This window comes from Choloepus didactylus, chromosome 27, assembly GCF_015220235.1.
Source record: "Choloepus didactylus isolate mChoDid1 chromosome 27, mChoDid1.pri, whole genome shotgun sequence".
Lineage (NCBI taxonomy): Eukaryota > Metazoa > Chordata > Mammalia > Pilosa > Megalonychidae > Choloepus > Choloepus didactylus.
Genome location: NC_051333.1, coordinates 35,943 through 173,330, shown reverse-complemented (window position 1 = coordinate 173,330; position 137,388 = coordinate 35,943). Strand labels below are relative to the sequence as shown.

The following is a 137,388-nucleotide window of genomic DNA, read 5'->3' as shown; positions in this document are numbered from 1 at the left end:
CTTTTTCTCACCAGGGCTCAGTTAGTGGTTTTGAGCCCCAGGCACTTTTGCCTTATTTGGTTCCTTCATTAAAAAAAATTCACATTATATTTTATGACTGCATTGGGTGTGAATAAGATCAAGGCCAGATTGTTACATTTTTTCCCTTCTCATTTAAAAATTATTAAATTTAAATATTTAAAATTACCGAGAGCACTGTACCTGATGGAGAAGTTGGCCCTGCTTTTCTCTCTTACATCTTTGCTTCCCTTCGGGGGTTTGTTCCAGGGGCCGGCAGACTTGTCTAAGCTATTTGCTGACTGCTGGTCTGCTCAGGAGGCATTTGTGAGCTCTGGCTAGGGGCTGAGGCTGCAGACGTCGACCTGGTGCTAGAGTTTGTTCTGTCTTAAACAGTTGTTCAAGGCTTCCCCATGAGACTGGACAGTTTAACCAAACCCCAGCAGGGAACATTTGGTGTTTGCTGCACAAATACCTTTCCACTGCTGCACAAATACCTTTCCACTTGTCTGTTGTAGCCAGGGTAGGTGCCTGACTGTTGTGCTGGGTGTCACAGTCTCCTGTGTTCTTTTCCTGCTTTTCTTGAATTTGTAGATGTCTGTTGTTCGTGTAGGTCCTCATATATGTGGGTGACAGAATGATTAAGGGTACATTTTATAAAAGAACTGTCGATAACGATCCTCTTCACATGCACACAGCTCCTCTGATTCCACCACCCCACAGCATATGCAGGCTTAACATTTTAGGCATTTTCATAGGATGTATGTGTGTGAGCTTGTCAGTGATTCCTGTAAAACAGTGTTTCTCACCTGGAGGTGACTGTGCCTCTCAAAGAACACTTTTCAATGTCTGGAGATGTTTTTGGTCATCAAAATGTGGGATACTTCTGGCATTTAGTGGGTAGAGGCCAGAGATGCTGCTAAGCTACACAGGATAGTTCCCCAGATCAAAGGATTACCCAGCCCTAAATGTCCATAATGCTCAGAGGAATGCTGTTTTAAAACAAAACGAGGACTGTGGGCTGTAATTGGCTTGGTTTCTACCTCTCTGCTCCCATTATACAGGAAGTGTTCTTTTTAGCAGTGTGGACTAGTCATTTGCTTAGGTTTTATTTTTTTGTGGTGGGTGGGGCTCAAAACCAAGACCCCAGAGAATCTGGCTGGGACCACAGGTGGGTTGGGGTCGGCTCCCCTGGGTGCTGGTTGGAGACCCCCTGGTTTTTATATATTTATATCTCTGGTCCCAGCCAAGGTCCATCTCGCCCCTGACTGTTGTCCCTCCGTCCCCCTCTGCCCCAGGACTACATTGCAGTGAAGGAAAAGTATGCCAAATACCTGCCCCACAGCGCAGGACGCTACGCGGCCAAGCGCTTCCGCAAGGCGCAGTGCCCCATCGTGGAGCGCCTCACCAACTCAATGATGATGCACGGCCGCAACAATGGCAAGAAGCTCATGACCGTGCGCATCGTCAAGCATGCCTTTGAGATCATCCACCTGCTCACAGGCGAGGTAGTGCCCTGTGGCCAGGGTGGGGAGTCCTTAGCATGCTCCAAAGCCTTGAAAGATGCTTTTCCTGGACTCCATGGTTTTTGTGGTGCTAAGAGGTGGGATCTTGGCCCTGCCCTCAGGGAATAGTTTTAGAAAATGAAGCCACAGGCCTCTTGCTCGCTCACCATTGTAGGAAGGTGAATAAGGGGCCGGGTACTCACCGTTTCCCTTCCTCCCAGAACCCCTTGCAGGTCCTTGTGAATGCCATCATCAACAGTGGCCCCCGGGAGGACTCGACGCGCATTGGGCGAGCTGGGACAGTCAGGCGGCAGGCCGTGGATGTGTCCCCACTGCGTCGCGTGAACCAGGTGGGTGTGGAGGCCGCAGAACAGGTGGCAAGGAGGAAACAGGGAAGAGCCACCAGGACAGTCCTGCCATCCTGCCTGGTGTGGGGGAAGGTGCATCCCTGCCTGCATGTTTTCACTGGGGTGTCACTTCCTCCAGGAAGCCTTTCTGATTCCCACTCCAAACCAGGCAGATCCTGGCTCTGGGCCACCTTTGGCTGAGGTGTAGTTTTATTTAGGTGTAACTTTATATACATCATATTGGATGTGTGTGGGTGTGCTATTTTTTTCTTGAACCATTTGACATTCAGTTACAGATATTAACACTTTCCTCTCAAACACTTCAGTGAGTGTCTCCTAAGAACAAGGATATTTTCTTACCATCATGTTTAACGTAAAACACAATACGGTAACATTTATAGTACAATATATAAAATAGTAGCAGTAGTACTAGATGTTCAGTCATCGTTCAGGTTTATGCAGCTGTCCCCGATCCTTTATAGCTGTCGTCTGTTGTTGGTAGTTTTTGATCTGGGGCCCAGGCCAAGCACCACTCCTTGTCTCGAGTCTCCGGGGGCTCTGTGTGTCTCGCATTTTTACACAAGCCTGTTGGGCGAGCTGAGATCTGGCTTCCTGCTGCCTCCGTCTCATGGGGATCAGGGGTTCCAGGGTGCCAGAAGGCTGCGCTCCTGCCTGGTGGCTCCTTGGCCCCGTGCTCAGCCTGACCCCTGTGATCCCTAGGCCATCTGGCTGCTGTGCACAGGTGCCCGTGAGGCCGCCTTCCGGAACATCAAGACCATTGCTGAGTGCCTGGCTGATGAGCTCATCAACGCGGCCAAGGTGAGCAGGACATGCTGCAGCGGAAAGAAGAGACTTCTCGAGGCAGGGTGTCTGTTGGTGTCGGGGCGGGGAGGTCCTCCAACATCCAGAACTGACCATCTGCCTCTTCCCAGGGCTCCTCCAACTCCTATGCCATCAAGAAGAAGGACGAGCTGGAGCGTGTGGCCAAGTCCAACCGCTGATTGCCTTTCTGTGGCCTAATAAATCTGTCAGCCCTTTGAGGCATCCACCCGTGCTGTCTCTCCTTTGGCGTTGGGGTGGGTAGGTACGGCTGAGGCTTCCTTCAAGGCTGCTGGTGTTCCTGGTGCTTCCACCAGGCTGTGAGCACCTGGATTCATGAGGGAAGCACTTGGGGCTTGGGAGGCACAAGCTCCCTCAGACCCAGGCACCCCGCAGCCTCAGGCTGGCAGGCATGGAGTGCAGGCTCAGCTGCTGGGCTGTCCCTGGTGGGTGTCAGGAATGAGAGGGGTGGGTGTTGGCAGTGACCACAGACAGGTTCTGGTGGGGCTCGGTTGGGTACCCAGGAGGTCTGCTTGGATCCTGCCGCTCTTAAGGCGCATTTCCTGGAAGTCGCTCTAGGGTAAGGTCCAGCAGCCAGGCTGGGCCACACTGTCACCAGCCCCTTCTCCACTGATGGGTCCTGGCTGTTGGGGCCTGTCCTGGTGGTATCTGGCTGGGTCCTCCTGGGGTCTCCAAGCTGCTTGACCCTCCTAGCCATGTTGGGTGACTGGAGCTCAGCCCTGGGCTCGCTGGACTTGGGGTTCCCTTCGTCCCACCAGCCACCTAAAAATTGCCGGGGACAGGCTGGCCCCTACCCAAAGCTCATACGCTCTGGTGGCTCCCTGATGGAGGACTCGGCAAAACAAGTTCTGAAACAAGTGAAGGGCTGAGCGGACCCCCTTCCCCCTCAACCAAGGGTCCTGTACTGTGACTGCCCTGTCACCTATGCTGTCACCCAGCCTGCCACCCCCGGCATCCGGCTGAGGTGTGCCAGCCCAGTGGGACTGGCCCAGGAGGCGGGGTGGGCAGTTAGACGGGTCGGGCAGGTCCCTGGGACCTGGGAGGGGGTGGCCCTGCAGCAGGCACCCACCCCAGGGGAGGGGCTCCCACGCACCCTGCCACTGGTTTCTCTGGAAATGGGGTCAGACCCGGCAGGGACACACCACTGGTCAGGAGGAGGAGGTGTGCCAACAGGTAAGATCCACAGGCCAGCTGGGGTCTGCCGCTTCCCACACTGGAGCCCCTCAGACCTGGCCTCTCCTGCATGTGGGGTGACAACTTGGGGCTCCCAGCCCTGGCGACTTGTCCCTGCTGTTTGGAGCCTATCCTGTGGCTCCAGGGTCCTCCCTGGGCTAATTGCCCCTCACTCGAGCTCACCATAGGCCTCGCAGGGTCTGTCCCTGCCCAGGTCCCCAGGGGGATCCCTGCCTCTTGTCATCTGCCTCTTAGATCTTCCTGCGCTTGCCCCTGGCTAGAGCCTCCCTGCTGTCCTGGTCCCTGGTCTCTTCCAGGACGCCCCACTGGTTCTGGTCTCATCTCTGCTCCTCCCATCCCTGGCAGGGTCTGCGCCTCACTGTCCTTGTTCTCTTGGGTTTGGCTCCAAGGCCTCGCCTAAGTCTCTAGCTCTGGATCTGGGGTTCCTTGCCTGAGTCCATCTCATGTCCAGCCCAGGGTCTGTCCTTGTTCCCAGTTCTAGTCGTGGTTCTCTCTCCAGTCCCCATCTCCCGCCTCGGGTCTCTGGTCCTCCTCAGCCCCTCACCGTGCGCAGCCAGCCCTGCCCTGGGGCTCCGGGCCCTGTCCACCCGCCAGCCCTGCTCATCCTGGGTCCCTGTCCGACCTCTGGAGTCTGCCTGCGGCTCTGTCCGGCACCCCCTCCCCTGCCGCATCTCCATCCCTGCCTGACCCCCTGTCCCCGCAGGCCCCGATGCCCTGCCCTCGGCCCCCCTGGCTCCACCGGCCCCGGCCCCGCCCGGGCTCGGGACACGGCTCTCCGGGCTCCCTCTCTGCGCCCGGCTCCCCGGGCAGGCGGGAGGACGACGACGAGAAGGACGAGGAGGACGCCAGCCCGGGGTCAGGCCCCATCCTGTGCCCCGCGTCCCCCGTGGAGTGCCTCATCTGCGTGTCGCCCTTCGACGGCCTCTTCAAGTTGCCCAAGCGCCTGGACTGCGGCCACGTCTTCTGCCTCGAGTGCCTGGCGCGCCTGTCGCTGGCCACGGCGGGCGGCGGCGACGCGGTGGCCTGCCCGGTGTGCCGCGCGCCCACGCGCCTGGCCCCGCGCCGCTCGCTGCCCGCGCTGCCCACGCAGGCCGGCCTGCTGCCCCGCGGCCGCGCGCCCCCGCCGCGCCAGGGCTCCGTGCGCTTCGACCGCCGCCGCGGCCTCCTCTACCTGCGGCCGCCGCCGCCGCCCGCACCGCGCAAGGCCCGCGCCCCGCGCCCGCCGCCGCCGCCGCCGCTGCGCCTCGGCCGCCCGCTGTCGCGCCGCCTGACGCTGGCCAGCCCGGCCTGGGTCTTCCACGCGGCCGTGGCGCTGGCCGTGCTGGTGGCCGCGGGCCTGGTGGTCTCAGGCGTCTACATCTTCTTCCTCATCCCGCGCGCCGCCGTCTCCGCCCCGGCGCGGCCCCAGCTCGTGGCCCTCGCCCCGGCGCCCAGCTTCTGGTTCCCGCCGCGGCCCACGCCGGGGGCGCCCGGGGCCTCCCCGTGGACGCCGGGCCCCGGGAGCCCCGACCTGGACACCGCCCGGCCGGGGGCGACAGAGGACGCCCTGGAGCTGGAGGGGGACCTTGAGAACCCGGCAGAAACTGAGGGGAGACGGGACTGGAGTTTGGACCAAATGTGGGGGTCGGCGACTGGCCCCAGGGGGATCCCCAGGGTGCCTGGCGGGAGAAGGGGGTGGGGGGCCTAATAAACACTGCGCTGCAGGTCCCGTCTCCAGGCCTGGGGACCTCGGCATCTGCCCCCACCCCCGTGCCTTGCCCCTGCCAGGAGCCCCCTTTTCCATCCTCCGGTGCCTGGCTGGCAGCCTTCCAGGCCTGGCAGGACCATCTCCAGAAGGGAGCACCCCTTCCCATCTGTCCTTCCCACAGGTACCTTCCAGAGGCCCTGACTCGGATCGCTGTGGGGTCCCACTGGGAGATCGTGGGACAGCAGGTCTGACTGACACTCATGCAGGGGTCCTGCTGGGGACACCTCCAGTTACGGCCACCACGGAGCCCTGGGGCAACACTCTCTGATGGCACTGGGGGAGGGAGGTTTGGCCTTGGTCTCAGCACAGGTGGCTGTGGGGACGCTCATCTTTGGAGGGGGGCACAGGCTCCTCCGCCTGGCCCCTTCAGCTGCTCCATCTTCCTGGTTCCAGCCATTTCCACGCTGCCCCTAGGTGGACAGTCACCATTGTGCACTGCTGGCTGGGGCTGGGGCTGGGGCTGGGGCTGGGAAAGGCAGGGTGGCCAGATGGGCAGGAATCTCAGACTGGCCCCCTCCCGTGGCCTGAGGCCCAGCCCCCTCTGGGAGCCTTGATTTCCCCTATGGGCAGTGGCTGCTGGGATCCCCTCAGCCTGCTGGGGAGCAGCTGTGGTCCCCACAGCTGAGAGTGACCAAAGGCACTCCCTGGGCCAGACAGTGGGAGGCGATGTGGGGATGGGGGGTGCTTCTGGACCACTGCAGCCTCCCCCTAGGATCCTGACCCCACTCCCCAGCCACCAGAGCCCCTGCCATCCCTCTCTCCCCACTCATTAATTTCTCAGGGCCAGCTCCAGCACCTCCTTCTCCAGGGCTCCCCTTAACCCCTACCCCCAGCGCCTCCAGCTGTCCCCCGAGCTGAAGCTTGGCTGTCCTCCCAGTGGACAGCAGCCTCCAGGGAGGGTGGCTCATGGGTTCTTGTCTTCCTCCTAGAAAACTTCCTGGTTTAGTCAGAAGTGGGGTAGATGGCAGCCGCCCTCTGCTCAGGCAGGGCCCGAGCCTGTCTCCCCCCCAGCTCCTGGAGCCCCCAGCCCAGGGTGGGGATGCTGTGTGCTGGAGGGGGGCACCCAGCATTTTCAAGAGAGAAATGTGACTTCTCTTGTTTATGTGCATGTCCTCAGTGTCCGGCGTGCAGCGGTTGCCCTACATACCAGGTGTCGGGGGAGTGACCGAGAGGCAGCCTGGGCCTGCGGGGTGCCTGTGCTTCCAGCCACTCCGGTCCCAGGTGTGCCTGCAGGGCCAGGTCCAGTGTGAGTTGCTGCTGAACAGGTGGGAAGCCAGAGGAGGAGCAGCAGGGTGCTGGAGGGAGTGGCTTCCCAGACCAGTTCTTGGCCCATGTCACACACAGGGGTTGGGACTGTCATGCTGGCTCATGGGGCAGCCAGTCACCAGAAGGACAGGAGCAGGGTGGATGGTAAAAATTGTCCCAACTTGGTAGCTTAAAACACAAATTTATTCCCTCACAATCCTGGAGACCAGAAGTCCAAAATCATTGACTGGGCTACAGTCAAGGTGTTGACAGGAGGCTGGAAAATCCTGGAGGCAGAATTGGTTCCTAGCTTCTCCAGCATTGAGCGCTGCATTCCTTGACTCACAGCCCATTCCTCTATCTCTAAAGCCAGCACCATAGCATCTCCAGATCTCTCTTGGACTCTCCCGCCTCCGTCTTTCATTTATAATGGGACTCCTCTGATTATGTTGTATCCACTAGGATAATCCAGCATAACCTCTCCACATCTTCAAACTCCATTTGCCACAAAAGGTAATGTTTACAGGTTCCAAGGATTAGGACCTGGATATCTTTGGGGCCATTATTGAGTCTACAGGGTCCCAGAGATAGGACCCTCATCCCTTCCCTCTTCTGGGCAGGGGGCTAGGTGGTATGGAAGTGGACTTGGCTTGGATTGGCTCTGACAGGAGAGTCAGGAAGGGGCCCCTGAATGATGGTGAGCAGGAGGAGAAAATGCTGCTTGCCTGGTGGTGGCCAGAGAAGGCTGCCTGGATGAGGAACCTCGGAACTGTGTTCTCAAGGATGATCAGGAGGTGCCATGGCAAAAACGACAACTGACGAGGCAGGGGCACGGCCTGCGCAAAGTCAGGGGGACTTCGGGCAGCAAGGTGGTGGTTGGGTTAGAGACTGGGGCTCTCCCCCCAACCTAACCAGCTTCACCCCTCCCCCCACCTCCCTCTCCCGGTCCCCAGGTACCCAGTTTCTCCACCCTCCCAGCCAGGAGCCTGTGGCCTGTCTCCTCTCCTGTAAAACGAGGCTGATGACAGAGCCCACGGGTCCCTGAGCATTCCTGAATGCCAATTACTACCTCAGTGCTTGCCTGCCTACTGCCCATGACCAAAAGGACAGCCCCGAAACCACCCCAGGCCAAGACCACGGCAGACTCCTCCCCGCCCACGTTGGCCCAACTCCTCCTCCCTGGGTCCCTGGGGCTGTGCCATCCCTCCGCCCACCCCCAGTGCACCGACACCCCCCTACCCATGGCCTCTGGGCCTGTGAACGACTCCCTGGGAGCAGGTCAGCTCCAGTGGCTGGAGGTGCCAGAAGTGCCAGTGTTCAGGGGTCCCAGCCAGACCCCGGTTCCCTCTTCTGTAAAATGGGCGACAAGAAACTCTGCTTGGCCAGAAAGTTTATTTCATCCACGAATGTTTGTTGTTTGCCTGCATGGACAAGATGGGAGGGAGCTCCCGTGGGAGATGATGTCCACGGAGAGGGGGCTGAAAAGCGGGCTCAGCTTTCAGACTGCACTGACACACACACACACACACACCCGCCACGCCCATGCGGCCCCATCTCCACAAGCCCTTCCTGGGCCAGTCTCCAGGTCTCCTCGCCAGCGGGGCTCCAATCTAGGGGACCTTGTTTGCCTCTTCTCACGGGAGTGTGGGAGGCCTCTGCCCACGCCAGACCGCCCCCGGCTCTAGGGCAATCCTCTTTCGGCCTGGCCTCAAGCACCAGGGACCAGGGGAGCCCTCGCGAGGCGGGGAGGGTGGTAGGGCATCTTCTCCAGCCCGAAGATCCAGCACTTCAGGAGGGTGTGGGAAGATGCACCGGACACCTCAGCAGCGGTCCGAGATCGACGACCGAAGTCCCGCCCCTACCTGTGCGGCCAGCCCCCATACGCTCCACTACTGGACAGTCATTGGCTACGTCGGTGTGGGCGCACAGCGTGGGGCCCTCTGGGTAATGTAGTCAGTGCGCGAGTCCAGCCTTTGTGAAGAGCATGCTACTCGATCACATAGGCAACGGCTCAGGGATGATGTCATAGAGTGAGACAGAGATGAGCCAATGAAAGTCCACGCCAGGGCGCTTCCGCTCCGGCAGCAACGGATGGGGCGGGGCTTCTGGCGTTGCCATTGGTGTCCTCTTTTTGCTGCTGGTGCCAGGGTCCCAGCGGCTGGGGAAACCCGAGTGCGGGCCGGAGCGGCTTTCCTGGAGATCACATGGACCGAGGAGAAAGGCAGGCCCTCCCCGCGCCTTTCCTTTCTTGACACTCGGTGTCGCCGACTGTGGAACGGGCTCCACGAGTCTCGAGTTTCCACACCCGCGCTCCGTCCTTGCGGCCCCGGAGAAGACCGCTAGCCTTTGGGCACATTTTACACGGCGGAGACGAGTCACCGCGCTCGGCACAGGAGGTGCTGGTGGTGTCGCCGAGTCCGCGCCCTGCTTCGCCCCCGGGTTCCGATGGCCGTGGCGACGCAGGTGAGTGGCGCGTGCCCCCTCACCCGGATCCCCAGCTCCTGGATCTGGGTTCTGAATGTGCCTCGGGAGGTGTGAGTAGGGTCTTGGAAGGTGAAGGAGCAGCGTGCGCAAAGAGGGCCGGAGATCTGAGTTTCGTTTGTGTTTCTGGGCCGCTGGAGTGTGGCTGCTCGGGATAGGTCCAGGTGCGGAGGTCAGGTGGGGGCAGGACTGTGGCAGGATGGGATCCTGGTATGAGAGCAAGCGCTATATTTGAAAAGGAATAAACGCTCACGCGACTGTGGAGAAGAAAATATTTTATTCACGATCTTGCAAGAGCAGGCGCCCAGCAAAAACATGGTGGTTGGCTCCGGAACAATAGAACACAGCACTGTTTATTCCCTCCCTAACCCTAACAGCAGGTGCCTCCCCTGTTTCTCCATTGGCTGGGCACTCCAGAGGCTACAGCCTATTCGCCAGGTCTAACTAACACACGCAAATTTGAAACATTTGAAATAAGTCTCCCGTGCAAACTTGAAAGGAGTCTCCACCCCTGACTGTAACTGTTACGCCCATATAAGGCACTGAAAAGTTAGGAGGCTATTTCAGGAGCTTCTACACCTGAGTCTCCATTTCCCCTATTCCGTGTCACTTTGTGTGAAAGCTAACCTTAATTTTATTCTCACACTGGTTGCTTGCGCCGGACAATCTCGGGACAGCATGTGCAGAGTGGCATGTGGAGAAGCCAGAGAGACGCCTATGAGTTGAACTGCGGGATTGTGTTGGCGTTGGGGGATGTTGTTGCAGGTTGTGGAGAGTGTGTCCTCTGGTCACTTGTCTGTCATTTGCTGTGGGCCAGACGTGGCGTCCGTTGGGACCACCAGTAGAGCGAGGCACCAGTGGCCATAGCATTTCCTCTGAGATAGGGGTCTGGGTGGAGGGAGGTACGAGAATGGGTTATTTGGAATGGTTGGGGGCTCATAGCGAAAGAGTATGTCTGTGGATGATGTGGCTAGACCATGAGCTGTGAATTGGGGGCCTAGATGCTTTTATCTGTCCATATTTCAGTACATTTCTCTGCCCACGCCTTGACCCCAAAGCTCGGCTGAACCCCTCATTGCAGGGCCCAGTGACCTTTGAGGATGTGGCCGTGTACTTCTCCCAGGAGGAGTGGGGGCTCCTTGACGCAGCCCAGAGGCACCTGTACCACGACGTGATGCTGGAGAACTTCGAGCTCATGGCCTCGCTGGGTAAGGCCTTCCTGCCCTGCCCTAATGATCTGTCTGACCTGTGCTTTTTTCCGTGGGAAGTTCTGTCCATCCCAATGCCAGACCATGGATACTCCTTCCTTCACAGGTTCCCTGTTGGCGATGCTGTGGGTGCTGGAGCTGAGCTATGTGTTATTTCCCCTGCCTCTCTCTGACTGTTATACCAGGGCCTTGGGGTGGGAGTCAGGATTTGGGGGTCAGGTTTTCACAGTCTGCAGGATAGGTCCTACCCAGCTCTGTATCTCTCTGGTCCCTCTGTGCAGGGCCCTCCTTGTGCCAGACCGAAGCCATAAATCCCAGCACCAACACCGTTACTCTTTGCAGGGACCTCTCGGCTGTTCTTACTAGGTGGCTCACTTTTTATTGAGATATAATTCACATACCATAAGTTATATTGTTCAAAATGTACAAGTCAGTGTTTTTTAGTGTATTTACAGAGTTGTACAGTTATTATCATAATCAAATTTAGAATATTTTTATTGCCCTAAAGAGACCTCGCTTGTACCCATTAGAAGTCAGTCACTCTCCATTCCTCCCTGAGTTGTCCCCCACCTCACAGCTATGGGCAACCACTCATCTACTTTCTGTCTTTATAGATGTACTTATTTTGGACATTTCATATAAATGGAATTATACAACATATGGTATTTTGTAACTGACTTCTCTTACTAAACATAATATTTTCAAGGTTCACCCATGTTGTAGCATGTACCAGTACTTCATTCTTGTGATTGACAAATAATCCATTCTGGATGTGTCACATTTTATTTATTTATCTCTTCATCAGTTGATGGACATTTGGGTTACTTCTACTTTTCAACTATCATGAATAATGCTGCTATGAATATTTGCGTAGAGATCTTTGTGTGTGTGTGTATATATATATACACACACATATACACTATACATACTATATATATATAGTTTCATTTCTTGGGATTAGAGTCCTAGGAGTGAGATTGCTGGGTCATATGTTGACTCTCCATGTGACATTTTGATTAACTGCCAGACTGTTGTCCAAAGTGGCCGCACCATTTTACATTCCCACTAGCAATAATTTGAGGCATAGACATCCTCATTTGTTGTTATATGTCTTTTTGATTATAGCTATCCTATTGGGTGTGAAGTGGTTTCTCACTGTGATTTGCATTTCCCTAATAATTAATGATATTGAGCATCTTTTCATGTATTTATTAACCAGTCACATCTTTGGAGAAATGTCTTTGCTGACCCTTTGCCCTTTCTTTAATTGACTTATTTGTTGTTTTATTATTGAGTTGTAAGAGTTCTTTATGTATTGTGGATATAAATCCACTCTCAGGCACATGATTTGCAAATATTTTCTCCCAGTCTGTGGATTGTCTTTGCACTTTCTTGATGGTGTCCTTTAATCATAAAACTCAGTAATTTTCATCAAGCCTAGCCTATCAATCTTCTGCCACTTGTGGTTTTGGTCTCATATCTAAGAAATCATGAAGATTTACACCTATGCTTTCTTCTAAGAGTTTTATATTTTAGCTCTTACATTTAGGTGTGTGATCCATTTTGAGTTAATTTTTGTGTGCTTATGAGGTAGGGGTCCAAATTCATACTTTTGCATATGGCTAGTTAGTTGTCCTGTGCCGTTTTTGTAAGACACTATTTCCCCCCATGAATTATCTTAGCACCTTTATCAAAAATCAACTGACCTCCAATATAAGGGTTTTGTTTTCCTAGCTGCTAAAACGAATACCATACAATGGGTTGGCTTAACCACAGGAATGTATTGGCTCATGATAAATTCAGAGTGAGTGGATTGATGTTTTGGCCTCTGGGCTGATGGAGCAGCAGCCGCACCCTTTCCGAGCACTTGCTCAGCACCTGTCCTCTCCCCGACACCGCAGTGAAGGCTCTTCCTCTCCAGGCACTGGGGTGGCCACCGGCCACACCATCTCTCAGCGTTGGGTTGGCAGCACTTTTTTTGTGCAAGGGTACAAAATGTTGGAAAAAGTAAAGAAGATCTAAATGCAAAGACTTCCCCATTACACAGATTGAAAGATTTGTTAAATGACATTGTTTTGTAATTTTCAGTGTATAATTTTTGCACATTTTTTGTTAAATTTATTCCTAAGGATTTTATTCATTTTGATGCTACTGTAAATGGAACTGATTCTTAATTTCATCTTAAATTTTTCATTGCTATGGTATAGAAATACACATTATTTTTGTATATTAATGTATTCTGCAGCCTCACTATACTTGTTTTTAGTTCTTTTTTTTAGTGGATTCCTTGGTATTGTCCATATATTGTATCAGGTCATCTGTGAATAGAGATAGATTTACTTTTTCCTTTCTAATTTGGATGCTTTTAATTGCTTTTTCTTCCTAACTGACTTGGAGAGAACCTCCAGTAGATAGAAGTGGCAAGAGTGGACCTCCTTGTCTGGTTCCTGGTCTTTGGGGAAAAGCCTTCAGTCTTTCACTGTTAAGGATGATATTAGTCATAAGTTTTCCGTAGATGCCATTTTCAGGTGAGAAAGTTCCCTTTATTCCTAATTTGTTGAGTACTTTTATCATAAAAGCTTGTTGGATTTTCTTAAACATTTTTTTCTCTATTTGAATGTTTTTTTGTCCTTTATTCCATTAGCATAGTATATTACATTAACTGATTTTCAAACATTGATCCTTGCATTCTTAGGATAAATCCCACTTGGTCATGGTATTTAATTCTTAAATTGCTGAATGTGGTTTGCTAATATTTTATTGATAATTTTTACATCTATATGCATAGGCTATCTTGTGGTATAGTTTTCTTTTCTTGTGATGTCTTTGCCTGGTTTGGGGATCAGGGTATTAGTGGTATCATAGGATGAGTTTGGAAGTGTTTCCACTTTTTCCTTTTTCTGGAGGAGTCTGTGAAGGACTGCTGTTATTTCCTATTTAAGCTTTCAGAGAATTTAGCCATCTGGGCCTGAGCTTTTCTTTTTGAGAAGACTCTCTCTTTTTTTCCTACAGAAAAAAGAAATTTATTTGTAAATTTGGTATAAGTGTATTCAGATTTTCTATTTCTTTTTGAGTCAGTTAGGTAGTTTATGTCTTTCTAGGTATTTGTCATCTAAGTTATGTAATTTGTTGGCATACAGTTTGTAGTATTTCATTACAGTTCCTTTTGTTTCTGTGAAGTCAGTAGTGATGTACCCTTTTTTATTTCTACTTGTAGTAAGTTGAGTTTTCTATCTTTTTTCTCCCCTTGGTAAGTCTATGTAAAGTTCTGCAAATTTTGTTGATCTTTTAGAGAAACAACTTTTGGTTTATTAGTTTACTCTTTTTTAAAAACTGTATTTTGAAATAATTTCAAATTTATAGGACAGTGGCAAAAATAATACAAACCCCATAAAAAGAACTTCAGCATACCCCCACCATCTAGATATCCTGATCCAATTTTAATGTTTTGCTACTTTTGTTATATCATTCTTTCTGTTTTGTGAAAATTTGATAGCAGGTTGCACACATCATAATCCTAGATCATTCAATACTTCCATGTACATTTCCTGTAAACAAGGATATACCCTTATGTAATCATCTTAACTGCAGTTATCAAGTTCAAGATATTTTATGTTGACATAAAGCTTACATTCTATATTTCCATTTTTTTTGATGTCCCAATAATGTCCTTTTGAGCCTTTTCTCCTCCACACTTAGATCCCATTCAGTATCTTGTGTTGTGTTTAATTATCATTATTTCGTTAGTTTATCTTTCCTTTTTTTTTTTTAATAAATTGTGAAAACATATACACAACATTAATCTTCCCAGCCCAACCCCTATCAAACATACCATTCAGTGGAATTAATCACATTTACAATGTTGCAGTGCTTTCAGAACTATCCATTACCAGAACCTTCCCTTCACCCCAAACAGAAACCCTATACTCATTTTGTATTAACTCCCCATTGCCCCTGCCCTCCCACCCCTGGTAACCAGTACTCTACTTTGTGTCTCTAGGAGTTTGCTTATTCTCTATTTTCTTGTAGTTACCATAGGACTTAAATTTAACATCCCAAATCTGTAACAATCTTGTTTGATTTATTAACTTAACTTCAGTAGCATAAATAAACTATGTTCCTATACACCTCCTGTATGTCCTCCCACCTTTATGTACTTCTTGCCACAAATTACGTATTTATACATTATGATTTATCATTGCATTTTATGCATTTACCTTTTAGATCCTGAAGGAAGTAAAACAATGTAGTTACAAATAAAAAATGCAGTAGTACTAGTGTTTATATTTACCCATGTCATTATCTTTATTGGAGATCTTTATTTCTTTATGTGTCTTCAGTCAATAGTCTAGGGCCCTTTCCTTTCAACCTGTAGAACTACCTTTAGTATTTCTTGTGGGGTGGGTGTAGTAGTAATGAAGTCCCACAGTTTTGTTTATCTGGGAATGTCTTAATCACTGCCTAATTTTTTTTTCCAATTCAGTTTTACTGAGATACATTCACATACCCTACAGTCATTCTCAGTGTAGAATCAGTTGTTCACAGAACCAACATATAGTTGTACATTCATCACCAAAATCAATTTTTGAACATTTTCATTGCTCCAAAAATAAATAAATAAATAAAAACAAGAATAAAAATATAAGTAAAGAAAAACACCCAGAACATCCCATCCCCTGTATTGTACATTTAATTTTTGTTCCCATTTTTCTACTCATCTGTCCATACACTGGATAAAAGGGAGTGGGAGACACAAAATTTTCACAATCACACAGTCACACCGTGTAAGCTATATAGTTATATATTCGTCTTCAAGAATCAAGGCTACTGGGTTGCAGTTCAACAGTTTCTGGTATTTCCTTCTATCCCAATACAATAAAAACTGAAAAGGGATATCTATATAATGCATAAGAATAACCCCCAGAATGACCTCTGGACTCCATTTGAAATCTCTCAGCCATTGAAACTTTATTTTGTTTCATTTCTTTTCCCTCTTTTGGTCCAAAGACTTTCTCAGTCCCATGATGCCAGGGCCAGGTTCATTCCTGGGAGTCATGTCCCACTTAGAGGGGAGGGCAGTAAGTTTACCTGCCGAGTTGGCTTAGAGAGAAAACTGCCTAATTTTTGAAAGACAGTTTTGCCAGATAGAATTTTGGGTCAGCAATTTTTTGCTTTCAGCATTTAAAATATGTCATCTCCCTGCCTTGTTGCCTTGTTGTTGCCTTGGTTTGCAATGAGAAATAGGCATTTAATCATTTTGAGGCTCCCCTGAACATGACATATTCTAGTCCTTCCTTCTAGTAATGGAAGGTTGCTTCCCTCTTGCTGCTTTCAGAATTCTCTCTTTATCTTTGCCATTTGACAATTTTATTATAACATGGCATGGTGTGAGTCTTTTGGGGGTTATCCTGCTTGGAGTTCTTTGAGCATCTTGGATGTCTTTTGTTAAATTTGAGATGTTTTCAGCCTTTATTTCTTTGAATACTCTCTCTGCCCCTATTTCTTCTTCTGTGACTCCTACAACACGTATATTGGTACACTAGATTGTGTCCCACAGCTTCCTAGACAGTTCACATTTCTTCATTCTTTCCTCTTTATGTTCCTTAGACTGGATGATTTCAATTTTATCTTCAATATCTCTAATTCTTTCTTCTTCCAACTCCTACCTGCTATTGAATCCCTGTAAGGAATTTTTAATTTCTGATACCGTAGTCTTCAGCTCTGTCTGGTTCCTTTTCATAATTTCTGCCTTTCTATTGATACTCTCTTTGTGTTCATCGATTGTTTTCCTGATTTCCTTTAGTCCTTTGTCCATATTTTCCTTTAGCTCTCTGAGGATATTTAGGACCATCTTGGACTTGTATGTCCCAGGTCTGGTCCTCCTCATTGATGGTTTCTAATACTTTAATGCTCTCCTTTGCCTAGGCAGTTACTTCCTCTTTCTTTGTATGTTTTGTAATCTTTTTTGCAACTTGGACATTTTTGTATTTCAGTTTTTTACCACTGGAATTGAGACTCTTAGCCTTCTGTTCCTTAAGTTTGTATCAGGTAGTGTTATGATAAAGCTTTCCTTGGATTCCAGGACCTAACAAAAATAAATAAATAAAAGAAGGCGTAAAAGAAAACATCTCTCCCAGTCTTTACAGATTGATCTGTGTGCATGCTTTCCTTCAAAGCTTATCCATAAAATGAATTTAGAGATTAGCTTCAGGCCAAAGCATGGGGGTCTCCCTGGTGCTTTCTGCACATATATCTTGTCTTGGGCATGAACCCATGGTGGTAAGAATTCCCCCATTTACACCGATAAGAATGTCCTTTCTTCCCTAAACAAGTTTTTTCACAATCTCAGGCACTGCCTCTGTGTCCTACAGCCAGCAGTGTCTCTTGCCCCAGGCAGCCATTTGGCTGTTTTCCCACAGCCTCCTGTAGGAGGAGAGCTCTGTGAGTCAGCTTCTATCTGCAGGGCGAGTTCTGGGCAGCAGGTCCCTCTGGCCATCAGTAGGCAGGCTGGGCTGACATCCGTGCTCCCAGTGTATACATGAGAGTCAGCCTGCTCCCTTTGGAACTGGGCCCGGGGATCTGCTCTGGGAGTGCGGGCTGGCTCTGCTGAGCCAGTGAGCGGGGAGGCCAGCTGGGGTGTCGTGGCGTCTTACTGCCTTTAAGTAGCTTTTTCTTGATTCGGCACCTCCCGTTATTGCTGTTTTCTAGAGATTTGAGAAAGGTGTTTCTGCCAATTCTTGACATTCAGAGCTTCCGTGGGGGGACAGAGCCCTGAAGTGTCTTACTCTGCCATCTTTATTGGGGCCTGCCTCTAATGTTATTGCCTATTTCATATAGTTCAACTCTAATTTTTATTTTCTCCCTTCTGCTTGCTATAAGTTTTAATTTACCCTTATTTTTTAGATTCTTAAGATGGAAAGTTTTTATTTGAAATCTTTTGATATGTGTGTTTGTAGCTGCAAATTTTCCTCTAAGCACTGCCCTACGCATCCCATAAGTTTGGGTATATAATGTTTTCCTTTTTATTCGTCTCAAATTTGATTCTAAATTTTCTCATGCATTTTTCTTTGACCCATCGGTTATTTAGGAATGTGCAGTTTAATTCCACGTTTTTGAGTTTTTCAAATTTATTTAATGTTTCCAAATTTATTTCCATTGTAGCTGGAGAACATACTTCGTATAATTTCAATCCTTTGAAATTGGTGAGGCTTGTTTTATGACCTAGCAAATGGTCTATTGTAAGAGACTGTTCTGTGTGCACTTGAGAAGAATGTGTATTCTGTTGTTGGATGGAGTGTTCTATAGGTGTCTTTTCAGTTGCGATAGTTTTTAGTGCTGTTTAAGTCCGCTGTGTCCTTGATTTTCTGCCTATTGGTTCTGTCCATTTTGGAAAATGGGAAGTTGAAGACTCCAGCTTTTATTGTTGAATTGTCTGTCTTTCCCTTTCATTCTGTTTTTCATCACAGGCAGTTTATTTTTTAGTATTCAGTTTTCTTGTTTGTCACGATGACATGAGCTCCCTGTGGTGTGCAACGGGGTGTTACAGCCTTGGCTTGGGTTGGCCTGTTAGTCCCTCCGCCCCCAGGACTTGTACCTACCAGGACCTATGTGGTTGCCCATTTGAAGGGTGATGGGGAGCCTGGGGTGGTGGATATGACTCCTGTTGGTAGGGCAGAGGCCAGGGTAATCCTAGTTTTGATAAGCGAGAGCTGGGGGATACCTTGGTTTAGGGTAGGCTCAAGGCATGTTGGGTACCTGTGTGTGCTGGTGTTCTGTTGCTGAGGTCAGAGACTTATTCCCACTTCTTCTCCTTTTTGGACCCCATTATGACTCTCAGGCCCTCAGTGGCCCTACCTTGACCTGTGTATCTTGCCACTTCCCAATCTGTGTGCCTCTGCAGAGCTCTCCAGAATCGATCTACTCTGTGTGTGACATGAGATGTGCACATACCCTAAATAATACTTGAACACCAGCTACTCTGTTGCAGCTCTGTTTTTCATAGGACTGATCACACCTCCCTGCACAGCACTCATCTGTCACCAACAGTCAAGGCCCTGCTGAAACCCTTTGCTGAGGAGTGACTTGGAGACTCTAACTGTAAGGCCCCACGCTCGTCCCATCTTTGTGTCCTCATTCCTTATCTTCTCCATTCTGTGGTCTGGCAAAGCCCTGTTCTCCTGGGCCAGTATTTCCTCTCCCAGCCTCATCAATTTCTTCCTGGGTATAGCTGGCATGCATTGGTGATCAAGCCCCACCTCCACCCCAATCCAGTGCTTATTAATCGACACTTCTCTGCTTTCAGGCTGTCTGTGTGGAGTGGAGGATGAGGAGATCCCTACCGAGCGAGTGAAGAGCTGTAGAGTACATCTGTCAAAGAATCCCTTTATGTGTGGGAAGTCTAGGAAGGATGTCCTGGCCACCTTGGGCCTCCTCCATCTTCAGGCCAGTCACAATAGGGGGAAGCAGCACCAGAGCACTGAGTATGGGGAGGCCTTCCCATCCAGCTCCAGACTTGGACTGCAACAGGGAGTCTATGCTGGACATAAGCCCTTCAGGTGCAGTAACTGTGGGAAAGCCTTCCTGAAGGCCTTCACTCTCCTTGACCACCTGCTAACTCATTTTGAAGAGAGAAGCTTTAAATGTCCAGCAGATGAAAATGTCTTCAAGGAAAAATCCACCCTTGTTAATCACAGAAAAAGTTACACTGGAGAAACAACCCATGTGTGTAACGAGTGTGGGAAGGCCTTCAGTTACCCATCTAAACTGAGGAAGCACCAGAAAGTCCACACTGGAATAAAACCTTACAAGTGTGGTGAATGTGGGAAAACCTTCAACCGCAAAGATGCACTTATTCTGCACCAAAGAATTCACACAGGAGAAAGGCCTTATGAGTGTAGCAAATGTGGGAAAGCTTTCAGCGTTCTGTCTACCCTCACTCGGCACCGGAAAGTTCACAGTGGAGAAAGGCCCTATGAGTGCAGGGAATGTGGGAAGTTCTTTAAATACAACAATAGCTTCATTCTTCACCAGAGAGTTCACACTGGAGAAAGGCCTTTTCAATGCAATCAATGTGGGAAAACCTACGTAACCCGCTCTGGCCTGTATCAGCACTGGAAGGTTCACACTGGAGAACGGCCCTATGAATGTAGCTTATGTGGGAAAGCCTTTACTACCAGGTCATACCGCAATCGACACCAGCAATTTCATACTGAAGAGAGATCCTATGAGTGTACAGAATGTGGGAAAGCCTTCAAACATAGTTCTACCCTCCTTCAGCACAGGAAAGTCCACACTGGAAAAAGGCCTTAGAAGGACAGGAATGCAAGAATATCCTTAGTCATGGACATCACCTTGTTCACCATGAAAGGTCTCACTCCAGAAAAGTGATCAAGGAGACTAATCCTCGTGAGGGTGCTGTGTGACAGAAGATAAACCTTGTATATCCCAACCCTGCCCTGGGGAGAGTCCCCCCGAGTTCAGGTCTGAGGGTAACTTTCAGGAGTTACATTGTACTTTCTGACCTGCCCAGGGCCTTTGGCAGTGTTACGTCACTGCCAGTGCCAGTTGGAGAAGCCATCCCACCATTACTACCTGGCAGGTGCCCACAGTGTGATCTAGTTACCCCCAGCATCCCTGGAAAAGGTAGACTTTGGTGCTCTCCTATACCCAGGAGAGAGTCAAAAGTGGTTGAGCCCAGAGGGAGGCCTCATTCCTGCCCTACTGACTGGTTTAGGCATGAACGTGAACCAGCTCTGGCCAGGAGGACCTGAGCTAGTGTCTGCTGGGGCCTTCCAGAGAAGATCTGTCTTTTTTTTATACACATTGACACTACACGTAGTACCTGCCATGGATTTGTTCAGCTCTGGAACAGACTGTCTCACACTGCTCTAAAATGTGTGATGATAAAGGCTTTCATTTAAGCCACCTCTAATACTGGGGGTTCTGTTTCCTGTGTGGAGGGGTTGAGAATAGAATTGGATCCTGCCAGCCTGAATGAAGGATATGACTTCTATGGGGTTCCTGCCTTTGTCTGCCTCGGAGGGCACAGCAGGGTGACATCGCACTCAAGTTCTGGCCTAATTTTCATCAGTGCCTAAGGCCTCCAGAGAAAACCTGAAAGGTTTTATGGGTGAATCTTGTAACCTGGGCATCAGGATTATCTTTAGGCTCAGAGGTCACCCTGAAGAATGGAATAGTTGGTGTGAGATCCTCCAGTATGCCTGGGCACAGAAAGAGTTTGGTCCCTTATTCCCCAGGATGTTTCACAGTCTGCAGCATTGGTCATTGGAAGTCGGCTCCAAGAATCTGCTCAGAAGCCTTGTCCTTTGAAATCTAGAGTATGGAAGGTAGGTGTGAGTGGTTGTAAGACCTACAGGGGTCAGTGGGAAGAGTGAGTGGGCATAGAAACTCTGTGTGTGAAGTGATATAGAGTGGGGGGAATCTGGTAAACTAGGAGGTGGAGTTGTTCTACAGGGGTATCCTTGGATGTTCCAGGAACTATGGTTTCACAGTGTGAGGTTGTGCAGAACTTCTCAGGAATTGCAGACCTGTTGTCTAGCACTGTCAGAGCAAATAATCTAAAGGTTTTTTGGATTCCTATACATTCCTGGGCTATTCACCTCATGGCCATCACCCCAAGGCTGAAGAAGGGAGGTCCTGCAAGCTTTTGTGACCCAGCCAAGTTCTCCTGGTGTCTTTGGTTATCATCACATGATACTTCTGGTTTGTGGAACCTTCTGATTTTATAAATTTTGGAAATGAGTTCCGCAAGACAAATAAAATGTCAGTTGAGTAAAACCTGTATTTTGGCTGTAGCTGTGTCCCTGGTGGCTCCTTGACAAATAGAGACAAGAAGAGCCTGTTTCCTAGGAGGCAAGTGTGGAGAGAGCAGGTCACCCTAGACTTGAGTGTGTGGTGGAGTTCGGTCCCTGGTGCCTCTACCTGAGGTGATCCTTCTCCCCACCCTATGCCTGGGAGTAGAACCCCAGGCCAATTTGCCAAGGGAATTAGTGGCTGGTCTACTCAGTTTCTCCCCAGCATCGTAAAGCGTGTGCCCACCCCTAGCATGTTCAGCTGATTGTCCTTGGATGTAAAATTCTGTCTCCAACATGGGGGTCTGTGTAGGAGCAGAATTAAAGTCCAGCTGTGCTGTGTGGGACTCAGGCCACTGGGCAAGTGGGAATCAAGTAGAGGTTGGCCATTAGCGCTCAAACCCTTGTACCCTGTGTGGGTGGCCATGGTTGGATCTCACAAAATGGCCTCCAGCACATGGGTGAAAGTTCCTCTTGCTCTTACTCTGAATCTGCCTTCTGGACCCCCCACTGGGGTTCAGTTCCCCAGCAGACCACCTGTGGGGAGGGGCATTGGGTAGCATTGCCCTGGTGATAGCAGAACATTCTGAACAAAGGCCTCGTGGCTCTGACCCTTTGACTTGCCCAGGGTACCAGTTGGTGTGAAGCTTACCCATTACTTTTGGCCCAAACTTTGCTTGGCAGGTGGGTGGCATCAGCCCATTATTGCAGCCTCCATTGTGACTGCCCCGAGATTATGTCCTTTGCCCTAGCCAGTGGTCACTCCTCTGGAATCCACTCTGTGGTTCCCTGACCCTAGAATGTTCCTGTTCCCTCAGCCCATCAGATGCGTCACCCCATTCCTCTCTTCCCCACTGACACCCCTTCAACAACTAAGATGGCCCCTCTTCATGGAGACTCCTTGATTGCTTTTGGAGTTGACATTTCTCCTCTTGCTCTGTCCTGGATGCCTTGATATCAGGCCTGACACCAGCGCTCTGCCCCCTAAGTTGTCCTGGTGATGTATCTGCACATCTGAATGTTTCAAAACTGAGGGATATATTTGTCTCTGTTAAAGACCCAGACAGACTTGTCTACACACTCAAGGGCAGAATCAGAGCCATGCTCAGGCTGTTGATACTCAGATTCCACCAACATAGACACTGATCGTATCATGCACTCTGCTTCTTACTCTGAATTGTCCTTCCCTGACTCGTGAAGCCCCGGACAGCAGAGCACCTGCCACAGAAGTCAGCCTCAGCCTCCACTTCACCATGCGCAGCCCAGGCCCTCTCGGAGCAGTGATCCCGTCTCATGGAGTGCCCTCTGGCTTCGAATAATCCACGCTCCTCACCCCAGTTTATAGGAGCCAGTGGGACCCGTTTCCTGGTCCCATTGCCTGCTTCTCTCCCCCTCTGTGGGGCACAGGCTCACTTTGTCCCAGGGCCTTTGCAGTGCAGGTCCCTCTGCCTGGAACAGTTTCTCTGGAGAAATCTCATCAGCGTCTTCCTGACCACTAGTCTGAAGAGTGTTCATCACTTTTTGTCACTTCTCATTTCTTTTAGAGATTTAGCCATTATCTGCAATTACCCTGTTCTTTGATCTGTTTATGTGTTAAGTGTCTATACTGCACATCAAACTGCGCTGAAGGGTGGGTAGGGATCAGGCCTGTCCCTGCTGCGTCTTCCCCAGAACTCAGCCAAAGGCCTGGCACACAGTGGGGCTTTGGGGAATATTTGTTGAATGAATGTTTGGCTACTCTGCAGAATCTCTCCTGGGCCCAGACCTCAGCCTCATCATTGTAACTGATTCTTGGGGAAGAGAGCAGGAACCTGAGAGTGGTGGACCCCTTTTTCTGCACTTAGGCAAGCTACCTAAGTTACTCACATATTTGTCCCAAGGCACTTCTGCATTTGTTGTGTGCTCTGACTGCTGTGCCCCAGCAGGGGACAGAAGGCCCAGGGACCCCCTCTTGGAGCCAGTGTTCTGGTAGTGGGTCAGGTATTCCTCAAGAAATGACACAAACAGATGTAAACTGGCAACTGTGACAGGGGCTCAGGCAGGGTGTTCTTGGTGGGTATAGACTGAGGCCCCTCTCAATTCTCTGCATTTCAGGAACTTTGGGTCTGCCCTCGTCTGTCCCCCGAGGATTCAGGTAGCCACCGTGACTGGCTTTTACCTTGTATTGACTGAAACTTTAGCATGGTGGTTTTTTTGGTATAGTTTTTGACATTTTTTAAAAAATTTATTATTTTAGGGTTATTATTAAAATGGTTCTACTTTTTTTAGTAACCCACAGAAATGATTCATGTTCCACCAGTTACACATGCACACTGTGTGTGTATGCGCAGTTCTGTACAATTTCTTCTGTGTAGCTTCATGTAACTGCCATCATAATCAAGAAACAGAACTGTTCAAACACCACAAAGATCTCCCTCATGCTACCCTTTATAGCAACCCCTCAATCCCTAACCCCTGACAACCACCACTTTGCTCACCTCCAGGATTTTCTCTTTTTGAGAATGTTATATAACTGGAATCAGGCAGTCTGTGACCTTTTGAGGTGAGCTCTTTTCACTCAACATCATTCCCTAGAAGTCCCAGTTGTTGCATGTGTCAATTGTCCATTTCTCCGTGGTGCTGAGTGGTAATTCACTGGTATGGCTGGACCACAGTTTAACCATCCACATATTGAAGGACATTTGGGTCATTTCCAGTTTTTGTATATCGCTACATTTGTGTACAGATTTTAAAAGATATATTTTATTAGAGAATTTGTAGATTTACAAAGACATCGTGCAGAAAATAGTTTCCATATACCTTCTCAACACATACAGTTTCCCCATTATTAACACTGCATTAGTGTGTTCACTCACCAATGCACGGTGTTAATAGGCTGGTATGTGGAGTTTTGCAAGCTGGTAGAAGTGAGGTGGTGTGGTAGACAGCTTCTGACATGACTCCTAATGATTGCCGCCCTTTGGTATTTGTGCATTTCTGTAATTCCCTCCTCCTGAGTATGGGCTGGACCAGTTAACTTGCTTCTAACAAACAGAATACAGCAAAGGGGATGGGATGTCACTTCTAATATTAGGTTACAAATGACAGTGACTTCTGTCTTATTGGTATTCTCTATTTTCTTCTCAGCTTGCAAGTTTGGATAAAGCAACTGCCATGTTAGGCCCATGTGTCAAGGAACTGAGAGTGGCCTCTGAACAGGCAGACAGTCCCTGCGTCCAGTAGCCCACAAGGAACTGAATCCTGCCACCAGCCAAGTGAATGAGCTTGGAATTGGCTTCTTCCCCATCTGAGCCTTCAGATGACCACAGCCCCAGCTGACTGGTGTCAGCAACACAAGAGACCTTGAAGCAGAGGATTCAGCTAAGCTGCGCCCAGATTCCAGACCTAAAGAGACCGAGATAGTAAATATCTCAAGCCGCTATGTTTTGGGTCATTTATTACACAGCAATAGATAATTACTACAGATGGCTTCTGCAGCGTCATCCAGCAGTGACATAGATCTGCCTGGCACCCTGGGAGCTCTGGGTAAAGACTTTTCCACATTCGTGGCCCTTATAAGTCCACTCTCTGTTGTGAATTCTCTGATGATGGAAAGGGTGTCTTTGTGGCTGAAGACCTTCCTATTTTCACTCCAATTGTGATATCTTTTTCCAGTCAGAACTTTTTTCTGCCTTCACACATGGGAGAGGTGACTGAAGTGCTTCCAAATACCTTACACAGGGGATGTTTCTCTAGTGTGAATTTTTAGCTATTGGTAAGGGTTGCTCTCTTCCTGAAGGCCTTTCTGCATGCCAAGTGTTTAGAGAGTCTCCTCAGTGGGGGCCCTCAGGTGCCCCGCTGTGCATACACAGGAAAATGTTCCTTACAAAATGAATCCCCACATTGTCACATCTGGAAAACTTTCTCCACTGTGATGGTGCTGTTCCTGGTGAATGTTTGATCCAGTCCCACATGTAGGGCTACAACATACCTGGGATATTTTACCTGTGCTCAGCCAGGAAAGACTCCCTGTGATCTCTGGCTGGCCAAAGGTGCCGGTGTCAGAGTGAGGATGGACCAGTCGCACACACTGTTGTTGAGCCCAATAGGTAACATTCCACAGGGGCAAGGGAGAGCAGAGGTACCTGGGACCGAGGTGGCAGAAGCAGTGGCCTCTGGCACCTATATTTAGTTTTGTGAGCCCAGGCCCCTCTATGGGGATTCCCGTTCACATCCCAGCCAGTTCTCCCATGAGGGGTACACCCTCACCTGGAAGTCAGAATTGGTATCCCTGAGAAACATCAACAGCTCACATGTAGACCTTGCTGAACTCACATAGTAAGATTTTTTAAAATAGGTATCAAACATTAAAACACCAGATTCCACAAGATTCCAGATCTCAAGCTAGTTCTGAAATACCAAATCTAGCAAACATGTTAAGTTGGGGAAGCAAACTGTAATAAAACCATATATAAAAAATGGGGCAGCACACTGTGGAGACATCAAAGCTGTCTGTGTTAGCATGACCAGAAACTCTGGCCAGGTTACCACAACCACCTTCCTGGATTAAAGACTATTCTCTCAATCCTGAGTTCTTGCCTGGGGGTGGAGGTTGGGGGGCGGGATACATTGCCAAGAAACAGCTCAAGAGAAGTAAATGCATACAAAATTGCATGTATTTGCTTTGCCTGTGGCCTGAGCCATGGGAGATACACAAGTCTGGAGCTCTGCATGCATACCAAGCCCACACAGCCATGGTCGTTGGAGAAACGTAGCTGCTCTTTTGTTTGGGACATATCCCCCATCGTTTACCAGGCCCCCCAACTCTGTGACCTCTCAGCCAGTGTTCCTCTATCCATATCTGGCACCACTGGGCCCAGGGTCACAGTTCCTGTCTAGGAACCAGAAGGTAGCTTCCCCTCAGCTGGGGAAACTCAGACCTCTGCTGGAAATCAGGGACCTGCCTCCTTATCCAACAGATGACTTTAGTGTTGCAGACTAATGTTCTCCTTCCTCAGGTGAGTTCTGAGCCCTCAGGTAACTGAAACACGGAATTCTATGTTCAGGCCACAGACCCCTGCAGTCTTTCCCAGTCCTCAGACAGCAATGCTCAGAAGGCCACAGCAGGACAGGGTACGACTCTGCCTTCCCACTCTGCTCTGGGGCAGTGTCCCAGGAGCCGTTCCCCACTGCAGGCTGAAAGTGACTCACTTCTTGACCTTTCCCAACAGAACCCCCAAGATTAAAGAGGACTGAATCCAGAAAGTCTTTATTTTCAAACAATACAGAGCAGACCAAAGTAGATGGTTCCAGGGCAGGATCATTTGCAGGTTCACTATATATCTCATGGAGCTTACATACAGACTTGACCATATTCCCAAGAAGCCTGAATTGGACACCCCTCAAGACACCTTGGTCAGCACTGGGCCACTTCACTGCTTCTCTTGGAAGCCATGGGAAAGAAGCCATTTTCAGTAAGTCCAGGACAATCCCGATTCCCTCCAGGAGGGGGGAGGACATACAGGGAACTTTTTGCTGTGCACATGGAGATGACTGCTACAGATATTTGGATTCAGCCAGGATGGAGAGAGGTTGTGGTTTTCTGTCTTATACCCCAGGGGTGAGATAGCTCTGCCCAGGTTTTTTGGTTGGTCTTAAAAAGGGTAAAGGAGCTTCTGCAGGTTTTTCCACAATAATGATACAAGAAGGTAATTTCTCTGAGGTAGGTGTTCTGGTGGATGAAGGTTGACTTGTTCAGAGGTTTTTTTCACAGACTATTCATGGGCTTCTTTGGGGTATGAATCCTTTTATGCTGAGCAAGGTTGCAAAGACGGCTAAAGATCTTTCCACATTGGTTGCATTCATAAGTCCTTTCTCTGGTGTGAACTACCTGGTGCCGAACAAGTATGGATCTTTCACTGAAGGCTTTCCCACACTGGCTGCACTCATAGGGCCTTTCTTGTGTGTGAACTCTCTGGTGACGAACCAGGTGGGAGTTATTGCTGAAGGCTCTTTCACATTCACTGTATTCATAAGGTCTTTCTCCAGTCTGAACTCTCCAGTGATAAATGAGGCTGGACTTTCGGCTAAAGAATTTCCCACATTCGCTGCACTCATAAGGCCTTTCTCCTGTGTGAACTTTCTGATGTTTAATAAGAATGGAGTTTTGGCTAAAGAACTTACCACATTCACTGCACTCATAAGGCCTTTCTCTTGTGTAAACTTGCCAGTGCTCGATGAGGCTGGAGCTGTGAGCAAAAGCTTTCCCACATTCGTTGCACTCATAAGGCCTTTCTCCAGTGTGAATTCTCCAATGCTGAATCAGGCTGGAGGTGCAGCTGAAGGCTTTTCTACATTCACTGCACTCATAAGGCCTTTGTTCAGTGTGTACTTTTTGGTGCTGAATGAGGATGGAACTATTGCTGAAGGCTTTTCCATAGTCAGTGCACTCAAAAGGCCGTTCTCCAGTGTGAACTTTCTGATGTTGAAGGAGGTGGGAACTTTGACTAAAGTCTCTTCCACATACACTGCAACTCAAAAGGTCATTCTCCTGTATGAACTTTCTGATGTTGAGCAAGGTTACAATTATTGCTAAAGGCTTTTCCACATTGGCTGCACTCATAAGGCCTTACTTGGGTATGAACTTTCTGGTGCCAAAGGAAATTGGAGCTTTGGCTAAAGCCTTTCCCACATGTGTTGCATTTAAAAGGCCTTTCTCCAGAATGAATTTTCTCGTGCCAAATCAGGTGTGATCTGTTATTGAAGGCTTTCCCACGTTCACTGCATTCGTAAGGCCTTTCTCCTGTGTGAATTCTCTGGTGATGAACAAGTGTGAGTTTGTTGCTGAAGGTTTTCCCACATTCACTGCACTCATGTTTAGTCCAATGTGAAATTTCCGGTGCTTCTTCAGTTTAGATGGGTGACCAAAAATCTTTCCACAGTCCTTACGTGTGTGGGATGCTTCTCCAGTGTGAAATGTTGGGTGATAAAAAAGGGTTGATTTCTGCTTAAAGGAACTACTGCCTGCTGGGTATCTAATGAATCTCCCTTGAGAGTGAGTTCTCAGGTGGTTCAGGAGGGCAGAACTCTTCAGGAAGGTTTTTCCACAGTCTCTGCACTTGAAGAGCTTCTGTGTGGTGTGGACTCTGGGGAGCTGCCCAAAAAAGCAGTTGTATGAGAAATCCTCCACATACGCCGTGCTCCTGTGTGGTTTCCCCTCACTATAAATGGCATGGTGCTGAAAGAGGTCATGGCTGTCTAGCACGTCATTTTCACCCTCCCTGCGAGTGAAGGGCTTCTCTGACAAGTAGACTGTAGAGTTCTCCACAGACGAGTCCTTGTCCCATATAAAGGGTTTCTCTCCACTGTGTTCCTTCTGGTGCTGGTGAAGTTTTGTACTGAACCAAAAGTTTCTACCACATGCTGCACACATAAAGGGTTTCTCTTCAGGATGTTTTCCTTGATGCTCAGCCACAAGCAAAATGGCTTTCAAAAATGGGCCACACATGTCACAAGTGTTAGCCCTCTGGGTAGAAGGATCTGCCAGAGAACTTGACCTGTGGCATTCTTTCAGAAATACCCTGCTTGGGAGGGGCCTCCCCATTCTCCACTCCATGCCAATAACCTGAAAGCAGAGAAATGTTGGTTGAGTGTTTTGCTTGGTGAGAAGGGGTGGCTTCATTAGAAATGTGTGAATGATACTCCCAGAAATAGGTCCAAGGGATTGTTGGGGGCCGTGGGCAGAATTATTGTGAAGAAGGGCCTGCTGTGCATGGTTGGGTGCAGCCAGGCCACAGAGTAAGGAAGGCTCCACCAGAGACAAGGACACAGCACAGGGCATAGGCGGGGAGGAGAGGAAGAGCCTCCAACTCCTCTGTAAACAGGTTTCAGCAGGGCCTTGGTTGTTGCCGGCTAGCAAGTGCTGTGCAGAGCCGTGTGTCAGGCCCCAGGAAATCCAAATACAACTGAGGAGCTGGTATTAAGGTATTATTTAAAAATATGTCTTATTGAGGGGACATCATATTGAGCAGAGTAGTGGGTATCAGAGAGGTGGGGCCCAGCCATAAGCAGGGATTCACAGTAAAAATGGGAAAAGTGCAGAGTGACAGGAAAGAGAAAAATGGGAATGAGGGGGATCCACTGGTCTTGGCACCAGAACCCAGAACAGGTTCCTTATACACTTTGAGCCCATCTTCAACATGTTCAGTTTACATTCATCAAGACTAGGACCCCTTCTGTGTTTCTTTTGCCATGGCCAGAGTCGTGTCCATCCTGGTGGAAACCAGGGCTCTTCATCCCAATCTACTTGACAGATTATGGGATATAGAGGGTGCAAGTCCAAGGCAGAGAAAAAGTAAGAGGCCAGTCTGGCCCCAGGATCTTAGATAACCCAAAAGAGACCACAAAGAGCTTACATTATCTTTGTAACCAAAATGAGTTTTTGAGGATAGTCCTGTAGGAGGACTCATAGTAGTCACTACAAGCAGTGCCTCAGGCAGACCGTGAAAAATGTTGTGGACTCAGAAGAAAACATAGGAGTTAGTCTTCATGACATAGGTTTATGCATTGATCTCTTAGAGACAATATCAAAAGCACAAGCAATAGAAGACAAGATTGGTAAGGTGGAATTCATTAAAATTAAAAACTTTTGTGCTTTTAAGGATGCTATCAACAAAGTAAAAATACAATCTGCAGAATGGTAGAAAATATTTGGGCATATATTTGAGAAGGAACATGTATCCAGAATATATAAATACCTTTTACAACTCTATAACAAAAAGACATACGACCCAGTTAAAAAGTGGGCAAACATTTTTAATAGATATTTTTTTCAAAACAGACATACAAATGGCCAGTAAGTACATGAAAAAATGCTCAAAGTATTAATCATAGTAAAATAAAATCCAAACTAATGAAATATCACTTTATACCTGTTAAGATGGCTATAATAAAAAATTTTACAGTATCACATGTTGGCAAGGATGTGGAAAATTAGATGCCTCAGATATTGCCAGAGGGATTGTAAAATGGTGCAGCTACTGTGGGAAAGTTTGGCAGTTTCTTGAAATGTTAAACATAGAGTTGTCATTTGACCCAGCAATTCCACTATGAATACACAGCCACACAAAAACTTGTACATGAATGTTCCCAGCAGGATTATTCACAATAACCAAAGAGTGGAAACAATCCAAATGTCCATCAACTGATAAACAGATCAACAAATCTGTATATCTATACAAGGGAATATTATTCAGCAATAAAAAAAGAAGTAACATTGTACACTGCAACATGGATGAACCGCAAAAAGGGTATGCTAAGTTAAAGAAGCCAGTCACGCAAAAAAAAAAAAGTATACATACACACACACACACACACACACACACACCATGTGATTCTATTTATATGAAATGTCCAGAACAGGCAAATCTATATAATCAGTACATTAGTGGTTGCCTAGGACTGGAGCGGAGGGCATGAGGGAAGATGAAGGGTGACTGCTGATAGGTACAAGGTTTCTCTTTGTGTGATGAAAATCTTCCCATGAACCAATCCCATCTCCATGGCCAATCCTGCATCTGCCTGAAAGCCCCACCCCTCAGGACTATTTTCATCACACAAAATCCTTGGCTTTGAATCCTATTATGCCTTTAAGGGCATAAGGGTCTTACCCAGTGAAGTCATGAGCTCGAAGTTCTCCAGCATCACATCGCAGTACAGGTGCTTCTGAGCCACATCAAGGAGCCCCCATTCCTCCTGGGAGAAGTACATGACCACATCCTTGAATGTCACTGAGTTCTGCAACAATGGGACTGCTGAGTCAGGAAGCCAACAGGTAGGCTGAAAAACAAACAAAATCAAATGATCTTATCCAAGCTCTTGACCTGTGACTCATGGTATTGCTACATCTACCACTAGCAGCTCCACTTCTCGTGTCTCCCAGTCCATGTACCCAACACCCATCTGCAGCCTACTCCTTAGGCCCCCATCTCAGCTAACAGGCCTTGGCACCACTGGCGCCCTTCTTTCCTAGTAGTCCCACGGTCACTGCTTCCAAGTCAACCCAGAGGAACAAAAGATAGGTGGGTAGCACATAGGATCCCCCTCTCCTCCTGTTGGCCAAGTTCCTGTGTCCCCCAGATCACACCTCCCAAACACACACATACACACAAAATGTGGGCTCTTTCTCTCTTGAGCCTATAGTACCAGGGCCCTGAGCCCATAGGTTCACACTTTCTCACCCTGTACACATCACTCTTTAGACCATAAATCTTCATATCCTCCACCCACTATAATTCCCCACCCCCCACTACAGGCATTTGCCTAGCATTTTCATATGCCACAATACACATGGCATATCCAGCAAAGGCAACCAGCATCCAACCCAGACTCAGGCTTGCCTCAGATCTCCCAAAACCCCACAGTCAGAGGCAGCCATCACTCCTCTATTCAATTCTGCCCCACCTTACCCTGTTGCTTCAACCCTTAGCTGTGTAGAACAACATGATTTCATTTGCTCTCTTCTGCCTCTGCCTTTTACATGCTGTCCCCTCCCCAGTCATAGCTATCCTCTCCCTGACATCCAGATCCCAGACCCACTGGCTTAGGGACCCTCCCAGGTGACCCTTTTTTGCCTTGCTATTCCTTCTCCCTGATGAGACCCCCAGGCCCAAGAAGGATGGCCACAAAAACCTTGTAGGCAAGTAGAGTACTCTGATCCCAGGCCCTACTGTCATCCTACGTCTGTCACATGTATGCTTCACTCTCTGACCCAAGTCCAGTTTCTCCTTAGGAGGTTTAGTCATCATCCTGAACCCAACCCACAGCTGCACCCAGCATTCACACACCAGCATCTATCCCGTGGATGTCTCCAGCCTTGACTTGGCATTCTCTTCGGCATTTTGCTGCCAAAGGGAGCCCTGTTAATACCTGAGTTCTGTTTTGTGCTCCAAACCTTCCATGTCTCCAACTCCTCCTTTGAGTGTAAGACCAGTTATTCCAGGCCTGAGGCTTGCCCCCCTACCATCTGTTTCCCAGCAAATATAAGGAAGACCTGCTGTTCCCTGAACACTTCCACCTCAGCCTTATCGCTAAGCTATCTGATTCATGGACGTACTTCCAGAGCTCATCCCACAGGATTCCAGAAACGAGACTAGCCTCATAGCCCCTGGCCCGGACTCCGGATGTTAAAAGAAAGTGTCTCTCAGGACTTCAGGGACAGAGAAAGGCAGAGTTCCAGGGCACCACCGTTCCCTACATGCGGCTCCAGGACCATGAGGTCGGGAACCCTAGCAGGCGGACTTGGGGCACCCTCCGTTTACCTGCGCCGGGTCCATCGCGACGCTGCCGACCCCACTGGAACCTGCGGGCGGGTGCGGGGCTGAGAGAGGCTGGTGACCCAAGCGGGCCTTGCGGGATCGGCCAACCTCCGAAACTCCACCAAGCGGAGTGACCTCGGGCTGACTCTCGCACTCGAAAATGTCGGGAAAACAGAGGCTCAGGGAGAAGGAGCCGTTTTCCAGGGGTGACCCCACAATCTTTTCCTCCGGGCCTTCTGGCCTCCAGGTAAGGCGGCCCCGGACCGACCTCTATTTCCTGCAGCCGCGGAGAGCCGGCGCCCCAGGAGGGAAGAAAAAGACCGCAGTGGCGACAACGAAGCCCCACCTCTGTCGGTGCGGAACCCGCCCCTCTTCGCCCCGTCCGAGCTTTCGTCGGCTCGGCGTCCGCAGGCAACTATGACTTCATTACCCTGAGCCCATCGCGGTGCCGCTGGGTCGCTGCCGAGGGGGTTGAGAAGGGACCCCCACCCCACCTCCGCTGCCGCGTCGTTGCTTACGCGCCGCGAACTACATTACCCAGGAACCCCCTCGCCGTGGCTTCTGGCCAATGATGGGCCAGGGGAGGGCGGCTCCGGGTGCGCGGCGCCGGCAGGGGCGGTACTTCGGCCTCGGGCGGGGACGGGTATTTCGGCAACTCGCGTCTGCCGGTCTTGACGGAGGTGTCGGATTGTCAGGTGGGACTCGGCGTCCCCGGAGGCGTCCCGGGCCTGCGGACGACACGGAAGTCGGAGAGGTGCCGCCTCTGCGTCCCGGTACGCGCCGTGACCGCGGTGAATGGTCAGCTTCTCCGAGCCTCGGTGTCCCATCCACAGAACTGGCGACTCCGAGGGGACATCGGGCCGCCCCGCACAGTGTCCGCCGGGGTCTCTGCACAGCCTTTCCGTACCCGCGGCCCCCACGGAGACATAGTCTATGGCCTTGTGCCCACTCGACCGATCGGGAGACGGAGGCTCCGAAAAGCGGCCCCCGCCGCACGTCGCCCGATGCACGGTAGAGAGAGGGTCCCCTCAGCCCCCACCCGGCAAGACTCCGAGCCCCGGACTGCTAAGACCCCGACCGAGAGGCGTCTGCCTAGGGTTTCCCGAGGCCCAGGCCTCTGTGTTCAGAACAGTGGGGGCGTTCACAGTTTGATGGGAAGTGGAGAGTGTTTCAGAAACATCAATAGGCATGTGCAAAGGCTGAGAGTTCAGACTGACCTGAGAACACTCCGGAAAGTTCTCATGTCTGCCCTTGAAATACAAGCGTATAAGAGGAGTCCTGCCTCAAATATCAGGCGGAGTGTACTGGGAGCCGTGGAGGGTTGTGAACAGAGGAGGAACGTGATCTGAGCTAGGATTTTGTAAGTATCCTGAGTGAACACATTGGAAAGGGAGTGATGTGGTGGGGCTGGAAGTAGGTAGCTTCGTGGACAGGCTACAGGGACGATGGTCACCTGTCCAGAATAGGAGCAGGAGAGATGGGAGAAGTGTTGAGATTCCAGAGAGATTTTCAAGATGGAGCCCACAGTGTTTCCTGCTGTATCGGATGTGGTGGGGTGGGTGGAGGTGGAGGGGTGGGAAAGTGGAGAGTAGTGATGACAAATATGATTTCCTGTAAGTAACTCCATTTATGAAGTGTCTCTCCTAATCTTTTGCCATTCTATTGTGTTTTTTGTGTGTCTTAGTATTGAATTGTAAGAAAAAAATATACACACATGAAATGAATATGATATATAAGAACTTGTATATACCTAATAACCCTTTTAGTAGTAATCATTTTAATCATCTCACTGCTGGAAAACTAACCATTCCAAAACTTAGAGACTTAAAACAATCACAGTTTATTTTCTCTCACAATACTGGGTAAGTCTTGTGCTCCATATGGTTTTGTCTAGGGAAGCAGAAAGGATGCAGTCACCTGAAATTTCGACTAGGAGTTCTTGGACCTTTCTGGCTGCAGAACTGTGTATTTCAGTTTCCCCGTTTCATAAAATGTGAATATTATTATAGCTTACCTTAGAGGAATATTGTAAGAACTGAAGAAGTTAAATGTGTAATGGATTTTGAACTGTCTACATAGCATGTATCATGTGTTTGTTATAGTCCCCATTTTCCAGATGATGGGTAAAACCACCTTTCCAAGGTGACCCAGCACAATAATCCAGTGGTGGGACTAAACCTTGACCCTGTAAAAAGATTCTTAAATGTCCAAAGGACTTTGATTAGACATTTAGCCCTAATTTTTAATTTATGACTTAATTTAAAAATAGTACTTCATTAAACTTAAGAAAATAAAAAGCTCATAGATTTAGCAAATTAATTATCAGAAAATATTTAAATATTGCATTCAAAGCAATAAAATAAGCCTCTATTATCCAAGGATTGGTTACACTAAGTGTGTAAAAAATTCTTCTATATTTACATGTGTGATTTGTGCTCTTGTATGTATTTTATGATTCAATAACAAGTTATACAACTAATTTCTAAACATGTTATTAGAAACACAAACCTAATACCTGAGGTGTTAGTTTGGGTCCTCTGCAAAGCAGAAGCCAAGATGAGATTAGGCATGCAAGAGACATAGTGGGAAAAGCACCAGTGAGGGTAAAGGGGCAGGGAGTTAGAGGAGACAGCAAGACCCTTCAGAGCACGATGAAACTCCCACCCCGTGAAGGACAGAGAAAAAAAGAGATTTGGTAGGAACTTGGGACAGCCTCAGGCTGCAATGGTGTTCTAAGACATTTTCAGACAGACCAATGGGGACTCCTCAAACCAAAGTCTCTCCTCCGCTTAGCCCTATATCTTGGGAAAATGGGCCTATATTAAAATCCCTGCTATGCTCAGTCATTGGCTAGGAGCAGCCCATGGGAAATGTGGTCTTGTAAACATGATGGTAGATTCATAGTGTGGCAGTTGGGGCTGTCAATCCAATATACGTCCCACAGGAAACGAGTGACACATTTTCCTGCCTGCCACTACCACCCCTTAGCTGTGCACTGATCTACTTCTCCATAGTGATACCCGGGGCACCTCCAACTTACATTCTCTGGGTTTGCCTTACTGAGAAGAACCTCAGAAGAGGGAAGTTAGGAGGAAGATCTGCAGCTCCAACACTGCAGTTGATCCTGGACCTGTAGCTGGTACTCATTATCTCTTTTCACTATCAATTCCAAATATTTCTCATACTCATCTCCTTGGCAGGTCATGGTGGCTTACCTCACTGAATTTTCTCAAAAACCTACTGAAGAATGCACTATTATTATCATCATGTTAATATTGCGGAAACTGAAACAGAAATTTTTGAAGTTACCCAAGAGCACCCAACTAATTGTCAGCTATGGTGGAATATGAAACTACCAAGTCTAGCTCCAGAATCCATATTCTGTTGAATCTATAGATCACCTAGGGGCTAACTGATATTTTAACAATATTGAGTCTTCCAGTCCATGAACATGGTATATCATTCCAATAATTTAGGTCTTTAATTTCTTTCAATTCAAGGACAACCCTGGGTTCCCCTTCCTATGTTTGGCCTAGAAACTCCCTCCAGAGGCAATTATAGGACTCACCTCTTTTGTTTCCCCTCTCTGACTTATCCCTGTTCTGTACTGTCTGATGTCTAATGTTTGAAAAGCAGTGTTGCCTATATTTTGTCTGGTTGTTTAGTTGTTTCAGGTGGAAGCATAAATTCAGAACCTGTTATTGCTTCCTGGCTGAAAGCTGTTTTCCAATTTATATTTGTTTGATTGTGTATGTGTGTGTGTGGTGAATGCTTGTCTCTTCCACTGGAATATCAGTTCTACAAGGCAGGGCAACTGTGTATTTTTTTTTTTTTACAACTATGTTAGTGTAGTCCACAACACACACAGGTTGCTCAAATGCTATTGGTGAAAAGACTGAATAAGAGGTTCTTGCCCACCAAGATAGTGGCATAAAATGTTCCAGGGTGCCATTTCCCACAAAATCTTTGCACAACTAGCAAAAACTGGCAAAGCCATCTTCCTCAAAACTCCAGAAAACAAAGGGTTGCTGTAACTGGGTGAATGACAAATCAAGAAAGCACAGGTTTAAAAGAGGTAGGAGAAGCTTGTAGTGCCCTTGCTTGCTCCTCTCCCACATGCTCCTTGGAGTGGTGTGGAGCCAGTGTGTGCTCCCATTGTGGGTCCCTGGCCTTGTTCTAAAGGGAGCACAGCAACTGCATTGTACATACTGGGATGCCTGTATGTCGGTGGCAATCCATTGCATGCCTAGAAGACTGAATATGAAACCCATCTTGGTCTCACCCTTCCAGAATTGCCATGAAGGCAGAAGAAGCTTGTGGACACCTAGAGCAATGTAAAAAACTGTTAGGTTGAAGTGGCCTGGGGCAAAGAATTACCTGGTTGAAGTCCTAAAATTGAGCATCCAAGAGGAGGAGAAAGTCTATTTCATAGGGAGTAGGGGGACATTTGAATCCTGCAAATGGGGGAATTACTAACGCCACGAGCAAGCACAAGCCCAGAACAAGACACAGGCTCAGGAGAGATGGCAAACCCTGCACTTCACAGTCGCCTCAGGCTGCTCTTGATAGGAGGACTAAACTCTGGAAGAGAGCACCAGCCAATGCAGAGGCAATTTGCAAAGTCTGTGAAAGGTGGTTTTTTTTTCTGCATTCAAGAAGAAATAGAAGAGTTCAACAGACCAGTAACAAGAAATTGAATTAATAATCACCCCCCCCCAAAAAAAAGCCCATAACCAGGTGGCTTCATAGGTAAATTTGACCAAATAGTACAAAGAGAATTAACACCAATCACGCTCAAACTCTTCAAAAAAAGACGAAAAAAAAAAAAAAAAAACATGGAAAAAAAAAATTTGAAGAGAAGGGAACACTTCACAGCTTATTCTATGAGGCCAACATTACTCTAATACCAAGACCAAATAAAGATACCATAAGAAAACACAATTGCAGGCTAATATTCCCTATGAATATAGGTGCAAAAATCCTCAACAAAATACTAGCAAAACCAAATCCAATGGCACATTAAAGAAATTATACAGCATGATCAAGTGAGAGTTATCCCAGCTAGGCAAGGGCAATCCAACATGAAAGCAAGTAATGTAGTATACCACATTAATAGAACCACAGAAGGAATCCTGATCGTCTGAAGAAAAATCCACTGGGTCCCAAACTTTGGGATCCCAATCAGAGGAAGTTAGACTACGTCTTACTTGAAACTTTGGTAACTTCCTCCCCCTTACCCTATAAAGACATGCTAATATTTCCAAATTTTCATCTACTCAGTGTAGCCTCTCATTTAAAGCATCTTTCAATGCCACTTGGGCTACCTGCATATCTCTCTAACTTAAATTCCTCTTTCAGGTGAAAAACGGCAACTTAGGCCATTAAGGCCTCTTCTGTGGCTGATTGCAGGGCCTCCAAAAGCAGTCAGACTATAGCTGCAGTGGCCCAGCAGCTTTCTTTTTTCTTATGAAATCCCATCTGTCCTGCTGCCTGTTGCAGGAGGGCTATTGGTCCAGCTGGGGATTTATAAGCATCTCCATACCCTCTTGGTGGTCCCCATTCATCTAGGAAGGTAACCACCCTTCCCCACATGAATACTGCAGGCCATCCTGGGATTTCTCGCAGGGAGCCTCCCTTCCCAGTACTCAGGCCTTCTACGGCCAGTGGTTCTTTGGCCTCCTGGCTGGCCTGCCAAATGCTACAGCCCGACTCAACCCCAAGACGAAAGAACATGCCAGGCAAAAGGTTACTCATGAGTTTTAATTAGGGACTTTCTTACAGGAGATTTTTCCCAATGGTGTCCAGTTGGGAAATGCAACTCAATGATCCACACAAACAAGAGAAAGAAGAGTGCCCTATATAGTTCAGCAGAGCTTCCCATATTTGGTTACAAAGAAGCCTCAGCTGAGTCTCACGAAAGTTGAATACCAACAGTGACTAGGTACAGTAACCTTCAATGTCTGTGCTCTGGTCTTGTGGGCACTGTGTGCTCAATGCTCCACCCTTTTCCCCTGGGCTGCCACACAGGTGCATGCTGGCAGAAGTGAGATGGCATCTACCAGACAGACACAGTGACATAATCTGACAAAAGACCTAGTTGGGTTAGGAAGTTCAGTGCAGCTTGTGAAAGCATTCCACATACCTGGTATTTGGCCATCTCTTCAGTGGTGGTGTGGGTGGATACAAGTTTTAAGTTTGGGCTGATGGCTTCCTTGCAAAGGTTCCTCTCATAGAACTTTACTCAGGAGTGAGTCCTTTATGGCAAACAAGGAGAAAGCTACAGCAAACTGCTTACCCACATTCACTTTACTAAGGCCTTTCTCTGGTGTGACATTTCTTTTGAATGAAATGGAAGGCTTTCCCGTGTTCACTGCACTCATAAGGTTCTTCTCCAGGGTGAGCTTTCTGGTGCTTAGAAAGGTTAGAGATGTAGCGGTAAGATTTTCCGCATTTGTTGCACTCATAAGGCCTTTCTCTAGTGTGAACTCTCTGGTGCTGACTAAGGTTGGAACTTTCTGTGAAGGCTTTCCCACACTGGCCACATTCATAAGGCCTTTGTCCAGTGTGAACATTCTGGTGCTTAGCAAGGTTAGAGCTATAGCCAAAGGCTTTCCCACATTCACTGCACTCATAAGGCCTTTCTCTAGTGTGAACTTTCCGATGCTGAATGAGAGCAAAGCTCTGACTGAAGGCTTTCCCACATTCTGAGCATTCATAAGGCTTTTCTCCAGTATGAATTCGCTGGTGTGAATTAAGGTTGGAGGGGCAACTGAAGGCTTTCTCACATTGGTTGCATTTATAAGGTCTTTCTCCAGTATGAATCCTCTGATGCAGTACAAGTTTGGAGGTTTGGCGGAAGAGTTTCCCACATTCACTGCACTTATAAGGCTTTTCTGTGTTGTGAACTTTCTGGTGCTGAACAAGATGAGAACTGTTAATGAAAGCTTTCCCACATTCACTGCACTCATAAGGCCTTTCTCCAGTGTGTATCTTCTGGTGCTCAATGAAGTTGGAGACACAGCTAAAGACTCTCCGACACTGTCTGCATTCATAAGGCCTTTCTGTATTGTGAACTTTTTGGTGACGGAGAACATGGAAGTTGCGAGTAAAGGCTTTTCCACACTGGCCACATTCATAAGGTTTCTCTCCAGAATGAATTCTCTGGTGCTCAACAAGTGAGTGCTTACGAGTGAAGGCTTTACCACAGTCACTGCACTCATAATGCGTTTTTCCACTGTGAACTTGCTGATGCATCCTTAGTTTAGAGAAGTGATTGTAGGCCTTCCCACATTCTTTACACATGTGGGATGTTTCTCTAGTTTGAAATGTTTGGTGATAAACAAAGGTTGATTTCTCCTTGAAGGCATTTCTCTCTGTTGGGCATCTAATGGATATCTCTTCAGAGTGAGTTAGCAGGTGGTCAAGGAGAGCAAAGGCCTTCAGGAAGGCTCTCCCACAATTACTGCACTTGAAGGGCTTCAGCCCAGCATGGTTTTCTTGCTGCTGCCCAAGACTGGAGCTGCATTGGAAGGCCTCCTCGTACTTGGTGCTACTACATGACATCCCCTCGCTGTGGGTGGACTGGTGCTGGAGGGGGTCATGGCTGCTCAGGACATCCTTCCCAGCTTCCCTGCACATTAAGGGCTTCTCTGACAGGTAGACATGGCAGCTCTTTGCAAACAAGTCCCTATCCTTGTCCCATCTCAAGGGTTTCTCTTCACTCTGCTTCTTCTGGTGCTGGTGAAACTTCACTCTGCTTCTTCTGGTGCTGGTGATCCAGAAGCCTTTCCCACATGCTCCACATGTGTACAGTTTGTTTCTAGGGTGTATTCCCTGGTGTTCAGCAAGGTGCAAAATGTCTTTCAGGATAAGGCCACACATGGCACAGGTATTAGCCTTCTGGTTGCAAGGACCTGCCTCAGGGGTCCCGAATTTGAATACTCCTTCTCTAGAAATGCCCTGTTCAGAAGAGTCGTCCTCCACCCCACACCAACAACCTGAAAGCAGAGAAATGCTGGTGAAGAATAGGTCGACTTTGTTGGGATGGGGCAGCCCCTTCACAAATATGTGTCTGACACACTGAGGAATGGGTCTGCAGGTGAGGAAGGGTGAGCACTAAAGGAACAGACCCTGGCAGGCCACAGAATGAGGAAGGCTTCACCAGATATAGAAACACAGGGATGGGGTGGGGGGTGCAAGCTAGGAGGAGATGCAGGGACTCCAGCTAACTCCTCAATTTTCAGCAGGACCGAACACAAACAGCCCCCAGGAAATCTCTGACAGGAAGCAGGTCAGAACCTAGAACAGAGCAGTATGTACAAGCCCAGAAAAATCCAGTTGCATCTGGGTAACTGGTACTCAAAATCTAGATGAGGATATGTGCAGATCTATTAACCTATTAAGTTTGGCCAATGTGGGACAGCCCCACAAAGGGAGCAGAGGCAGAGAAAGGGTAAGATGTGGAGTTCAGACCGCTGGGGTGAAGCAGGGGCTGGATATCAGAGTAGAACTGGCAAGAAGGCAAGTGTCCAGAAAAAGAAAGAAATAGTGGGAGTAAGGTGTGGCTGCTGGCACAGTAACAAAACACAGTAGGTGCATGGCCTGATGGAAGCCTAGCCCTGATGTTAGCGTCTCCCTCAGCGCCAACTCACCAAGGCCATGTTCCCTCCAGGCCTCTCTTGTTGTGGCTGGAGATACATTCACTCTGTCAAGTGCCCAGGGCTCTTTGCCCTGTTCCAGTTGGGCAACCTCACAGGTCTTGGAAGACACAAATCCTGGGGAAAAGACAAGACAGGTGAAAGGCTGGCCTCATCTCAGGGCAACCCACCCCATGACAGACCAAAGGGAGCTTGTATCATCCCTGCAACCAGGAAGAAAACTCAGTGTTACAAACTAAGCCTTTGAGGAGTGTCTTGCAGGTACAGCACAGTGATGCACACAAGCAGTGACCATGTTCGTGCTGGAGTTCCCAGCTCAGGCAAGCTCCAGTAACCATCTGATAGAAAAAAGGGAGCAGAACCTGGGGCTCAGAGGTGCCATCAATCTGGACAGATTCACACAGCAAGACTGAGACTATTGACTCCCGATTCCTTCCCCACAAAGCTTCAGGCAGGAGGTGCTGGGGCTTCTCAGAGATTGAAGCAGCTGGTGCTTGCGGCCCAGCCCTATAGACACAGCAGCTACTCCAGGGAACCAGAGAAGGAAGCAGTACCTATGTTCCAGCTGTGGGAAAGGGAGAGCTGCCCCATAGCTCTGGGAAAAGAGAAAGGACAGAGTCCAGAACAGGAGGGTGAGGTGAGTAGGAGGACCTTACCCAGTGAGGACACAAGTGCAAAGATCTCCAGCATCATTTCACAGTACAGGCGTCTCTGAGCCTCATCAAGGAGCCCCCACTCCTCCTGGGAGAAGTACACAGCCACATCCTCAAAGGTCACCCGGCCCTGCCACAATGGGGACAACTAAGTCAATCAGACCAATGGGCAGCAGAAAAACAGACCAAAAAGAAGGCACAGATGAACCCATCCAGGCCCTTGGCCTGTGACCCAGGATCTCACCACTTCTCTTGCAGTGTCTTCCTCCATAACCCCCAGATCACCAACACCCCCCCAATCCCAGCTCACCTTCCTCCCCTAGTCCCAGTGCCACTGGGCTTACTCTCTCCTCATGCCTTTTTTTTTTTTTAATGCAATTTTATTGAGATATAGTCACATGCCACACAATCATCCAAAGTGTACAATCAGTTTTCACAGTATCCTCATACAGTTGTGTATTCATCACCACAAATCAATTTTTGAACATTTTCACTACTCCAAAAATAAAAGTAAAAAAAGAACACTTAAAACATCTCATACCCTTCCTCCCCCCTCATTCATTTACTTTTTGTCCCCATTTTTCTACTCATCTATCCATACACTGGATAAAGGGAGTGTGAGCCACAAGGTTTTCATAATCACACTGTCACACCATGTAAGCGATGTAATTATATGATTGTCTTCAAAAATCAAGGATACTGGGTTGCAATTCAACAGTTTCAGGTATTTCCTTCTAGCTATTCTAATACACTAAAAACTAAAAAAGGACTACCTATATAATGCATAAGAATAACCCCCAGAATGACCTCTTGACTCCATTTGAAATCTCTCAGCCATTTAAACTTTATTTTGTTTCGTTTCTCTTCCCCTTTTTGGTCCAGAAGGCTTTCTCAAGCCTACAATGCCAGGTTCAGGCTCGTCCCTGGGAGTCATGTCTCACTTTGCCAGGGAGATTTCTACCGCTAGGAGTCACATCCCATATAAGGGGGGAGGGCAGTGAGTTTACCTGCAGAGTTGGCTTAAAGAGAGAGGCCACATCTAAGCAACAAAACTGGTTGTCTGGGGGTGACTCTTAGGCAATGTCTCCTTATTTAATTGTGAAATATAACATATATGCAGAAGAGTGAAAACTTTCAGACTATAGTTTAACAAGTAGTTATAGAGCAATTTTCAAGTATGGTATGGGTTACAGTTCCACAAATTCAGTTATTTCCTTCCAGCTGTTCTAATACACCAGAGACTAAAAAAAAAATACATCCCTATAATGTTTCTGCAGTCACAGTCATTTGCAAAATCCTATCTTCTCTGTTACATCTCCTCCCTCTCATTTGATCATTATCTCAGTCTTCAGGGTTATTTGGGCAGTGACCATTCTAACTTCTTCATGTTGAAAAGGGGTATTGGTGTTATAGGATAGCAGGGTGCAACTGGTTGATGTTCTTGGAAAGACTGGCACCTCTGGGTTTCAGGGGTTATCTGGCATAAGAAGAATCTGGAAGTTTTAAGTTTCTAAAAAATAAACTTTTATAGAGTCTCAGATATAGCCCTGGGTATCCTCATGTCCCTTTAATCACTGTGTCCAACCCTCAGCAGTAACAGGCAGGTTGGCAGCTGGAAATCATCCAAGCTCTGGGTCTGGCATGCAGGCCCCCCTCTCTCTTGCCAGTGAATTCCTCTGGAGTCCCCCAGATTGTGTCTCCTGGACATAACTAAAGGCTCCCTTGGACCTCCAGTACCAGCCTCTGGGCACACTGGTTCACACTCCCTCTCATTCTGTGGACCACTGCCTGACTCACAATCAGCATCTCCAGGGCCATCCCATGCGCCATTCTGCAAATGGCGTCCAGAGTCTGGTTGTTTGGTGACAGCAACCAGGATCCCATTCTGCCCCAGACCTCCCCAAATCCCAATTGCCAGGACTGGCACCCAGTCCTTCCTTCATAGTTTCCCCACCTGGCACTGTTCCTTGCTTCATCCTCAACCACCCAGATCCACACATTGATCTCTGAGCCCTCCAGGCCTCCCTGCTTCCACTTGCTGCCACAGTATTCCTCTCTCTTCTGAGGCACATTCAAAGACAAGCCCTAAGCCTTCCACCGTAAGCCTGGGACTCTCCTGGCTGATCCTGCCAGACACTGAGTTAATCCACCAACCTGACTGAACCCCTAGGACCCACAGAGAGCAGCCAAGAAAGGCTGATGAGCCTGCAGAGGGGTGAATAAGCACAAGTATTGTCCCCTGTCAACCTACCTCCATTCCCAGTATATCTCAGCCTCCATCCCAGGGAGACTTAGCCACCTGCCAGACCTCCTCTTCCCACACACACCTTCCCTTGTGCTGCTCCTCCCCTTCATCTGACAGTGATGCACACAAGCAGTGACATGTTGGTGCTGGAGTTCCCGGCTTAGGCAAGCTCCAGGAACCATCTTATAGAAAAAAGGGAGCAGAGCCTGGGGCTCAGAGGTGCCATCAATCTGGACAGACTCACACAGCAATACTGAGACTTGGTTACCCCTAGGCTTCCATCACAACAACCTAAAGATGTCCCCTCCTAATTCTGAACCAGAACTCTACCTCAGTCACCAACAGGATGTCTCCAACCTCAATCCCTCATCAGAGCTCAGACCTGTGTGCCTAACTGCTCATTTGACACCTGTATCTGGGGGCCCTCTGGGACATCTCAAACTCAACATGGCCCAAACCCTTTTCCTGGTGGCACCTCCATCTTCTAATTGCAGAAGCCAAAAACTCTTGGAGACAACCCTGCCTCCTTCCTTTCTCTCTCACTGGCCACATCATAAAATCTGGTTGGCTGTACGTAAAAAACTCCTGCCTAAGCAGCCACCACTCTTATCCTAGGTACCATCATCACTCACCCGACCTATTAAAGCAGCATCCTTATTGGCCTTGCTCCTCCTCCCTCACCCACACCCCCAAGTTGGTTCTCCATTCAGCAGCCAAGGAAAGCCTGTTAAGATTGTCATGTCGGTTCATCTTCCTCCTCTGTTCCAAAACTTCCACAGCTCCCACTATCCTCAAATTTGAGGCTTGGCTCCTCAGGCTGCCATTTCAAGGCTGAATCCCACCCCCAGTCTCACCAGGAAGAAAGGACACCCTCCAAGCATTTGCACATGCTTGTCCTTCTGCCTCTCCACACCTCCTCCTATTGGATTCCAGAAATGGCAACCCTTCCCTATAACTTCTGGCCGGGATTCAGATCCTTGGGCCTGGAGTAATCCCAGGGTCTAAATAGCAAGGACAGGGCGGCGAAGAGGGAGAAGAGTCCCGAGGCACCATCTTCCCCTATACGGGCTCTGGGACCAAGGTGGGCGGGAGTCCGAGGGAGTGAGGTCTTGGTGCACTTGCCACTCACCTGTGCCGGGTCCATCAGCGCCGCTGCCGCCATCGGAGCCTGCGGACTGAGCGGAGCCGTGGGAAACAGCAGACCAGGGTGGGCTCCGGGCCTCAGTCTCCCACGGTACACGGCGCACACGGCCCAGGGATGCTGCCTCCGAGGGCCGCGGGGACAAAGGATGGGTGCGGAGGCCCGGGAGAGAGCGCGATCCCTGGAACCCCGTAGAACACCAGGTTACAAGGGTCCCGGCTCGTACGGAGGCGCGGAGGCGGGTTCTGTCCTCCTCACCGTCTGTCAGGGATCGGATCAGAAGCGCGGGGGAAACGGCCCCGGCCCAACGCCCTTGTGCAACGCCCGGGTCCCCCAGGGCAGTGCGGGAGAACCCGTCAAGAGCAAAACGAATGCCCGTGATGGCGACGCCGGAAGTCCCGCCCCCACCGTTCTGGGTCGTCATTGGCCCAGAGCCCACGGCCAACCCATGGAGCCTTCTGGGGGATGCAGTTTCCGCCCAACATCCGACCCGGCAAGGGCTCCCTTTCTGTCCTCCATGGCAACGACCAAGCGGCGCCGCAAAGGGCCCTGGGAAATGGTGTCCCCAAACAAGGTACGGCAGGGGCGGGGCTTACCTCTTCTTAAAGGGGCCGCGCCCAGCCTGCCCTTCCCAGAGATGTACCGCAAGTGACCCTGTTCTGAGCTCTGGGCCACGGGCCCTGGGGGAGAGCGTCACCTCTGAGGATGGAAAAAAGGTGGGTTCACTTATGTACTGTGATAGGCTGAATAATGCCCCCCACCCCTGCGAAGATGTACATGTCTTAATTCCCAGAATATATAATTATGCTATGTTCCATGGCAAAGGGGAGTTAAGGTTGCAGGTGCCTCACACCTGGGGCCCCGGTGTCTTCTCCTCTCTGTGGGAGGTGTCATACTGAAGAGCTCAGAGCTGGGTGGAGGGCTTTCCCATACACCTTGAACGGGAAGGGTGTGACAACAAGGCGGCGCTGGATGGCAAGATGCTGAGGCGCTGCCCTTGTTCCCTCTTTAGGGTTTCTCGCTACTGTGCTGCTTCTGGTGCTAGTGAAGGCTTGAGCTGAACCAGCTGCCATGTGCATAGCTTCTGCCTGAGATGTGTCCCTTGGCGCTCAACCAGGTGTCTTTGAAGAAAGATGCCCATACGTATCACATGGGTGAGCTTTCTGGCTGTCTGGGATCTGCCTCCGGAGTCCTGACCTGTGACACCACTTGTACAGAAACATTCTGCTCAGAAGGCACTCCTTTTTCTTCTATGCCTCACCAACAACCCGAGAGCAATGAGCTCATGCTGAACTTGGTGCAGGACGAGGGCATCTTCGCAAGTGTGTGTGTGTCTGACACATGTATGTTTCTGCCTGTGCCGGTTTGAATGTCCCCCAGAAAAAGCCATATTCTTTGATGCAATCTTGTGGGGCAGACATTTTAGTGCTGATTAGATTGGAATCCTTTGAGTGTTTCCATGGAGATGTGACTCACCCAACTGTAGGTGACAACTCTGATGAGATATTTCCATGGAGGTGTGGCCCCACCCATTCACTGTGGGCCTTGATTACTGGAGCCCTATATAAGCTCAGACAGAAGGAGCAAGCTTGCTACAGCCAAGAGGGGCACTTTGAAGAACGCAAAGGAACTGAGAGAGGAGCTTCAGCTTACAGAGACATTTTGGAGACAGCCTATGAAAGCAGACTTTTGCTCTGGAGAAACTAAGAGAGGGCAAATGCCCCAAGAGCAACTGAGAGTGACATTTTAGAGAGAAGCTGAAGTCTAGAGAGGAACGTCCTGGGAGAAAGCCATTTTGAAACCAGAACTCTGGAGCAGACGCCAGCAACATGTCTGCCCAGCTAACAGAGGTTTCCCAGACACCATTGGCCATCCTGCAGTGAAGGTACCCGATTACTGATGTGTTACCTTGGACACTTTATGGCCTTAAGACTGTAACTGTGTAACCAAATAAATCCCCTTTTATAAAAGCCGATCCATCTCAGGTGTTTTGCATTCGGCAGCATTAGCAAACCAGAACACTGCTCTTGAAGTTATTCTTCCCTCGATTTGTCCATTCTCTGTCCCTTTCAGTCCTGGCTGGTGGTGGTTCTGCTCATACAAATTTTGCAGAAACTTGTCAGTTTGCATGTAGTTCAAAGGGGTCCAAGCCATCAGACAATATAATCTTCCATAGATCTTTCCCACATAATTGCATTTCCAGTTCTGACTTCCATTGAAATGGCTGGTTCCATGTTCAGATAAACCCTCACACGGAGCCCCATTCTCCAGGGACTTGCTGTCTGGGAGCTCAGAGAGGTCCCTGATCGAGCTGCTTCTGGCCTAATTTCAGAGCACACTATGTGGATAGGCTCAGAATTTTCCAAACAATCAATTTCTGTTTTTTTTTTTTTTTTTTTTTTTATGCCCAAGAGTTCTGCTTTCATCTTATCCCTTTCTTCTAACATTTTAATAAAAGCTGCAAGGAGAAACCAGGCTGTGCCTCCACACTTAACTTGGAAATCTCCTCAGCTAAATATACAAGTTCATCACTCTCAAGTTCTGCCTTCCATCCAACATCAGGACTCAATTTTGCCAAGTTCTCCAACACTTTAAAACAAGGATTGCCTTTCCTACAATTTCCCATAACATATTCATTTCCTTCTAAGGCTTCATTGGAAGTAACTTCTTTAACATCCGTATTTCTACCAATGGTCTCTTCATATGGGTCTGGGCTTTCTCTATTAGGCTCCTCACAGTTCTCCCAGCCTCCACCCCTTATCCAATTCCAAAGCGGTTTCCACATTTTTTGATATTTGCAATAGCAACACCTCAGCAGCACTTCTGGTACTAAACTCTGTTTTAGTTTCCTGGGCTGCTCAAGCAAATACCGTGAAATGGGTTGGCTTAAACAATGGATTTGAGTCTGGGAAAAATGTGCAAATCAAGGCATCGTCAAGGCGATGCTTTCTTCCTGAAGAGTAGCTGCCAGTGTTCCTGGCTCCTCTGTCACATGGCAAGGCGCATGGTGGCGTCTGCTGGTCACTCCCTTCTCTTCTGGGTTTCAGTGATTTCAGCTCCTTGCTTCCTTGGTTTCTCTGTCTGAATTTTATTCTCTTATAAAGAAGTCCAGTAATAGGATTAAGACCCATCCTGATTGATGTGGGTTACACATTACCTGAAGTAGCCTCATCAATAGGACCTCCTTATGATGGGTTCATACCCACCTAAAAATGGACTTAATTTAAGAACATGTTTTTCTGGTGTACACAAGCTTCAAGTCCCAAGAGCAAAATAAATATCTGAAGTAATAATGGCCAAGAACTTTCCAAAATTGAGAGACACCAACTACAGATCCAGGAAGCTCAGAAAACACCAAACGGTCATAATCACATGAAGAGATGCTCAACATCAGCAGTCAACAGGGAAATGAAAATTAAAAAACTACAGTGAGGTCCCATTTCACTTCCACAGAATAGCTAAAACTATTAAGTGTTAGCAAGGATTTGGAGCAACTGGAACTCTCATACTCTGCTGGTGAAAATGTAAAAAAATACTACCACTTTGGAAAACAGTTTTGCCAGTTTCTTAGTTTTCTCAGTTTCTATAGCAAGTTATGCCTTGCTATAAGTTAACTTATATAACTTGCTATAAGTTAAACTTGCTATGGTGAGTTGAATGGGTCCCCCAAGAAAAAATTATGTTCCCCTGGAACTTATGAATGTGATCTTATCTGGAAAAGGGATCTTTACCAATATAATTAAGGTAAGAATCTACAGATGAGATCATCCTAGATTAGGGTAGGCCCTAAATCCAATGACAAGTGTCCTTAGAAGAAGTGGAAACGACACCCAGAGGAGAAGGCAATGTAAGACAGGCGGAGATTGGAGTGATGCATTTACAAGTGAGGAATTAAGGGTTGTCAACAGCCTCTAGAAGCTAGGAGAGAAGAGTGTGGAATGGATTCTCCATCCGAGCTTCCAGAAAGAGCCACTTCTGCCAGAACCTTGATTTCAGACTTCTAGCTTCCAGAACTGAGGGGATAAGTTTCTGTTATTTTAAGCTGCCCAGGTATAGTAATTTGTTACACCAGCCATATGAAATTAAGACTCAGCAATTTGAAATTTTAACAAAGTTTTGCTATCATGGTTACAAGTGAACAGTCTTTGGAACTATTGGAACAAACCTTTAAGATTAGAGAGAAGTTCCTTTCCCCTTTAACCATTTTTAAGTGTTGTTCAGTGGCATTCATTCATATCACAATGCTTGTGCTACCACTACCACTTTCCATTACTAAATTTTTCATAACTCAAAAGAGAAACTCTTAGTCCTTATGCAATAATACCCATTCCCCCTTCCTCCAGCTCCTGTAACTGTAATTTACTTTTGTCCTTGTGAATTTGCTTATCTAGACATGTCATAGAAGTGAAATCATACAGATTTTGTACTTTTGTGTCTGGCTTATTTCACTTAGCATAATGTTTTCAAGGTTCATTCATGTTGTAGCATGTTTCAGAACTTGATTCCTTTTTATGACTGAACAGTATTCCATTGTATGGATATACTGCATTTAATATATTTATTCATCTGTCAATGGACACTTGAGTTGTTTCCACCTTTTGCTATGAACATTGGTGTACAAGTGTAGGTTTGAGTCTCGGCAATTTTGCTTCTAGTTTTTTTCCCAAGAGAAATTAAAACCTATGTACAAATCAGAATTTTATACAAATGTTCATGGGCAGTTTCACTTAATAACCAAATCTGAAAACAACACAAATGTCCAACAACAGAAGGGTATAAAATCATCTTGTGGTACATCCATACAATATAACACTACTCAGAATAAAGAGAACAAATTACTGGTACTTTGCAAAAACATACGTAACACTCAAGAACAATATAAGTTGAAATAAACAAGGCATAAAAGAATATGTACTACTATGTTTTCCATTAACAAGAAAATAAAAAAAAAAATTATTCCACAGTGACAAAAAGCAATGGTAGATTTGAACTTGCCTCCCAAATCTTTGTTCTTGTTTGAAAATTCACATCTCCCATTAGAGCTAAAGGGTGAATTTCTGAAGAATTTTCCAGTCCTGATAAATAAACAACCACGGGTTATGTAACCAGTTATCTATTGGGGCACAGGGTGGAGGACTGACAGCAGAGCAAAACTCTTGGGAGTGATCACAGTTCTCTATGTGCTGCACTCAAGCATCTCAGCCCACATAGTCACTATTGAACTGGGCTGTTTTGATGCCTCTGTGTGCTGGGCAGGGCACTAGCCCTTCAGAGGGCCTTCCCTTGTGAAGCTGACATTCTAGGGAAGAGACTAGCACTTGTAGGGGAATGGCTCCACCATGGTACCCTGGCACCCTTGCACCACGTCCACACAGGCCACACAGGCCAAGGCTTGAACTGCTGCCTTTCTGAGTCTTGGCAGAAGCCTTTTCACCCTCCCAGAACACGAGAATGGAAACCTTGAGAGGAGCTGCTACGATGGCCATCTCCCACTCGCGTCCCAACTCCCCGGAGAGGCTGTCAAGAGACGATTTCTCGTCACCCCCAGGTTCTGACGAGGTACGCGTCTCCCTGCCTCCCCCTCCCTCCTCGCGTACAGCTGCAGACCGCAAGGCTGCTTAGCTGGAGTCCACAACCGGCCTCTCAACAACCAAGTGTCCACGACTCAGGTTGCGGTTTTCTGGCTCACTTTGTTTCAGTTTCCTTCTTGGTGTGGGGGACAAGGACCACAGGGACTGGCGCCTTTGGCTAATTTTCCTCTCACTGATTGAGTAAACTGGCTCAATCAAAGGAAGCTCATTGTGTCTTTACTATGTACAAACTCTGGATGAATTCACCTTGCCTTGACCTTGGCCTTGTCTGCTGCGTACTTGACAATATTCATCAAAACAATAGCACAAACAAGTGTGTAAAACTGCCACCTGTGACAAGGGCTGTGAAGGGCATCCTCGGTGGGGTGTCGACCAAGGCCTGTCCTGATTCCCTGCATTTCAGGGCTCCGGTCCGTCCTCATGTCTGTCTCCTGAGGGCTCAGGTGACCACTGTGCCTGGGCGTTTACACCCGTCAGCAAACAGGGAGGTGCAGTCATGACTAAGTGTAATGTTTTCATTTCCCCGCAAGAAGCACCAGGTGGGCCTGGAGTCTAGGAACTGGAAGAGCCCTTGGCATTGCCATCCTGTCAAGCGCATCCCCTTTCACCCAGATGTCACCTGCGCAGGGAGCCGTCTCCAGCTGTACCCCAGGGGCAGAAGTATCTGCAAAAAAAAACAAAAAACAAAAAAACAAAAAAAAAACACCTGACATTCTGGCCATATCCTGCACCTGGCCCTTTCTACCCGGGCCCAGAGGGTGGGAGACTTAGCTCCTGCCCAGCAGTACTGGGAGGGCGAGGCTCCCCGCAGTTTGCTTCGCATCACACAGGCGGGTTTCAGAGCCCTGGAAACTGCACCCACCACAGCGGCCCTGCAGGCAAGTCTGGGCTGGCAGCTGGCCTTCATCCCATGAAGCCTGGTCCCTTGCTTGTGACCTGGCCTATGGGTGGTTTCCTCATTTCCCTTGTCCCCCAGGATGAAGCCCAAACCCCTGCGGTGCGTGTGAAGGTCCCCAAAGCTCTCGCCCGTCCCCTCGCTCCCCTGTCCCGGCTCACCTGCCCACTCACATAGACCCTTCTGCCAGACCTCCCTGAAGGTCCACACTCCAGCCGCCAGGACTTTGTCCACTCCCCTGGTGCTGGGCACACCCTTCTGCCTCTGCCACCAGGAGGCCCCGACTTGCCCCTTCAGTGCTAACAGTCGTAACAGCCATGACAGAAGTGAAATAACAACTAACAAACACTGCACTGAGAGCTTAGTAAATTCTGGGCATTGTGGTTGCACCTAATACAATTATTTTATTTGAAGCTCACAAAATTCCTGCAGGGAAGTCCTAGAGATGGTGAAGAGGTCAAGGGCATAGACTCTGGAACTAGACTCCACAGGTTCACATTCCAGCCCAGCTGATAATCAGCTCTGGTGCTTTGGGTTTCCCCAGTAATGAGAATGGACATGTGATGGTGATAGCTTGATAGTTGGGAAAATGCACAATATAATCCTTTAGTTGGAAAATGCTTAGTATAGTCTTGGTAGCTAGAAATGTCATTGTAATCATTTCCCACAAGAAGCTTTGATTTATTTCAAGCCTAAAAGCCCTTGCTGGCTTAGTTTTCTGTGATCTATTCTCAAAAGTTTACTCTCTTTTCCTGGTTGCATTAATGAGACCTTCCCAGCTTTGCTTGCAGGGATAAGAACATCCAAAGCAGGATGAAACGCCAGAAACACCACATGGACTAATAAATTAGCACTTCCTTTCTTTGAGAGACAAGATTAAAGTCTGGATGGTCAGCAAAGAGAGGAGGACATATAAGATAACAGCATATGCTGACCAAACAAAATGAACCAGATGACCATTACTCAATTTTAGTGAATCCTGTGACTTTTCCTTAGTTTTCTTTCTTCTTTCTTATTTTCTGTTTTCTTCTGGACCATTGCCATTTCTTTGGCTCCTTGTACTATAAAAGCCCAAATCACCTTTCTTACTTCAAACTGGTCTTGGAAAGATTTTCCTCCAGTCCCATGGGAATGCATTCTCAAAAAAACTCACCTTTTTACCAAGACAGAGACTTGTCTCTCTGTTTAATGTGGGATCAGGTGGGATTATTAAGACCGTATTTTCTGACAGTAACAATGGCACGTCCTCCTCAGTGTTGAGGAGACTGGACATGCGAAGGTCTTAGAGCAGTTCCAGCACAACTCAGCAACATGCGTTTGCTGCTACCATTCGGTTAAGACAAGGACACCAGGGGCTCACAGGGGTCCCACTGCTTGTCCCAGGCAAACCCCTAGTAAAGTACTGTGCCGGGGCAGGGATTTCAACCCAGACATGAGGTTGTTGTGTGTGCACAGAGGAAGACTTGTTGCTATTTTTATTCCATGCCCAAGTCATTAAATTATGAACTTATCAAACATCTAGCATTTCTCTAAATATTAAGCAATCAACACCCCTTTAAATAATTGCATGGTAGCAAGACATTAACAAATAAAATGGGGGGGGATGGTTAACAAATTAAATACCTCCAAACATTCAAGCTGTTCTATATTTGATTAAATCACAAGTTTAATACATTAAACTCTCTTAAAAATTTTAAAGGTAGGCAAAATGTGTAAATATTACAAAATTGATTAACTTTCTTGCAGTACAAAATTTTATAAGTGGTATTAATTCTATGGAAAGTTAAAGCTGATAAAAATGGGAAAAAAATACTTGATACATCTTAATACCACCTTTCCTTACAACAGCCCCATGCAGTGGATACCATTATTATCCCATTTTCTGTGTGAGGACTGTCGAAGGACCCTGAAAACACAGGACACTTTGGACTAACAAAGTGGAATAACAAAGAGAAAGAAAACATTTTCTTCTCCGCCAACAGTAGGGTCTTGTGCATTGAGACTGCTTTGCCTTGCAGTTTCATGTCGCAGACTCTTAGGCTGGTTCCGATAAAAAGAAATAATAATAATAAAAGAAATAAATAATAACGTGATACACAGTGTAAGGTAAAAACTAAATGGTTTAAGGAGAAGCAAGTTTGGGAAAATACCTTCAGCATGTATAGTTTGGTAAGGAAATCGGAGGAAAAATTATGCTTGGTGTAGGGGCTGCAAAATCGATCTTAACCCTTTACAGGACAATCATGCACAAAGAAATTAAACGCCCGCCCAGAGCGCACAGCCGGAAAGAGGCAGAGCTGTGACTAGAATCCGCTTCGCTGGGCAGAAGCTTCTCCATCTCGCAACACGCCCCTCCCGTTGTGTTTTCTGCTTTTAGCTCTTTTCTGGATTCGCCTCTTGGGTCCTCAGTAGTTTCCGTTTTCGCACTTCAAGGCATAGCGCCTGGGAGGCGCCGGGAACCCGGAACTCTGAGCGCAGGACGCCCATCCTTCTCCGGTCACGCGTGGGGTCCGCCAAAAACTAGGAACGCGGCCTCGAGACTACATTTCCCTGCGCCCCGCGCGGTGGCGCTTGGTCGTTGCCAAGGAAATCAGGAAGCGTGCCAAGGGCTGCGCCGGAAAGCAGGGTGGGAACTACACTACCCAGAAAGCTCTGCTCCTGCGACCGCAGAGCGCATTGGGCCAATGAGAGTTGCAGCGGGGACGGGACTTCCGGCGGTCGGGACTGTCACTTTGCCACCCGCGCCGGGCCACACTGGCAGAGAAGCCGGAACGCGGGGACCGGGGTCGGTTCTCCGCGAGGCTCTAGGGCCCCGAGGCGAGGGCAGCGGTGAAGGTCCGAGCGGGACGGCCTGCCTAGAGCCCGTGCCCGCGCGTGACCGCGAAGGAGCGGCCCCGCCCCCCCAGCCTTGATTTCCCCGGGGGTAGCGGGGGCGGCTCGTGGGGTCGTCGGGCCGCGCCGGCCCGCGCTCTCCGGAGCCTTCGCGGCCGCCCCGAGGGCAGTGCCCGGGGCGTTCTGCGTCCTTGACGGACGGGGCCTGAAGCCGGGAGCCGCCGGCGCGGGGCTGCGGGCGGGGATCCGCGGTGCCAGGGTCCCCGCCCAGGTCGCTCTCCTTCCCGGCCCCGCCCCGCCCTCGAGTTCTGATGGCGGCGTCGGCGCTGAGAGACCAGGCGCAGGTGAGTGAAGGGAGCCCGGGGGATCCCTCCTCTCCCAGACCGCCCCTCCTCCCACGGGCGGAGGCCCCAGTTTAAAGGAGGTGGGGCTTTCCCCTGGACGTGTTGCCTTCCCCTCTCGCTCCCAGGGTCCCTGGGGGAGGAGGGTCTTTCGTCCCAGGGCCCAACTTCTGGAGAACAAGGGGGGTGAGGTCTGGAAGGAAGTTCCAAGGAGAGGCTCGCCCACGTGCAAAGGAATGGGAAGTGGGTGCTGGGCCTAGGGACGGTCCCAGCGTTGTTGGGGCAGAATCCAGAGAGATACGTGTGACTGGAATGGCAGACCGAGCAGCGGGGACTTTATCCTGAGGGCCGCCGGGGGCCATGAAGGGTTTTGAACAGATCGACGTGCTCCAAGTTAGTAATTTAAAAGTATCCCAGTGGTGCTGAATGGAGAACAAACTTGGGGCAAGGGTGGGGTGAGACCAGAGAGGAGGCTTGTTGCATAAACCTGGTGAGCAATGAAGGCAGCTTTTAGTGAAAGTGGGGAGAAGCATTTGGATTCCGGACTAGATTGCTGATGCATCATGTTAGGAAGTGAGCCAGTGGAGGTGAGTGGAGGACAGTCCCAAGTTTTTCACTGTGGGCCACCTGGAAGAATCGAGCTGCCATAGACAGAAATGGAAATCTGGAGGGAAAGCAGGGAAATCAGGAGTTAGATCTGGGACCCTTTTGAGCCTGCAGTATCCCAGAATGGGGGCATCTGTAGGCCTGGAGTTATAGGTATATGAGAGATGGCGTCCTGCTGGTCTTGACTAAGGCAGGCATGCCTGGGTATTAGAGGGGAGATCTTTGAGTTCTTTGGGGCCAACTTCTGTGCGGACATGGGGCTAGAGGGGCCTCCTTAGACAAGAGGAACAGCCCGAAAGCACCAGGCAAGTAGTCAGCCAGGGAGGGTCCCAGAGACAGGCATACCCTGGGGGGAGGGCGCTGAACAGAGCCTTGTGATACCTGCTTATGCAAGAGCGAGAGGAGCACATCTGTTGCGTGGATGCCTAGGGCTGCCCTCAGGAGGGAGCCAGCTGAAAGCCTGTGCCCCTGGCTGCTTGTCTAGGGGCTTGTGCTGGCCTGTCTGTCCAACTAGGGCCTGATAGAGGGCAGAAGGGAGGGTCCCGGACAGGTGAGTAGAGTTCCATTTCCAGGCAGACTGGGGGTCAGGGCCAAGACCCTGGGGCAGGAGGGTGGGCATCTCAGGGACATTGGTGGAGGTGGCCATCAGGAGAGGAATCTGGGTCCTGTGTCACGCACTCTGAGCTCAGACCCTGTCCATCTCCCCTGCTTGCCATTGATTATAGGGCCTGGTGGCCTTTGAGGATGTGGCTGTGTACTTCTCCCGGGAGGAGTGGGGCCTCCTCAGCATGGCCCAGAGGGCCCTGTACCGCCACGTGATGCTGGAGGACTTCGCACTTGTGGCCTCACTGGGTAAGGCCCTGGGTCCTCCATGGGAGGCTACGGGTAGCACCGGGCCTGGGCTGCTGGCAACCCCTCACCTCCCTGGCAGCCCACAAGCAGCCCCCACACCTGCTGCTGAGGCGCCCTGCAGTGCTGGGGTCTGCGACCAGAGATTAGCAACCTGGCTGGCTCAGCTGCTCCCTGGCCCAGTGCCCCTGTCCAGGAGTGGCTTGTCTGTGCCCAGGCTCTGCCCCCCTTCCTCTGGTACCGTCACATCCTTGCTGCTCACAGATGATCACTGGTCTGTCTCTGGGAGCCCCTTCTCGAGGTGCTTGGTGAGGCGTGGCATGATTTCTGGGTTTTCCTGGTTGTATAGATGACACAAGTCTACTGTCTGTTGGGAGGTGGGTCGCTTGTAGCTGGGGCCAGCCCCTCACCCACCTCATCCTCCTCCACAGGGCTTGCAGCCTCCCGACCCCATGTGATCATGCAGCTCGAGCGTGGTGAGGAGCCCTGGGTTCCTAGTGGGATCGATGCAACCACAGCCACAACGCGGAAAGCCCGGAGGAGACCTGGCCCTGGTGAGTGGGAACTCAAGGTGGGGATGCCCGGCACTGGCCAGGACCTTCTTCCCTCTTCCTGGCCCCTCCTGGCTGCCCCTCTCCCTTCCCCATTGGCGTCTCCTGGGAAGTCCGGCCTTGGCTGCCTTTGAACAGGGAGCTGAGGGCACAGGATTGGATTGGGACACAAGGGTAGGGGACGAGGCCTGCTCGGAACTCTGCCTCAGCCCTCCAAGTCCTGCCGCCACGTTGGTGTGGTCATTCCCTCATCTGTTCATCAAGTGCTTGGGGAGCATTTGCCACAGCCAGAGCTGTTCCAGGCACTGGGCTCATGGCATCAGCCAGGAAACCCCTGGCTCTGCCTCACAGGTGCCTTTGGTAAACAGGATTTATAAGTCAGGTCTGTGCAGTGCTGGGTGCTGATCAGTGTAAGGAGTGGCAGCTGGGAAGTGTCCCTGGAGAAGGGAGTGGACTAGGGGAAGGGTGTCTGGTGGGGCACAGCGAGTGCAGAGTCCTGGGGGATGTGTGGCAGTGCCTGTTGGGGTGAGAGTCCCTGGAGCAGCAGCTGCAGTCGCTGGTGTCGTCCTGAGGGTTGGCGCCAGGCCCAGCTCCGTCCTTGCCCCACATTCTGGGTTCCCCTGGGGCTCATGCCCCCTGGTTGCCATGCTTGTCACAGCAGATGCTTCCCCCAGCCCTGGCCAGCCAAGAACCCTGCTTTTCTCCTTCCTGTTCCACACCCAGCTTCCAGGGACCCCCTTGCCCTGCTCCCTCAGCCTGCATTGCCCTCCCCTTCCCAGCCAGGAGGACCCAAGCAACCCCTTTTTTCTGCTTTCAGGTTCCCGGCATCCAGCAGGGGGTGGGGACGTTTCGGGAGAGGTGGCCTTGCTGGAGGTCTTTCCAGATTGCCGCCCGCAGCTGCCGCCCGGCGTCCTCCCTGCTGCTGGCATCCGTGATCCTGTGGGAGGCCGAGAGAGGCAGCAGGCTACTTCTCCGTCTCAGGAGAGAAAGCCCTCGGGAGTGTCTATGATCTACTGGGAGAGGCTCCTGCCCGGCCCTGGCAGTGGCCAGAGGAACATCAGCCTGCGGCTCACCTCCCCGTTCGGGGCTCCTGAGGGTGGGCGGCCCAGGGAGAAGGCCCAGTTTCCCGCTGCCTGGAGCCAGCCCTCCCACGGACCCACCCCGGGCCAGTGAAGCAGGTGGGGGAGGCCCCGGGAGAGAGACTGGCCCTGCGTCCCAGGCCTCAAGGCCCTTCACGCTGGGGGGCCCACCTGCCGAGTGCACGGAGGGATCTGTGGCGCTCCTGTCGACGGCAGCTTGGCGCGAGCCCCAGACACTCCCTGCCGGCCAGGAGGCCGGGGCCGAGCAGGGCGAGGCCCTCCGCGCAGGCCCCGGCTTCCTGCCCGGGGAGAAGCCCTTCGAGTGCGGGGCCTGCCGTAAAAGTGTTCGTGAAGAGCTCCGACCTCCTCAAGCACCTGCGCACGCACACCGGGGAGCGGCACCTACGAGTGCCCAGAGTGCGGCAAGGCCTTCAGCCAGACGGTCGCACCTGACGCAGCACCAGCGCATCCACAGCGGCGAGACGCCCTACGCCTGCCCGGCCTGCGGCAAGGCCTTCCGCCACAGCTCCTCGCTGGTGCGCCACCAGCGCATCCACACGGCCGAGAGAAGGCCTTCCGCTGCGCCGAGTGCGGCAAGGCCTTCAGCCACGGCTCCAACCTCAGCCAGCACCGCAAGATCCACGCGGGCGGGCGGCCCTACGCGTGCGCGCGCTGTGGCCGCCGCTTCTGCCGCAACTCGCACCTGATCCAGCACCGAGCGCACGCACACGGGCGAGAAGCCCTTCGCCTGCGCGCTCTGCGGCGCCGCCTTCAGCCAGGGCTCGTCGCTCTTCAAGCACCAGCGCGTGCAAGGCGGAGAAGCCCTTCTCCTGCGCGCAGTGCGGCGCGCCTCAGCACAGCTCAAACCTCACGCAGCACAGCTCCAACCTCACGCGAGCAACCAGCTGCTGCACACCGGCGAGAAGACCTACGTGTGCGCGATGCGCGGTCGCGCCTTCCGGAGCGCCCCAGGCCCTCTTCCACCACCCAGCGGACCCACCACCGGCGAGAGGCCCCCCGCGGCGGTCCGTCGCCCGGGCGTCGTCCCCAGACTCCCTCGGCGGGTCCCTTGGCGGGGGCGCGGGGGAGGGCAGCCGAGCCACACCCCCGCCTCAGGCCCAGCCCAGGGCCCGAAGCCTCCCGAGGCCTGAGCCTGCAGTGAGGGCGACCCGGGTCCAGGGCCCTGTCCTCTGCGGAACCGCGCTGGGGGGCAAGCCCTGTGCGTGCCAGCGAGGGCCGCGGGAAAGCCTTGGCTGTGGTTCCCAGAGCGTGGCTCGCACCTTCTCCATCCCCAGGGACCCGTGTGGAGGGGAATGGTGGGTGGGATTTTGCCAGTGGGAGGCCTGGAGGAGGCCAGGGTGCGGGGAGGGTATTGTACCCATGGAGTCCCAGGTGAGGGAGCTGGCCCTGGTCCGGAGAAACTGCCGATGGCTGCACACAAACCGACCGCAGGGCTGGTGCTCGGAACACTGCTCCCAGGCCCGGTTCATCCCTGAGCTCCTGGGGGCAGACCAGCGGAAAGGAGGCTGTAGGGAAGGTGGGAGTCCAGGGGTGGGCCCTGGGGAAATTGGGGAAGTAGTGGGCTCTGAACCTCCCCTTCCAACTCAGGCTGCCCACAGGTGGGGCGGTCACAGACCCCTGACAGGCGCATCATGACAAGGGCCATGTGCTCACTTGCTCGCCCCTGCTCTGGGTGTGTCCAGGTTCTCCTACTGACCATGTGAGGTGGCTGCTGCGGCTGCTGCTGGCGGTACCCCATTTGACTGATGAGGCCTGAGAAGCAGAACGGGGAGATGACATGCCCAGGACACAGCAAAGCTGGGACATGAGCCAGGCAACCTGGCCTGGCCCCCAACGTGAGCACATTCGCAGGAGGTGGAAGCCTGTGCCTGTGGATGTGGCTCTCGGCACCAGAAGCAATCTAGAGAAAGGGTGCCCAGGGCCTTGGCAGCGGTCACGTCTCAGTGCCAACTCTGTTGCCACTGAAGTCAAACTTAGGTGGGACCTTTGCATCCTCACCATCCCGACCAGAGGTGACAGCGGTAATTCAGGGGAGACAGGCCAGGGCTGCTGGTTTCCCCTGGGTCTGGCAGTGTGTGTGGGAGGGCAGACAGAAAGCTGGACAGGCAGGACTTGCCCTGATGGGCTCTGCCCTCCAGAGATCCCCCCTGCCCCCGTGTAACACCATGAACCAGGACACTGACCCAGCAGGGTGGGGACCCAGTTTGCTTCCTCTGGTCTGTAGCAGCTAAGTCCCTAGCTGGGTGGGGCCTATCCCCAGGCAGTTAATGGTCTTATTGGGGAGGGAAGGGGAAGACTCGCATTCACGGCTTATAATGGGTGTACATTGTGATTTCTTGGACAGCAGTGTTGATGGCTGTATAGAAATCCATATCCACAGCGTACTCTGCCTGCTCCAAGATATGTTTCAGAGAGTCTTAAAGACAGAGTCCAAAGATGCTCCCTTAATAAAGGCTTCCTTTTAAAAATTTGTGTGAGCAATAACAGCCAATTTCACTCTGGTGTGATGCAGACAACATGAAACCAACGTACGCAGGCATGCCAGTGGGGTGTGCTCCAAGACTTCAGAGCTATCCCCTGTCCACAGCGAGCACAGACGTGGGCTAACGCCTGTCAGCCAGGCCAGACCCACCTTCTGCTTGAATCACAGCACTTTTCCCCCAAGGAAAGTGGGCACAGGGGCCGGAGGCACCTGTCTCCCCAAGACCATGTGAGAGCCCGTGGCCCACCATCCTCTCTCCTACCCCCTGGTCCACACCCCAGCCTTGCCCACCTCTCCCCTCCCACCTTGGTCTGGCCTCTCCTGGGCAGGTCACACCAGCCTCAGCCAGCACAGCTGTGGAATGCAGATGACCCCACCCCTTCTGAGGAGTCCACACGGTCTGGGAGCAGAGGCACCTTGTAGATCAGAGAGCAGGTCCCAGAGGGAGTCATGTGAGAACTTTGCTCCTTGGATGGAAGCTCCTGAAGCCAAGCCTCTGTCCTCAGCCCTCCTGACCCTCTGACATCACCGGCTGGGCTCAGTTGCCCTCTCCTATCTCCCCACCAGCCACCATCCCCTTACAGTGCGCTCCTTACCATCTCTGCACTTCTGCCCCTGCCATCCCTTGGCTTACAATGCCCTCCACCCTCCTTCCAATACCCAAGACAAGTCAGCAGCCACAGCCTCAGCTTCCAGCAGCACCGTGAGCACCCGCCTGCGCTTTCTGTCCTGCTTGTGCTTCACCTCCATGTCTTGGCCCCTCTAACCTACACTCTTGTCAGGTTGGGCCCTGTCCTGCCAGGTTGGTCCCTCCATTCCTTATCCGGAACAGGCTATGACTGGAATAGCGTCCCTGGGCTTTCTGGTCACAATGGTGGGCTGAACACAGGCATCTCACTCAGCTCGGAAACCCCACTAAAACCACAGCAAACAGAGTGTTTGGAACACAAACCCACAAGTTTGAGGATGATGAAAGAGGGGTCAGTGGCAATGCCATTTTGAAGCTGGAAGCAGGAGGGAAACTGTCACTGATTTAGAAAAAGCCAAGTACTGAGTTGGTGCGGGGAGGGGGGAGTACAAGGAGGTCCGACACACCAGGCAAAACGCCAGAAGGCTTGGGACCCAGCAGCTCCAGCACCTCAGGAATAGGGGAGGAGGGACCACAGACAAAGACCGGGAGAGCTACCTGAGAAGCAGTTCAAGCTTCAGCTCTCTCCCCACCTGGTGGACGGCAGAAGATGCGCTTCTGGGGAGTCTGCACAGTATGAGAGAAGAGAGCTCAACTGAGAGCCTTCCCCAGGGAGTTCAGCTTGATGACGCTGTAGGGAAGCTCAGAGTTGGCAAGCCCCACCCGTGCATATAGGCTCGGAGCTTCCCTTCTGTGTTTTAAGACCATTGCTTTTCATCATGAAGCAGGCAGTCAGGGAGTTCCAGGAATCAGAGGAAGCCCAAACAGACAAATGCCATGTAGGACAGGATAAGTAAGCCATGTTGCAGGCATCTGATGTACAGGTGCAAAACTGATCCTGTCCCACAGTCAGATTTTTAAAAATTGCCTATTCAGATCAAAAAATAACAGGTCACTCAGTCTAGTTTTCATCGCCCAGATAAATCAGACAAATCGAATAAGCCTGAACGGAAATGTCCATCCTTCATTTTGCAAGACTGATGTTTGAAGACGCCTCAGAGACTGTGAAGGATAATCCTGTGAACATTGTTCTCCTTTTCCACCATTGTAGACTAATACAATCTTGATCACCTTGGTAACTCTGCTGGTTTTGTTTGTTTAGTTTCTTTAAATACCTGCTGTGTTCTCATTTGTGAAGCCGGTCTGCCTAGAGTCTGAGATGCCCCTCTTGGCAAATAAATGTTTGCTTTACTTTCAACATAAGTTAGACTTTAATGTTTGTTAAAAATATATAAATTTAGAAACAAAATACAAAAGAGCATCCCAGTTTTAACAGTGGTAAACTGGGTAGTGAGAGTACTTTTGAACCTTTCTCCGTTTTCCAAAATTAGTGAACCCATGTTGTTTTGACTATCATTTTAGAATGTCATTAATTTGTTAATCATGTCCTGAAGAGTCCTGGCACACGAGAGGCTAAGGTAACCGTTGAAGCAGTTTCCTCATCAGTGAATGGGCGCCCACCCTCGCCCTGCGTTGGGGTGGAGAAAGCCCACGCCCTCGGGACCACCTGGACGCTAGTCTCGTTGGAACTACACTACCCAGGAAGGTGCGCGGCCTCGGGCCGGAAACGCAGGGGAACGCTCTGGCGGTTTCTGTGGAAACAGCGGAGGCGGACGTGTGTGCTCCAACGGTTACCAAGGGAACGACTGGGCGGGGGGAAGAAGCCTCCCGAGAGCGCTCGGAGCGGGGCCAGTGGTGGAGCGCCAGCTGATTGGGCGAAAGATCAGACGCACTTGCCAATAGAAATGTGGCCCGTCTGCAGGCGCGCAGCGTTCCAAAGTACCATAGAGCACGGTAGTTGGTGAGGCCTGGTGCTCCAGTGCCACGAGAGAGCAGCCGCTGGTGAGAGATGGGGACGTGCCCCCAACTCTGTGACCTAGCAGGCCCCATAGGGCATGGGCGCTTCTCAAGCACGAGAGGTCTCTGAAACTGCGCGCCCACCAATCGAGGCTTGTTGAGGTTCATGGGAAATGTAGTCCGAAGGGAAGGGCGGGGGGGGGGGCTTTCGAGCAAGCGCGTGATTGGCCAGGGCGGCGTCGCCATGGCAACGCGCGGGAAGTACGGGCGAGTGCGCTTGCGCAAATGAGGGGGCGGTCAGGGCCGGCACGGCGCCATTTTCCGGAAGTGGCCTTGGGCGCCCGCCCGGCGACTGAGGTGAGCGCGGGCCTGGCTGGGCGCGGCGCGGCCTTTGCACTCCCGGGCCTGCCGGCTTCGGCGATCCGGGGCTCATGTCTCCCTCGCGATGAGCCCTTGTCCAGGCCGTTCCTCCCGCCCGTAAAGCCGGCCCCTACTCTCCGCCCTGCGCCCCCCTCTCCGTGATGTGTCCACCCTCTCCTCGCGCTTCGGGCGTCCGTGGGAACAGACCCTGCGAGCAGATGGCCCCTCGGAAAGGCGGGGGTGGGTCCTGGCCTGGTTCCGCCCCCAGTCTGATGTTGGGGAGAGGGGCGAGCTTTTCAAAACTCAGTTTAAAAACTGAACGCACTCCTCCTTTGAGAAGCCGAGAACAGACTTGGTGCAGGTGAATCCGGTCCGACGGGGCCCCCAGGCGGGCGTGTTTCTCGCCAGACCCTCCCTAGGCAGGGACACTGGTGCCGCCTCAGCTCCGCCCAAACGCGTGGCTCTGATTTGTTTTGCTTTTGTGTTTCCACGGATTTCACATATTCAGCAAGAACAGTGTCTGGGAGTCTACATCCCTGGGTGCACCTGACTCTCCAACCCCTGTTTCGTCTGGTCACGGGGGCATGCAGCCCCTCAGTGCTCCATTTGGCTCGGCATATCCCCGTCGGGGTGGGGACAGACACCCACCATGGCCCAGCCTGCTCCCACCTGCTGTCTGCTGTCCGTTCCACCCTCAGGGCTCCCACTCACTGGACCACAGACCCATCGTCTGCCTGTCCCTCAGTCTCCTGGCTGGCCTTACCCGTGGCCCTACTGTCCTCTTTCTATCCCAGTCTCAGACCTCCGGGCTTGGTGAGGAACCCGTTGGCCAGCATCCTGACCCTTCCTCTTCTGCAGGTCCCACCTGGAGACTCCAAGGAAGACCCACGGCACAAAAATGCCATCACCCATGGGCCCCCTGCACGTGCCCCCACTGGACCCCCTGGCCACCCTAGAGGAGCCTGAAGCTGCGCGCCTGCATTTCCGGAAGTTCCGCTACCGGGAGGCGGCAGGTCCCCGCGAGGCCCTGGCCAGGCTGCGTGAACTTTGCCACCAGTGGCTGCAGCCTGCGGCGCGCTCCAAGGAGCAGATGCTGGAGCTGCTGGTGCTGGAGCAGTTCCTAGACGCGCTGCCCCCTGAGATCCAGGCCTGGGTGCGGGAACAGTGGCCAGGCAGCCCCGAGGAGGCCGCGGCCCTGGTAGAGGGGCTGCAGCACGACCCAGGACGGCTGCTGGGCTGGGTGAGTGTGCCCAGTGCTGGTTTCCTGGAGGGAGACGCCAAGGTTAGCGCCCCCGTGACTTGTCTCCTCTTCCACAGATCACGGCTCATGTGCTGGGGCTGGGGGTTGTCCCAGCAGCCCAGAAGACGGAGGAGTCCTTGGGGAGCCCCCAGCCCTCAGGAACAGTGGAGCCTGTTGAGGCCGCCCCTGGGGAGGAGACACAGAGCCCCCAGGTGGAGGATCCCAGCCAGCTCAGCTGCAGCGTGAAGGAGGAGCCAGAGGCCGATGGGCAGGAGATGGGTAAGGGAGCACCTGAGGGACTGGGGGCTCCTGGAGGGACTGTGGACGCCCCAGCTGAGGTGCCCGGCTGGGTGGGAGGTCCTGGGAGGGGGTGCAGGGCAGCTCCCAGGACAGTAGGAGCGTGGGGGGGGGGCTGCCACGTGGCTGGCACAGGCGGTGGCTCCTGCTGGGCTGGTGGGTGAGGGCTGAGGCAATAGCGTCGACACCAGCCCCTCACCCGCCCTGTCAGGGGCAGCCCCCGACCCCCTGGGCCACTTGTTCCTCAGTGCGTCCTGGACCCCCGCCTCCAGCCCAGTCTTCCAGGGGGTACATCAGGAGCCAGGAGCCAGCTGCTGTGTCTTTCCTCCCCCCCAGGATTCAGGTGAATGGCCCCGGGGGGAGGGGGTGTCCCTGGCGGCGGCTCTGTGTCCTGCCGGTTTTCCTGGAGCCGTGGCTCTATGTTCTTTGCTGCCTGGGAGTTGACTCACTGTCCGCAGGGGTCACCACAGGAGCAGGAGAGCAGCAGCTTCTCGGCCACTGGGAAGGATTTTGGCCTCAGGCAATGGAAACCCAGTTTAGAGTGGCTGGAACTCTAGAGGTTGGTTTCCTTACCTTGAGACGAAATCCAGAGGCTCTCAGGTGCCTGGTGTTGGGCTGGCACTTGGCGATTTGGCTGCTCTCTGTGCAGGTGGGGAGGGGACGAGGCAACTGACCTGGTTGGGAGTTTCTGCCAGGAGCAGCTCTGCTTCCAGGTCACCCCTGAGATCAGCACGGAGATGCCCTTCTTCTCACACCCGTTTCCTCAAAGAGTGAACAGCCCTGGGGATTTCCAGTTTCCTCAAAGGCTGAACAGCCCTGGCGGCTGTCACCTGGGGGTGGCAGCTCAGCTCGAGGCACCTGTTGCTGCGCCAGACGCTTGGTTCCTGAGCATGTCAGCGAGTGAGGGCAGCAAGCGGTTCCTTTGCTCCTCAGCCACTCGGTGCAGGAGCACCTGTGGCCAAACAGCTTGTTGAGATGGGGCTTCGAGGCCGGGTGGTCCCATCTCCTGTCACATCCCCTCCTGGCCCCATGGCACCAACAGTGTGAGGAGGCCGGAGTGGAAAAGTGAACCCCCACAGAGTCCCATCTGCAAGGCCAGGTGGCAGGGAACGCCTGCCCTGGCAGCACCAGCGGGCCCCCTCTCTATCTCCACACCAGCCCGCTGGCCAGGCTCACCCTTTGGGACCTTGCCCAGAGCGTCACGCAGGATCGAGTCCGTGCTGATGTCTTGTGTTTCTGCCACCCCCTCATGCACATCTGCATCTTCAGGTGCCCTTCGCAATAACTCCTGACACGGTCCCCGACTTCCAAGCCCAGAGGAGTTGGGTCCTCTGCCCTCTGCCTCCACAGCCGGCCCCTGGCCCGGGAGAGCTCACAGCCTGCAGGCTCCAGGGAGGAGGGGTCTCTCTTGCAACACAAGGCTTGGTGGGAGGTGGTGGGGTCGCTCGGGGTTGGGGGTTCCCACGAGTCCCCTGGCCTCACCCTTTCCGTGTGACACAACTCTGTTCAAGGCAGGGTGGGGCCAGCAACATCTGTCCTCGTCGTCTGGAGGGCTGGCTTTCCCCAAAGCCCCCCTAGGGGCCTTTGGCCAGAATGTGGGTGATAGTAGCTGAGGGGGAGGGGGGCGGCAATTGACGGCCAGGTGAGCTGAAGGACCACCGCTGCTCCCGTGCTCCCCACGGTAACCCACACCTGTGTGTTGGGGGCCTCCCCCTGCCCTGCGGTGGGCTTCAGCGAGGGTACCCATCGGCGCCTCGGCTGGGAGTGGGTGGGCTGGCCTGTGACCAGGACACGTCCTGCAGGAGGAGTGGGGCCGGCTGGACCCGTCCCGGAAGGAGCTGTACTGGGACGCGATGCTGGAGAAGTACGGGACCGAGGTTTCCCTGGGTGAGGACCGGCCCGTCGGTTCACACGGCTCCCGCCCCCGCTTGTTCACAGGCGCCTCCTGGGCGCTCCTGTCGCCCTCCGGAGCCCGACTCTCCGTCGGTGTGGCGCCCCGGGCCCCTGTCCTCCACTGTCCCCGCAATAGGCCTGGCCCTGACGACCCCTCCACCCCTGGCAGGGATGTCGCCCCCCGGGCTGGAGACGCGAGCCCTTTCAGGGCCTGGAGCTGAGCCTCCGGGGACCGGGGTGCGCCGAGGCCCTCGCCCGGGTGAGTGCTTTGCGGTGGGCGCTGGAACCCCTGAGCGCACGTCCCCGGGTGGGGTGGGAGCTCGTGTCGCCCCCACACGCCTGGCAGGACTGCAGGGCCCGGGGGTCACTGTGGCCGCCCCCTCCTCCGCAGGCGACGGGAGTGAACGCCAACTTGAGGGGCCGCCCGGCGACCCGGGTCCTGTCTCCGGGGAAGGCCGGGCCGGGGCCGCCCCGCCGCTGCAGGCGCCTGCGGGCTCGGGGACGCCCCCGGGGGCCGGGCTGGAGCCGGGCGCGCCGCGGCGGAAACCCTACACGTGCGAGCAGTGCGGCCGCGGCTTCGACTGGAAGTCGGTGTTCGTCATCCACCACCGCACGCACGCGGGCGGGCAGGGCGCGCGGGCCCCGGGGCCGGCAGTCGGCGCCGCCGAGAGGCCGCCGCAGGGCCCCTGGGAGCCGGGGCCGCCGCGCCACCTGCGGCGCGCGCTCGGGGGTCCCAGGTGCTACTCGTGCGAGGAGTGCGGGCGCAGCTTCAGCTGGAAGTCGCAGCTGGTCATCCACCGCAAGAGCCACGCCGGCCAGCGGCGCCACCATTGCGTGGACTGCGGCCGCGGCTTCGACTGGAAGTCCCAGCTGGTCATTCATCGGAAGAGCCACCGGCCTGAGGCCCCATGAGGGGGGGTCCCAGAAGGGGTCCCCTGCTCCACACCCTGCCCTGAGGGTCACCTGCATACCAGGGAAAGAAGCCGCATCTTGGCTGTGCCTGTCCCCCTCTGAGGCCTGGGTTGCAATCCCTGGCAGGGCGGCCTCTGCACGGCGGATTCCCCACCTCTGACACTCCCTCCCCCTAAAACCTTGTCTTCCCGGCGCCCCTCCTTGAAGGCGGCAGCAGAAGGCCCCCGAGGGCAGGGCAGGGCCGGCCCTCTGTGGAGGAGGCGGCTACAGGTTTGTGCTGTTTGGCCTGAACACTGTGACCCTCTAATGGTGGTCCTCTGTGTGCTTTTTAGAGTTTTGATTTAAATTCCACTGACCAGTTTTTGTTTTTTCCTGTAGATAAAACTTGTTAATAAACCCAAGTGATGTGTCCCATAAGATACAGATTGGACTGCAGTTTACATGTAATGGGCTGTTGGTTTGGGTTAATTTTATTATACACCAAGATTTCCCGTAACAGTTAAGAGAAGGCAGAGAGGCAGGCTGGCAGAAAGTCACCAGTGCAACGATACATTTCAGTCTGAAAGGAGTCACTGTTTAACTGACTAGATGATAAAAATAATCATGGTAGACACCTTAGCTCAACCTTCTAGAAAACCTGTTGATCTCATCCTCCTTGTTGCCAGCGTCTCCCCCTTCTACAAAATGGTTGGTCTTTTTCTTCATTCCGTCTTGGGGAAAAGATAATTTGAAGGGCCAGAAGAGTTGTTTTGCTTGTTTGAAGTGCTTCCCAGCATTGTAGATCTCATGAATCAGATCTTCCATGCACACAAAGCCATATTTATCAAGAAATGGTGCAAATAGTTCCTTGTCAAGGTAATTTGCTTCTTACTGAGTTTGCCATAACAGGCTTATAGATCTGTTGTTCACTGATGGCAGGTTCCTGGACCCTCATGTGATAAATGGTTTTACAATTCTCAGCATGCTAACTGAAGCCTTGATGAGCTTAGCAAAGTGCCATTGAAGATGTTGTGAAGGCGAAGAAGTGGCAACATCTTTTGAACTTTTGGGCTCACACCATTGAAACTTCTAATCCTAAAGACATGTCAGTTTGGGTTCCGCAGCTCCAAAGAGGTTGCTGGCTTTTCTTGCTATCCTAGCTATTCAAATCTTGGTTTTGTACGTCTGCTTATATTGTTTGTGATAGTGCTTTGCTTGTTCAGGGGTGAGCTTCCTCCGTGCTTTTCCAAGCATCTTTTGGGCAGGCTTCTTTCTCAGGCACTTGATCTTCAGCTGGCAGTTCTGGAGATCAGAAGTCCAACACAAGCCTCACTAAAATCAAGGTGTCGTCAGGGCTGGTTTCTTCTGGAGGCTCGAGGGGAGAATCTGTTTCCTTTCTTCTAGCCGCTAGAAGCAACCCACATTCCTTGGCATGTAGCCCCTTCCTACATCTTCAGAAAGGTGTTCCATTTCTAGAGTGCCTTGTCCACTTCAGTGAGGTGAGAGGCGGTGTCTGTGATGGCTTTGTGGGTGAGGAGCTGGGGTTTGTGCCACGCCCTGGCCAGCCCTTCACCATCTACAGGGTGTGTGTGTGTGTGGTGGTGGGGGGGGGTGGTTTGCCAGTGCTCTGATGTGCAAGGCCTCGCTGCAGCCCAAGGCTGGCAGAAAGGACATCTGGGCGAGGGGCTGTCTCTTCCTCTAGCCCCAGGGTTTCTGACCAGAAGCTGGGAGCTGGCGCCTGGTGGTTGGGGGGCAAGCAAGAGAGAGATGTGTGCTGGGAACACTGAGGAAAATGTCCACGTGAGCTTGAGTCAGGCCCCAGCCCCAGAAGGGAGAGCCGGGGTGGAGATGGTTCTGGAAGCATGAGGGAGGGTGAGCAGGTCTTAAATAACTTTTTTGACATTTAAAAGTAGTTTATATACTTACCTGCAGGGGAGACACTGTGATCACGAAGGTGGGTCTCCCAGGGTGAGGCTCATCCATTGCTCTCTGTACGTGCTGACCTGCGATTTCCCCAAATATGGGAAACTCGACTGCATGATTTGTGTTAGTGGGGGACTGTGTTTGCACACTCCTCTTTAAAAAAAAGTAATTTATGTTCCCTTAGAAAATTTTGAAGTAAACCAGAGGGCAAAGAAGATATGAAAATGGCCCCTGATTCCACTTTCAGAAACAAAATTTAATCTTCAAAATCTAGTGATAGGCAGTAGTTTCTTAGACTTAACACCCAAAACACAAGCAACAAAACTAAAAATAGATAAAAGAAACTTCCACAAAATTGAATGCTTCAAACGACTTTGTCAAAAGTGTGGAAAGGCAGTCAGCTCAATGGGAGAAAATATTTGGAAACCACATATCTGATAAGGGTTTGATATCCAGAATATACGATTGAAGTTTCATTTCTGTGGATGTCAGTCAGACTGAGCCCGTCTTCCCAAGTTTGCTCACGTGTGTGTCCTCTTACATGAACACAAGGGTCTGTACCCTTTGCTTGTCACTTCCTCGTGCCTCCTCAGGGCTTAGTCACACCTTGCCATCCTCAACTTCCCAAGGTGATCCAGTGCATGACGGAGTTGCCATTTGGCCTGGGTCTGCTGATTCTAGAAGCATCCAAGGGCCCCCTCAGTGCAGGCTAGCCACTGTGGGAGCTAGGGGCCTAAAGGATGGCACTCCAGGCCTAGGGCTCTGCATACCCAAAGGTCAGAGCAGGGTTGGAGCTAGGTTGAGGTGAGTGAGGCACTGGCCTGGGGTACAACATTTAAAGGGATGCCAAAAAATTCAGCTATCAAGATAAAAATAATACTGTAATGTAATATTCTAAAAAAAAATTAATGCAAATTTCATGTTAAATTTTTTAAGATTTTCATTAGTCCCCCAGACAAAATGGTATCTCTTAACTTGTCATTCCCCAATCCCACCTTCACTCTGCCTCTGGAAACCAGTGATCGACTATTTTCTATCTCTGTGGATTTTCCCATTATGGACATTTCCTATACATGGAATCATTCAATATATGACCTTTTGTGTCTGACTTCTTTCACTTGGCATAATGTTTTCAAGGTTTATCCATGTTGTAGTATGTATCAGTACTTCATTCCTTTTGTTTTTAATCCTTTTTTTATTAGAGCACTTGTAGGTTTACAGAAAAAAATCATGTAGAATGTCACATACCGCTGCCCCCCACCCCCAGTTCTCCCTATTATTAATACTTTTTGTTAGTGTGAAGCCTTTGTTACAACTGATGAACCAATATTATATTATTAACTATAGTCCATAGTTTAGATTAGGGTTCACTCTTTGTGTTGTACAGTTCTATGTTTTCTTTGTTTTAAATTTTTATTCTGGTAAAATATACACAACAAAATTTCCCATTGTAACCACTTCAAAGTATACATTTCATTGGTGTTATTTGCACTCCCAATGTTGTGCTAACCATCACCACCATCCATTACCAAAATGTTTCCATCACCCCAGTTCATTCCTCTTCATAGCCAAATAATATTCTATTGTTTGGATAGACCACATCTTATTTATCCATTCTTCAGTTGGTGGACATTTGGGTTGTCTCCAACTTTTGTCTCTTGTGAATAATGCTGCTTTGAACATTCATGTACAAGTTTTTTGTGTGGACATATGTTTTCATTTCTCGTGGATATACCTAGGAATGGACTTGCTGTGTTATACATATGGTAACTATGTTTAGCCATTTGAGGAGCTTCCAGACTTATTTCCAAATTGGCTGTACCATTTTACCTTCCCACTAGCAGTGTTTCAGTTTCTCCACATCCTTGCCAACACTTGTTATTATCTGTCTTTTTAATTATAGCTATCCTAGTGGGTATGAAGTGTAAGATAGACATTTTATAAGATCTACCTTCTGATCATAATTTAATAAAATTAGAAATACAAAGATGACAAAAAAGTAAGCTATTTGACAATTAGGATATTCTCCTGAAAAGAACTCTGGATCAAAAAAAAATTGATATTTCTTTGCAAATTGACACTTGCCAGGCCAAGAATAAAGTCCCATGTGAGACTGTACCATGGTGTACAATCTACTTTATATTTTCTCTGTTTTTCTAACATCAACAAGGGAAAGAATCCTTTTGGGGCTGAAGAACTTCCTTTTTTTTGGTTGTGAATCTCATATTATGGCCCTCAGGCCTGAGTCAATTTCAAGACTTGGCAGACATTGTTTGGGGTAAAAACCCAAAGTCAAAGATGAATGCAGGTCATAAATCATGTCAACAAAGCGAGCTCACACGCCTTGTCTTTTCAGAGCTGAGATGATGTCTGCATGAGGTCGTCTCTCTCCTGGCTACAGACGCTTCTTCATACAGGAGTTTCTCAGGGCTTCCTAAATCCCAGACACAGGCGGGGACAATTTGCAAAGTTAAAAGTCAAAATCAATGTTAAAAGAAAACAAATACTAGAACAAATAAACAGTCAGCTTTTTGAAAAGACCAATAAATAAAATAGATTAAATCATCTTGAACCTGAGTGAGGAAAAGGGAGAAGGTGCTAGAGTATACAAGGATGAAAGATTAACAATGAAAAGGCAGATCAAAACAAACACACTGGAGAGATTTGTAACAAAAGAGAATACTGTGGGCAATAATGTGACAATCTAGTGGACATGGATTTTCTACAACAGAAGACCAAATGATACACAAATCTTCCCAATTACTTTATGAAGCTTTCATAATTATGTTACTACATAAATGAGGTGGTATATATGAAAGTCCTACTCCCAGCTGATGCTGCCTATACTGGGTGCCGAATCAAAGGAAGCTCTCAAGGGGATTGGAAATAGCCCAAGTGGTGATGAGTATATGTGCTGGGCTGCACCTGTGACCTGAGAGTAAATTCCAAGTGTTGGCTGAGGGACCCTCTCTGCCCTAGACTTGCTTGGTGCCATGAACCCACCAATGTACGGTGAGGGATGCACCCTGGGCAAAGGTTTTCCCACACTTGAGATGCTCATAGGGCTTCTCTCTAGTATGCAGCCTCTGATGCACTGAGAGGAGTGACCTGCAACTGAAGGATTGCCCACATTCACTGCACACGTAGTGTTTTTATCCAGTGTGAATTCTCTGGTGGCAAACAAGTCCTGAGGGCTGACTGAAGGTTTCATGGTACTGATTACAGGAATAGGACTTTTCCCCAGTGTGGAATCTGTGGATGACAAATTCAGACCAATAGCTGAAGGCCTTGCACTCACTGCAGGTATAGGGCTTCTCCCCAGTGTGCACCATCTGAGGCAAGGAGTTTGGGCTGGAGGCTTTCCCACACTCCATGTATACGTAGTTTCTCTCTCTGGTGTGAATCATATGATGCTGGGGAGTCCAGAGTGCTAGCTGGAGACCTTTATGCTGTCCCTGCATGTGAATGGCCTCTCTCCCATGTGTGTACCCTGATGCACAGAAAGGGCCAACTTCTAGCTGAAGACTTTCCCACATTCCTTGCATGCATGGAGGTTTATGCTTGTGTGGTGGCGCTGAGGCAGAGCCAGGGAGGAACTGTGGCTGAAGGCTTTTCTACACTCACCATGCTTGTAGAGGTTCTTCCCAGCAGAGCACTACTGGTATAGAGACATTGATAAGTGTGGGCAAGGCCTCCCACATGCCATACAGCCATGGGTTTCTCCCTGGTGTGAGTCTTCTGTTGCTGCATGAGGTGGGTTCTCCAAATAAAGGATTTTCGATTTAAAGCACTGATGATACAAGTATGGTTTCTCTCCTCTGTGGCTCCTCTGGTGGTAAGCAAGTTTCAAGCAGTCCCTGAGGCCTTCCCATGTGCCTTGCCCATGTAAGGCCTCTCTCTAGCATGGCTCCTCTCATGAACTGTGAGGACCGCTCTGCCTGAGGCCTCGCCACCTTCAACATGTTGAATAAACAGGCTGCCTCTCTGCATGGTTCCCTCACTTTCTTTGGGCTTCTGGAACCAGCTATCAGTTGTCCACGCTTCTCTAAGACTAGAGGATGGAAACCTTCTCTTGCTACATTTCCCCTTTTCACCCACTGGGAGTTACACTTTCAGATGCATTCTGTTTCAGTGTTGCACCTCTAGGATCGCAAATGTTGTTTTCTCACCTGAAAGAAAAAAGCAAAGTAGACATTTGCTTCACCATGCTGAGAGGTGCAACCTTCCCCAGCTAATAGGGCCATCCTTTGAAACACTGGGTGGCATGCGAGAGCTTTTATAAACACTTCTCATTTATGCCAAAGCAAAACAAAAAGCACAATGAATAAAGAGAATTATTTGTTGTTCTTTATATCCTATCAATTACTAATAACGTAAAACCTACAATTATTTGTCAGAACCATCCCTTACCCATGAAATAACTGAACAATCTCTGCAGAACTCTTGTTAGTTAATTGTACTCTTGGCAGGTAATTCCATATCTGATTTTCTATCTTGCCTTCCAGCTAGAGTCAACAATTGCTGTGTAACTCAGCATGGCTCACCATGAACTTACTATAAATGTGAGGTCACAGTGCTCTCAGGACTGGAGTTGGAAGGAAGCCCACACAAGACAAAACTTTTTGTGAGTTGAGCTATGTTTGGAGAGGGGTCACAGGACAGACGATGATTAGCTGATGAGACTTGGCTGAAGAAAACCATGATGGGGCAGCACCTGATCTGTCCATCACCCACCTGTCCACTTGGCTGGACATGGGAGAGAATAAACCAGATGTGTCTTCAGCCACACATAGGGTCAGGTTGGGGAGCCCAGGAGGAATTGACTAACCTTACAATGATTCTTGAATTATGAACTGCTGTAAATAAACTCATCAACACAGTGGCAGAGACTGGCAAGAGTGGAGAAGTCAACTCCTCTCATTTCCTGTCTCCCTCACCAATGCTCCCAAGGTCTGATGCTGGAGTCCCAGAGCCCCACTGATGGCAGCTCCTCCCTAGCCTGATTTCTCCCCTGGCCCCAGACGTCCAAGCCTGTCTGCCTCCCCAACCCCAGGCCTGTGCCCAGGAGTCCAGCAGCCCAGGGTCAGAGGGGTTTCCCCTCATCCTGCCCCAAGAAGGCAGGATAGCAGTTAGGATTCAAGACCCTCCACCAGCAGAGACCAAGGTTTGAGGGGACCAGACTCCCTCTCACTATTTCCATGGCTAAACCCCAGGGACAGTTTCATGAATTCAGCAATCCCAGTTTCACAGCCTTGCCTGGGCCAGATGATGTCAGAACAGACTCAAATCAAGTGCTGCCCTCCATCCCAGGCCTGTTCTGAATGCTACACCAATCCCCTCCTCCTCCTCACCCCCATCCCATAAAAGAGATGCCCGACAATCCTCTTGAGAAGGAGACAGAGCCAAGAAAGTCCAGGCCTCTTGTGTGAGGGTGGAGAGCCAGGAACAAGCCAAGTGTTACTGACACCATGCCCCTCCCCCCATGAACCCAGACCCTCATCTGCAGGCCACATGCTCAGTTTTCACATATTTCTCTCTTTTTTTGTTTTTGTTTTGGAGAGGCTGAAATTTAAGTTTTATTTGTATGACAAGAAAAAGAAGTTGAGAGCTTTTAAGGTCACAAAAGTGTAGCAGCAGAACTCAGAATAAAGCTCAGATCTCCATTGGTTGCTCATAGATTACTACTTCCTAAGAATGGTGCTAAGTCCATAAATTAAATTTTCCATGTAGGTCAGTGTTTCAACACCAGGGGCAATTTTGCCCTCCACCCCCAACTAAGAGGACACTTGGTGATGTCTATAGACATTTTTGGTTGTCACAACTAGGATGGGGGCTTGGGGGTACTACTAGATAAGAGTCCAAAGATGTTGGTAAACATCCTGAAATGCAATGCATAAGACAGCCCCCCCCCCCCCAACAAAGGATTAGCCAGCCCAAAATGATAGTGCCAAGATTGGGAAACCCTGGTGTACTCCAAATAATTTCAGGTTTTCTTCCTTTTTCATTTCCAGAGAATGAACACCTAACCCTAGTCCCTGGACAACTATTTTACCATTGTGGGCTTTTTTGATTACACAGAAATCTAGCAAGAGAGTGTGGTAGGGTCTGTGAGACCTCTCATTGCTACTAGAAAAACCCAGGTTCTTTTCGCTTTCAATATATGAAGACCCATATTATGTTATAGGATGAATTTTACTTGTAGAACTAAAGAGAATGTAAGTGCTCTTTTCTACAGATATAGTTATGGGATAATCAAATAATATGGTCTTCTCTTTCTTATTCTCTGAATAACTTTCAGTCCATTGCTTTCCTACTCCAATGGGAAAGTTGATCAGCGCTAAGATGCACATGCCAGATGGCTCTTATTATTCCCAACTTATAGATGATGATATTTAGGCTCAGAGGTGAAGTAAAATAAAGCACAGCTCGCTCCAACTGGTTTCTTATATTCCAAGGTTATCAAACAGCTGGCTGAATGAGTTGTGCACTGCACAATTGTGCCACTTCAAAGGAGCACCATTCACATCACAGACACTGAGGATTTATTATGACAATGTCCCCAGCAGATGGCACTAAAGTGGCTTCTTCTAACAAAGTCAGGAATATAAACACTATTTTCCAGCAGATGGAAGTAAAGTGTCTTGAGGAAGGGGTGCCTTTTTCTAAAGCTCACAAAGGTGCTCTATAGACTAACAGAAGGAATGGAATTATTGACAACTCTTTGCCTATATGTGTTAACAGTTCAACAAGGAGTCTTATTTTCTGTTGGAACAGGGATTATCCTCGCTTGCTAACCAGGTATATTATTGTGAGTCAGTATTGTAGGGGGTGATGCAGTTACCCATAATGTATTTGAGTTGGAAGTTTTCCCAAGAAGACTCATGTATGAAAATACAGTGCCTTGGGTCACAGAATGAATAAAGTGAATGGCCTTGGTATCTAATTTTGGTTGTTCATACTTCAGTTAGGGCTTGAGTCATTCTAAGCTTGGCCTATAGGAAGAGACATTGACATATATATCAGGTAAGCAAATTTGGCAGCAGGAAGGTGCAATAGGTGCCATTTTAATTATAGATTGATCCATGATTGAGTTGGCAACGTGTATTGCCTTGGTTGTGATTGATGCCAAGTAATGGCAGGTGCTGGACTCTTGGGAGCCTGAGGGCAGATGTTGGGGAATTGATGAACTGATGAGCTTTATGTTGGCCCCTGTGAGTCCTCAGTGGTTAAAAGGGATGCCTCCAGCTTAAGGGTATTTGCCTGAAGATGCATTCTGTCTTTTTGAAATGGTTGTATTTTTTTCTCCTGCATATAAAGCAATTAATTGCATTGAGCTGTTAGGATGATGACATACAAGATCAGCTGCAGATGCTTTATCTATATCTCACAAATGGTAGGCGTATTGTACTGAAGAGGGATTCATTGATGTGGCTTTGTTTCTGCAGTCCTTTAACTTCCAGAGCTTTGAGAAAGATGTTTCTGCCAGTTCTTGCTGGTTGTTCAAAGCTTCTGTGGGGAGATGGAGCCCTAAAGAGTCTTACTCTGCCATCTTGAATCACATATTTCTCTTTTAACATGCTCATACATTTATTTTAAAGTAAAGTTCACATCATAAAACAAGCAAACAGCATGTTTCAAATCACCTTAAAATTGACAACTACAAAAATAACAGATGTTTGTTCACATAGCCCTTAGAATCACCCAGTTCACCACCAGGAACCACATCTGTGAAGATCCCGCTCACGTTCTCTGTGGGAGCACATTAGTAACAGGCTCTTCTCCAGCCAGCACCACTTTTGTGGAAATCAAGCCCCTTTCTGGTGTCCACATGGGTCATGGCCTCCTCCACAACAGCAAATGCATGTTCAGGACATGTGGATGGAGACCTCATCAAACAGGCCATGGGCATGTGGGGATCAGCTCACTTTCACACACAGTTTGTATTTTCTGTGGTCTCAGCAACACTAAAAGTGTCAAACAGGGACACACCCACCCCCTTGTCTATGAGCCCCCAGTCGATGAGATCCCCTCCTACCCTGCCTGGCCACTTTTCCCCAGGGCTGTCCCAGCCTGGGGCCCTCCCTCTGCCTGGTCCTGCCCCCACACTGGTGCCCCTGTCCGACCACCCAGCACCAGACCCCCAAGAATCCCTCCTGCCATGTAACCCCTGCTCTCCCCTCAGATCTAGCCTTTCAGACCAAGAGCACCACCAACACCCCCCAACCAGAAGGTCCCCCCAACCTCTCTAAGTGTCCTCCACCTTCCAGCCTCCCTCAGCAGGGACTTGGCCCATAGTCCAGCCCATCAGGCTCTGCCTGGCCCTTCCCAGACTGGCAGCACATCCAGGCCCACCATGTCCACACCTCCCCAGGGACAGGCAGGATTTAAAAGAAGGTGAAGTGGAAGGGGTGAGTGTGAGGAGGTGTCTCATTACAGGCACTGCTTATCTTGACTCGTTTGTGGGTAGAGAAAACTCATCTTGAGCCATGGAACCTGAGGGGCAAACCCTTTTGGCCCTTGGGAAAGGTGATTAGGATTGGGGTTGGGACATTTAACATTGGGCAGCCAGGAAAAGGCCAGGAAGGAGAAGACAATGTGACCAGGTAAAGTCTTAAGGAAACTTTACTACCTGAGTCATCAAGACAGTATTTGCCTGTTTTTGGAAAGCTCATGTGTTCATGTGCCAGGTGTCATTTATTCCCTTGGCCAACAAGGACAGTTGTCCATGGGATTCTGTGGTCCCCACACAGGATTCACCACATCCTGCACCAGCAGCCACCTGTCAAGAATATGCCAAAAGCAAAATGCCTTTTCCACCTTTAACTTTCTTCTAAACCTGTTTTTTTTTTTTTTTTTTTTTTTGGTTGGGAGAGGCAATGCTGGGGAAAGGGCCTGACACATGACTAGCTAACAATATTTTAAACAAAAGTAAGGAGAAGGAATTCCTTATTAGATATTAAAGCTTATTACAAAACTATCCTAACTAGAGGGGGACAAGGAGAAACAGAAAGATCAATGGGATGAAATAAGGAGCAAAAATGCATGTAAGATATATTGAATACATTAAATAATTTGTTAAGTTGCTAGTCTAGCAGGAGAATAAAAAATGCAAAAATTATTTATTATTTTTATTAATATTTTTGTAATAGAATTTGTAGGTTTACAGAAATATCATGCATAAAATATATAAAATACAGAGTTCCCATATACCATATTAATACTTTTCATTAGTGTGGTCCATTTGTTATAATTCATGAAAGAACATTGTTATAATTGTGTCATTAACTATAGTCCATTATTTACAATAGGGTTCAGTGTGTCATACAGTCCCATGTTTTTTTATTTTAATTTTTTATTCTATTAACAATATAGATGACCTAAAATTTCCTCTTTTAACCACTTTCACATATATAATTCAGTGCTGTTAACAGCATTCACAATGTTGTGCTACCATCATCACCATCCATTATCAAAGCTTTACCATCAACCTAAATAGAAATTCTATAACCCATATTCTAGATTCTGACTCCATGAGGTTGCTTATTCTAATGATTTATATTAGTGAGATCATACTATATTTGTCCTTTTGTGTGTGGCACATTTCACTCAACATGATGTCTTCAAGGTTCATCCATGCTGTTGCATGTATCAGAACTTCGTTCCTTTTTAATGCTGAATAATATTCCATGCATGTCTATTCCACATTTTGTTTATCCATCCATCAGTGGATGGACACTTGGGTTGCTTCCATCTTTTGGCAATTGTGAATAATGCTGCTATGAATATTGGTGTGCAAATATCTGCTCGAGTCCTTGCTTTCAATTGTGTTGGTTATATACTTAGTAGAGGGATTGTTGGGTCGTATGATAATTCAATACTTAGCTTCCTGAGGAACTGCCAAACTGTCTTTCACAGTGCTTGCACCATTTTACATTGCCACCAGCAATGAGTGAGTTTTCCTATGTCACCATATTTGCTCCAACATTTGTAATTTTTTTTTTTTTTTAATAGTAGCCATTCTGGTGAGTGTGAGATGGTATCTCACTGTGGTTTTGATTTGCATTTCCCTAATGGTTAATGTCAAGCAGCTCTTCATATGCTTTTAGCCATTTGTACATCATCTTTGAGAAATGTCTATTCAAGTCTCACTCATTAAAAATTTTTGTCTTTTTATTGTTGAGTTGTAGGGTTTCTTTATATAATCAAAAGATTTTCTACCATTGAGCAGGTTTTCTTTTCATTTTCATGATAAAGTCTTTTGATGCACAAAAATTTTTAATTTTGATGAGGTCCCATTTATCTATTTTTTGTTGCTTGTGCTTCGGGTATAAAGTATAAGAAACCAATGCTTAACACAAGATTCTGAAGATGCTTTCCTTTGTTTTCTTCTAGGAGTGTTATAATCCTAGTTCTTATATTTAGGCCTTTGGTCCATTCTGGGTTAATTTTTGAGTATGGTGTGAGATAGTGCGGTCGCAGTTGACTCGTTGTTGACTCTTCTGGGGGGGGGTGGTGGCGGCCGGTTGCTAAATCCTAGGCTCTCGGGATTGCTCGGAGGGTACCGGCGGCGGGGGCTCTTTCCCGGAGGCGAGGGCGAGGCGGGGGACTGGGCCCGGTCCCTGGCGGAGGCGTGCAAGGTGTGGAGGGCGGCGAGAAGAAACAGGCGGGACACGTTTCTTTTAGGGTGAGGAAGCCGAGAGAGTTTATTAGGGGAGAGTACAAGCTTATATCGGGCGGTCTAGAGGGCGGGGTAGCTGTAGGGGTTGAAGGCTTGGATTGGTTCTGAGAGGGCGCGGAGGTTGTTTGAAAAGGGGCGGGAGTTGCTCCGGTAACGAAGAGGGTGGAGGGTGCGGGTAAGGCACGGGAGGGGGGTTTTCTCCGGCAAGCCCTCCCCAACGGTTGTACTTTGGGGTGAGGAAATGGGGCCTGCATTCGGCTCCACTTTCTCAGGCCCGGGGGGCCGTGGAGGGCGCTACCGCCCGTGCCCCACTACCTTTCCTAGGGGCTGATCAGTTCCCCTGGCCCAGGTCCGCCAAGTCGGAACTCGATAACAGTGTCCCGCATTTCCCCCTTCTTTTCTAATTAGAGGAAGAAGCTTACCGGAGAGATCCGCCAAGGGATGAGGGAAAGGGGAGGTGGGGGAAGGGATAGGGGTAGATGGTAGTTAGAGAGGCTGGAGCTCGACGTTGGTGCGGCGCCCGGGCGTTCGAGAGGGGCCTCGCTGCTTGTGGGATGGACGAGGGTGGCGACGCTGCGGAGGGTCAGCTTCTTCAGTGGAGGCAAGTTGTTGATACTGGACTTGCACAAATGATGAAAAGACAGCCTTGGCTTGGTTCTTAGCAAGCTGGACAATCCTGCGGATAATGCAGGGCCCTAGGGTGAGAGCTAGAATAATCATTAGTAGGGGGCCGATGAGAGGGAGGAGGTATGGGAGGAGGGGGGTAAAGATGTGGGACCAATAGTTGGTGGTTTCACGGTTTCTTTTGCGTTGTTCTAGTCCCTCTCGGACCTTTTTTAGGCTGTCCTCGGCGAGACCTGTGGAATTGGCATATACACAGCACTCTTCTCCTAGGGCGGCGCAAAGGCCTCCTTCTTTGAGGAGGAGAAGGTCGAGACCTCAGCGGTTTTGGAGCATGACTTCAGAGAGGGAATTGACAGAATTTTTAAGATGGGAAATAGCGTCTTGTAGGTGACGAATGTCCTCGTCAACAGCCGCCCGGAGGTGAGTTAGGGCGGAGCCTTGACTGGCTAATGCAGCGATTCCGGTGCCAGCGCCTGCAAGACCTAAGAGGGAGGCAATTGTGAGGGCGGTGATGGGTTCTCGCTTTTGCAGTGGGGCAGGAGCTGCAGTTCTTTCCAGGTGGAGGAAGAAGTCTTCCTCGCTGTGGTATAGGACCCTAGGGATAAGGACAATTAGGAGGCAAGTTTCATTAGTTGTATTGAGGGTTTGCACATTAAGGCAGGGGGTAAGTCCTGTAGAGGAGCAGAGCCATTGGGAGGAGTTGTGGGGAATAAGAAACTTGGCAGAGCTGCTGGGAGATGAATAGTTGGCACAAGCTGTGAGGTTGGGAGAGTTACTTGAGCGAGGGCGGATACACTTTCCTGTAAAGGAGACTGAATGAAAGGTTAGGGGGACGGCAGAGGTATTCCAATTGCATTCCGAGGGGTTGTCCTCTGTGTTTTCTGAAAAGGAGAGGTTGGAGGCAACTGGCTCATACAGGGGGGAGGAAGTGGAGAGGCAAAGCCAACAAGAGGAGGTAAGATTGGGGTTGGAGGAATTCACTGAGGTGAAGGCCGCTTGGATAAGGTCGAGGAGGGGAGAGGAGTAACGAGAGGGGGTTAGGAAAGGTTGGGGCGGTGGAGTTGGCGATGCGCTGTTTGCAGCTGAGGTGCGGCTGGTTGGAGCTGAGGTGCAGCTGGAAGGCTGTGGAAAAAGGGGGTTAAGGACTTGGTTGGGACCTATGCCAGAGGGTGTTTTTAATGCAGTATTTTGGCATGGTTGGCTTACAGCCTCCTTTTTTATGAGAATGAGTGATCCTTGGTCGGCTCCTTTCTCATAGATTCTGAAGCCCCAAGTTCGACCGAGTAACCAGGAGGGATCAGTGGGGAGCTGCACTGTAAGATTAAGATGTGTGCAGGATCCCTCGCTTTCTTGGCCGAGCCAGTTAACTGTAGGGAGTTTGCACCTTGTAGGGGCCCACTTTAAGGTAAGGTATTGATCAGGAACAGGAGGCTTCCAATTAGTGGCTTATGTTTCACACCCCCAGTATGCACAGTAGTACTCGTTGGGGGAATTGCAGTACGATTTTCCAGGATTTGAGGATGGGCACATGTAATACTGGTCTAGGTTTTTGTTACTGCGAACTCCAACTCGGCCTCCCCTTCTAGAACTACCAGAATCGCTATTGGCGGGGGAAAGGTTTCGGGAAGAAACAGTTCAGAGGCATTAAAAGAAAAGGAGGGGGGTGTTGATTACCGAGCAAAGAGAATGAGGTAAACCGTGGCCGTGAGGCCAAAGGAGACGGCGAGAATAGAAAGCAGGACCCTCTGGTAGCGAGAGCAGTTTGGGGGGAGGGGCGGTTGCAAAGAGGCACACGGCGCCAAACAAAGAAACAAAGACACAAAGGACCACAGCAAAGTAATGGAGGGGAAGAGGGAAAGCTACTGGAGGAAGAGTGTTAGGAGGAATGGGGGGACATAGGAAGAGAAGAGGAAAGGTAGTCGGGGGCAAAAGCCAGGTTAATGCGGGAAAGGAAGAGCGGCCCGGGCGCCGAGCGGCGTGGGAGAGGCGGCTCCGGACGTGGAGCAGCAAGGGAGAGGCGGCTCCGCGGGGCGGCGAGGGAGAGGCGGCCCTTACCTTGCAGGCGAGGAGAAGGGGAGATGGAGAGGCGTCCGGGCGAGCGGGTGGTTTTACTGGACCGCTGCGTGGAGAGGACCTGCCCCACGTTGGGCGCCAGTTGCGGTCGTTGTTGACTCTTCTGGGGGGGGGGGGGTGGCGGCTGGTTGCTAAATCCTATGCTCTCGGGATTGCTCGGAGGGTACCGGCGGCGGGGGCTCTTTCCCGGAGGCGAGGGCGAGGCGGGGGACTGGGCCCGGTCCCCGGCGGTGGCGTGCAAGGTGTGGAGGGCGGCGAGAAGAAACAGGCGGGACACGTTTCTTTTAGGGTGAGGAAGCCGAGAGAGTTTATTAGGGGAGAGTACAAGCTTATATCGGGCGGTTTAGAGGGCGGGGTAGCTGTAGGGGTTAAAGGCTTGGATTGGTTCTGAGAGGGCGCGGAGGTTGTTTGAAAAGGGGCGGGAGTTGCTCTGGTAACGAAGAGGGTGGAGGGTGCGGGTAAGGCACGGGGGGGGGGGTTTTCTCCGGCAAGCCCTCCCCAACGATTGTACTTTGGGGTGAGGAAATGGGGCCTGCATTCGGCTCCACTTTCTCAGGCCCGGGGGGCCGTGGAGGGCGCTACCGCCCGTGCCCCACTACCTTTCCTAGGGGCTGATCAGTTCCCCTGGCCCAGGCCCGCCAAGTCGGAACTCGATAACAGTGTCCCGCAAGATAGGAGCCCTCCTTCATTCTTTTGCATATGGATATCCAGTTCTCTCACCACCAGTTGTTGAAGAGACTGTTCTTTCCCAGTTGAGTGGACTTGGCAGCCTTGTCAAAAATCAAATGGCTGAGAGAAAGTCATGGAACCAAGAAGCTGAAGGAAACAAAACCTGGAAGAGAAGGGAGAAACTGGCTGATGCTGCCCTGTGTGGCCATGTGGCAGAGGAGCCAACGATCAGCAGCAGCTAGTCTTCAGGAAGACAGCATTGCCTTGATGATGCTTTGAATTGAACATTTTCCTAGCATCAAAACCATGAAGAAACTGTGGCTTGGAGAGGTTCCCTGGCCTGGACAATATAACATATCAGGCAAGTGTTAAAGCCTTGACTTGAATCCATCACAGGCACTATCACTTGGAGGTGCTTGGAAATGCAGACAGAAAGGAGTTTGGAGATGCTAAGCTAAGAGATAAAGCCCAAAGATTGCCCCAGAGAGATAAAAGAGGACTCTCAGATGCTTTGAGGGAAATGCCCTGGGAGAACCAAGCAGAGAGCTGAGAGAAGCTAAGAGAAACAGAAGCCCAGAGACATTCTGGAGAAAGCCATTTTGAAATGCAACCTGGGAGCAGCGGATCATCAGACACCAGCCACGTGCCTTCCCAGCCGACAGAGGTGTTCTGGATGCCATTGGCATTTCTTCAGTGAAGGTATCCTTTTGTTGATGCCTTGGTTTGGACACTTTATGGCCTTAGAACTGTAAATTTGTAACCTAATAAATCCCCTTTATAAAAGCCAGTCCATTTCTGGTATTTTGCATAACGGCACCTTCAGTGAACCAGAACAGATGGGATTAGACACTGCAGAAAAAAAGGTTAGTGAACTTGAAGACATAGGAATAAAAACTATCCAAAATGAATCCCAGAAAGAAAAAACAACAAAATGAGCAGTGCATTAGAGAGCTGTGTACCAATTTCAAGCAGCCTACTATACATCCTGTTGAAGTCCCTGAAGTGGAAAAGAGAGGGGAGAATGGAAAAAAAAAGCTGAAGAAATGATGGCTGATAAATTTCCAAATTTGATAAAATCCATAAACCCACAGATCCAGGAAGGCCAATGAACCCCAAGCCCAAGGAGCAAGAAGAAAACTGCAGCAAGGCTTATTATAGTCTAATTGGTCAGAACCAGTGATAAAGAGAAAATCTTAAAGGTAGACAGAGAAAAAGGGCACATTACCTACAGAGGAGCCCAGGTAAGGATGCCAGCAGATTTTGTGTCAGAAACAAATGAGAGAACAGTGGAGGAACATTTTTAAAGCACTGAAATAAAAATAAATAAATACATAAATAAAACTGCTAACCTAGAGTTCTATAACTAGTGAAAAATCCTTGAAAAATGAAAGCAAGATAAAGACTTTTCATATATACTGAAACTGAAAGGATTCATCACTAGTAACTCACACTAAAGAACTGTCTAAGGAGTCTTTCAGGAAGAAAGAATATGGGAACCAGCCAGAATTATGGATCCACTTGAAGACTGGAGACCCCAGAAATGGTAACTATGCAGATGATGAAACTGCGGCTTGGAGAGATCCCCCGGCTTGAACGATATAACATGCCAGCACGTCTCAGAACTTGACTCCTTACAGTAGCTGAAGAGTATCTCACGCTATGGAGAGCATGAATTTTGTTTGTCCTTCATCTGTTGATGGACCCTTCCACCCTTCGTCTATTGTGAACAATGCTGCTGTGAACACTGGTGTGCAAGTGACTGGTTTGGTCCCTGTTTTGATGTCTTTTGGTCTGTACCTAGGAGTAGAATTGCTAGATCATATAATAATTCTATTTTTAACTTTTTGAGGACCCTCTGCACTGCTTCCCTTAGAGGTGGCACCATTTTACATCATTTGATTGAACTGATTGGCCAATGGGCTTTTGTCTGTCTCAAACTCAAATAATAACTGATCACGTATTAGGAACAAGAATTAGGAACAAGCAAACGAGATGGAGAAGCAGTAGCAGCTGGCCATCAGCACACCAGCCAGAAAAAAGCCCCTGTTTCTGTTCCCCTGGTCATTCTTTGAGAGAAACTTTTCGATAAAAATAAATACACATGTAATGGGATTTAAAAAAATATCAAATGGCCTTAGATGTGAGGGTCTCTTTCTGAACTCTTGAGTCAGTTCCATTGTGCCAGTACCGTGCTGTTTTGACCATTGTAGCTTTGTAATACATTTTAAAGCCAGGAAGTATGGGTCCTCCAACTATTTTCTTCTTTTTCAAAATGTTTTGGTTCTTTGAGGGTCCCTTACCCTTCCAAATAAATTTGATGATTAGCTCTTCCATTTCTGCAAGATAGGTTGTTGGAATTTTTATTGGGATTGTATTGAATCTGTTTGTCATCTTGGGTAGAATTGACATCTTAACAAAATTTAGTCTTCAAATTCATGAGCATGGGATATCCTTCCACTTATTTTGATCTTCTTTGATTACTTTTAGCAAAGTTTTGTCATTTTCCATGTATAAGTCCTTTTCATCGTTGGTTAAATTTATTCCTAGATATTTGATTCTTTTTGTTTCTATTGTAAATGGAATTTTTTTCTTGATTTCCTCCTCAGATTGCTTTTTAAGAGTGTATGAAAACACTACTTGTTTTTCCACATTGATTTTGCACCCCACTGCTTGGTTGAATTCATTTATTAGTTCTAGTAGCTTTGTTTTAGATTTTTCAGGACTGACTCTATATAGGATTATGTCATCTGCAAGTAGTGAAAGTTTTACTTCTTCTTTCCAATTTGGATGTCTTTAATTTATTTTTCTTGCCTAATTGCTCTGGCCAGAACTTCCAGTACAATATTGAATAACAGTGTGATAGCAGGCATCCTTGTCTTGTTCCCAGTCTTAGGGGGAAAGCTTTTAGTCTTTCACCTTTGAGTATGATATTAGCAGTCAGTTTTTCATATATGACCTTTATCATGTTCAAGAAGTTTCCTTCAATTCCTATTTGTCTAAGTGTTTTTTAACAAGAAAATTTACTGCATATTGTCAAATACTTTTTCTGCATAATTGAGACGAGCATGTGTTTTTTTCCCTTCATTTCATTAATTTGGTGTATTACATTAACTGATTTTCTCATGTTGGACCACCCTTGAATATCCAGGGTAAATCCCACTTGATCGTGGTGTATAATTCTGTTAATGTGCTGTTGGATTAGATTTGCTGTTACTTTGTTGAGGATTTTTGCATGTATATTCATCAGAGAAATTGGTCTGTAATTTTCTTTTCTTGTAGTATCTATCTGGCTTTGGTATTTGAGTGATGTTGGCCTCATAGATGGGTTAGGAAGTGTTCTCTCCTCTTCTATATTCTGGAAGAGTTTGACAGGATTGGTATTAATTCTTCTTGAATCCTTGGTAGAATTCAACTATGAAGCCATCTGGTCCTGAGCTTTTCTTTATTGGGAGGTTGTTTATGACTGATTCAATCTCTTTACTTGCAGTTAGTCTGTTGAGATCTTCTATGTCTTCTAGAGTCAGTGTAGGTTGTTCATGTGTGTGCTGGTTCAAATGTATTATGTCCCCCAGAAAAAGCCATATTCTTTGATGCAATCTTGTGGGGCAGACATATTAGTGGGGATTAAGTTGCTTGCATGGAAATGCGCCCCACCCAACTGTAGGTGATAACTCAGATGAGATACTTCCATGGAGGCGTGGCCCTACCTATTCAGGGTGGGCCTTGATCAGTGGAGCCATATAAATGAGCTGATGGGCAGAGTGAACTCAGTGTAGTGCAGCTGTGAGTGACATGAGACGCTAAAAGAGGACAAATACCCCAGGTGCAACTAAGTGACATTTTTGAGGAACTGCAGCCTAGCAAGGAACGTCCTGGGAGAAAGTCATTTTGAAACCAGAACTTGGAGCAGACGCCAGCCACATGCCTTCCCAGCTAACACAGGTTTTCCAGAGCCATTGGCCATCTTCCAGTGAAGGTACCTGAGTTTTGATGCATTACCTTGGACATTTTATGGCCTTAAGACTGTAACTATATAACCAAATAAACCCTCTTTATAAAAGCCAGTCCATTTCTGGTGTTTTGCATTCTGGCAGCATTAGCAAACTAGAACAATGTGTTTCTAGGAATTTGTCCATTTCATCTAGGTTGTCTAATTTGTTGGCATATGGTTGTTCATAGTATCCTCTTATGATTCTTTTTATTTCTGTGGGGTCACTAGTAATGCCCCCCCCCTTATTTCTGATTTTATTTATTTACATCTTCTTTTTCCTTTGTTCATCTAGCTAACAGTTTGTCAATTCTATGTATCTTTTCAAAGAACCAACTTTTGTTTTTTGTTTTTTTTTATGTTCTCTATTGTTTTTGGATTCTTTATTTCATTTACTTCTGCTCTAATATTTGTTGTTCCTTTCCTTCTGCTTGCTTTGGATTTAGTTCACTGTTCTTTTTCTAGTTCCTCCAGGTGTGCAGTTTGGTTTTTGATTTTAGCTCTTTTGTTTTTTAATGTAAGCATTTAGGTCTACGAATTTCCCTCTTGGCTCTGCCTTCACTGAGTCCCATTAGTTTTGATATGTTGTGTTCTTATTTTCATTTGTCTCAAGATATTTACTGATCTCCTTGTAATATCTTCTTTGGACCATTGATTGTATAAAAGTGCATTACTTAACTTCCATATATTTGTGGACTTTCCAATTCTCTGCCTGTTAATTGATTTCCAGCTTCATCCCATTGTGGTCAGAGAAGATGCTTTGTATAATTTCAATCTTTAAAATTTATTGAGACTTGCTTTATGACCCACCATGTGGTCTATCCTGGAGAACAATCCATGTGCACTTGAGAATGTATATCCTGCTGTTTTGTGGTGCAATGTTATGTATATGCTTGTTATGTCTAGTTAATTTATCATATTATTCAAATTCTGTTTCCTTATTGATCTTCTGTATTGATGAGAGTGTTGTATTGAAATCTCTATTATTATAGATGTTTCTATTTCTCCCTTCCGTGTTGCCAGTGTTTGCCTCATGTATTTTGGGGCACTATGATTAGGGGCATAAATATTTATAATTCTAATTCCTTCTTGGTGGATTGAGCCCTTTATTAATATATAGTGTCCTTCTTTGTCTCTTATAACAGGTTTTGACTTAAAGTACTTTGTCCAATATTAGCATAGCTATCTCAGCTTTTTGTTGTTGTTGTTACTATTTCCATGAATTATCTTTTTCCCTCCTTTCACTTTCAATCTGTGTGTCTTTAGGTGGAAGGTGAGTTTCTTGTTAACAACATATAGTTGGATTGTGCTTTTTTATCCATCCTGCCAATCTCTTTTGAGTGGGGAATTTAATCCATTAATATTCAGTGTTATTACTGTAAAGTCAGTACTTACTTCAGCCATTTTGTCCTATGGTTTAAATAGGTCATATCTTTTTTGCCTTTCTTTTCCTTTATTACAGGCATATTTTCTATATAGTTATTTTGTGATGTATCTGATCCTTCTTATTTCTGTTTCTGTATGATTTTAAAATACATTCTTTATGGTTACCCTGGGATTTGTATTACACAACTTATTTGAAAAGATACCAACTTAGCTTCAATAAGCATACTTGTTCTCTCATAGCCCTCTGCCTCCCCTCTTTATATTGTTTTTGGTCCCACATTTCCCACAATGCACAGGGAGAACTTCCGGTTCTGGGGACGTGGCAAACGACACTTCCCAGAGGCCTCAGCTTCTAGTCACCGCTGCTTACAGCTCCCACAGTTTAGTCCTGAGGTCTGACAGGAAGACTCAGTGCCTGTCCTGCACTTTTCTCCCACAACAGTTCCCACAATGACTGGTCAGCATTTAAAGCACCGGACAGGGTACGAACTACATTTCCGTAGGCCTCGGTGCCCATGAGAACCTGCTTACAGCACCTATAATGCCCAGGAGGCACTTCAAAATATTGAGATAGCACCGGCTCCATTTCCCAGAGATCCGGGCGTCCCCACGTCCCACTAGAGCTCCCGCGAGCCCATGTGTACCTTACAAAGTGGGCACTGAAGTGCCGAGGGGGCAATGCGGCCACTTAGACACCATGGACTATACTTCCCAGAGGTCTTAGCGTCCGCCTACCCCCATCCACAGCTCCCACAGTGGCCGTGGGAACACCCCCGCCTCCTAGACAGTGCGGACTCCATTTCCTAGCCGCCTCGGCTCCCGCTCACCACGCTCCACCTGCGCACTTCGCACAGTGAGCGGGCAGCAATTAAAGGGCCTGATTACACTTCTCAAAAGCGGCAGCCTTGCCTACAGCTCTCCCAAGACCCGGGAAGGCGGCACTTCTGGACCCCCGAGAGCACGGACTATACTTCCCAGAGCCCCCCGCGTCCCCCTACCCGCGCCTACAGCTTCCACAATGCCCGAGGGGCACTTCCGGCCCTGTGGCGGCACGGACTATACTTCCCAGAGGCCCTAGAGTCCGTTTATCCCTGCCTACAGCTCCCACGATGCCACTGGGGGCACTACGGACCCTTAGACCCCACGAACTGTACTTCTCCGAGGCCTCAGCATCCGCCTACTCGCGCCTACAGCTTCCAAAATGCCCATGGGCCACTTCTGGCCCGTGAGACGGCGCGGACTGTACTTCGCAGAGGGGCCAGCATCGGCCTACTCCTGCCTACAGCTCCCACGATGCCACTGGGGGCACTGCGGTCCCTTAGACTCCCCGAACTATACAGAGGCCCTAGCTTCCCTTTACCCCCCTGCCTACAGCTCCCATAATGCCCCTGGGAGGACTTCCGGCCTCTTGAGCCAGCGAGGACTACATTTCCCAGAGGTCTCGGTGACCGCTGATTCTCCCCCACTCCCACCCCTCCATAAACCTTGCCCCATGACTTTTGCACTTGCTGCTACTCTCTCCTGGCATTGTTCCTGGCCCAGTTACCGCCTGCTCGGTCGGATAACCCATCAAATCACTTTTGCCACCTCCTCCAGACCACAGGTCATAGGGGTATCAGCCATGTCCTGTAGCCCCTTCAGTGCCCCTAGAAGACCTACAGGTAGAGGCAGTGCTCTCATCTCACCAGCTGTAAGGCTGGCCAGCCTCTCCCGTACTCCTGGTTTTGTCTGGAAGGAGCAGCCTCTCATAGCAAGCTGAGGTTCCTGCCTGAGGTGCAGATGGGACTCCTAGGCAAAGTATTTGAGGGGGACGCAGGGACCTGTGGTGCAGGCCTCCCTTGTTCCTCCACCCGCACAGATATGCAAAAAATATGTGTACACATTTGAATTTATTAGCCTTCTGCCCTGGGGTCTATTATCTTCCCTCAGGTCCCACCCAGTGCCGTTGGCATGATGATCCTGTGAAGTTGGGATGAGCTGGTGGTCAGCATCAGCCCCTTCCCCTACAAGTGTCCTTGTGCTGGCATGGTGGTTAGAGCCTCCAGGTTCCATCACACACAGCCTGGTATGTTTCTGGTGTCAAAGGCTGGAAGGTCTGGGCCCGGTCGTCCAGTAGAAATAAGGGATCAGAGATGGCACCCACGTTGAAGCCCTCACGCACCAGCCGGGACTTTACCAGCTTGAAAGTGCTTGTGACCTCCAGGATATCCTGCCAGGACAGTGAACATGACCTCCAGCCAGGACAGTGAACCCACCTCCCTGCTCCCCAGACCTGTACTCACCTGGATACGAATGAAATGGGGAACAGCATAGACAGGAAGCCAGGCACGGACATGCCGGTACAGCTGCTGCCCGTCAAAGGTCCGTCCGGGGACTAGCTGCACAGCAGCCATGCCCACTTTGCCCTCACATCCTAGGAAGCAGTCTAGTCACACTGGTCCCCAATGTGCACCCTCATTGCATGACCCACTACCGACTCCCTGCCTTGCCCTGCTCTTTGGCTACGCGACTGGGCAAGTCTCTACACCCCTTTACCCACTCAGTGTCTCCATCTGTAAAATGGGGTAACAACCCTCCACCCACAACGCTGTTGTAGGGTTTTAAAGAGGTGAATCTTCCGCACCTGGCACAGACACCCCGTAGACATTCACCTCTTGGAAGAAGTCCATGAGTGACAAGACGCCTTCCACCTCCCGGGTAGAGACGTTCTCCCCCTTCCACCTGCGGGGGTGGAGCCAGTGCTTGTGACCAGGGCCCTGAGACTGGAGGTCCCGCCCCCTACCCGCCAAGCCACACCTCCTACGGGATGGAAAGTCTTGCCTTGCCAGACCGGCCCCTCCACTATCCAGGGCCCCGCCCCCTTCACCGGGAGGCCCCGCCGTCCCGCCCCGCGCCCTGAAGGATCAGTAAGTCCCGCCTCTTCAGCCCCTCCCTCCAGGCGCAGGAAGCCGCCGCGGCCCCGCCCCTGTCGAAGCCCCGCCCCTGACCGGAAGGTGTCCCCCAGGCGGTCCCGGAAGTAGAGGAAGCCCTCGCGGTCCATGGCCAGCACGTCTCCGGTGTTAAAGTAAACGTCACCTCGGCGCCGGACGTCCCTCACCAACTTCTGTTCCGACAGCTCTCGGGAGCCGCGGTAGCCAAGGAAGGGGGAGAGGTTCGTCACCCGGGTCACCAGGAGCCCTGCCTCCCCTGGGGGTCGGAGTTGAAGTCGGGTGTTAACCGTGGACATGGTCCCCAGGAGCCCTCAAGTCCCCAGCCGGGATTCGCAACAACGGGGGACTCTGCATCACCTGGTACCCTACTGGAGAGAGACAGACAGGCAGACCCAGAGATACAGACAGGGAGATCTAGAGATGGGAGAGGCCCAGAGCCCAGAGCTGGGGAGATAGAGACACTCAAAGAGATACAAAAATTGAGAGACCCAGAGACGGGGGAAATCTATAGAGACCCGGGGACAGCGAGAGACCCTGAGAGACAGGGCCAAAGAGACAGAAAATGAGACAGGAGAGAGAAGGTGGCATAAGGGGAGCCCATGAGAAACTGGAAAAGGGTAACAAGGGATGGATGCGGGACAGAGACAAATGGAGATGGGAAGAGAAGGGCGTGACGAGGGCCTTATAAGGCCCCAGGAGAGAACAAACAAGAAGATAAGGATGAGAGGGGACTGGTGCCTGGGAGGATGTGACCCCCACAGAAAGCTCAAGAGAACAACTCAGAGATGGGTGCCCAGAGATCTAACAGCCCATAGTGAGAGATTGAGGCAGGGGACCTGGAGAGAACTGAGAAGCCAAGAGGTAGAGGGGCCCATGACAGTGGTCCGACAGGCCTGGGACTCAGAGCCCAGGTGAGGGCTGCAGACACCCCCACTGAGTGAGTGGGTGTCTGGGCCCTGACCTCTAGGCTTTGGGTGGCTTATTCCAGCCAGGGAGGATGCTGAGGGGTCCCTCTCTCACCCAGGGAGGGTTCTTCAACAGCTGTACCTGGTCCCACAGGAATACAGAAGCCCTGATTGTTCCTTACGGGCTCCTCGATCACTGTGTCAAACTGCACGAGCTCGAAGGGACACAGCATCTGGAGTGGAGGGCAGGGGGGAGGGGGTGTCAGCAAGGGTCCTGTGGGCTCAGCCGCGATCGGTGCCACTGTCATGCCTGGCACTCAAATCACTCACTCGAAGGAGGCAGCTCATCTTGCCCAGGGCCCCGCATCGCCCCAAATAGTTGATGAAGCCGGTGTTGCCCTCAGTGGAGCCGTACATTTCCCAGATCCGTATGGGGCCGAAGCGCTGCTGGAAGGTCTCCCACACATCTGCCCGAAGTCCATTACCCACAGCCAGGCGGACCTTGTGTGTCCGGTCCTCAGGCCGCTGCAGAGACACCCAGAGATAGGCGAGGAGGGAGGCAACCGTGGGGCATGCCCAGAACCCTTACCTGGGGTGGGGGCAACCTTGGGTCCTTACCTAGAGAGTTACCTGAGGATTACCGGGGGTGGGGGCAGTGGCTGGGGCCTTATTCCTAGGGGAGCTACTGGGGCTCTTATTTGAGGGTAGTAATCTGCAGCCTTTAACTAGAGGGTTACCTTCAGGGATTGCCTGGAGGGAGTTACCTGGGGGGGTCTTACCTGAAAGGGCTACTAGAGTACTTTGACTTTTACCTGGAGGTGCCTGGAGGCTCATCTGGGGGATTACCTGGGAGAAATATCTGGGCTCTTACCTGAGGGTAGTTACGTGTACCCACCTGGAGATGTCTGGTAACTAATCAGATAGTTACCTGAAGGGCTCACTTGGGGGCCTTTATCTAGCAGTTACTTGGAGGGTGACTGGAGGCCTCATCTGGGAAATGAGATTGTCTGGAGGCCTTACTTGGAGATATCTGGGGATTTTCCTGGGGCAGAGTTGGTTACCTAGGGAGGGGCTTCCCAAAGGCTGTTAACTGGAGGAAATATCTGGGGTCCTTACTAGGGGTAGTTACCTGGAACCTTTACCTGGGGGAGGGGGTTACCTAGAGGCCTTACCTGGAGACAGTGTAACCTGGGGGCCTTGTCTGGAGACAGTTACCTCCATTTTGGGATGAGGCTGGGTCATACCTAGTAATTTTACCCTAAGCCACACCCTGTTCTAAGCAGTTTACATGCATTTAGCTTATTTAATCTTCACCGTCTTGAGTTAGGGGCTATTCTCTCCATTTTCCAAATGAGGACACTGAGGCTGAGACAAGTGAAGTCACCTGCCCAAGACAGCACAGCTTGTCAACTAAGGAAACATAATTAGCAGCCTTATTTGGGAATCATTTTCTAGGATTCTTGCTGGGGTGTTTTACCTGGGGGACCCTGCTTGAGGCCTGTCTCTGTGTCTTTGCCTGGGATGTCATCTGGGAATTTGCACCTCAGATGTTCACCATGGGGTTCTAATTTTAGAGTCTCACCTACCAGCCCTTCCCAGGAGCCCTCACCTGGGGAGTGTTACACAGGTACCGTAAGACCTCGCCCACGTACTGGATCACAGTCACACCATGCTGCTGACAGTCATTCCAGAAGCAGGAGGCAGAGAACTTGGGGGCCAGAACACAGGTGGCTCCTGGGGTGAGGGAAGAAGAGGGGGTTCATGTTATGCATCAAAGCCCCTGTGACAGCTTTGATCACCTCTCTGTGGCTCCTTGAGACACAGGGATGATGTCAGGCCTATCCCTGATTCCTGGCCCAGCCAGGACTGCACCAGGGGAGGAGTCAGGGCATGGGTCAAGGCAGAGCTGCTGGACATAGGCAGGCCTGAGTTTGAATCTTGTCCCCAGGATGTGTGAAAAGCTTGGTGCCTGGTACAAAGGGAGCATTGTTAAATGAGGGCTGTGAATATTATAATCATTACTGATGATGGTGTTTCATCAATGCCCAGCTGGTTACCAAGGGAAGAGGGGAGGGGGCAAGGGGAGTGTGTGTTTGGTGAATATGGTGTGTAAATAAAATTAATTTAACCAGTTGACCAAGATGGTGGACTGAGACGTTCCAGGGTTGTGTTCCCCCACAGAATCTTTGAACAACTACCACAAACTGACAGAGCTCAAAGACCAAAACAAAGCAGAGGGTTGCAGTAACTGCGCAAGTGCCAACTCAACAAAAAGACAGCTTAAAAATGGTTGGGAAATCTCGCAAGACCCTTGCTGTCCCTCCACCATGCCCTGACCAGCTCAGTGTGTTGCCGCTGGGTATGGAGTCAACCTGCCCTCTCAGCGTGGTCCTGCGGTTCCTGGCCCCAGTTCTGGAGGGGGCTGAGTAACCCCCAGTTCTGGAGGGTGTTGTCTGCCAACCAGTCTGGTGGCAATCTGAAGGACTCATCTCTTTCTCACCCTCCTAGAATTTGTCCTGCAGGCAGACAGCTAAATCAGTGTAATAAACAATGAAATTGCATGGGATTACTGGCTTTGACACATATAACAGAGCTCCAGGGATCAGAAATTCTATTTCATGGGGGAGAATAGGAGGCATTGAGATCCCAGTTAATGGGGGAATTCCTAAGGCAAGGAGAGCATGCCCAGGACAAGATGCCTGCTCAGAAAACACTAGAGAGAACCCTGTGCTTTCTTCTCGGGCTGCTCTTCAGTTTCACTGGTAGGAGGACTAAGCTCCAAGAGGAGCACCAGTATAGAGCCAATCTGCAAAGACTGTGGAAGATATTTGTGTGTGTGTGTGTTTGTGTTTGTTCCTGACATTCAAGGAAATCTCTTCATATCACTAGCTGGATACAAACTTAAGGAACAGACACCTCAGGAACTAAATTCAAGTCAACATATTAAAATGCACAGTGTGCAAATAAAGGGCCAATCGAATCAGTTTGGGCCTTAATCCACATGACTGAATTATTTGTCATACCAGCCCTGGCAAACTAAAGAGTATATATGAAATTAAATTGGCTGCAATTTAATTAACAATCATTGAAGCTGGGTGAGAATATGTGAGACATCAAACTTCTTTTTCACAATGAAATAATTTTTTAATGAGAGTAAAAAGATGAGCAGCAGGGGGAGGGATAAACAAATACAGTAAGTGCTGATAGTGGCTAAAGCTGAGTGGTAGATCCATGAGGATTCAGGTTTTTTTGGTATGTGTTTAGGAATTTTAAACGTATTCAATTTTCATAATAAAAATCTGAAAACAAAAAGAAGAGACTGTACCAAGGTCCCAGTCTGAACGCCAAGTTAGGGGTGCAGAGGAGACAGCCTGAAGAAGCTGCTCAGCAGCCGTTCCTTCACCAGCTCTTCCTGGGGTTGTGCCTCAAATCTGGCACCAGCATCCCCGTCCCCTCCTGAGCACCCAGAGGCTTCTCTGGATGTCCATGACCACCACTCACATAAGCTCCTGTCACCTCATGACCAAAGCACAGCCACCAGGGGCTGTGTGGGTGTGCAGGCCTCTGTCCAGGTGGCCCTGGCGCTTCCTGCTGTGTGTTCCTTCTCAAAGCTGAGAACCCAGCGTGCTGGGTAGCTATGGGGTCTCATCAACCTGAGAGCCCCGCCCTGACACCCACTCTGGTGTTTTGGAGAGGTCCTCACAGAAAGGCTTACCGAGCTCCAGGCAGCTGAGGACCCCAAGGACGAGCCCCATTGTGTGGTACAGAGGCAAGACCACGTAGACCACATCCTCGCCTGTGACCCCAAAGAGGGTCATCATCCTGCAAATCTGCAGCACCCGCTCCTGGGTAAGGATGGCTGGCTTTGGGAGTCCTGGGATGAAGGAATGGAAAGGGTGGGATAGTGAAAGGATGGATGCTGAAGTGGAGTGGTTCAACAACGAACGAGCACACAGAGTTGGGGTCTCCATGGTCAGGGCTGCACTGGGGTTTGAGGTTCTCAGAGTGTGGTCAAGTGTGGGGACTCACAGTTGGGTTTGGGAGGACAAACTGGATGTGTGGTTCAGAGGTTGAATTTCAACTGGGGTAACAAGTCAGGATCAGAGGTCAGTTAGGGTTTCAGTGGCTGCTTCCTGGGAGGAGGTAGGATTTCGGCATTGAATGCACGAATCCCATTGGGAGTCAGAGTCCAGGCATCAGAATCAGAAAGCAGGTTTCAGAGCTGAAGTGTGAGGCTCAGGTCAGGGCAAGAGTTTGGAGGCTGCTGGGCACCCTCACCTGTGGTCCCCGAGGTGTAGATGTACAGGGCAGGGCTTTTGGGCATGACCTTGGCCCGGAGGTCAGCAGGCACCGGCTCCGAAGGCGCAGCGTCCATGGCAGCCTCCAGAGCCCCCACGCCCGGCGTCGGGGAGGAGTGACTGAGGTAGAAGCAGCGGATGTTCTTAGCCTGCAGCTTGGGAAGGATCTCCTCCAGGCTCTCCCTGAGCGCTGCAGGGTGCAGTCAGAGGGGAAAGTGAGGCAAGGCCCGCCTCAGAGGTGGGAATGGGGGAGGGAGAACCCGAGACCTAGAGAAAAGCTTCCACATTCCTGGGTAAAGAACCCCAAAATTAATATCTGCCAGAAAGGATCGAAACTGCCATTGTGAAAAATATCAAAACTCTGGCACCCTCGGAATTACCTTCCAGTGAGGGTGGGTGGGAGCAAAGGGCTCTTGACTCAGCTCCCAGCATGGCCTGCAGACTCCGGAGGCAGAGTCCATGCCCACCCCCCGTGCTGCTCCCTTGTGTCCTCTGCTGGCCCCTGCAGGCCCTCACCTGGGTCAGCCACCAGCACTCGGGCCCCAGAGCTGAGAACAGCGTGCACCAACGGTGCCCCACGGCTGTGTGGGTTGATCCAGACCGACGGCCAGCCCAGCTTGGCCAGCCCCAGGCATAAGCCCAGGGCGGGAATGGCCTGGGATGCCAGCACCAGGAGGGCGGCGGGCTCCGGGGCAGGCAAGCCCGCGGAGCCGCCCAGCTCGGCCTTCAGGGCCCACGCCGCTCTGCAGGCCCGGTCGTCCAGCTCGCGGAGGGTCACTGCGCGGTTCCCGGGTCCCGTCCACACCAAGGCCGTGCGTTCCGGCTGTGCTCGGGCTCGTCGCTCGAAGCTATCCACAAAGGTGTCGAGAGGCCGGCGCCTCAAGCGGGCGCGCACCCCCAGCCCCAGGCGGATGAGCCGAGCCACGTAGGCCACGTCGGCTGGGAGCCAGCGCAGCCCCGGGGGCGGTCGTGCCGGCAGCAGGGTTACTGTGAGAGCTGCGGCCGCCAGGCTCAGCCAGTGGGGCACCCAGGGGCCGAGCCAGGGCCAGGCGAGTACGGCCAGGCCGAGCAGCAGGCAGCACGCAGCGTCCCCCAGCCGCCAGCGCAGCGCCAGGGCCATCGCCGCGGGCCACACGGACTGCCCCAGGCCCCACAGCAGCAGCAGCAGCAGAGGCAGGGCCAGCTGCTGCCTGGCGCCCATGGCACCTGCTCGCTCCTCAGAGAAGTGGCCCTGGTGTGCCCCAGCTCACTTCTGCTGCCCAGGCTGGCTGTCCCTGACCTCGAGTTCCCAAGAGCAACCCACCTGGCCCGCCTGTGTGGCCGTGGCCCAGGGACTGCTGATAGTGGTTTCAGCTGGCTGAGGACTCTGCCCCCAAGCCCTTCTGCCTCCCCACCCTCGGGCCTCCCCCTGTTTATTTTTCTCTGTCTGATCATCCGTTTGGCTACAGCGCCTCTGCTTTCATCACTGCCAGCCTGGAGGCCCCTGTCCCCTATTGCCAGCCTGTCTCATCCCTCATCTGTTGCCCTCTCTGTGGTCCCCATCACTGCTCCCTTCATCACCACCACAGCCTCCTTTGTCATCATCCTACCAGCCTTCTTCTTGCTGTCCTGCTTGCTGAGTTCTGACACTCTTTTTGGGGTTGCAACTCCGGAGCCGTGCAGTACCCTCCTCTCCCTTCCCTCTTGCAATCCCTGCCCTGGGGTGGTTGACAGTCCGGTGGGGCAAATTTGAAGATAAAACAGATGGCAAGGGGGATCATGCCCCAAGCACTGCCCTTGCTCTGCACTTCCTCCTGAGGTTCTCCTGTGACACCCACTTACTCAATAGAGAGACAGCCTTGGCCAGGTCAAACCCCTTGTCCACAGGACCCTGGACTGCATGCCCCAAAGCAGCAGAAATCAGCCTCCGCCTTGGTGAGGGAAAACCACCAAAGAGCTCGGCCCCTACCAAGTACCCAGCAGACACCCGTGGGCAGTGTGGCCTAGGGTTCATCATGCACCCAAGGCTGAAGCCTTCCCAGCACATGGCCAAGACCTTGGACCTCACCTTTGGAAGCAGTCACAGGTGGAGCTCAGAGAGTTGCTGCCATTGGCCCAGAATGCCCCACTGGAGCCTGTTCCTTCAGGCTGCACCACCATAAACCCCTCACTGGTTCCATATCTGTGGGGTAGTGACCCCAGGCCAGGAGCTGCCCAAAGTGCTGGAGGCGGAGGACAGAGTTCCCTGGGCTGGTAGCCAGGTAGACCCAGGGTCCTGTGACACTAGCTTGCCATTCAGGAGCTGTCTCCAGCTGTCCAGTGGGCAACCCAAGGCCCTGGCTGCCTGCCCAACCTGGGCCACTTCCCACCCTCCCCATGGTTGCTAGGCCCTGCCCCTGCCCTGCCCCCATAACTATGTGACCCCAGAGGCCAGGACTGGTATCCTGGAGCTCAGCCCCCTCACAGAGGCCTGGCTCCCAAGCCTTCCTTGACCTCCCAAAAGTAAAGTGCTCAACCATCATGCCTGTCAGAATGGGAGACAGGAATAGAATGTCCAAAGGGTGGGAGTCTGCCTGGAAGATCTGGGAGGTGGGAGTCTGAAGTCTGCCTCGTGGACAGCAGTGGGGGGAGTCTGACAGAATGAGGTCCCTCCAAGACCCACCTGGCCACCACCGGACGGGATCTAGGGCTCTAGAAGAGCCAAGCGTCAGCCACCTGCCCACCCACCCCCAGCCCCCGAAAAGGCCCCAGCGCTCACAGCCCGTGCCGAGTCAAGACATGCATGGTCCCAGGAGCTCACAGCTTCAGGCTCACACTCCACGGCCCACCATCCTTTATTAGGGCAGGATGTACCAAAGTCCGGCCCGAGGTCCTTGCTGGGTTCACCTGAGCCTCTTCAGGGCCGAGGAGGGGTGTTCTTGGGTGGGGAGCCGGGTGGCACCCGGGGACTCCCCTCCACCCATGGGGGTGGGGGGGAGAGCGTGAACCTGGGCCTCGGGGTCAGCTTTCAGAGGTGTTCGGGTCCCTGACTATCCCACCTGGCCCGCTGCCACCAGGAGGGACCCAGAAAGTGGGAGGAGAAGGAGCAGAGAGGCGGGCCCGGTGAGGTCTGGAAAAGAGATGGGATCAGGGCAGAGGGCCCCTGTGTTCAGGGGCGACCGCGGGGTCTGGTGGCGGGAGTGTGGTCTAGGGACGGCGGCGGGTGGAGCCAGCCCTGGAGCACCGCGAGGCGAAGCAGAGCTTCAGCGGCACAGTCTCGAGTGACTCCGCAGCAGGTGAGGGCCTGTCCCGCCCAGAGGTGGGCGTGGCGGGACCGGTGGGGGGCGTGGCCGAGCTTCGCGAGGCTCGGCCAATCCCGAGGATTGCGGGGCGTGGCCCGGCCCGGGTCAGGGCGCGGGATGAGCCGCCAGGTGGCGCTCCAGCAGCGCGCGGTGCGAGAAGACTTTGCCGCAGGCCGGGCAGGGCGCGCGCTCCGGGCGGTGGGTGCGCATGTGCACATTGAGTGAGCTCTTCTGCGTGAAACGTTTGGCGCAGACCGCGCACTGGAAGGCGCGCACGCCCGTGTGCGTGACCATGTGCTTGAGCAGGTAGTCGCGCAGCGAAAAGGATCGCCAGCACACGGCGCACTGGTGCGGCTTCTCCCCTGCGGGCGACAGGGCGAGTGCGTGCGCAGGTCAGCAGGCGGAGGTGGGCCCGGGGCGCCCTTCGCTCCCGGACTCCCTCCCGGACATTGACCCTCCCATACGTCCCGGCATCCCCTAGCCCTGCAGGGAACCCCCTTCCCCCTCAGACCACTCCTCATTCCAGTATATTCCTACCTGGCAGGGTTCCCTCCAACTCCCGGGCCCCTCTTCTCACATGGCCCAAGATACCCCAGTCCAGCAAGTACCCACACCCTCCCTACGGCAGGGAACCCCGCCCACGTGGAATATTCTTTTCCCACTTGGACTCCTCCCACCTCCATGGGCCCTTTGGTCACCCCTAAACCTCACCTGGCACAAGGAGACTCTCGGGCCTGGTCTCGCCTTACACCCTCCCCGTTCCTGCCAGGCCCACAGAACCTTTTCCAGAACGCTCTGATCGCTGGCTACTGTTCTGGGGACAGTCCAGCAAGGCCCTGTACCTTATAGGAGGAGAGGACTGGGACCCTTACCCCTTCGTGCAGGAAGCCCCCACTGCCCAGAACCCCTGCCTGCCTGGGGAGGACCTGGCACCCTTCCTGTGACACACTCAAGCTCTGGCTGCCACCACCCCTTGCTCTGTACCACCCACTACACTTCAAGGGCCAGCCTCAGGCTCTCCGTCCTCCCCAAGCCACTGCAGAGTTGCCCCCATGAGATGCCCACACCATGGCTGAGATTGGAGGGGACCTCCCTTCAGTAATCAAGAAGCCCCCATTGCTTGCTCCTCGACTGGGGGGTCCCCACCCTGCAGCCCCATCTAGCTCCTCCCTCCTGCCTCCCTCAGGTCCCCTGGAATCCACGGACAAGGACCAGGAGAAGCAAACCGTGCCGGGGACCCGCGGGCCAGTGCGCGCCCTTCCAAGGTGCTCAGAGGCCTGTGGTAAGGGGACTCCCTCCTCTCCCCCTCCCCGGCTCACCCGAGTGGATGAACATGTGCTTGGTGTAGTTTTTCCGCGAGCTGAACGTCTTGCGGCAGTGGCTGCACTCATAGGCGGTTGGCTCCGCGCCCGCGGCCCGCGCGGGAGTGCCTGAAGCGGCCGGGGCAAGAGGCGTGGGTGTGGCTGGGGCCTCCCCCAGCTGCGAGCCCTGGGTAGGATCGGACTGAAGCGCCGGGTAGAAAGCAGGTGGGGGTGCAGGGCTCGGCCCCGAGGGCGCAGGCGGCCCTGGAGTCCCCAAGTGAAAGGGAAAGAGCGCGGCGGGCGGCGCGGGGGTTTTCACGCCCGGTTGGCGGCGACCCGCCAGGACACAGTCAGGCGCGGCGGGGGCGGGGTTCTCGGCCGGACAGCCTTCGGCCGCGCCGTCTTCGTCGTGCCAGGAGGAGATGTAGCTGTCGGGAAACACGTCCTCCGCTGCCGCTGCCCCGCGGAGGAAGTCCCTCCCCGCACCGCCGTAGTCAGGGAGGCTGGCGGGCGCAGGGGCGTTGTCGCGCGCGCGGTCCACAGCTGCGGGGAGGAAGCCAGCAGCGCAATCCGGGAAGGCGTGTGGTGCCTGGCCCTCGCCGGGGCCGCTGCCGTCTTCGCCGTCGTCGCCGTCTGTCTCGCCGTCTGTCTCGTCATCGTCATCACCACCGCCGCCGTCGTCAGGGGGCGCAGAGGGTGCAGAGTCGGCATCGGGCCCCTCGGCCTTGGCGGGTCCCGGAGGAGCCGGCAGATGCAGGCGCGCAGGCTGGCGCTGCTTGCGGCTGTGCGCGGGGCCGGGTTGGCCTGGGGGACGCGCAGACAGCAGGTGCCGTAAGCGGTGGCGCAGCTGCGCGGGCGCGAGCGGCGGGGGCACCGGAGTGGGCACGGGCGCGGGTGCAGGGGCACCCGGGACAGGGGCGCGGGCACGAGCGATGATCTGCGTGCACTCGTCGATGACTGTCTGGATGCGCAGCACCGACGCGGCGGTGAGCACCTGCAGCGCCTCGCCCTGCGCTACCACCAGGGAGCCGCTGTAGAGGAACTCAACGAGCTGGCGCACCGTCTGTGCGGGCACTACGGGCGGGACGCGGATCTCCGAGTGGCCGAGCAGCAGCTTGTCCTGAAAGAACGGCGAGCCGGCGGCTAGCACGCAGCGGTGCGCGCGCAACGAAGCCTCGCGGATGCGCACGGTCACGTCGCAGAAGTGCCCGCCCAGCCGCTGCCCGTTGAGGGTCTCAAGCAGCGAACGTGAGAAGTTCTGCAGGTGGATGTGGTGCACCGCCTCTGCCGCTGCCATCTGCACAGAACCGGGCGGTGGGAAGGGGAGGTCAGTTGGGAAACCTCCTCCACCCCAGCGCGCGGCACCTCCCGAGCTCCATCCGTGTGACCTCAGACCCAACGCCTGGGCATCCCTGGCCATTCGGCCCTTACTGCCGGACTCGGCCTCCCTATCACGAGTCTACCCGTCCCCACCTCCAGTACTATATCCACAGTCCCTTCCTAAGAGGGAAGAGTGGAGAAGGGGCCAGGGACTCCCATCCAGAAGTGGTTATCCAGAGAGCAGACCACTCTGTGGAAACACTGGACTCTGCCCTCACCTGGCTGGCTACCACACCCCCCCTCCCTTCTCCTTTTTCTTCTCCCCTCTACTCTCCCCAGCCTCGGAGCGTCTCCAGCCCTATGCAGACTTGGACTGCCACCTTAGTACCCAGTTATGGTAACTAGTGTATGGGGAGGTCCTTGCAGGAGGGTCCCCACAACCTGCCTCCTGGCTGAGCAATTCTAGGTGTGTGGATACAGGGGGTAGAGGGTAGAAGTTTCATCATTGGCCTGGCAGGTGCCCCACATAAGGCAACTATATAATCCCTGGCAGATCCCAGCCCAACTGGCAGGGAGGTGCCTCCCACAGTCCGGGACTTCTTGGTGTATCAGTCGGTCTGTGGGGCACAATGTGTGGGTGTGGCAGAGAGGGTGTGTGTGGACATGCTCAGGAGGGTGTGACCAAGGTGGGTCAGCAGCGTCTGTGAGGCCAGTGTGGCGGAGAAATTGGGCATTTCTTGTCAACCCACATGCCTCGATCTGGGCCCTGCCCCTTCTGGCACCTGAAAATGGGGGAGGTACCCCACAGGGGACTCTGCAAATCTGCAAAGATCCATTACTTCACCAGCTCACTGGCTAGGCATATGACCCAGTGTTGGCTCTGCCTGTTTCCCCTTCTGTCAATCAGGTGTGGGGTACCTGCCTTCACACACCTTCAGATTTCACCCACATGGTCTAAGGGAGGACAGCCAGGAACCAGGACCCCAAGATTCACCCATTCTCCACCAGCCTTGCTGTCTCATAAGGTCAGGCACAGAAAGGCCCACGGAATCCTGTCCCTACACCTTCGATGTCTTTGACCCAAACCCCCCAGCTCCTTCCCTTTGCTTGTGCCAGACCTCTTTTCCTAGCACCACCCCCCACGTGCCTCGTTACGGCTGGCCTGGCCTGTTGCCTCCTCATTGGACCCCTCTGCCCCCCTCCCTCCCTGTCTATTCCCTCCGCGGCAGCCAGAGGGACCCCTTCAGACCCAACTCCTCTGCACAGAGCCCCTTATGGCGATTAATACCTGACAATTCTTTAAACGAGCCAAGCCTTTCCTTTACACGTGCTATTACCTTTGCCAGAAGCACCCTTCTCCGTCTTTATTCACCCAGCCATCTAAAGGACTGAAGTCCATGCCTACGCTAAGAGGAAGGAAACCTGCCTTCAGCCCGCAGTGCGTGAACCCCTCCATTCCGGACCTGCCCACCCTGCTTCCCTGCGGACTCTGTACAGAACGCAGAGGCCTTCCAGGGAGCCTGGCAACAAAGGCCCATCTCAGAGACCCAGCCCTCAGGCCCGCCTCCAGGGTCTGGCGCTGCAACCCTGCTGCACGCCTTTGCCGGCGTCGTGCACCTTGCTCCGAGCACCCTCTCCCATGTTCTAAGTCATTGCTAGCGCCGTACCCTGCGCGCAGGGCCCAGTCTCAGATCCGCTTCGGCTGCACCACCAGTCCCGGGCGCCGCCGCTCCAGGTTTTCCGCCTCGGCGCCCTGGCCGGCGCGGTGCCCTGGTCCTGCAGCGCCTCCTCGCATCCGCCTCAGCGCGCACCCAGCGGTTCTCCCTGGCAGGGGGCTGCCCGCCCGACCCCACCTCCTGTTCCTCCTCAGGCACCAGGTCCGGCCGTAGCCGCCTCCGGCTCACCCCCGTCAAGGCCGCACTTCCGGGCCGAGACGCGGGCGGAACTGAAGTGCGCTGTGGCCGCGGCGCAGGGGAGTGCTGGGTGACGACACGTTTCCGGTGTCTCGGTGGAGCTTGGCCGCCGCCGCCTCCAGGCCGTATTTCCGGTCCCTGCCGGAGGCTGAACCAACGTCGCGCTTGCGTGGGGCGGCCGGAGCGCGCTTTCGGCGGCGCCGCGGAGACAGGGGCGGGGCGGGACGGGAGTGGGCTCGGGTTGTCAGTCCGCGTGCCGTGCACCTGTCCGCGCGCGGCGGGCGGGAGGTGGTGCACAGTAATGGAGGACGGGAAGGCAGTATCCCGCGGAGGCCCCGCGACTCTCCCGGGCCAGTTAGACCCCTCTGCAGCCTCGGGAAACGGCCTTCCCCCCAACGAAACGGATGGGCGCAGGGATCGGCTCTTGTTGGCTCCTCGGCCCCAGCCGGATGGTGGAGGCAGCCTGGCCCCACGAACCCCTTGAGATCACCAGGCGAGGAGTGAACAAAGGAGTGAAGGGGTATAGGTTCGAGCGCCTTCCGCACGCCACACCCTGGACTAGAACTCAGAAAAGAAAGGGGATATGGGAGGGCATAGGGGCTGCAGCCAGGGCCAGACCCGAGATATCAAGTATCCGACGGGACAGAATCTGGGAAGAGCAGTGCAGGCAGAGGGAACAGCCTCTCTCTGCAAGGGCCGTGAGTTGGGGCTGGTGCCCGCTACGCCCACTAACCAGGTCCACCTAGCGGTGATGCGGCAGTGGTGGCCTGGCTGGGCTTTCTGTTCTATTCGCAGGGGCAACCCCTTGGCAGCTGTGTCGGGGATGGCACCATTGGGGCTAGAGGAAGGCAGAAGGGTCTGAAGCTCAAGCTCAGAAGATCGTGGGGTCTCTGTGGGACCCTCGCCATGTAAAGCAGTGTGGATCCAGCATGGGGGCTGAAGTGTCAGCCTCTGGGAGGGACAAGGTCAGGGTATCTGCCCCTCACCCTGGGTAGCTGCTGGGTGGTGGTGTTGCAAACAAGGTGTCTGAAAGTCAAGGAGAATAGGGTATGTGCTATATGGGGAGCCCCAGCTCATCCTGTGACCCACACTTGGAGGAATCTCATTGTTGAGCATCTGAGCCCCTCCTGCCGGCCCTGCCAACCTCATCTCCTCCCCTTTCTCGGTTGCAGCTCCTTTCTCTCCAGACTCACAGGTGTATGGCTGTGCCCAACTAGTGACCAGCCAGTGTAGTTTACTCTGCCTGTAGCACCCTCCCACACAGATCAGTCACTACCACATCCCTTACCTCAAGGTACCCCCATCTTCCATCACAGGGCCTACAGGTGTGGGGGGAGGGGTTCATCTTGTGACCTTCACCTTGGCACACAGCTGCTGTGGCTATAGCATACAGGCACTTGCTGCTTCACCCTACTCTGGGCATTCACTGGGTGTGACCCCATAGGATGCTGGAACTGTGCAAGTGGAATGGGTGGGTGGGTGCGGGGCAGAATTCTAAAAATGACACCACAAGATTCTGCACCCTAATCCCTGGAACCTGTGAATATGATGAGATATCACCTATGAATAATTACAATGCATGGCAAAAGGGATGTTGTCCATGTAACTAAGTTTGCTAATCAGCTGACCTTAAAATGAGAGGATGATCCTGGATTATTCTGGTGGGCCCAAGGAAATCTCAAGGGTCCCTAAAGGCGTTAAGGGGAAGGCAGAGAAATGTGACATGGGAGGAGGACTCCTGGGCTTGGAAGGTGGAGGGGGCCACATGATAAGGAATGCAGGCAGCTAGAGAAGCAGAAAATGACCGCTGGCCAACAGCCAGCAAGGAAATGGACCCTCAATCCTATATCCTACAACTGCAAGCAACTGAATTCTGCTGAGAAGCTGAAAGAGCTTGGAAGCAGATTCTCCCCTAGAGCCTCCAGATAAGAGTCCAGCCCCAGTGGATACCTTGATTCCAGCTTTGTTACCCTAAGCAGAATACAACATGGCCTGGCCTCTGACCTACAGAACTGTGAGCTAATTAACAGGTGTTTTTTTTTAGGCCTGTTGAGTTTGTGGTAATTTGTTACAGTAGCAATAGAAAATGAATACAGCAGGTAGAGACCCCGGGCTGCCAACCCAATAAACACTGCTAAGTTTGTTTTCACATCTGACCAATGTGTCCCCATCTCCTTCCTCTTGCTGAACACTACTTTTTTTCTTTTTAGAGTTGTGGTTTACAGAAAAATCATGCAGAAAATACCAAAGTCCCATACAGCCCCCCATGGTTTTCCCTATTATTAACACTTTGCATTAATACGGATGATGCCTTTACTATGGTGGATGAAACAATATTATTATAAGTATACTATTAACTCGAGTCCATAGTTTACAGTAGGTTTCACTGTGTTGTAAGTCATACTTTTTTGTTTTATAAATATTTAATCTAGCAACATATATACATTCTAAAATTTCCCCTTTTAAGCACATTCAAATATATAATTTGGTGTTGTTAATTACATTCACAATGTTATCCTACCATAACCACCCAGTACCAAAACTTTTCCGTCACCTCAAACAGAAATTCTATACCAATTAAGCATTAACTCCCCACTCCCTTCCCCTATCCTGGTCCCTAGTAACTTATATTCAACTTTATGAAACTGTGAATTTGATGATTTTAACTATTTCGTATCAGTGAGATCATATATTTGTCTGTTTGTGTCTGACTTGTTTTATACAACATTATGTCCTCAAGATTCATCCATGTTGTTGCAAGTTTCAACATTTCATTCTTTTTGTGAGTGGATGATGTTCCACTGTATGTACACACCATGCTTTGTTTATCTGTTCACCTGTTGATGGACACTTGGGTTTCTTCCATCTGTTTGTCTTTTACCAGTTGTGAATAATGCTGGATAACTGTGTGCAAATACCTGTTTGGGTCCCTGCTTTCAAATTTTTGGAGTATACACCAAGAAGTAATATTGCCTGCTTATATGGTATTTTATAGTATTTTAATTTTCTGAGAAACCGTCAGACTGTTTTCCAACAATGAATGAGTGTTTCTGTTCTTTTACATCGTCTCCAATACTGGTTCTTTTCCATTTTTTTAATGGTAGCCATTTTAGTGTGTGTAAAATGGTATCTTGTGTGTTTTTTTAATATTTTATTTTGGAATAATTTCAGACTTACAGAACACTTGCAGTAATAATACAAACCCCATGCAAAAGAACTCCAACATGCCCTCCGTGTTTTAGTTTTGATAACTGGGTAAGTAGAAAAAATACTCAATATAATTCTTTACCTAGAAAATGCTTAGTATGGTGTTTGGTAGCCAAAACAAACAAACAAACATACAAAAATAAAACAAAACAAAAAACGTTTATTATAATCACTTCACTCAAGCAGCCTTGAGTTGTTCTAAGCATAAAGAGCCCTGGTTAAAATAGCTCGCTGTTGCTCTAATCTCAACAAGAACAGAAAACTGACTCTCTGTTCCCGGAACTCTCCCAGCATTGCCTGCAGGAGGATGAAAGGATATCACAACATGGTCCGATAATCAGTGTCGTCTTCCGCTTGAAAAACAAGCCCAAATGAGGGGAGGACGTCAAGATAACAGGAGAGTTAAACAAACAGCTCTCTCTTCTATTTCTTTTTCCCTTTTGCTTTCTTCTGGATTATGGCCATATTTTTGTCTGTTTGGGGATATAAAAGCCCAAACCACTCTTCTCACTCTGAACTGGCTTGGAAAGATTTTTTTTCCTCCAGTTCCTTGCTGATCCGTCTTCAATAAACTCACCTTCTCACCAAAGCAGAGACTTGTTTCTCTATTTGATGTGGGGTCAGGTGGGCCTGACTATTTAGAACCATGTTTTCTAATGGTAACAATCGGCAACCACGAAGGGACACCTGCTGCCTTTAGTGCAGCCTTGATCCGTGTCTCCTCGACTGCGTGGCTCCCCTGGATCCCTTGGCTCTGTGCCTAGCAGCTGCCTGGGAATTTTTCCTGGAGGACCGGGACTGGAGGGCCCAGGTGGAGGCAACTGCCATGGATGGACACCAGGCGCATATGGGTGAAGGTGACTTTGCAATCGAGACTTTCCCTGTGCTGGGTAAGTGTGTGATCTTTTGTTGTGTTCACTTTGCTTCCTTTTGTTTCAATTAGCCTATTGTGTGAAAAGGCTGATTGAGTTGATCCAGGGGTCATGCATGCAGACTCGGTGGGTTTCAGTCCCTCTATTTGTGACCCTGGATTTGTGGTTCACCTTTTGAATTTGTGCAGTTTTCACAGTTTGCAGTTGTGGGGAACCAGTTGTATTTGAGAAGCTCCTACTCTGATGTTCTGTCTTCATGATTTCTCTTGATATTGCCCAGCCATGGGAAACTCCCAAAGTGTGCCAGCTACATCTCCCTTGGGAACTGTTCTTAATGATTGGTCTAAATTTGGAGAGTGTCATTTAAAGAAGGAGTTGTCAGTACATTATTGCAGTGCTCTGTGGCCACAATATAAATTAAGTAAAGGGGCAGACTGGCCAGAAATTGAGACTCCTGACCTTCAGGTAATTATTCAATTAAAAATGTATTACAAGAACAAAAGATTATGAAATTTAGTAAAGATAACAAATGCACTGCAGTTGCAGTTGGCTGGCCATTATGTGTGGTATGGCCAGTGTGCTTGTTTGAAAGTATTACTTCCCCCAGAAAAAGCCATATTCTTTGATGCAATCTTCTGGGGCAGACATATTAGCAGGGATTAAGTTGGAATGTTTGGATTAGGTTGTTTGCATGGAAATGTGCCCCACCCAACTGTAGGTGATAACTCTGATGAGATAATTTCCATGGAAGCATGGCCCCAACCATTCAGGGTGGGCCTTGATCAGTGGGGCCATATAAATGAGCTGACAAACAGAATGAATGCAGTGCAGCTGTGAGTGACATTTTGAAGAGGAGCTACAGCCAAGAGGGACAGTTTGAAGAAAGCACAGGAGCTGCAGATGAGAGACAGTTTGAACACAGCTGTTGAAAGCAGACTCTTGCTCCAGAGAAGCTAAGAGAGGACAAATATCCCAAGTGCAACTAAGAGTGACATTTTTGAGGAACTGCAGCCTAGAGAGGAACGTCCTGGGAGAAAGCCATTTTGAAACCAGAACTTTAGAGCAGATGCCAGCCACGTGCCTTCCCAGCTAACAGAGGTTTTCCGGACACCATTGGCCATCCTCCAGTGAAGGTACCCAATTGCTGATGCATTACCTTGGACACTTTGTGGCCTTAAGACTGTAACTGTGTAACCAAATAAACCCCCTTTTATAAAAGCCAGTCCATTTCTGGTGTTTTGCATTCCAGCAGCATTAGCAAACTAGAAGAGATTTTGGTACCAGAAGTGGGGTGCTTTTGCTGCTGAGTTTGTAAATACCAAACATGCTGGAACAGCTTTTTAAATGGATAAGGGGAAGACTCTGGAAGAATTGTGAGGAGCTTGATAGAAAAGGCCTAAACTGCTTTGAAGAGACTGTTTGTGGAAATGTGGACTCTAAAGATACTTCTGATGAGGCGTTGAACAGAAATGATGAATATGTTGTTGCTAACTGGAAGAGAGGTGATCCTTGTTTTAAAGTGGCAGGGAATTTGGCAAAATTGAGTCCTGGTGTCAGATGGAAGGAAGAATTTGAAAGTGACAACCTGGAATACTTAGCTGAGAAGATCTCCAGAGTATGTGTGGAGGATGTACCCTGGCTTCTCCTTGCAGCTTATAGTGAAATGCGAGAGGACAGAGATAAGCTGAGAAGTGAACTCTTGGTTTCAAAGAAACCGGAAGTTGATGGCCTGAAAAACTCTGGGCTTCCAGGGGGTGAAACCTCAGAAGCTACAGCCCAATGTGAGGATGTAACCAAGCCTGGAACCTAGCCACCATTTCAGTACAAGCCAAGAATGGAGAAAGAGTTAAGCAGAAAGGATTTGTGGAAAGTCCTATTGTCTGATGGCTTTGACCCCTGAGTTCTTCATGCGAAGCCAACAGAATTTTTGCAAGATCTTTGTAGACAGAGATGCTGCCAGTCTGAACTGGAGGAGACAGACAAGGAACAAATTGAAGGAAAAATTTCTTCAAAGACAGAGCCATGGAGGTTGAGGTCTGGAGTCAAGAGGTCTCGGGCTTGGAGAGTGGAGCAGCCCACATGCATGGAAAGGCTGAGTTTACCCTGGAGGTCGAGGAGGGGCCTTTGGCCTCAATGCTCAGGAAATGTTCTGTCACCCCAAGCCCCAAAGAGGGTGGAGCACATTCCAGGGAATTGGGGAGAGCCTGGCTGCCACCACACTGTTCTGAAGGGGTTGAGCGTGTGCCCTGGAGATGAAAGGGAATCCGGGTGCTGCCCTGATGTTTGAGGAGGATGGGGCCAAGAAGGTGGTCTCCCCAATGTGTGGATATGTTAGAGAACTCACCCCAGCATTTGGAGGGGAAAGGGCTGCCACAAAGGCCCTTAGGAAGGGTTAGACTCCCACTCTCTCAAGCCCCAAGGATGCAATGTCATTCTGTAAATGACTCTCAGACTTTGAAATCTAATGGAGTTTGTCCTGCAGGTTTTAGGAACTGTTTTGGTCCTGTTAAGACTGTTTTCCTTACTGTTTCTCCTTATGGCGATGGAAATGTTTATCCTATGAATGTCCCTCCTTTGTATATTGGAAGCACATAACTTGTTCTGAGTTCACAGATCTACAGCTAGAGGGGAATTATGCCTTAGGACTGACCACGCCTAAATTGATTTTGATGGCATTTTGTACTTAACTATTGTTACTGAAATGATTTAAGTTTCTGTAATATTGTTGTGGGATGAATGTATTTTGTATATGGAAAGTTAATGTCATTTTGGGGTCTAGGGGGTGGAATGTGCCATTTTGAATGCATTAGGTTCCCCCAAACACCATTATCTTTGATGTATTCTTGTGTGGGCAGACCTATCGGTGTTAATTAGATTGTAATTCTTTGAGTGTTTCCATGGAGATGTGGCCCACCCAACTGTGGGTGATGACTCTGATTGGATAATTTCCATGGAGGTGTTGGCCCGCCCATCAGGGTGGGTCTGAATTAAATTACTGGAGCACTGTGTAAGATCAGACAGAAGGAAGGAGCTGCTACAGCCAAAAGGGACACTGAAGAATACTCAGAAGCTGAGAGAGGAGCTACAGTTTGAAGACGGCTGTTGAAGGCAGACTCTTGCTCCGGAGAAGCTGAGAGAGGACAAATATCCCAAGTGCAACTAAGAGTGACATTTTTGAGGAACTGCAGCCTAGAGAGGAACGTCCTGGGAGAAAGCCATTTTGAAACCAGGACTCCGGAGCACATGCCAGCCACGTGCCTTCCCAGCTAACAGAAGTTTTCTGGACACCATTGGCCATTCTCCAGTGAAGGTACCCTACTGTTGATAGGCATTTTATGGCCTTGAGACTGTAACTGTGTAACCAAATAAACCCCCTTTTGTAAAAGCCAATCCATTCCTGCTGTTTTGCATTGTGGCAGCATTAGCAAACTAGAACACTAGGGCAAATTGGGCCAAAGGGTAAAGGTTGAACTGACCGTGTTTTAAAACTTCAGCTTCCATGTGAGACCAAGAGAAGAGATGTTTATTTGGTGCAGGATCTATATTTTCTAAACAATAATAACTTCTGCAGTCAGTTTGTTCAAACTCCATAATTACATGGAGCTTTGAATAGGAAGTGAGGTATGGTAGATTTGGATAGGTTAGAGTGAAATAGCAACACGGCCCAAGGTAATTTGGGCAGAGAATAAAAATACATATGCAGGGCCCCCCTGAGGAGCTGGGGGGAAATGCGGAAGTGTTGGGCTCCTCATCTGGATTGTTGGTGATGTTCTCACAAACAATGAGGACTGACGGCTTGATGTGCTGAGTCCTCTATCTTGGGGCTTGCCCTTAGGAAGCTTGTTGCTGCAAGGAGAGGCTAAACCTGCTTAAAATTGTGCCTAAGAATCTCCCCCTGAGTACCTCTTTGTTGCTCAGATGTGGCCCTCTCTCTCTAGCTAAGCCAACTCAGCAGTTGAACTCACTGCCCTCCCTGCTACATGGGACCTGACCCCCAGGGGTGTAAATCTCCCTGACAGCACAGAATATGACTCCCAGGGTTGAATCTGGACCCAGCCTCGTGGGATGGAGAACATCTTCTTGACCAAAAGGGGGATGTGAAATGAAATGAAATAAAGCTTCAGTGGCTGAGAGATTTCAGATGGAGTCGAGAGGTCACTCTGGTGGACATTCTTACACACTATATAGATAACCCTTTTTAGGTTTCAATGTATTGGAATAGCTAGAAGTAAATACCTGAAACTATGAAACTCCAACCCAGTAGCCTTGACTCTTTTTTTTTTTTTTTTTTTACTAAAATGATGGTTTTTAATGGGAACCAGAGGTATGGTTACAATTACATAGTCCGACACAAAAAACCCATGGGTGGATCAGGAATTGGAAGGTTACAAAATAATGAGGGTAACACTGGGTGTACAGGAAGAAAAGCTGTTCCAGGGAGCCTCAGGAGCCAGGCTAACACGGCCTCTCCCTGCGATCCTGTCTGTGCTCACCCCTGGAATCCATCTTCCCAGGGCCAAAGCCACCTCTGTCACCACCACCCCGGCCCCCTCGGGAGCCCCCGCGGCCCCTGGCATGGCCTCCTCTGCCACCACAGTGAGCATCTCCACAGTTACCCCACGCGAGAGCCTCCTGGACCCTCGGGAGCCCCCGCGGCCCCTGGCACGGCCTCCTCTGCCACCACGGTGATCATCTCCACAGTTACCCCACGTGAGAGCCTCCTGGACCCTCGGGAGCCCCCGTGGCCCCTGGCACGGCCTCCTCTGCCACCATGGTGAGCATCTCCACAGTGACCCCGCGTGAGAGCCTCCCGGACCCTCGGGCTTAGGGACCGTACGTTGCTGCACTTATTCCTCCAAGAGAAGTTCATGTTCTTACGTGTCACATTAGGCCAAAAAGCACGGAGCGCTGCATGGATTCATGGTACCCTTGTGCAGGGCCGTGCTAACCTCTGCATCGCTCCAGTTGTAGTATCTGTGCTGCTGAAGCAAGCACAGCCTGGACTCTCGAAGACGACTGTGTAACAGTGCAGCTTATGAGGGGAGACAGGGTGATGGTGAAAGCCCTGTGGATCCCACTCCCTTTATCCAGTGTACGGATGGATGAGTGGAAAAATGGGGGAAAAAATGAAAAATAGGTTGGGATGAGGTAGATGGTTTGGGTGTTCTTTTTTACTTTTGTTGTTTATTCTTATTCTTTCTGGTGTAAGGAAGATGTTCAAACATAGACTGGGGTGATGAACGCACAGCCACGTGATGGTGCTGGGAGCAGGTGATTGTGCACCGTGGATGACTGTACGGTGTGTGAATATATCTCAGTAAAACTGAAGTTAATTAAAAAAAACTTAGACAAAAATTTAGTTTTCTCTCTTTAAAAGTAACAATATTTCCTTGGATTATTGGTCTGTTTTTAGGAAGAGATTACAAAATTTTTTCTGAATAATGAGTTGAAAAGGCAGAAAACCTGTGTTTTATCAGAATAACTTCTTGTACTTTATGTAAAGTTTATCATGTCCTTGGTTGTTTAAGAATATCAAGTCTTCTCACTTTTAAAAAAGCTAAGTCTTTTCACTAATTTTAGTTAAATAAAAAAACAAAAATGTTTCAAACTTGACAACTTTTAACATTTTCCTTTCTCAAGGTCAAGCCCTAAAGGATATCTTTTTATTCCCAATAGTTGCAAAGGATTTGTTCTTTGCCTTGAAAAATGAAGTGCTAATAATGGTTGAGTTCATTTGATATAAGTTGCATAAGAAATATTTAGACATGTTATAAAAATTAAAAAAAATTCTAACCTTCTTTTGGTTGCTTATCTGCGTAATATTAAACAACATTATAGTACTGCTAGTTATAATTTTAGTTATTTTAAAAATGTTGTATGTCACAGCAACAGCCAAATTTCCTTGTCAGTTACATTGTTCTGCTCTGATGCTTCTCTGACAGTGCTTGCAGTCAGCTACAGGTCAGAGCTTCATCTTCAACAAGAAAGGCTTTTAGTAAGAAGCAAGGCAAGAATATAAATTATGTTCTCCCCATTAACCAACATAACCCTAGCAAAAATGTACAGAAAAAAAACTGGACCTGTGTTCTAACTGCAGTGCTTACACATTTAAGCAAGGCTCCTAGTCCCGTGCACGGTGCCTCCCCGTTGGAGTTACTGGCAAGACCCATTTCTGTGGTCAACCAGCTCACACGGACATGCTCCAGGAGCGGATGGGAACACGCTGTTACTAGAAACACCTTTTACTATGGACACTGTTGGCTCTGCTGCCAGAAAAGACTCCATCACTTAGGCTCTTAGGTGAACACTGCCTCCAGACAGGCTCTGCGGCTATGAGACAGTCCGATGGAGCCCTGGAGCCCACTGTCCTGTTTTCCAAGGAACAACAGTGCTGTTCCGCAACAATGTACAAAGAACATGCCTTCCAGGGCTATAATTACCAGAGTGATGTGGTCGAAACCTAAAACACAAGTAACACTAGGCCTGCTCCAACTGGGTGCAGCATATACAGTATTGTGAGCTTCACACCCAGTGCACCTCAGGAAAAACACTTGTGTCTTCATTAGCATTAAGTGCTGCACATATATATGTCAGATGAATGTAACAGTATCTCTTCAATACTAAATCATATGCAGGATGATATTGATCATGTTAAAGATTACAGTAAATTGGACTCATTTTCTGAGTGGTTAATAAACTTACCTATGAAATGGAGAATAGCCCTTATTAGCATGGCTTTTATTTTGCTTGCTGTGTTTGTCTTGTTGTTGTCTGTGTTGCATCTGTGGTTTATGTCCAGTGTGTCTTCCAGATTAATATAGAAACCTCTCCACTCTTGCTCAGCAGGAAGCAGTTTCGCCCACTTTCCCTTTTATAAGAAATGCTCACAAGATACTGCTTCTTAAGAATAAGAAAATATCACATTAAAAGGGGGAATTTGATAACTGGATAAATAGAAAAAATACTCAATATAATTTTTTAGCTAGAAAATGCTTAGTATAGTCTTCAGTGGCAAAAACAAACAAAAAAACCTGTCTATTATAATCACTTCACTCAAGCAGCCTTGAGTTGTTCTAAGCATAAAGAGCCCTGGTTAAAATAGCTCGCTGTTGCTGTAATCTCAACAATAACAGAAAACTGACTCTCTGTTCCTGGAACTCTCCCAGCATTACCTGGTGTGCTGGTTTGTATACATTATGTATTGCAGAAAAAGGCATATTCTTTAATGCAGTCTTGTGGGGGCAGATGTATTAGTGTGGATTAGGTTGGAACCTTCTGAATGAGTGTTTCCATGGAGATGTGATGCTCCCAACTATGAGTGACACCTTTGATTAGGGTGTGACCTCTTGATTGAATGTTTCCATGGCAATGTGGCCCCACCTGTTCAGGGTGGGTCTTGATTAGTTCACTGGAGTCCTATAAAAAGATCTTACAAACAGAGGGCCCTCAGAGCAATGAGAGTGACATTTTGAAGAGGAGCTGCAGCCACAAGAAACATCTTGAAGAATGCACAGGAGCTGAGAGAGGAGCTGAAACACAACCTAGGAGTAGCAGACGGCAGCCACGTGCCTTCCCAGCTAGCAGAGGTTTTCCAGATGCCAATAGCCTTTCTCCAGTGAAGGTACTCAATTGTTGATGCCTTACCTCGGACACTTTATGGCCTTAAGACTGTAACTGTGTAACCAAATAAACCCCCTTTATAAAAGCTGATCCATTTCTGGTGTTTTGCAAAATGGCAGCATTAGCAAACCAGAACACCTGGATACAAGGGATACTACCATATGGTCTGATAACCAGTGTCGTCTTCTCCTTGAAAAACAAGCCTGAATGAGGGGAGGACTTCAAGATAACACTGACCAAACAGCTTTGTCTCTTCTATTTTTTTTCCCTTCAGCTTTCTTCTGGATCCTAGCCATTTCTTTGTCTGTTTGGGGTTATAAAAGCCCAAACCACTCTTCTCAATCTGCATTGGTCTTGGAAAGTTGTTTTTTTTAATCCCCCTCCAGTTCCTTTGTTGGTGCATCTTCAATAAATTCACCTTCTCACCAAAGCAAAGAGACTTGTTTCCCTTTTAGAGGGCCTGGCTGTAGAACTGTGTTTTCTGTGGTATCAGCTTCTTGGCTGCTCAAGCCAATAAATATGCAATGTGTTGGCTCAAACAATGGGAATTTATTTGCATCATCAAGGTGATGCTTTCCTCCTTAAGACTGGCACTCTGGGTCCAGCTGCCTGTGACCCTTGTCCTGTTTTCCAAAGAAACAACAGTGGTGTTCCACAGCAACATTGTCCTTGGCTCCTCTGTCACATGGTGATGCACCGTGGTGGCCTCTCCTGACCAGTCCCTTCTTTTCTGCGTTCCATGAACCTTCAGTTTCTTGCTTCCTGAGACTTTCTATCTGTCTCAATTTCATTCTTCTTATAGAGGACTCCAGCAATGGAATTAAGACCCATCCTAATTTAGTTGGGCCACACCTTTACTGAAGTAGCCTCATCAAAAGGTCCTACTTAAGATGGGTTCACACCCACAGGAATGGATTAAGTTTGAGAACTGTCTTTCTGGAGTACCCAGCTCCAAGCCTTCACACCCCACCCCCCCCCACCCAGAGACCCAGAACCACCAAGTTTAACATTTTGCCACCTTGGCCATATCATTTTATCTGTCTGTCTGTCTATCTACCTATCTATCTGTCTATCTATCTATCTATCTATCTATCATCTATCTATCTGTGTATTTCCTGGACATTTGAAAGCCGGTTGCACACATCATACTCCTTAAGCACATAATACTTTATGTACATTTCCTACCAGGGTTTTCACTTATGTAATCACCTTAAGTCCAGTTATCAAGTTCAAGAAATTTAACAATGATTGAAGCTTACATTCTATATTTTAATGTATTGCATTTAATTGTCATTATGTCTTTAATTTCTCTTTGTTTCTTCTTCTTTTTTAAATTGTGGAAACATATACCCAACATAAATTTTCCTATCCCAACCAATCCCAGGTATACAATTCAGTGGGGTCAATCACATTCACAGTGTTGCAGTGCCCTCACCACCATCCATTACTATAACTTTCCCTTCACCCCAAGGAGAAACCCTATATCAATTTGCATTAACTCCTTGTTGCCACTGCTTCCTATCTCTGGTAACTTGTGCTTTATTTTCTGTTTCTCTGAGTTTGCATATTCTCTGATATTTTCTTCAGGGTTACCATGGGGCTTCAATTTAACATTTCAAATCTGTAACTATCTCATTTGCCTTTATACCAACTTAACTTCAATGGCATACATAAACTATTCCTATAACCCTCTGTTTTCCCACTTTTATGTATTTTTGTCACAAATTATATATTTATACATGATGAGTCCAAAACCATTGATTTATCGTTACATTTTATGCATTAGCCTTAGGAAATCCTGTAGGAAGAAAAAAGTGGAGTTGCAAATCAAAAATACAATCATTCTGGTATTTAAATTTACCCATCATTTTCTTTACCAGAGATCTTTATTTGTTCATATTAATTCAATCTGTTGTCTAGTGTCCTTTCATTTCATCCCAAAGAACTCCCTTGTAGCATCTCTTCTAGGATTGATATAGTGGTGACAAAGTCCCTCAGCTTTTGTTAAACCAGGAATATTTTAATCCCTCCCTCTTTTTTAAAAGAAAAATTTAAACCATAGGAATTTATTGCCTTTGGAGGCTAGAAGTCCAAAATCAAGGTATAGGCAGGATCATGCTTTCCCTGAGAGTGTGTAGCATTCTGGGGTGGCCAGATGTCAGTCCGTGCCTGTGCCAGTTTGAATGTATTATGTCCCCCAAAATGCCATTATCTTTGATGTAATTTTGTGTGGGCAGATGTATTAGTGTTGATTAGATTATAATTCTTTGATTGAGTGTTTCCATGGAGACGTGACCCACCCAACTGTGGGTGATAACTCTGATTGGATAATTTGCATGGAGGAAATCCTGTGTGGGCCTTGTTTAGTTTCTTGGAGCACTATATAAGCTCATACAGAAGGAGTGAGCTTGCTACAGCCAAGAGGGACACTTTGAAGAATGCACAGGAGCTGAGAGAGGAGCTGCAGATGAGAGACAGTTTGAAGATGACCGTTGAAAGCAGACTTTTGCTCTGGAGAAGCTGAGAGAGGACAAATGCCCCAAGAGCAACTAAGAGCGACATTTTTAAGGAAATGCAGCCTAGAGAGGAACATCCTGGAAGAAAGCCATTTTGAAACCAGAACTCTGGAGCAGACACCAGCCACGTGCCTTCCCAGCTAACAGAGGTCTTCCAGACACCAATGGCCATTCTTCAGTGAAGGTTCCCGATTGTTGCTGTCTTTCCTTGGACACTTTATGGCCTTCAGACTGTAACTGTGTAACCAAATAACCCCCCTTCATAAAAGCTAATCCATTTCTGGTGTTTTGCAGAAGGGCAGCATTAGCAAACTAGAACAGCACCCGTCTCTGCCTCCTTCATGTGACCACCTCTCCCTGTCTGTTTCCTCTTCTGTGTTCAAGTTTCCTCTGCTGGTAAGGATTCCAGCCACCTTGGATTAAGCCCCCCCCCCAACTCAGTCTGGCCTCACCTTAACTAATACATCCATGAAGATCCTATTTACAAAAGGGTTCATGTCCACAGGACTAGAGATTATGACTTGAACATGTCCTTGTGGGGGTCATGGTTCAACCCAGATCATGGCTTTAGCAAGAGCTTCAGCAGAAGTGATGGGTGCATGGTATGTTAAGGAGCAAGTGGAAAGTGAAGAAATTGACAATTTCTTTCATGGAGTTTGCCTATGAAGGAGAGGAGATGATGGTAGGAGATGACGGTAGGGTTAAGGAAGGAATTATTTCAGGATGAAATAGACTTGATCATGTCTTGATGATGAGGGACAGAAGGTATAGTTGATGTTGGGGAGACGCTCCGAAGCACAGGTGAAGGAAGTGGACTTATCCTTGTTTGGGGCTTTGGCCATTCAACTTCTGTAATACAACAGAAGGGGAAAAAGAGAGTTTGGGTGCAGATGCACTAAGGGTTTGCAGGTTTTTAAGAGGATATGGAAGTGCTTCTCATATAATGACTTGGGCTTTCTCTGAGAAGTTATCTTTGGGAAAGTCATCTGCCAAGAGAGGGTTGAGGGGTGTTGAGGAAGGTTGGAGATTTAAAGATACTGGAGATGGTTTGAAATAACCATGACCAAGGGTGGGAGATCAAGTTGATTAGAGGAATACAGAGCCATATTGAAGGCCATAATGAGGCTGGTGATGAAAAATTTATAATGGAGCCAGTCTTCCCTGTTACATGACTTTCTCTGGGAGTGCCTACAGCTCAAGTTATGCACAGAAGTGAAGGAAAATTGGTTTTACTCCAGTTTGGGGCTCTTTCAAGGCAATAATGTTGAAACAGCAGCAGAGCAAAGGAATTCGGGTTCTGGTGATTTCAGCTGAATTAGGGCAGAAGTGAAGAGAGGAGTTGCTGCTGGGCTGGGAGAAACAAGGATTTCCACTGGCCTGGAGGTCCCATGTGGTCGAAGATTAGAGCTTGTAGGCATAACTGAAGAAGCAAGCTGGACAGACAGGAGGTTGGGCCAAAGTTAGTGATTTCTGGAGGTAGGGAAGGTTGGACAGATGACAGGTTTTATGGAGTGACTGTGGGAGTTTGTTGAGAAAGAGAGAAGATCACCTGAGACGAGAAACTCCAGGAGCCAGACTGGCCACAGGGTGGCAACACGGGGAAGAGAGAAAGACCATGAGCTTGTGCCAATGCTTTTGCTGAGTGGGCAGAGGAAGCCAGGAGGCCATAGGTGTTGGCAACCAGGACAGAAAGAGAATGTATAGTTGAATGGCCTAAGCCACAAAGAAGGACGTGGCAACGGGGAGTCCATAACTCAATGACACCTACCCCACCTTCTAGCTCTCTTCCCTCATTTTTTTTCTTGATTTGCTCATTGATTTTTAAAATATTCAGTTTTACTGAGATATATTCACATACCAAACAGTCATCCATGGTGTACAATCAACTGTTCATAGTTGTGCCTTCCTCACCCCAATCCATTTTTGAACATTTTCTTTACACCCTAAAGAATAAGAATAAAAACAGAAAGTAAAAAAGAACATCCAAACCATCCCCATCTCACTCTATTTTTCATTTAGTTTTTGTCCCCATTTTTCTAGTCATCCATCCATACACTGGGTATAGGGAGTGCGATCCACAAGGTTTTCACCATCACACTGTCACCCCTTGTAAGCTACATAGTTATACAATCATCTTCCAGAGTCAAGGCCACTGCGTTGGAGTTTGATAGTTTCAGTTATTTACTTCTAGCTATTCCAATTCACTAAAACCTAGAAAGGGATATCTATATAGTGCATTAGAATGTCTACCAGGGTGACTTCTCAACTCCATTTGAAATCTCTCAACCACTGAAACTTTTTTTTATTTCCTTTCACTTCCCCCTTTTGGTCAAGAAAATGTTCTCAATCCCACAATGCTGGATCCAGGTTCATCCCTGGGAGTCATATCCTGCATTGCCAGGGAGATTTACACCCCTGGGAGTCAGGTCCCATGTCAGGTGCAGGGTGGTGAGTTCACCTGCTGAGCTGGCCTAGCTAGAGAGAGGCCACATTTGAGCAACAAAGAGGCACTCATTTCCTCCCTCATTTTTGAAAGACAGTCTTGCCGGATATAGAATTCTTGACTGGCATTTATTTTATCTTTCAGCACTTTAAATATGTCTTCGCACTGCCTTCTTGATTCCCTGGTTTCTGATGAGAAATTGTCCTAATCTTATGGAGGCTCCCTTTTATGGGACATGTTGCTTCTCTCTTGTGGCTTTCAGAATTCTCTTTGCTGGCTTTAGACAGTTTGATTATAACATGGTGCAGTGTAGTTCTATACATGCCAAAGACATGTATGTCACGTCTTTCATTAAATTTGGGAAGCTTTCAACCATTATTTCTTTGAATGTTCTCTCTTCTCCTTCTGTGATTCCCGCAATGTGTATGTTGGTACAGTTGATGGTGTCCCACAGGTTCCTGAGGTTCTGTCAAATTTTTTCATTCTTTCTTCTTTCTGTTCCTTAAATTCATCAACGGTCTTATCTTCAGATTCACTGATTCTTCTTCTGCCAGCAGCAATCTGCTACTGAACCCTTCTAGGGAAGTTTTATGTTATTTATTTTTGGTTAATGAAAATAAGCTTTATTGCATCAAGTAATAAATGATGCAAACAGTTTTAGTCATTTTTTTCTAGACCTTTTGATCAACTTGTAGGAAACATGGAACTGAAATCCACATACAGTCTCAGTATGAAAATTTTGGGGGGTCTTTGTTAGGTAGGACAGGTTGCTGTTTCTTCTGTATTTATAACTTAGGTGTTTTTTTTTTTGTTTTTTTGTTTTTTTGTTTTTTTTTTTTTTGGCAGTTTAGCATGACTTTAATTAGGGCATTAACAAAACAACACAAATATACTAGTTAGGCAAATCATTGAAACTTAAAAAAAAAAATCCAAAAATATCAGTTTCCTGTCCCTGGTTTTTCCCTTTAATTAGAACAATGGTGAGCCACTATGTAACATACTTATTTTTTTTTTTTTTTTTTTTTAAATCATCATTTTATTGAGATATATTCACATACCACGCAGTCATACAAAACAAATTGTACTTTCGATTGTTTACAGTACCATTACATAGTTGTACATTCATCACCTAAATCAATCCCTGACACCTTCATTAGCACACACACAAAAATAACAAGAATAATAATTAGAGTGAAAAAGAGCAATTGAAGTAAAAAAGAACACTGGGTACCTTTGTCTGTTTGTTTCCTTCCCCTACTTTTCTACACATCCATCCATAAACTAGACAAAGTGGTGTTTGGTCCTTATGGCTTTCAACTTAGGTGTTTTTAAAGCACTAACAGTCATGCAAATGTTTAAGCAAAAAAGAAGTTATATCAAGTGAAATCTACACTGTATCACCAAACTGGGACCAGCTACTAAGTAAAGCTGCTCTCAGTATTTATTAAAAACAGAATCCTTAGAGTTGTACTAGCTTATGGAAAGGAACAAAGAACAATTTACATAACAAATGTATTCAAAAGAGAAGATAAACATGAGATACTGGTATCTTGGAGTCACACCACAGTTTGATGATAGGTAACTCTTCCATGTATATATATATATATATATATATATATATATATATATATATATATATTTAAATCAATGCTTAAAGGAGAAAAAACAAAAACAAAAAACAAAACAAAACAACAACAAAAAAGAGGGGTACTTCCTAACTATTTAAAACCGAAATCCTGATCAACTGCAAAATCTCTTCTTAAAGTCTAGGTTCAGAGCCTAGTGAACCACGGAGGGAAACGGGGAGAAATAAAAACAAGCTGTTAACATTTTGAAAACAAGAGTTTCATCTGAACAAGGGAGATGTATTGGAACTTCTCGTCTTGCCAAAAGATGGAAAGTCTAACGCCAACAAGGCGGCTAGGAGCGGGCGCTCGGTTCTGCTTGGCCAAGCGCCCCCCGGGCAGCCCCCAGCGGGAAGGAGCCCGGCGGGTCTCTCCCGGCCCCCGGCTGCCCCGTGGGTTAGGGTCTCCCGCGAGGCGCAGGTGCGCGTCCAGCTGGGTCTTCAGCCGTCCGCGCGGGGCGGCGACTAATGCGGCCTTCGGCTCTGCTGGTTCCTTTTCATGACTTCCATCTGTCTATTGATATCCTCTCTGTGTTCATCTGTCATTTTCCTGATATCCTTTAGTTCTTTGTTCATGTTTTCCTTTAGCTCTCTGAGCATATTTGGGACCATTTTTTAAATGTCCCATGTCTCGTTCTTCTAGCTGATGGTCCCTAATGCTTTACTCTTCGGCTTTGCCTGTGCTGTCACTCCCGATTTCTTTGCATGTTTTGTAACCTTTTCTGACACCTGGACATTTTGATATTTTGTGTGTTATTGCTGGAATTTAGACACGGGGGCATTCGTTTCTTTTTTTCTTTTTTTTTTATGTTTTTTTTTTTTATTAAATTCAGTTTTATTGAAATACATTCACACACCATACAATCATCCATGATATACAATCCACTGTCCACAGTATGATAACATAGTTATGCGTTCATCACCACAATCTATCTCTGAACATTTTCCTTACATCAGAAAGAACCAGAACAAGAATAAAAAATAAAAGTGAAAAAAGAACACCCAAATCATCTCCCCATCCCACCCCGTTTGTCCTTTAGTTTTTATCCCCATTCCTCCACTCATCCATACACTAGATAAAGGGGGTGTGATCCACAAGGTCTTCACAGTCACACTGTCACCCCTTGTAAGCTACATTATTATATAATTGTCTTCAGGAGTCCAGGCTGCTGGGTTGGAGTTTGGTAGTTTCAGGTATTTACTTCTAGCTATTCCAATACATTAAAGCCTAAGAGGTGTTATCTATATAGTGCATAAGAATGTTCACCAGAGTGACCTCTCGACTCCATTTGGAATCTCTCAGCCACTGAAACTATTTCGTCTCATTTTGCATCCCCCTTTTGGTCAAGAAGATACTCTCAGTCCCACAATGCTGGGTCCACATTCTTCCCGGGGAGTCATACTCTGCGTTGCCAGGGAGATTTACACCCCTGGGAGTCGGGTCCCACGTAGGGGGGAGGGCAGTGAGTTCACCTGTCGAGATGGGTCAGTTAGAGAGAGAGAGGGCCACATCTGAGCAACAAAGAGGTACTCAGGGGGAGACTCTTAGGCACCATTACATACAACTTTAGACTGTCCTTTGTGGTAATGAGCTTCATAAGGGCAAGTCCCATGCTCGAGGGCTCAGCACATCAAACTGCCAGTCCCAATGTTTGTGACAACATCAACACCAGTCCAGGTGAGGATGTCCAACACATCTCTACCTTTCCCCAGATCCTCAGGGCTGGGGAGGGGGAGGCTGTAAATATATTTTTTATTATCTGCCCACATTACTCTGGGATGTGTCACTATTTCACTCCAGCCTATACTAACCTACCGTATCTCACTTCCTATTCAAATTTTCATGCAATTGTGGTGTTTGAACAAATCGACTGTAGAGTTGTACCGTTTAGAAGATTTAGATCCTGTACCAAATAGATATCTATTCCCTTGGTCTCATATGAAAGTTGAAGTTTTAAAACACAGTCAGTTTCAACCTTTACCCTTTGGCCTGGCTTGCCCTGGTCTTAACCAGACCTGCTTCATTCATATCACTAATTGAAGTCTGGGCTCTTTTTCAGCCTTTTTTTTTTTTTTTTTGACAGTGGCTGTATGCACTAATACTGACATTCATATCTGCTGAGCTCTAGCTCTGAGTTTCAGGTGTCTCAGAGATCATTGTTCCAGAGACCAATCAGGTTATATGCTAGGGGATCAGCATCTTAAAGTTTAGAGATAGGCCTTACCACCACCTTTGCTGCATCCCATGTTTTGATAAGTTGTGTTTTCATTGTCATTTGCCTCGAGTTATTTACTAATTTCTCTTGTAATTTCTTCCTTTACCCACTGGTTTTCTAAGAGGGTGTTGTTTAGCCTCCATATGTTTGTGAATTTTGTGACCTTCTGCCTTTTATTTATTTCCAACTTCATTCCATTGTGGTCTGAGAAAGTGTTTTGTATAATATCAATATTTTTAAATTTGTTGAGACTTGCTTTGTGACCCAACATGTGGTCTGTCCTAGAGAATGTTCCATGAGCACTTGAGAAAAACGTGTATCCTGCTGTTGTTGGATGTAGTGTTCTATAAATGTCTGTCAAGTCTAGTTCATTTATCATACAATTCAACATCTCTGTTTCTTTAGTGATCCTCTGTCTAGATGTTCTATCCATTGATGAGAGTGGTGTATTGAAGTCTCCAACTATTATTGTAGAGGTATCTATTTCTCCTTTCAGTGATCGCAGTGTTTGCCTCATGAATTTTGGGGCATTCTGGTTTGGTGCATAAATATTTATGACTGTTATGTTTTCTTGATGAATTGACCCTTTTATTAATATATAGTGTCCTTCTTTGTCTCTTTTAATTGTTTCGCTTTTGAAGTCTAACTTGTCTGATATTAATATAGCTACTCCCGCTTTTTTCTGGTTGTTGTTTGCATGAAATATCTTTTTCCAACCTTTCACTTTCAGTCTATGTTTGTCCTTGTGTCTAAAGTGAGTTTATTGTAGACAGCATATAGATGGGTCCTGTTTTTTAATCCATTCTGCCAGTCTGTGTCTTTTTATTGGGGAGTTTAATCCATTTACATTTAGTGTTATTACTGTAAGGGCAGTACTTTCTACTACCATTTTGTTTTTTGGAATTTATATGTCATATCTTATTTTTTCCTCTCCTTTTACCTTTCCTGATAATCTTCATTTCTGCACTCTTCTCCAACTCTCTCTCTCCTGTCTTTTCCTATCAGCCTGTAGCACTCCCTTTAGTATTTCTTGTAGTGCCGGTCTCTTATTCACAAACTCTCTCAGTGTCTGTTTGTCTGAAAATGTTTTAATCTCTCCCTCATTTTTGAAGGAAAGTTTTGCTGGATATAGAATTCTTGGTTGGCAGTTTTTCTCTTTCAGTATCTTAAATATATCATGTCACTGTCTTCTTGCCTCCATGGTTTCTGCAGAGAAATCTGTACATAGTCTTATTGACCTTCCTTTGTATGTGATGGATTGCTTTTCTCTTGCTGCTTTCAGAATCCTCTTTGTCTTTGACATTGGACAATCTGACCAGTAAGTGTCTTGGAGTAGGTCTATTGGGATCTATTCTATTTGGGGTATGTTGTACTTCTTGAATCTCTAATTTTCTGTCTTTTATAAGAGTTGGGAAATTTTCAGTGAATATGTCTTCTATTACTCTTTCTGCCCCTTTTCCCCTCTCTTCTCCTTCTGGGATACCCATAACATGTATATTTGTGTGTTTCATGTTGTCACTGAGGTCCCTAAGACCCTGCTCATATTTTTCCATTTTTTTTCACCATCTGTTCTTTTGTGTGTATGAATTCGAATGACCTGTCTTCCAGTTCACTGATCCTTTCTTCTGCCTGTTCAAATCTACTGTTGTGTCCCTCCATTGTGTTTTTCATCTCCTCCATCGTGGCCTTCATTCCCATGAGTTCTGCCATTTGTTTTTTTTAAGTTTATGAATTCTTCTTTATGGTCAGCCAGTGTCTTCTTTATATCCTTCAGCTCTTTTGCTATATCTTCCTTCATTTCATCAAATTTATTTAGCATTAGTTGCCTCCACTCCTGTGTCTCAGCTGAGCTATTAGTTTGTTCCTTTGGCTGGTCCATGTTTTCGTGTTTCCTGGTATGGCTTGTTATCTTAAGTTGTCTAGGCATCTGATTGTCTTGCTTAGTTTATTTTGGAGCTTGTTTTCTGTCTTTTACCTAGTGGTTTTCTTGTTGGTTGGCTTCGTTTTCTGGCCTCTGTTATTCAGTTCAACTTATTCTAGACCTCTAACTTAGGTTCTATTTAGTTGATCAGAATTTTTCCCCTCTTGTTTTTTCTGTTTCTTGCTCTGCCTCTATGTAACCTTTTTGTGAGTGGGTCTCCTCAGATATGGTCGACCCTAGTCAGATTTTCCCAGTCTAGTAAGGCCCAGGTCTCATTGGGAGGGTATGGAGTTTTCCTGAGAATGAGACCCTCCTATGAGGCCTTTAGAATTGGTGCTTTTCCTCTCCTGTCCAGCAGGTGGCACTGGCCAGCCCACAGCTCCCCCACCAGTATAAGGAGGGATGGAGCCTTTAGTTCTCCTGGTGACTCTGATCCTGTCAGGGGCGTGGCTGACTGAAGCTGGAATCTGAATTCCAGCCCCTGGGGTCTGAATTCCCAGAAGGAGGACTGCCAGTTGAGCTGGGCCTCCCTCCACTCTCCCAATCCTCAGAACTCCTGTTTTCTCTCAGGGGCACTATTCCCTTCTCCCCTCTCCTCTTTGGGGCCTCTCCAGGTAAATTCCTTGGTCAGCCTGAGTTGCCAATTAAAGACGGGGGTGGAGGCCTTCAGTAGTGAATATGGAACTCAAAGACACTGTGGGTACCCTGTCTCCCCCAAGCCCAGCCTAGTCCCTCAACCTGGGCTTTCTGATAGAAAATAACCACATATATTACTTATAGATTAAAAAAAAAAAAAAAAAAAAAAAAAAAAAAAGTAGAAAAGAAATCAAGAAAATGAAAAAAGGAAAAAAAAAAAAAAAAAAAAGAGTCTCTTTTAAAAGTCTTTCCCCAGCCTGGAAGTTTTGTCAGTGTCAGAATAGAGCATTTAAAGATATGCTTTGGGCTATTGTCTGATAATTACTCTCCAACCGCTACTGAAATGCAAAAAGATAAGGGATCAGTGAGAAGCCAGAAGGGACAAAATGTAGGGGAAAAAAAAAATGGCTTTTTTGGAGCCTGGGAATGGGTGCCCGCTTTTACGTGCCCCCACTTCTCGGAGCCCAGCCCTTCTTTAGCACCCCAGCTCCCAAAGTTAGTTAATTAATTTGTTAATTAATTCTGCAGTTGAGGCTGGGTTGAGCCTCCCTTCTTGCCCTCAGCAGATTGCTGTTTTTTGTTTTTTTTCCCCCCTTTCAGGGAGCCGGCAGCAAGACAGTCTGTGAGGTCTGGGTGGGGAGGGGTGCCAGACCCCCGGTCCGGGGAACTTACAATGTTCGCTGCGATCTCAGCTTTTCCTCCAACTCCAAACTTGTGTCCAATGTGTGACTGGTTACTAGATACCCCCAAAACACTGTTTCAGATAGTTCTTGGGTAATTGCTAGCTGCTCTAGGGGAGAGACGAAATTCTGCTCCTCACCACTCCTCCATCTTGCCCCGCCTCTCTCGGCATTTGTTTCTTCAGTTTGTATCCAGCTAGTGTTATTCATTGTGGTTTTGGTTTGCATTTCCGTAATGGCTGACGATGTTGAGTACCCTGCATATATACATTGGAAAAAACGTCTATTCAAATCTTTTGCCCAAGTTTTAATTGTTTTTTTTTGTCTTTTTGTTGTTCAGTTTCAGGATTTTAAAATATATTCTGAATATTAAACCCTTTTTTGGATATGTGGTTTCCAAAAATGTTCCCCCATTTTGTAGGTTGTTGTTTTGGTTGCTAAAGCTGCCGGAATGCATTGTACCAGAAATGGGTTGGCTTATTCAATGAGGTTTATTAGGTTACAAATTTACAGTTCTAAGGCCATGAAAATGTTCAAATTAAGGCATCAAGAGGAAGACACCTTCCCTGAGGAAAAGCTGCAGGCATCCGGGGCTCCTCTGTCACACGGGAAGGCACATGGCAATGTCTGCTGGTCCTTCTCTCCTGGTTCTGGTTTCAATGGCTGTCTCCAAATGTCTCCGGGTATTTCCTTCTGAGTGTCTATGGGTCCTCTCTGAGCTCTTTGAGTTCCATCTGTCTTTTATCCTCACATAAAGGACTCCAGTAAGGGGATTAAGACCCACCTTGAATGGGCAGGGTCACATCTACATGGAAATAATCCAATCAAAATTCCCACCCACAGTTGGGTGGATCGCATCACCATGGAAACAACCTAATCACAAGTTCCCACCCACAGTAGGTCTGCCCCACAAGAGTGGATTAAAAGAACACCGTCTTTTGTGGGGTCGTGACAGCTCAAAACCAGCACAGTTGTCTTTTTACTTCAAATGATGAAGTCTTTTGATGCACAAAAGTTTCTAATTTTGATGAAGTCCCACTTATCTGTTTTTTGTTGTTGTTGTTGTTGTTCATGCTTTCGGTTTCTTAGCCCATTGCCTAACAAAAGGTCCTGAAGGTGCTTCAGGATTTTTCTTCTAGGAGTTTTATAGCTTTGGCTGAGTGCTTCATTTATGATTTACCAGCATTTATTGGGTGCCTTTGTGATCTCATTTCCCATGGAGCAGAGCTCTCTTCCCCCATTCTGCAAACAGAGGAGCTCATGTGGAGAGAGGGAATGGACTGTTCAGAAGCAAGACTGGGACAGGCTCAGTTGAGAGTTGCAGGGAAAGCATCGGATCATGTGGAAGGATCATGTGTGAGGGCTCTGAAGAGGAAGGGAGGGCAAGGGAACTCTGGGGTGGGGTTTGCGGATTAGACTGGGGAAAGCCCATGGTCCCATCCGCACCTTTAAAGGGTGGTGGGGCGAACAGTGGACCTAGTGGAGTGGCAAACACAGGAGGCCAGGAATGCAGTGATCGCAGCCTGGACCTCGGCAGGGACAGATTTGAGGTAGGAAGGAAAGGACATGGGTGGCTTTAAAGGAAGTCTCAGCTCTGAGGGTGAGGTGAGATGTGGGGCTGGGCCCTGGCAGCCAAGGTGGGCCTGGGAGGGGCATGGGAGACAGAAGGCGGAGATCCCTGGCCCCTGATCCTCCTCAGGTAGCAAAGGGAGGTGGGAGCTAGGGCTGCCAGAGTCCCAGGCCTTGAGAAAATGTCTATTTTGCTTTTCTCTCCAAAGACCTTGTCATGGTAGTGGGGGGTGGGGGGCATTAGAGGAAGAAATGAGTGAAGCTGAAGACTCAAGTTCAACTAGTTGGGGTCAGGAGGATGTGATCTACAAAGTAAAAACTTCAGGCCATGCCCTAGAGTCGGGGGCAGTGAGTGATGGCAAGGGGCAAGCATCAGCGATCGGTCAGTTGTGATTGTACAAGTACAGACATCACTGCGGACAAAGGGACACATCAAAGGAGGAGAAGAAAGCAGGCTCTGGGGTAGGTGGCCAAGGTGGGAACCCAAGGACAGCATTGGTCAGGTGGCTGGACTGACTCCTCTCTCATCCCTCTGCCCTGCCCACTCCCAGCTCCGTCAGGGCCCCCAGCTGCCCTCCCTCCTCCATCGTGGCAGACTGGCTTCTCATCTGCTGTCTCCCTCAGTGGCAGCCACCGTGCATGGGTCAAGCCCAAGATTCAGATACCAGTTTTGGGGATTGAGTCCTGTCCCCTGAAAAAGGCTCATTCAGGTCCCTACCCCTGGTCCTGTGTGTGTGTGAGCCCATTTGTAAATAGGACCTTTGAAGATGTTATTAAGATGCTCCAAATGGAATGAGGGTGGCCCTTAACCCATATGGCTGAAGTCCTTATAAGCTAAGGAAATTGGATATAGAGAGAAGCCATGGGAACCAGCCCGAAGCTGGAAGTAAATGGAACCCAGAGCAGAAAGGAGAAGGTGCTGCCTCGTACCCTGTCATGCGATGGAAAAGCCAAGGACCAGGAATCACCGGCAGCAGCCCCAGAACCCCAGTCTCTGGGGAGAGAGCATTGCCTGGTGATCTCCTCGCCTCAAAACCATGAGCCAATAAGTTCCCGGTGATTAAGCCAACCCATTGTATGGTATTTGTTTTAGCAGCCAAGAAACGGACATGCCCACTGTCCACAAACCGGCCCTTCATTCCCCACAGGTCTCCTGGTGGGGCTCGGCTGTGCCAAGCATGAGATGCAGGTCCGTGGAGAGCCAGCCAGAAGCATCCCCAGCCCAGGGCACAGACACTGAATGTGTTTCCTAGAACTGCTTTCAGGTGGGAGACCGGTAAGGGTGGGGGCTGAGGGGATCCCTGGCAGGGTAGTAGCAGAAGTGGAGGGCTGAGCCATCCTGGTGGGACAGAGAGAAAGTGGAGAGCCACCTCGGAGGTGGGAGGGAGGGCAGTGACAGGGCCCCGTTCGCCCTCCAGCAAGGCCTCTGCTGCAGCTTGGGGAGGGGTGCAGAGGAGGCCAGGCCCCGGCCGGGGAGCCATGGGTCCATCCAGGTGCCTTCAGGACCTGCCATTGTCAAGGTCAGCACCCAAGGAAGGGAGGAACAGGTGGGATGTTTGCAACATAGAAAAGATTTAATACTCCTTCTTGCATCCTGAGGTTGTAAAAGACAAAAGAGAACATCTCTCCAGCTGAGTGAGTAAAGGCCTGAGAAGACAAAGCGGGAAGAGACCCAAGTGGAAATATTAATGAAAGCCACACAGCAAGGACTGCCGTTTATTCCAGTCCCAGCTCCCCCCTGTCCCATGCCCTTGGGTTCATTCTGAAAGGTTAAAAAACCCCGGAAACACATGGGAGAATAATACAGCACAAATTGGGACCGACATCCCCAAATTAGCAAATGTTCTTACTTAGTCCTATGTTTAGAAAATTACAAAAGAAAAACACCAAGTGAAGCTCACAGGCAAATGGAAAACCCTGGCTTCCAGCGGTGGCACATCTGGGCAGCTGGTCCATCAAGCTTAACATACGTATCCACTAAAACTGGGTTAACGTTTTTTAAAAAGATATTCCTTAAGCACCTTCAGGGCATCCCCTGCTCGTGGGCCCTGGGGCTGGGAACGCCTCCCTCACAGTGCCCTGGGGCCAGGTGGAGCCCGGCTCTGTCCCGTAATTCACACATGTCAAGTGAACAATTAGCTTGTTTTTAGTGCACGTGCCAAGTTGTGCAGCCGTCACCCCCATCATCTTCTGGAGTATTTCCTTCATCCCCAGGGAGACCCCTGGGCTCCTGGCTGTTTGCTATTCTTTTTTTTAATTGTGGGAACATATACACAGCATAAGCTTCCCCATCTCAACCACTCCTAAGCACACTATTCAATGGGATTAACTACGTTCACGTATTGTGATACCCTCATGACCTTCCATTGCTGAAACTTTCCCATCTCCCCAGACAGAAACCCTACAACCTAATGCGTTAACTCCTCATTCCCCCTGCCTCCCACCCCTGGCACCCTGTACTCTAATTTTTTCTCTGTGAGCCTGCATATTCTCTAGTATTTTCTTTGTAGTTACCATGGGGCTTAAGATTAACATCTTAAATCTGTAACAATCTCTTTTGCTTTGATACCAACTTAACTTTGATAGTATATGCAAACTACATTCTTATACCCTCCAACCCTCTGCCTTTATGTAGTTCTTGTCACAAATTACATGCTTACACATTGTGAGTCCAAACCACTGGCTTGTCATTTATATAATTTTTTTAATCATATTATATTTGCCTTTTATAGATCCCTTTCCTCTCAACCTGCAGAATTCTCTTTAGCATATCTTATAGGGCTGGTCTAGTGGTCATGGACTCCCTCAGCTTTTGTTTATTTGGGAATGTCTTAATCAGCCCCTCATTTTTGACAGACAGTTTTGTGGGATACGAAATTCTTGGTTGACAACATTTTGCTTTCAGCACATTAAATATGTCATCCCACTGCCTTCTTGCTTCCATGGTTTCTGATGAGAAATTGGCATTTAATCTCATTGAAGCGCCTGTGTTGCTTCTCTCTTGCTGCTTTCGGAATTCTCTATCTTTGGCATTCAACAGTTTTGTTATAATTTGGTGGTGTGGTGTGGGTCTGTGGGGGTTTATCCTGCTTGGACTTCTTTGAGCATGTTGGATGTCTACAGATCTTTCATTAAATTAGAGAAGTTTTCAGCCATTATTTCTTTGGATATTCTCTATGCCCCTTTCTTTCTTCTCCTTCTGGGATTCCCACGATGTGTATATTGGTACACTTGATAGTGTCCCACAGGTTCCTGAGGTTCTGTTCACTTCTCTTCATTTTTTCTTCTTTCTGCTCCTCAGACTGGATGATTTCAGTGGTCTTACCTTCAATTATCCACTGATTCTTTCTTCTGCCAGCTGCAAACTTCTGTTGAACCCTTCTAGGAAATTTTTAATTTCTGTTACTGTAGCCTTCATAATTTTCATAATTCTCATCTCTCCATTGATATTCTTTGTGTTAATCTATCATTTTCCTGATTTTCTTAAGTTCTTTGCTCATGTTTTCCTTTAGCTCTTTGAGGGTATTTAGGAACATTTTATTAAAGTCTTCGTCTGGAATGCCTCGGGTCTGGTCCTCCTTGTTGATGGTTTCTAATGCTGTAATCTTCTTTGTGTGTGCTATCACTTCCTGTTTCTATGTATGTTTTATAACATTTTGTAGACGCCTGTACATTTTGATATTTCAGTTTGTTCCTGCTGGGATTTAGACTCTGAAGTGTCTGTTCCTTAAGCTTGTATCCAGCTAGTGCTATGACAGAGCTTTTTTTTTGATTGCCGGTAGCTGATTAAGAGAAGGAGGAGGACAGAGAGGAGGAGAACTGTGGTAGGCTGTGCTGGTTTGAAGCTGTTAGGTATCAGAGAAAAGGGCATGTGCTTTTAATCTATTCCTATGGGTGCAGAGCTATTGTGGGTGGGACCTTTTGATTAGGTTGTTTCAATGGAGATGTGACCCACCTGTGCCAGTTTGTATATATTGTGTCCCCCAGAAAAAGCCATGTTCTTTAATACAGTCTTGTGGGGGCAGACGTATTAGTGTGGATTGGGTTGGAACCTATTGGTTCTGCATTTCCATGGAGGTGTGGCCCCACCCATTTTGCGTGGGCCTTGATTGGTTTACTAGCACCTTATATAGGCTCAGACATAAGGAGCTCAGAGCTGGAGCTGAGACAGACACTTTGAAGATGGCCGTTGGAAGCCCATGCAGACATTTTGGAGAACGCCATTTTTGAAACGCAACCTGGGAGCAAGCAGATGCCAGCCACGTGCCTTCCCAGCTAACAGAGGTTTTCTGGACGCCATTGGCCATCCTCCAGTGAAGGGACCTGATTGTTGACATGTTACCTTGGACACTTTACGGCCTTAAGACTGTAACCAAATAAACCCCCTTTATAAAAGCCGATCCATTTCTGGTATTTTGCATAATGGACAGCATTAGCAAACCAGAACACCACCCAATTCAAGGTGGGTCTTAATCTTTTACTGGAGTCCCTTTTGAGTGTAAGGGAGAGGGAAACGAGAGAGCGAGAGAGCTTAGAGAGGAAAAGCCCTGGAAAAAGAGAGGACCTGCAGAAGCCAGAAGAGAAGGCCGCTGGAACCAGAAGCCGAAAGATACAAAATCCAGTGGCAAAAGACCGGCAGACGCTGCCCATGTGCCTTCCCACGTGACAGGGTGTCCCAGATGCTGGCACCCTGTCTTCAGAGTTCAGGTATCATCCTGTTGATGCCTTAATTTGGACATTTTCGTGGCCTTAGAATTGAAACTTTTAACCTAATAAATTTCCATTGTTAAAAGAGAATCCATTTCTGGTATATTGCATTTTGGCAGCTTTAGCAAACAGAAATATAGGCTGAATAATGGACTCCAAAGATATCCCTGTCCTAATCCCTGGAAGCTGTGTTACCTTACGATGCTCTTGTGACAGGGAGGTCACCCTGCATTACCCAGGTGGGCTCTAAGTGCCATCACATGTATCCTTAAAGAGGGAGGTTTCACACACACAGAGGAGCGGGCACAGTGAAGATGGAGCAGAGGGAACCCAGAGAGGCTGGCCCTGAAGATTGCAGTGATGTGGCCACAAGCCAGGGAATGCTGGCAACCACAAGAGCTAGAAAGGGCAGGAATGGATTCTCCTCAAGAGCCTCTGGAGGGGCACAGCCCTGATAAAACCTTGATTTCTGCCCAATGAAACTGACTTAGGACTTCTTGCTTCTGGAACAGCGAGAGAATACATTTCTGTCATTTTAAGCTACCCAGTTTGTGGTAATTTGTCACAGCACCTTTGGGAAATGAATACCTGCTGCCTCCCAACCGTTCCACACCAGGAACCCTTGAAATGGGAATCACATCATGCTGCCTCCTGCTAAAACCTTCTGTTATCTACTCATTACATTCAAAGAAAAACCCAGCCTGAAACCATGGAGGGCAGGGTCCATACAGCAGCTTTTGTGACAGCAGGTGGCAGGGTGTAACCCGAATGCAGTCAGCAGGAGGATGCGAGAAGCCCACAGAGGGGGTGTGATATGATCCCACACCACAGTGAGAGGGAAGCAGACACAATCACACACAGCGGGCACAGAAGAGCAAATCCTGAGCATGAAACAGGCAAAGCTCGTCTGTGGTGCGAGCAGCCAGCATGGTGGCCTTAGTGGGGGAGGGGAGGGGGCTTCTGGGTGCCTGTGGTGCTTACTGTTTGCTTCTACAAATGGTAAAACCTCCAGCAAAAGTTTACAAAGTCCACAGAGATGGGAAGCAGGTTAATGGTTGCCAGGGGCTGGGAAAAGGGGGAATGGGGATGACTGATAATGGGTGTGGGTCTTCCTCGTGGGGTGATGAAAATGTTGTGGGACCAGGAAGAGGTGGTGGTTGCATGACATTGTGAATGCACTAAATGCCACTGAACTGTATGCTTTAAAATGGTTATAATGGTGATTTTTATGTTACGTTAATTTTACCTCATTAAAAAAATTAAGTGCTGGAACCTATGAACAAAATGTGGTATGTCCACACAATGGAATAGTATTCACCCATGAAAAGCTGAGAGAGACATTTTGGAATGACGTACTGTGATATGCTACAAAAGGACAAACAGTGTATGATTCCACTTGCATGAAATATCTACAATATGCAAGTTTACAGAGAGAAAAATTGGATTCGAGGTTTCTAGGGGCTGTTGGGAAGGAAGAGCTGGGAGTTTTTGCTTAAAGGTACTGAGTTTCTGTTTGGTGTGGTGAAGAAGTTTTGGTAACGGATGGTGGTGATGGTAGCACAACACTGTGGATGTCATTAATGTCACTAAATTGTCTACTTAAAAATGGCAAATTTTAAGGGGGGGTGTGCATGTGTATACACATACACTCACTATAAAAAGTAGATTAAAATAAAAAAGTAGTAGAACCCAAACTTTATCTCATAGACTACTGTTCTGGTTTGCTAAAGCTGCCTAAACACAAGATACTAGAAACGGACTGGCTTTTGATGATGGGGATTTATTAGGTTGCAAATTTACAGTTCTAAGGCCATGAAAATGTTCAAATTAAGACATCAAGAGGTAGATACCTTCTCTGAGGAAAAACCGATGGCATCTGGGTTTCCTCTGTCACATGGCAACATCTGCTAGTCCTTCTCCTGGGTTCTGGTTTCAAAATGGCTTTCTCTAAGACATCTCTGGGCTTCCATCTCTCTTAGCTTCTCTCGGCGCTGTGGGTCCTCCTTGCTTCTCCTGGGGGCAAACTCTGGATAACGTATTTGTGATTCTTTCCAAAATGTCTCTCTTAGCTTCTCAGAGCTCTCTTTCTTCATGTGCTCTCTTAAAGACTCCAGTAAAGGATTAAGACCACCTTGAATGGGCAGGGTCACATCTCCATGGAAAAAATCTAATCCAAAGTTCCACCCATGGTACGTCTGCCCCTCAAGAGTGGATTAAAAGAACATGGTCTTTCATGGGGTTCCTAACAGACTCAAGCCAGCACACCTACAAACCTGGCAGGGCTGGGATGGCCCTCACCCCTTCACACACCAGCCAAGCGCTTGCCCTGGC

General features: G+C 49.3%; 9 protein-coding genes, 1 non-coding gene and 1 pseudogene across 27 annotated transcripts in view; 7 read left to right on the top strand and 4 right to left on the bottom strand.

Annotated features, from left to right (window-relative positions):
* The window catches only part of RPS5 (ribosomal protein S5), a 4,619-nt gene extending 1,720 nt beyond the window's left edge, over nt 1-2,899 (top strand). The window contains exons 3-6 of the mRNA XM_037818986.1: nt 1,296-1,505; nt 1,724-1,852; nt 2,570-2,668; nt 2,782-2,899. Of these exons, the coding sequence (XP_037674914.1) occupies nt 1,296-1,505; nt 1,724-1,852; nt 2,570-2,668; nt 2,782-2,850 (507 nt within the window). The 3' untranslated portion in view covers nt 2,851-2,899. The remainder of the gene's footprint in view (nt 1-1,295; nt 1,506-1,723; nt 1,853-2,569; nt 2,669-2,781) is intronic.
* Nucleotides 2,900-4,560: 1,661 nt separating this feature from the next.
* Nucleotides 4,561-9,218, top strand: RNF225 (ring finger protein 225). The gene is made up of 6 exons (XM_037820480.1): nt 4,561-5,500; nt 5,752-5,815; nt 6,642-6,663; nt 6,748-6,895; nt 8,561-8,819; nt 8,961-9,218. The coding sequence occupies exons 1-6, from the start codon at nt 4,593-4,595 to the stop codon at nt 9,216-9,218; spliced, it is 1,659 nt and encodes a 552-aa protein (XP_037676408.1). The 5' UTR covers nt 4,561-4,592.
* On the top strand, nt 9,007-25,939 carry LOC119521018 (zinc finger protein 584-like). Of its 4 annotated transcripts, none has more exons than XM_037818974.1 (4): nt 9,007-9,338; nt 10,438-10,564; nt 18,867-20,910; nt 24,502-25,939. In XM_037818974.1, exons 1-3 carry the CDS (start codon nt 9,321-9,323, stop codon nt 19,871-19,873), a joined length of 1,152 nt encoding a protein of 383 aa, XP_037674902.1. In that variant the 5' UTR covers nt 9,007-9,320; the 3' UTR covers nt 19,874-20,910; nt 24,502-25,939. The 4 variants fall into 4 exon arrangements, with proteins under 4 accessions (XP_037674902.1, XP_037674904.1, XP_037674905.1 ...); XM_037818976.1 differs by having other exon boundaries at nt 10,415-10,564; XM_037818977.1 differs by lacking the exon at nt 10,438-10,564.
* On the bottom strand, nt 9,629-33,384 carry LOC119521019 (zinc finger protein 132-like). 3 transcript variants are annotated; one of them, XM_037818981.1, is made up of 3 exons: nt 32,673-33,384; nt 31,023-31,191; nt 9,629-10,244 (listed from the first exon to the last, which is right to left on the bottom strand). In XM_037818981.1, exons 1-3 carry the CDS (start codon nt 32,685-32,687, stop codon nt 10,156-10,158), a joined length of 273 nt encoding a protein of 90 aa, XP_037674909.1. In that variant the 5' UTR covers nt 32,688-33,384; the 3' UTR covers nt 9,629-10,155. The 3 variants fall into 3 exon arrangements, with proteins under 3 accessions (XP_037674909.1, XP_037674907.1, XP_037674908.1); XM_037818979.1 differs by lacking the exon at nt 9,629-10,244 and adding an exon at nt 26,608-28,978 and having other exon boundaries at nt 32,673-33,377; XM_037818980.1 differs by lacking the exon at nt 9,629-10,244 and adding an exon at nt 27,977-28,978 and having other exon boundaries at nt 32,673-33,374.
* Nucleotides 33,385-38,410: 5,026 nt separating this feature from the next.
* Nucleotides 38,411-45,745, bottom strand: ZNF132 (zinc finger protein 132). The gene is made up of 4 exons (XM_037818924.1): nt 45,354-45,745; nt 41,983-42,109; nt 41,321-41,443; nt 38,411-40,666 (listed from the first exon to the last, which is right to left on the bottom strand). The coding sequence occupies exons 1-4, from the start codon at nt 45,384-45,386 to the stop codon at nt 38,979-38,981; spliced, it is 1,971 nt and encodes a 656-aa protein (XP_037674852.1). The 5' UTR covers nt 45,387-45,745; the 3' UTR covers nt 38,411-38,978.
* An 8,860-nt stretch (nt 45,746-54,605) lies between these two features.
* On the top strand, nt 54,606-59,886 carry LOC119521809 (annotated as a pseudogene).
* Nucleotides 59,887-63,119: 3,233 nt separating this feature from the next.
* On the top strand, nt 63,120-68,216 carry ZNF446 (zinc finger protein 446). Of its 7 annotated transcripts, XM_037818963.1 has the most exons (7): nt 63,708-63,818; nt 64,316-64,697; nt 64,775-64,976; nt 65,243-65,337; nt 66,797-66,881; nt 67,057-67,146; nt 67,279-67,943. In XM_037818963.1, the coding sequence occupies exons 1-7, from the start codon at nt 63,730-63,732 to the stop codon at nt 67,797-67,799; spliced, it is 1,464 nt and encodes a 487-aa protein (XP_037674891.1). In that variant the 5' UTR covers nt 63,708-63,729; the 3' UTR covers nt 67,800-67,943. The 7 variants fall into 7 exon arrangements, with proteins under 7 accessions (XP_037674895.1, XP_037674893.1, XP_037674894.1 ...); XM_037818967.1 differs by lacking the exons at nt 63,708-63,818; nt 66,797-66,881 and adding an exon at nt 63,120-63,142 and having other exon boundaries at nt 67,279-68,216; XM_037818965.1 differs by lacking the exons at nt 63,708-63,818; nt 66,797-66,881 and adding an exon at nt 63,400-63,454 and having other exon boundaries at nt 67,279-68,216.
* Nucleotides 68,217-69,696: 1,480 nt separating this feature from the next.
* LOC119521986 lies at nt 69,697-69,857 on the top strand. Its single transcript, XR_005214453.1, has one exon. It is a non-coding gene; the product is annotated as a U1 spliceosomal RNA (small nuclear RNA).
* Nucleotides 69,858-90,989: 21,132 nt separating this feature from the next.
* SLC27A5 (solute carrier family 27 member 5) lies at nt 90,990-98,592 on the bottom strand. 4 transcript variants are annotated; one of them, XM_037818920.1, is made up of 10 exons: nt 97,769-98,592; nt 97,233-97,442; nt 96,670-96,828; nt 94,564-94,688; nt 93,285-93,479; nt 93,097-93,187; nt 92,107-92,305; nt 91,743-91,840; nt 91,402-91,532; nt 90,990-91,328 (listed from the first exon to the last, which is right to left on the bottom strand). In XM_037818920.1, exons 1-10 carry the CDS (start codon nt 98,451-98,453, stop codon nt 91,152-91,154), a joined length of 2,070 nt encoding a protein of 689 aa, XP_037674848.1. In that variant the 5' UTR covers nt 98,454-98,592; the 3' UTR covers nt 90,990-91,151. The 4 variants fall into 4 exon arrangements, 3 of the variants coding, with proteins under 3 accessions (XP_037674848.1, XP_037674849.1, XP_037674850.1); XM_037818921.1 differs by having other exon boundaries at nt 93,070-93,187; nt 97,769-98,492; XR_005214274.1 differs by having other exon boundaries at nt 91,187-91,328; nt 91,771-91,840; nt 93,070-93,187; nt 97,769-98,492.
* Nucleotides 98,593-100,027: 1,435 nt separating this feature from the next.
* ZBTB45 (zinc finger and BTB domain containing 45) lies at nt 100,028-106,520 on the bottom strand. Of its 4 annotated transcripts, none has more exons than XM_037818956.1 (3): nt 106,335-106,520; nt 101,832-103,110; nt 100,028-100,874 (listed from the first exon to the last, which is right to left on the bottom strand). In XM_037818956.1, exons 1-3 carry the CDS (start codon nt 106,389-106,391, stop codon nt 100,618-100,620), a joined length of 1,593 nt encoding a protein of 530 aa, XP_037674884.1. In that variant the 5' UTR covers nt 106,392-106,520; the 3' UTR covers nt 100,028-100,617. The 4 variants fall into 4 exon arrangements, with proteins under 4 accessions (XP_037674884.1, XP_037674885.1, XP_037674887.1 ...); XM_037818957.1 differs by lacking the exon at nt 106,335-106,520 and adding an exon at nt 104,801-105,819; XM_037818959.1 differs by lacking the exon at nt 106,335-106,520 and adding an exon at nt 104,987-105,041.
* On the top strand, nt 103,883-105,530 carry LOC119521373. Its single transcript, XM_037819565.1, has 2 exons — nt 103,883-103,930; nt 104,793-105,530. The coding sequence occupies exons 1-2, from the start codon at nt 103,883-103,885 to the stop codon at nt 105,528-105,530; spliced, it is 786 nt and encodes a 261-aa protein (XP_037675493.1).
* Nucleotides 106,521-137,388: the final 30,868 nt, after the last annotated feature.

Excerpts from the sequence above, each read along its gene's own strand:
- LOC119521019 (XM_037818979.1), bottom strand. The coding sequence starts at position 27,976 with ATGAGTGCAGCCAATGTGGAAAAGCCTTTAGCAATAATTGTAACCTTG.
- ZNF446 (XM_037818960.1), top strand. The coding sequence starts at position 63,730 with ATGTTGGGGAGAGGGGCGAGCTTTTCAAAACTCAGTTTAAAAACTGAA. Across the intron at positions 64,698-64,774 it reads CAGGACGGCTGCTGGGCTGG|ATCACGGCTCATGTGCTGGG; the intron begins GTGAGTGTGCCC and ends CCTCTTCCACAG. Across the intron at positions 64,977-65,242 it reads GGCCGATGGGCAGGAGATGG|TGCGTCCTGGACCCCCGCCT; the intron begins GTAAGGGAGCAC and ends CTTGTTCCTCAG.
- LOC119521373 (XM_037819565.1), top strand. The coding sequence starts at position 103,883 with ATGCCTCGATCTGGGCCCTGCCCCTTCTGGCACCTGAAAATGGGGGAG. Across the intron at positions 103,931-104,792 it reads GGCACCTGAAAATGGGGGAG|CGCCGTACCCTGCGCGCAGG; the intron begins GTACCCCACAGG and ends AGTCATTGCTAG.
- ZNF132 (XM_037818924.1), bottom strand. The coding sequence starts at position 45,386 with ATGGCGGCAGCGGCGCTGATGGACCCGGCACAG. Across the intron at positions 42,110-45,353 it reads CGCTGATGGACCCGGCACAG|GGCCGGGTGACCTTTGAGGA; the intron begins GTGAGTGGCAAG and ends CCATTGTGGCAG. Across the intron at positions 40,667-41,320 it reads CTGGAGGGAACATGGCCTTG|GTTGTTGGTGTGGGGTGGAG; the intron begins GTGAGTTGGCGC and ends CTCTGCTTTCAG.
- LOC119521018 (XM_037818974.1), top strand. Across the intron at positions 10,565-18,866 it reads CGAGCTCATGGCCTCGCTGG|GCTGTCTGTGTGGAGTGGAG; the intron begins GTAAGGCCTTCC and ends CTCTGCTTTCAG.
- RNF225 (XM_037820480.1), top strand. The coding sequence starts at position 4,593 with ATGCCCTGCCCTCGGCCCCCCTGGCTCCACCGGCCCCGGCCCCGCCCG. Across the intron at positions 5,501-5,751 it reads GACTGGAGTTTGGACCAAAT|GTACCTTCCAGAGGCCCTGA; the intron begins GTGGGGGTCGGC and ends TCCTTCCCACAG. Across the intron at positions 6,896-8,560 it reads TGTGAGTTGCTGCTGAACAG|GGCAATCCTCTTTCGGCCTG; the intron begins GTGGGAAGCCAG and ends CCCCGGCTCTAG.
- ZBTB45 (XM_037818956.1), bottom strand. The coding sequence starts at position 106,391 with ATGAACCCCTCCCCCCACACCTGTAGGCCCTGTGATGGAAGATGGGGG. Across the intron at positions 103,111-106,334 it reads GAAGATGGGGGTACCTTGAG|ATGGCAGCGGCAGAGGCGGT; the intron begins GTAAGGGATGTG and ends GGTTCTGTGCAG. Across the intron at positions 100,875-101,831 it reads GCACATGTTCATCCACTCGG|GGGAGAAGCCGCACCAGTGC; the intron begins GTGAGCCGGGGA and ends TGTCGCCCGCAG.
- SLC27A5 (XM_037818921.1), bottom strand. The coding sequence starts at position 98,453 with ATGGGCGCCAGGCAGCAGCTGGCCCTGCCTCTGCTGCTGCTGCTGCTG. Across the intron at positions 97,443-97,768 it reads AGTGCTGGTGGCTGACCCAG|CGCTCAGGGAGAGCCTGGAG; the intron begins GTGAGGGCCTGC and ends TGCACCCTGCAG. Across the intron at positions 91,533-91,742 it reads CTACGGGGTGTCTGTGCCAG|GATGTGAGGGCAAAGTGGGC; the intron begins GTGCGGAAGATT and ends ACTGCTTCCTAG.